Raw genomic sequence first — 144,179 nt, 5'->3', positions numbered from 1 at the left:
CTTTACCTTTACCTTACCGGTGAAATGGCTTACAGACACACTGAGGAAAAACAGGTTCCGATCACTGCTCAGCCATGAAGCCACAGGGGAACCTTGAACCATTTATGATCTCTAAGCCTAAACCTGCCTCACAGAGTTGATGGGAGGATAAAATAGAGAAAACCCTGTGCACATGTCTCCAAGTCTTTTGGATAAACACTCCAAGCCTTGTGGATGAACATTTTGATTTTCATTCTTTATTCTAATGAAAGAAAGTTGGGCTGTAAATACTGAGCTGGGTCTAAGCTAAAATAATTGCACTAAGTTCTCATTGGTATAAATAGAAATTATGTTAAGACTTAACTTGGTTAAGACAAACTTCTATTTGTATAAATAGAAATTATGTTAAGACTAACCCTGTATGTATAATTATTGGGCATAGGATATTTGTTCCTGCATGATTCACACACACAAGTCTATCACCCAGTAATTTAGGAACTGTTAGTAGCGCTACTGAGAACTATTTTGGTTCAAATTCCTGCTTGGTCATGAAACTCGCTCCCAATCTAACCTACATCACAGGATCCCTGTAATGATAAAATGGAAGTATTCCCTGTGCGCTTCCCCATGCGACTTGGAGGAATGATAATTTAATAATAAAAAATGAGAACAATTATAAATATTAACTTGTTACTATGTTTTAACTTGCATGCAAGGGAAAGCTCGTTGGATGCTTCTGGTCCAATCTCTGCCTATTCCGCTTGCAGGTCTATTGTGAGGACAAAATGAGAGGAACCTGATATACCACCTTGAGCTTTGGGAAGGAAATAAAAATATGGCTGGCATTTCTCCTTTCACGGTAGATGTACAAGGCTGCAATCCTATCAGTACTCACCTGAGAGCAAGCCCCACTGAATACACTAAGACTTAAAAAGTAAAGGTAAAGGTACCCCTGCCCGTACGCGCCAGTCGTGACCAACTCTAGGGTTGCGCGCTCATCTCGCTTAAGAGGCCGGGAGCCAGCGCTGTCCGAAGACACTTCCGGGTCACGTGGCCAGCGTGACGAAGCTGCTCTGGCGAGCCAGCACCAGCACAGCGCACGGAAATGCCGTTTACCTTCCCGCTATAAAGTGGTACCTATTTATCTACTTGCACTTAGGGGTGCTTTCAAACTGCTAGGTGGGCAGGAGCTGGGACCAAGCAACGGGAGCTCACCCCGCCGTGGGGATTCGAACCGCTGACCATACGATTGGCAAGTCCTAGGCACTGAGGTTTTACCTACAGCGCCACCCGCCCCCTTACTAAGACTTTCTTACACTAAGACTTACTTCTGAGTAAAGTTGCATAGGATTATTTTATTAAGCTGAAATCCTCTGCTCATTTACCTGGGAGTAAGCCCCATTGAACTGCAGTTAATCTGAAAAGGACTACATTGTTAGTGTCCCCCCCCCCCGTCTGAATAATAAAGAAAAGCTTCCTTTCCCAGCATTGGTTACATTCCCTGTTTATATTTTACTGTCTGAATGAATTTTCAACTTTTTACATCATTTGATGCTGTGCAGTCCCTGGCAAATACTCCATTAGACTCAATCAGCTTTAAGCTAAGATTTTAAAGTAAGATCTAAGGGGAAATTATATTGTAAAATTAGGTTTTCGGTTGGCAGGAATTTATCTGTGTGGACACTATTGTGCACAAAGTGAATTTTACTTAAATCCATTCACTTAATGACAAAACACAGCACTGAAATGTATATCTCAACACAGCAGGCATTAATAAATAATGACTATTAATATAAACTTAATTTAATTGAATGGGGAAATATTTAAATATTAGTTTCTTGCATTGTATTGTACATAGAATCCAGGCTCACCCCACTGATGAATTTTCCTTTTGCCCCTCCCCTCCCCAAGAAAATTTTGCAAATTACATTAAATTAGTTCACAGCCTCCATTTCTGATTGGCAAGAGAAGAGATTGAGTTTTCTTGTCCCTTTCCTCTTACTCCCCTGTCTCTTCAGGAAAAACATGGGCCTGAGCAAACATTTTCACCTAGCCCAGCCCTGAGTTGAAGTTGGTGAAATGTGTCTGGCATGAAAAGCCTGTTTTGCTCCCACCCCATAAAAATCCAGATTAGCAATTTATCCACTTTGCCCCATAGAACTTGATGGGATCTATCAATGATAGAGAATTATTGTTATTATATTTATTACACGTATTGCATTTATCCCACCCCTGGACCTCAGTTTGGCACACATGGTTCTCTCCCTCCTCATTTATTCTCCACAACAACCCTTTGAGGTAGATTACGCTGAGAGGTGGTGAGTGGCCCAAGGTTACCCAGTGAGCTTTCTGGCGGAGTGGGGATTCGAATTCTGGTCTCCTAGATCCTAGTCCAACACTCAAACCATGATACCACACTGGCTTAAGGGGACAATTTGTTGAGAGAACTGGACAGAATGTTAAGATCTAGCTAATACCGTATTTTTCGCCCTATAGGACGCACCGTCCCATAAGACGCACCTAGTTTTTTTGGGGGGAAATAAAGGGAAAACAATTATTTCCCCCCCAGGCGCGGGGCTGGGGCAGTCCGAGCTTCCCCCGACCCCAGCCCCCAAACAGGTAGCTCTCTGCAAGCCGTGGGAGCCCAGCGGTGGCTCCCGCTGCTTGCGGAGAGGTCCGCGAAGCCTGGACGCGCTGAGATCAGCGCGCGCAGGCTTCGGGATGCCGGCAACTCTCCCCAAGCAGCGGGAGTGTTCCCGCTGCTTGAGGAGAGGTCTGCGAAGCCTGGACGCGCTGAGATCAGCGTGCGCAGGCTTCGGGATGCCGGCAACTCTCCCCAAGCAGCGGGAGCGTTCCCGCTGCTTGAGGAGAGGTCCATGAAGCCTGGACGCGCTGAGATCAGCGCGCGCAGGCTTTGGGATGCAGGCAAATCTCCCTAAGCAGCGGGAGCATTCTTGCTGCTTGCCGAGAGGTCCGTGAAGCCTGGAGAGCGAGAGGGGTCGGTGCGCACCTACCGCTCTCGCTCTCCAGGCTTCAGCTAAAGCCTGCATTCGCCCCATAGGACGCACCCACATTTCCCCTTCATTTTTGGAGGGGAAAAAGTGCGTCCTATAGGGCGAAAAATACAGAATATGGGCCAGAAATGGGGCGGCCATGTTCACTTGACCTTCCAACAGCTGAGTCGCTACTGATTTTACTGGGAAGGAAAGTGGGAGCAGGAGGTGGCAGGAAGATTGCTGAACTGCAGAGGCACTGACAGAGCAAATCCAGAGCTCCTGCATGTGTTTGCTCCACACCAACCTAGCCACCACTTCCACTCTCCCTTACAATAAGTATCAGTGACTGTGGGATATGATCCATGAGAGGCAGTCAAGTACAGCATTCCTTGTAATGCTAGAGAAGACATGGGAGGGAATGTTTGGTCCAGCCAGTCAAAACTTCCTGTTCCTCCTGGCTGCAGCATCCTTCCTTTTGCATGTGATAGAAGGTGGGCGTGACCTAACCTGTCCAGGTAACAAAATGGTGAGTCACGCAGCACACCTTCAGATTTTTAGAAGTCATCTGAAGGCAGCCCTCTTTAGGGAAGCTTTTAATATTTAATAGGTTATTATATTTTAGTGTTCTGTTGGAACCCAGACAGATGGGCGGGTTATAAATAAAAAATTGTTGTTGTTGTTTAGTCGTGTCCGACTCTTCATGACCGCATGGACCAGAGCATGCCAGGCACTCCTGTTTTTCACTGCCTTCCACAATTTGGTCAAACTCATGCTGGTAGCTTCGAGAACACTGTCCAGCCATCTCGTCCTCTGTCATCCCCTTCTCCTTCTGCCCTCAATCTTTCCCAGCATCAGGGTCTTTTCCAGGGAGTCTTCTCTTCTCATGAGGTGGCCAAAGTATTGGAGCCTCAGCTTCACGATCTGTCCTTCCAGTGAGCACTCAGGGCTGATTTCCTTCAGAATGGAGAGGTTTGATCTTCTTGCAGTCCATGGGACTCTCAAGAGTCTCCTCCAGCACTATCATTCAAAAGCATCAATTCTTCAGCAATCAGCCTTCTTTATGGTCCAGCTCTCACTTCCATACATCACTACTGGGAAAACCATAGCTTTAGTTATACGGACCTGTGTCAGCAAGGTGATGTCTCTGCTTTTTAAGATGCTGTCTAGTAGGACAAGTTCAAATATTTTCTGGAAATGTAAAGAAAAAGGAGGTACGTTTTACATTTGCAGTGGACATGTCAGGTAACAAAAGCTTTCTGGGAGATGATATATAATGAAATGAAAAAAAAATGCTTAAAATAACTTTTGTTAAGAAACCAGAAGCTTTCTTACTAGGGATTACAGTTACTGCTATTCCAAAGGAGCACAAAATACTCTTTATGTATGGATCAACAGCTGCCCGGATGCTATTAGCCCAGAGTTAGAAAGAAGAGAAAATCCCTACCAGAGAAGAATGGCAAACCAAGCTGATGGGCTATGCTGAGATGGCAAAGCTGACTGGAAAACTCAGAAACCAAGAGGGCAAAAACTTTATAGAAGAATGGGAAAAGTTTATAAGTTACCTAGGAGACCATTGTAAGCAGATGGAAACAAGAGCAGGATTTTGATTCATTTGTAGCGGAAGAAAATGGATATGGATAATATAGTTTGATATAAACATTGGAGTACGGATGAATATGCAGTTGTAGATGCTTAAAATAAGACTTCAAGGATGGGATGGAGGGAAGTCTCAAGATTAAGGGACTCTCTTTATACAGATATGTTTTTACTAGTCTGTGTTTATTTGTATTTTGCATTTATAAAACCAATAAAAATGATTGTAAAATAAATAAATAATTTCCTGGATTTTGCATAACTTTTCCTGACCATATATGTAGCTCTCCATGCCTTAAGGGCAGCGAGCGAAGCACCCCTTTATATTCCATCTCCGAAAGAACATAAGCAGTAGCACTAATGCTTTGAAATTTACTAACATGGCTGTCTTGTCTGGCCTCTTTCCTCTGTGCTTTCCATTGCCAGCTTGATACTAAAATAAAATAAAAATAAATAAAATAAAATAAAATAAAATAAAAATTTCTCCCAGGTATTTGAATTTCTTGAATTTGTCTGCTGTCCCAGGTATCGACTTGATGATGGTCTTGTCCTTTTAATTTCATGTTGTAAATGTATTGCTTAGTTTTAATAAAGTTGTTAATCCAGTACATTATTAGTACATAGATCCTTGGGTTGGAAAAAGCGACACAAACAATCAAACAAAGATGTTAGCAGGATTGCAGCCAAACACTGTTTGCTGTGTTGTGTTTGGTTGTGTTTGGCTTGTGTGTTGTTTTTGCCATCCTGTGTACACACTGCCTCCCTTCATATTCTCAAAATGGAAACTGGGCAGTGTAAAATGTGGTCACATATTTAACAAGATTGTCTTTTAATTGATCTTGTGCAACGAGTTTCAGTCTTTATCTCTCCAAGCCACCAAGGCATCAGGGATTGATTTTTTATTTTTTTTATTTTTTTGCCCCTATATCTCACTGCAAGCTATCTAATTGTTAGTGAAGGTTGCACGAGGAAAATGCATTGCCAGATTTTGTCCATCATGAACCCCTTACTAGGAGCAGTCAAATTCTATATCATAAAAAATGAAATGGGACGTCTTTGTAATAATAAGAAAAAAATATGACATCTTACTATGCTAGTCACAGGGCACATTCAGAACAATTCTCTATTTTTCCATTTACTGATTATTACATCTTCATCTTATCTAATCTTTCAAATCAAACTCAATTCTTTCCCCTGCATGCAGGTTGTGTTTTCTTTTAGTTAAAAATTTTTTTGACTGTACCCTTGGCATTTTGAAAAAGGTGTTTTGCATTTGTCCGGAGAAAGCGAGAAAGAAAGAAAGAAAGAGAGAGAGAGAGAGAGAGAGAGAGAGAGAGAGAGAGAGAAACTCTGCAGTGGGCAAACTATATCAATTAAAAATTATGAAGGAAAGAAGCAGGCTTTCATGTGCAGCACATGTCCCTGAGCAAGATTAGCATTGCTGTGAGCATGTTGGACTAGTCAGTTCATTGCCTGAGGAGCGTTTGGAGGCAAAATTCATCGGCACAGCTAGTGCACTTGAAAGACTCCAGCACAGGGCTGTGTTCCTGGCCTAGCAACAGCAAAACACCTGCTTGAAGTTGAGAGGGAATCGCAAGCTGGCTGGAGTTCAAAAGAACGGAATGGTAATCACACATTGCTTAACAAAAAAGTGAATTACTGTGTTCCTTTGTCAAGAGGTAGCTGATTTGCATAGTATCTTCTTGGCAAAGCCCAATGGGATGGAACTTTCGAGATGTGCACGGTCAAACATTAAAACAAACAAAAGGGGGAGAGCACTTGACGCCTGTGTAATGCAAACACATTTGACTGCATACGGTTTGTGTTAACAGCTTCCTAGTGGCTGATACAGACAAGGGGAGACAAAAAGCTCCCACTAGGTTCTTTTTGCAAACCCAGCCCCAAATCCTCCCATATGATAGATTTCTGCTGAACAGCGACGGTCTTAATTGCTAATTGCTGTATACGAAAGCAACTTGTTTTCCGCTGGGTTTTATCTTATTTTATTTTACATGGAAGGGAGAAGTTTCAGATTCCGGCCGTAAGTGGTGCTGCTGGCTACATTGTTTTTTTTGAAATTGTATTGGCAAACAAAAATAAAATCTCTGTAACATCTGACAGCACCAGAACCCTGAATATAAGCCGCCATAATTTCATACAGGATGCCTTTTGTTCTATAATTGAATTTCATGTGCATGCTTTGGGATTATTTTTAGATTAGTTTCCATGCTAAATGTTGTTGAGGCTTGTGGGGGCCAGAGGCAGGTCTGCCTTTGCTATCTTGATGCTGTTAATAAAGTAGAGGAGCATAAGAGAATGAAAGCAGACAATGCAATAAAATAAGAATGACAGTAATATTTCTGGAATGTATTTAGGACATATTAATATTACTATTTATTGTTCTTATCAGCAGAAATACATATGTGATCATGAACACCCAACATTTGGTGAATGGCAACATTCTCACATGAATACTGAGAACACCAAGTGATTTTTCTTGAATCTGAGCATTTGTTGCACCAGGAATTGTAGGCGTTAAAAAAAAAACAACCCACACATTTGTGCATAATGTACAGCTAATTGCAGATGACCTTTCGATTATGTATTGGTTTCAATGGGAACTCCTTTCAAAGGCACATCCCTGTGCTGGTGCACATGCCACAAGTAAAAACCCTTCTTAAAGCATGACCAGTCCTATCTCACTTAAATGCCAGCCATCATTGGCTGGTATATCTGTGATTTGGACATTCACAAAGGGATCACTAATACTGATGTGCTGATAGTGATCAGTGTTCAGACAGTCACTGTTTGTATCATAATATCTATTAATCTATGCATGCATTTATTTAAAATGAAAGCATGCAGTGTTTTTTTCCAGGGGGGACCCCTAAACATTCTGTGAATCTTTGTACTTTGGTCCACTTACTGTATTTATTTTCCCCGATCTGAACTACAAAATAGTGATTTCCTTGCGTCAAAATGAGAGTACCCCTAAACATTTTTTAAGGGGAAAAAAGCACTGAAAGTACATATCAATAAAAATACATGCACACCATTATATACATTATATAATATACATGTCTGGGTATAGCAGCACATGTGTGGAAAGTTAAACAATTGACTTTGCAGTCAATGAGAGTCACAGCATAATTCTAACCATGTCTACCCAGAAGCAAGTGCTACTGAATTCAATGGGGCATACTCCCAGGTAAGTAGGGCTCCATTTTGCCTGGATGATTCCCAAAATAAATAAAGAATTTGCACCACACGTTGAAGAATGGGTATGTGGGGGAACCATTGTGAAGAAAATATGCAATGATAAGATTTTCTTTCTTTTCTTTTCTTTTTTAAGGATTCAATTCACCTCACACAATTTTTCAGCCGATAGATTTGTGGGTATTTAAAAAATATATTTTTAAAGAGAAAGGAAAAGGGAGTTAATCAGGTAATAAAGGTGAGGGGGGAAACATCACTCCATACATTTTTAAGAAGAGGAGAAAATAGAAGGTGAGGCAGAAAAAAGGCCCTATCTACAATCTACACATGTCACTTTTATTTCTGCTTCACTTTCATGGCTTCCCGCAAAGATTCCTGGGAATTGTTAGAGATTTGGAGGCCCCCTCGCAGAACAACCGTTCTCAGTGTTTTCAGTGGAGAGGGAATAGCTGTTAAACCATTTAAGTCTGTTCTATTGATAACCCCCTGCTAGTGAGAGGAAGCAACTTCTAAGCATAAGGGCCTACAAGGAAAAAAAGGGGCAAAAATGAAATATTGATGGAGAAAGTCAGAGCGAACTGAGCAGAACGAAGACAGTGGGTAAGCAAGCTCACGGGAAGAAATGAGAGAGGACAAAACAGTAACAAAGTAAAGCACGGAGAAAGGTTTGTGAGGAGGATTTGTTTGAAATTTGACATTGAATAAAGGCGGCATGTGTAGATTGTAGATATACTTCATGAGATGGTTTCCAGCTTCAATTAATAGGAATTTAAGAAATCATATATTCCAAGACTTGGGCTCTTTGAACTCTAGTTTGAAGAAGTGCACTTGAGTTACTGACATACTATGAGGAGATTTGGGGTAATATCCTCCTAATTCTGAGATTTGGAAACAGATTACATATCCTCCAATATTTGTCCAGTGAAAATAGGGATGTCCCATTCTATAATGATTTTTTTTTTTTTACTATTTATACCCCACACATCTTACTGGGTTGCCCCAGCCTCTCTGGGCAGCTTCCAACATATATAAAAACACAATAAAACATTAAACATTTAAAAAACTTCCCTATACAGGATTGCCTTCAGACGGCTCAGGGGTCAGATAACTCCATACCCTTCAACATTTATCCAATGAAAACAGGGAAGGAAAAGTGGGACATTTTGAGATCAAATCAGAAACTGGGACAGCTTCTCTAAATCGGGGACGTTCCTGGAAAACTGGGACACTTGGAGGGTTTGAGATGATCACCAGAATTTGTATCCAGGAAAGTTCAATGACAATACTATAAATGTACCAATATGATTTTGAAACAAATCGAGAGTACTTATCCCCAAAACCCAACATTAAAAAGACTCATTTGGGAGGAAGAACATACATACATACATACATACATACATACATACATATGGAAGAAAGAAAGAAAGAAAGAAAGAAAGAAAGAAAGGGAGGGAGGGAGGGAAGGAAGGAAGGAAGGAAGGAAGGAAGGAAGGAAGGAAGGAAGGAAGGAAGGGAAGGGAAGGAAAGGAAAGGAAAGGAAAGGAAAGAATCATAGAATCATAGAATCATAGAGTTGGAAGAGACCACAAGGGCCATCGAGTCCAACCCCCTGCCAAGCAGGAAACACCATCAGAGCACTCCTGACATATGGTTGTCAAGCCTCTGCTTAAAGACCTCCAAAGTAGGAGACTCCACCACACTCCTTGGCAGCAAATTCCACTGTCGAACAGCTCTTACTGTCAGGAAGTTCTTCCTAATGTTTAGGTGGAATCTTCTTTCTTGTAGTTTGGATCCATTGCTCCGTGTCCGCTTCTCCGGAGCAGCAGAAAACAACCTTTCTCCCTCCTCTATGTGACATCCTTTTATATATTTGAACATGGCTATCATATCACCCCTTAACCTCCTCTTCTCCAGGCTAAACATGCCCAGCTCCCTTAGCCGTTCCTCATAAGGCATCGTTTCCAGGCCTTTGACCATTTTGGTTGCCCTCCTCTGGACACGTTCCAGTTTGTCAGTGTCCTTCTTGAATTGTGGTGCCCAGAACTGGACACAGTACTCCAGGTGTGGTCTGACCAGAGCAGAATACAGTGGCACTATTACTTCCCTTGATCTAGATGCTATACTCCTATTGATGCAGCCCAGAATTGCATTGGCTTTTTTAGCTGCCGCGTCACACTGTTGGCTCATGTCAAGTTTGTGGTCAACCAAGACTCCTAGATCCTTTTCACATGTACTGCTCTCAAGCCAGGTGTCCCCCATCTTGTATTTGTGCCTCTCATTTTTTTTGCCCAAGTGCAATACTTTACATTTCTCCCTGTTAAAATTCATCTTGTTTGTTTTTGCCCAGTTCTCTAATCTGTCAAGGTCGTTTTGAAGTGTGATCCTGTCCTCTGGGGTGTTAGCCACCCCTCCCAGTTTGGTGTCATCTGCAAATTTGATCAGGATGCCCTTGAGTCCATCATCCAAGTCGTTGATAAAGATGTTGAATAAGACCGGGCCCAAGACAGAACCCTGTGGCACCCCACTAGTCACTCTTCTCCAGGATGAAGAGGAACCATTGATGAGCACCCTTTGGGTTCGGTCAGTCAGCCAGTTACAAATCCACTGAGTGGTAGCATAATCAAGACCGCATTTTACCAGCTTCTTTACAAGAATATCATGGGGCACCTTGTCAAATGCCTTGCTGAAATCAAGGTAGGCTACATCCACTGCGTTCCCTTCATCTACCAGGCTTGTAATTCTGTCAAAAAACGAGATCAGGTTAGTCTGACATGACTTATTTTTCAGAAATCCATGCTGACTATTGGTGATCACAGCATTCCTTTCTAGGTGCTCACAGACTGTTTGCTTAATGATCTGCTCCAGAATCTTCCCTGCTATTGATGTCAGACTGACTGGGCGGTAATTATTTGGGTCCTCTCTTTTCCCCTTTTTGAAAATAGGGACAACATTTGCCCTCCTCCAGTCTGCCGGGACTTCGCCTGTTCTCCAGGAATTCTCAAAGATGACTGCCAGTGGTTCTGAGATCACATCTGCCAGTTCTTTTAATACTCTTGGATGCAGTTCATCTGGCCCTGGAGACTTGAATACATCTAAACTAGCCAAATATTCTTGTACTATCTCCTTAGTTATTCTGGGCTGTGTTTCCTTTGCTGAATCATTTGCTCCAAATTCTTCAGGTCGAGCATTGTTTTCTTTATCGGAGAAGACTGAGGCAAAGAAGGCATTGAGTAGTTCAGCCCTTTCTGTGTCCCCTGTTTGCATTTCACCATCTTCTCCTCTGAGTGACCCCACAGTTTCTTTGTTCTTCCTTTTGCTACGAACATACCCATAAAAGCCTTTTTTGTTGCTTTTAACCTCTCTAGCAAGCCTGAGTTCATTCTGTGCTTTAGCTTTTCTGACTTTGTGTCTACATGTGCTGGCTATTTGTTTGAATTCCTCTTTGGTGGTTTCCCCCCTTTTCCATTTTTTGTACACATCCTTTTTTAATCTTAATTCAGTTAAAAGTTCTTTAGATAGCCACCCTGGCTTCTTTAGGCACCTTCCATGTTTCCGTCTCATTGGTATTGCCTGACGTTGTGCTTTTAGTATCTCCCTCTTAACAAACTCCCAGCCATCATGAACTCCCTTTCCTTTTAGTATTGTTGTCCATGGGATCTCACCCAGCACTTCCCTAAGTTTTATGAAGTCGGCTTTCTTAAAGTCAAGAAATTGAGTCCTAGTATGCTTGGCTGCTCCTTTCCGCTGTATAGTAAACTTCAGAAGAGCATGATCACTCGCGCCTAATGATCCTTCCACTTCTACCCCACTAACCAGGTCATCAACATTGGTTAGGACCAGATCTAAAATGGTTGTTCCTCTTGTTGCTTCTCCCACTTTCTGGACAATGAAGTTGTCTGCAAGGCCAGTGAGGAATCTGTTTGACCTTATGCTCTTGGCTGAGTTTGACGTCCAACAAATATCCGGGTAATTGAAGTCCCCCATTACTACTATCTCCCTTCCTTTTGCATGCTTGGCCATCTGTTCCAGGAAGGCATCATCTATGTCCTCCGTTTGGCTTGGGGATCTATAGTAAACTCCCACAATGAGGTCTCTGTTATTCTTCTCTCCCTTAATTTTGACCCAAATGCTCTCACTTTGGCTTTGAGGATCTAAATCTTGGATCTCTTCACAGGTATACACATCCCTGACATATAACGCCACTCCTCCTCCTTTCTTGTCTGGTCTGTTTCTCTGAAATAGATTGTATCCCCCCATTATTACATTCCAATCGTGGGACTTATCCCACCAGGTTTCAGTGATGCCTATTATGTCATATTTAGTTTGCTGTACCAAGAGCTCAAGCTCATCTTGTTTATTTCCCATGCTTTGCGCATTAGTGTACAGACATTGAAGTCCATTAATCATTCCCCCGTGTCTCTTATTTAAGGATTTTTTCCTCCCACCACTAGGTCCGTGTGCTGTTTTCTCCATTTGGTCTATGACATTTGGATGATCATCTTCATTAATTGATAGACTCCTACCTTCAGGAGCACTGTCTCCCTCCCCCACATTAGTCAGTTTAAAGCCCTCCTGATGAGGTTTCTGAGATTTTTGGCAAAAACATTTCTCCCAACCGAAAGGAAAGGAAAGGAAAGGAAAGGAAAGGAAAGGAAAGGAAAGGAAAGGAAGGAAGATGGATGTTGTATTCTTTGTTCACAAGGATCCAAAAGACCCTGTTCAGGAATTTTCAGAATGCCCCCCCCCAAAAAAAATAAATAAATACTTAGTGTCTTATAATTGTTTGAACTCCTCTGGAAATATCTTAGAAGTTATGGCGGTTAAACCATTGGCAAGAATTGAGTATCTAAATTATTCACTAATTCGAACGATGACAAAGATCAGCTCCAGTTGTACTACACAGGCCAGGAATGGGGAACCTGTTGTCCTCCATAACTTGTTGGACTGCTGATGGGAGTTGTAGTCCATCAACACTCAGAGAGCTTCACATTCCCCATCCCTGATGTAGCCAGCAGGAAAATCTAGGCCAGGTAGTTTAATTGTGAGAAAGGAGAGACATTGTCTGCAGGAGGCAGCTGTTCCCAAGGCTCACATATGGGAGGCCATCGGCTACTTACCTCTGCTTTATACACCTACCTGGGAGTAAGTCTCATTTAAAGGTAAAGGTAAAGGTACCCCTGCCCGAACGGGCCAGTCTTGACAGACTCTGGGGTTTGTGCGCCCATCTCACATCTAGAGGCCGGGGGCCAGCGCTGTCCGGAGACACTTCCGGGTCACGTGGCCAGCGTGACAACGCTGCATCTGGCGAGCCAGCGCAGCACACGGAACGCCGTTGACCTTCCCGCTGGTAAGCGGTACCTATTTATCTACTTGCACCCGGGGGTGCTTTCGAACTGCTAGGTTGGCAGGCGCTGGGACCGAGCAGCGGGAGCGCGCCCTGCCGCGGGGATTCGAACCGCCGACCTTACGATCGGCAAGCCCTAGGCGCTGAGGCTTTTACCCACAGCGCCACCCGCGTCCCCCAAGTCTCATTTAACTCAATGCAAATATAAGTAATTCTCCTCATAGGTATATATCAGGTTGTGGTTGAAATGAGGGCATATGTCATCCGTTCATTTTATTTGAATGCTGCTCTTCCACACACACAAAATAATCATCTCAAAACGGCTTACAACAAAGAAACAGGGATGCGTTATAAAGGGTGGGGTAACTGGAAACACCCCTCCCATGATGGTGAATGAGATGTCAGTCTCTTTCCTATAGGATTAGGAATCAACAAACTTTCAGGTGGCTCTATGGTGTAATATGAAACAAAGGCTGCCATCTCCACAAGAACTTACTGACTTCAATGAGTAATAATGACAAAGCGTGTTCTCCCTGAAATGAGAGCACGTGTTGCGGTGGGGTCTGCCAGGCCAACCCTCTGTTGCCAGGAAGGTTAAAGGGTATTGCCTAGAGCAACGATTGGATGGCCGGGTTGCTGGGGCAAATTTTATGTTGCAATTGTGTGGGTGGGACCAAAGGCTTTAAATATGGGGGAACTCAGCTTTTGCTTTCTCTTTTGCTGAGTGCATCGGATCACCCGCCCGCCCACCCTGTGTTCCGGTTGACCTTGCTATGCCTGTCATGGGGTCGTCTGCCATTGGGGCAGGGGCCTAGTAGGAATTTTGTCCATTTGGCTGATTGGCTGGTGCCATTTGGTTTTTGCCTACTACTTAGCAATTCGTCACAACTTGTAAGGTTGTGGTTAGGCATTGGTTATAAAAATTGGTGGAGGAGGGCTCAGGATAGACTGGGCCTGCCCCTCCAATGGTGGTGTGGAAGGGAATTCCGTTAAAGGAATCCTGGGTCTTGCCACGATTTCGTCCAATCCCTGAAATGGGACCAGGGCCGGCAAGCCTTGGGGAGCTGGTTGGGTGAGCGGTGAGGGACTGTCACTCAGCTCAACTGATCCCCAATATTGTTTTCCCTTCACTGGCTTCCAAGGGAGTTCGGAAAGTCAGTTCTGTCCCAGGCGGGGGGACAGATGGTCATAACCAATGCCTAAGCAACCACTCACAGATTATGTATTTTAATAAAGTTGTGGCCAAAATTATGCCAAAAACCTTAAACAAAAATTATGTGTGATTTGTGAATTATTTTGAGGGGTGACTTGGGGACCTCCACACACAACGAAAGGAAAGGTGGTCAAATGACTGGGCCAGTTGTGCTACAACAGCAGCAATAATACTCATCGCTAAGTATTGAAAGACACAAGATCTACCCACTCTGGAAGAATGGCAGATGAAGGTGATCGACTACATGGAATTGGCTGAGATGACTGGCAGGATCCGAGACCAGGGAGAAGAGTCGGTGAAAGAAGACTGGAAGAAATTTAAAGACTACTTAAAGAAATATTGTAAAATTAATGAATGTTAGAAAGATGTTGGATAGAAACTAAGCGGTTTCCAGCTGTAATGCTTTAGGAGATATGAAAAAAGGATTATAAATGGGTAAAAGTTTAATGGTAAGGATTTGCTGAACTGACAAACTGAAATGGAATACAAAGAAGGGAAGTATGAGGAGGTCGGAGGAAATAAGGGTATGGAAGTTATGTTATTGAAAATTAATGTGTGTTTTTAACTGCTTATTATTTCGTATGTTTATTTTTTTATTTTTTATTATATTCAAAAAATGTTCTCAATAAATATCTCTTTAAAAAAAACAACAACAAATGACTGGGCCAGTTGGCCATATTTGATGGATCTCTTGCCTAGTTTCAAATCCTCCTTCAAATACATCACAAACTTTTGTGTTAGGTAAGATTTAGTGACAATGCTAACCTTGCTTTCATAGACCGACAGCACACAGGCCATACATTCTAGGTCAACCATTTACACATCTCTTGCTACAAGTGGGTTTCTGCCTGTCCACCAACCAATAGGGAAATGGACTACTGGAATCAATGAAGTCAACTGTAACCACCATAACGGTGTCTTTTCAAAAATTATCTCTTTATTACTATTTTTTGAAAGCTGGAGTTTCCTCAAAATGGGAATAAATCTTGAAGACAGAACCAATTTATTCACATCTCTGAAACTTTGGAACAAGAAGATAGGGAAGGCTGCAAAAAATCCACTAAAAAAAAAAATCTGCAGAAATAATTTAGCTCTCTTGTCATTGCTGACTGACAGCTCTAATAAATTCCTACATTTTAAGCAGTCTTACATTTCACATGCATTTGCTCCCTACTCCTGTGCAGAGTGGAACATCTATTGTCAAATGCATAAAATAACATTAGAAATGCAAACTTAATGTAGCCCATGGTAATGTGTTATTTAAAACTTATGAGCCCGAATAAGGGCTTATTTCTTCTAAATTGAAATTTATAGTTTCATTTTAGAGTGCTAACTTGAATACTGATGGGGCTTAGACATGTTGCCATAAAATGGGAATGAAAAACAAAGCAAGTAACTATCAGGCATAAAACAGCTATTATGGAAATGTAGAGAAGCTTTCGGGGGGGAAAGTGGGTTCCAGTTACCTATATCAGTGATAAAGACAACAGGAAGATAGAATGTGGAATCTATGCCTCACCAGTATTCAGTATTTGCAAAGGATTGTCCAGGTCTAGCTTTCAAAATTACACACAAATTAAGGTGATTTCCCAAATTGCATCTGTGCCACTAAGTGAGAGTAGATCCTTGTGAACTCAGCCCAAGTCAAAAGAGAAATAATCGGGCTCAATAATTGGAAAGTGGAGAGGCCCCCCACATGAGCAGAAATATCTTCCATTTCTGAATGCAGCTCTGTGGAACCAAGAGAGATAAACATATATACAGTGGTACCTCGGGTTAAGAACTTAATTTGTTCTGGAGGTCTGTTCTTAACCTGAAACTGTTCTTAACCCTAAGTACCACTTTAGCCGTTAGCTAAATAGTGGGCCTCCCGCTGCCGCCAGAGCACGATTTCTGTTCTCATCCTGAAGCAAAGATCTTAAGCCGAAATACTATTTCTGGGTTAGCAGAGTCTGTAATCTGAAGCGTCTGTAACCTGAAGCATCTGTAACCCGAGGTACCACTGTACCAGAGTCTCAGTATTCCATCACATTGTCTCATGTTCACTGGCTCTGTCCCCAGACATTGTTGGTCTCAACCCAAGGAGCACTAAACAAAACAAAACCAGTAGTCCAGGGGTGGGCTTAATCAGGTAGGAAACAGTTCAGTCCTAAAGGACGCAGAGGAGTTGAGTGGCTCTACCCTTCCAAGCGTCTGGCATCATTGCCACTTACCAGGATGGACGGGGCAGGAAAGGGGGTGACCAAGTTGAAGCTGTGTGAGTCCACCTTGGTTTCCAAGAATTTGAACTCTGAATTACAGAAGTTTGTAAGTACAACTGCTCCTGGCATTGTGGGAAGGTGAAAACTTGCCAGTCAATTCTGACACAGCATGATGTGTTCTTCGCCAAGAAGGAAACGATATACAGAAATGCATCACACCCTCAGGAGTTCCTGCAATATACTCTTTCTCTAAATAAAGGTAAAGGTACCCCTGGCCGTCAGGTCCAGTCATGGACAACTCTGGGGTTGCACGCTCATCTCACTCAATAAGCCGAGGGAGCCGGTGTTTGTCCGCAGACAGCTTCTGGGTCATGTGGCCAGCATGACAAAGCCACTTCTGGCGAACCAGAGCAGTGCACGGAAACACCGTTTACCTTCCCGCTGGAGCAGTACCTATTTATTTACTTGCACTTTGATGTGCTTTTCAACTGCTAGGTGGGCAGGAGCAGGGACAGAACAATGGGAGCTCACCCTGTCATGGGGATTCGAACACCAACCTTCTGATCAGCAAGCCCTAAGCTCTGTGATTTAGACCACAGCGCCACCCGCATCCCTGGTAAATACACCATAAATACACCAAATACATCATAATTTCATGCATTTTTCTTATAAAATGCTGCTCTGTGAATGTTTGGACCATGTGTCTCTTCATTTTCAGATTTACCTATTTCAAAAATGTGCTTCCAAGTTGAGACGCCCATACCTTCATCTGAATTATCATCTAAATTGGTTACGACATAAAAGGAGATTCAAGGTGGAAGATGGGGATGAAGTATGAAACAAAAACAAGTTGGTTTATTCTCATAAGCTGGAAACAAGGCCACCTGAAGCATTATAATTGTAAACAGTCCTGTTGTCTCCTATGCTAACCTAATGCAATATTAATAGTGGACAGATAAGGTGGGGTGGGGGAGATTTGTAACGGCGAATTCTTGTAACTGTGGACATCTCCATCACTGTGGGTTTCACTGAGACAGCTCTGGCCTAATTTCATTTGACTTTGAATGTGTGCAAATCACAGGGAAATATGAACTGACTCCAGACTGAGAAAACCAACAAAGACAGAAAATCATTTTCAAATTGCATCCTTATCAATATTTTACTAAGCCTGGATGACTAAACATCTAACATCTTCCAAAATGCAGGACATTGGTTTCCAAGAATTTGAACTCTGAATTATAGAAGTTTATAAGTGCAATGCTGACTGTCAAGAATTTTAAACCGGAAATGGAAATCTGTTGTTAGTTCATGTGAATGCACCTTGCATGAAATTAACAATTACTTGCCTGAACTTAGTACACTTGGGTAGCAAAAGCTTTTCCTATGGCTTGCAATAAATAATGTTTTGAAAAACCATTTATTTTATGTACTGTTCCCTGCCTACAGTGTACTAATAGGCTATGCAATCATATATCTACTTGGAATTCATTAACATTGACATGACTGTGACCTTGAATTTACAGATCAATGTCATGATACTATTAAAGTCCTTCCTGATACCCAGAAGCAAAAGGGTTTGCTTTTGTTCCAGCCTCAATCGCCTCTTGAAATCCCTTTGGTGATGCCTCAAAAGTTTGAGAGCTTTTTTATGTTTCTCCTACTGCTAAGAAAAACAGAAAATGGACTCCAGCCTTGACCTTTGACAGAACGAGTCCCCAATTTGATTAGTTTAAAGTATTCACCAAATTAGGGCCTGAGATATCAAAGGATTTTTAGAATATTTTGCTTTGTATGAAATTTCTCTGCAATGCAGGAAAGCAAACTGGATATATCTTATATAAAGTGCGTAAACTAACATTCGTTTCAAGACAGAAGAGACACAGAGGATATTTTGCCTTCAGCTTTTGTATGCATAGTATTAACAAAGAAGGGTGGTGCTTGAATATGCCAACAAGCAACAGCAACAACTCAAAAAAGATACACAAGATGATAAAGGCAAATTACACAGTGAAATCCTGACACATTTTGACACAGCTTCTTTAGGAGATCAAGGTTTAAAATAGAAAAATATATGATTTTATATATTCATATTTTAAAACCATTGACATTGTCCATTTGCTATGTTGAATAATTCCTCACCCCCTTCATTTTTGTCTGCACTTAACAAAATTAGTGATGTAGAAGCAAACAGGAGGTCAGGCAGACTAGTCTGGATGGGCAATTCAAGAGCAGCTGAGTTTGGGCTAGTGACAAGCTTATTATTATTATCCAGATAATTTTTTTATAAGGTTCTTTTAAAAAATCCTCCAGTAAAATTTCTCAGTGTCACCATTCAAGAGTTTTAGTTCAACTGTGGTTCTGACTTTAATATTATTTGAATATTGATAAACAACTACCTGACATTCAGGAGACATCTTAAGGCAGCCCTGTTCAGGGAAGTTTTTAACGTTTGATATTTTATTGTATTTTTGTTTTCTGTGGAAGCCGCCCAGAGTGGCTGGGGAGGCACAGCCAGATGGGCGGGGTATAAATAATAAATTATTATAATATTATTATTATTATTGATTAAGGAAGTATTGGAATAGACCTTCCAGTTTAGTTCACTGCTTCCATCATTCACCAACTTGAACTACCGTCAAGTCAGGTTTTGTTCATCATTAAGTGAGCAAAATATTTCAGAAGAGCATTTTCTGGTAAAGAGGGAACTGTTGGATGATTTCATCTCCTCACAAGAATATTTGTCACCCCTGCCCCTCACAACATTTCATCACCAACAAATAGTGTGGGGAGTTTGGAGGCACCATTTTCATTCAGACCTAGTTTGGGCCTGAGTACCAAAAGGTTTAGAGAGATGCCAAGACACAGCCAGCAACATTATTCAAAACAAAACAAAACAAAACACACAACTCAAGATGGACAAAAATACAAAATGAATTAACTACTTTCCAAGAAGTGCAGCCTATAGATCTGAAATAGGCTTGTGGCAGAAAACAGATATATTGGTATAAATACATCATAAACAAATAAGAAAAAGAGGATGAGCATATTCTCTCTTATATACTTAATCTGTACCAAGATACCCTCGCCACATTGACATATGAGTGGCTTGAGGGCGGAGCACTTCCTCCATTATGTTATGATGAATTGTTAAGTTTATACTTCACTCAATCTAAATGATCATTTTAGTGCCCCTCCAAAGGACTTTATGGTGGGTGAGACGCTTTGAGAGTACTATATCCCACACCACTTGAAACCAGACAGCTTGCAAAGGGGAAGTAACAGATTTCCAATGTATAGCCTTTGCTATTCAGGTGGCCGCCAAGAGCATTGATATTATTTTTTGTTTGACTTCAAACAAATTATGGAGACAGCAAAGCTAAAGAGGAAGGCTCAAGACTAGAAACCCTGAATCTCCCCCACATTCCCACCACATATGAAGGAAGTTGCCTCTAAGACCACAACCCCACCAGCAAAGGGGGAAACAGCTATATAATTCTGGAAAGCTGGAGTGTGTCAAATGCCATCTCAAGAGAACTGTAAGCATAGCCTCCTGAATCTTGGAGAATATTGTTTTCAATGGAGGTTTGAAACCCTATTGGCTTCTTGTGTCACCTGATCAAATCTGGAGAGAGGGAAGACGAAACCACAAATACACACACACACACACACACACACACACTTTGTTGGACTCCTGTGGTAAACTGAAGGCAAGGCATTTTTCACATGAAATTTATAAGTGAATAGCTGGAAACTTAAAATAAAACATGGCCACACCCTTCTTAAACATACTTACTTGAAAGTTAACTCCATCATCACATATACTAAAATTGGAACAAAAGCTAACTCAATCAAAATCAATAGGAAGGTGACAGGGATTTTGACTAGGGGAGGCTGTGCTACAGTGTTTGTGCCCAGTGGCGTAGCGTGGGTTGTCAGCACCCGGGGCAAGGCAAGTAATTTGCACCCCCTCTGCCCTAGGGGCAGAGAGCTGCGAGTGCGAGCGCGCCCCCCCCGGATCTTGCGCCTGGTGCGGCTAGCCCCCCCTGCACCCCCCCACACTACGCCACTGTTTGTGCCCATCTCCTTTATCACACGAGGGCTTGCAATGCATTAATAAAAGGACCATCAGGGAACAATGTCTAATTTGACTTTTGGTTCTAAGTGAACAGTCATATCATTATCATTATTAATGATAAATGCAGCAGCAAAGGTGAAAGTTCAGTCTGTTCAGTCAGATGGAAGAGCACATACCAAATATATTCAAATACTGTATATTGTTTGTTTGTCAATAATTACTGACCCATTATCCTAAGGTCCCAGGGTGTGTTACAACAGTAAAACACAATATTAAAACAACTTATTGTCCACTTTCTGAAACCTCAAAAAACAAAACAATAAAAACCCCACATAACAACAATGAATAATTATGGCAGTTTTCTGTGCCCCCCGATTCAAAATGTTGAAGAAGGGGAAAGCATTTATTTTAGTTCGTCTCCTGTGCACATATTAAAAAATTATCCTACGTTCAGAGTTTCCGAGCAAAAAATCATTTTCAACATGGTGTTCATTCCTTGCAGTTTTGCTACACAGGAGTGGCCTCTTTATGTACGGCTGGAGCCACAGGCAGTATAAATAGCCCTATTCTACGTTGCGCTGCGAATTCCCATATTTTATCGCGGTTAGTTCAAGGATGGTATTAAAGCCCTTACCTAATGCCCAGAAGCATAAGGCAGTGCTCTCTTGTCAATATCTTGCCACATGAGGAAAAGAGAGAAGGCAGCAGAAGATTTCTCTGGCCCTTGCTTCAGCCCCAGCAAATGATATTTTCCCTCCCTAAATCAGGTCTCCCTGTCTCCAGACTCCATGTTGATTTGTTCCGCTTACACTGTTTGAATTTCCTAATAAGGACTGAATAGCGGATGAATGTTTTCGATAAGTTACTTGAGAGTTATCTTGCGAGTGTGTTGGTTAGACACGGAATGGCCTTCAGAGCTGCACAGCTTCTGAGTTCCTCACAATGAGATGGAGGCTGGCGATTGTGCCGACGAACTATTTCTAGGCTAATCTTTTAAAGCTTTCAATGGAGGGATGGGAGAGGGGGAAAGTCCAAATAAAATAAAATAAAATAAATTGCAAAAAGGAATGGGAGGGAGGGAGGGGGAACGTAACAGTGGCGTTCAGGCCTGTCATCACGGCAGTTGCTGCCCCTGTCCGTGTCTAATGTAAGGGTTATGGAATATCATAATCCCTTCTCTGAGCTCCTTTACAGCAGCAATGATGACTAAATTTCTTGTGTCTTATCACACTGTCACAGGCTCGAACCAGGAGTAGGAACTCTGAAGAAAACACAGCATGGAAACTAGAGAGCAGATGATCAGATTAACTTGTATTGGATTTTTTAAAAGCAGGGCCACAATCTAACTAGAGCAGGCTGGATTCAGGGGCCTATGGAGATTTAAGCCATCTACAGCCTCCCCCCGTTTCCCCCAACTCTTATCCCTCTCAACATTTACTTATTTTAAACATACAGAGATACAGATATTGTTCTATCTATTCCATCTCCCTCACCACTCAACCTACGTCGATCCCCTTTAGACATTTAAAGCCATCTTCCTAGGAGATGGGGTTAGCAGTTAGCAATTCAGACCTCACAAGGGGGGTATCTAGTGGGCAGAAGGATTTCAAGGGGCCTTTAAAAACATCAGAGCTTGGATCAAAAGGTAACATTTCTCTTGGTATTCAATCATGCCGTCTTTGCCCTGTGTAGAATCTTCAGCAGCAGCAGATAAAGAAAATCTCTGTTGACTATATCTGCTATCTCCAGGCATCTGAATGGTGTCTGTGGGCCAGGTTGTGGAAAAATATATATACGACAGACCAACTGCAATGATTGGGGAGCAAGGAAGTGAGCTCCCCGGGGCAGCCAATGCAAATTGCGTCATTCCTTGATAAGGAAGAATTTAGTCCTCTGATATACTTTGGCTCTGATCCAACAGAGCATGCTTGGATCAGCTGAAGGTTTGTGTGTGTGTGTGTGTGTGTGTGTGTGTAACCCCTTTACAAGAAATGATTTCCCTCCAATCTGATGCGTGGCAGTAGGGAGGGGCTGAATACAGCCCTCTGCTTTTCCTACCAAACAGCTGGTTGGCAGGATTTCAGGTTTCTTTACTTTATTTCTTTTTCTGTACATGTAGCCTCACTTGTTGGATCCGTTTGTATGCAGCACTCATCTGCACATGGAATTCCCCATCCAGCTAGGAACTTAAATAAAGAGGGATGCTTCCATGTTCCCACTGCCCCTAGCAACTGGGGCAATTGATTGTACCAGCACAAAAGATAAGCTATCAGCTGTGTGTTTTCATGAGTTGATTAAATTAACATTAATTTAATACTAGGGAAGCTATAACTAGATGATGTGGTATGATAAATAGATTACATTAAAAAAAAATAGAAAGTAATGCGGAAAGTAAGTTTGTGGGTGCATTTGTGTGTTTCTCTCTTTTTCTCCCATGCACAAACACACAGCCCCTTATTCAGGATGCATTGGTTTACGTTCTGTCATCTAAAAGCTAATATCAGAATGCACACTAATTCATATTGGATCATGGCCAATAGATAACATGCAATGGTAATTAGTGTTTGACAGATGACAGTTTATGTAATTTTGTATTCAAAGCTTACCAAAATCCAAACAATCAAGAGTCGTCTCCCCCCCGAAAAGTCTAAAGCATTTGAATGCCAATTGTTCAGTCAAAATTCCATATTCAAATGCATATTGATTTTTTTGTTGTTGTTCTCAAATTCTTAATGATTAAGTTGGAAATTAGATAAATTTTGAATATTTACAGAAACCTATTTCACCTCTATCAGTTTGAGCCTATACTTTCATACCAAAAGGTACTAAAAATGAAAAGCAGAGCTCCAATGCTCTCGTATGCCTATTTTTATTTGATGTTCATAACTGGAACTTAGAATACATATATGAATATTCATACAATTAAATATGTCTGCAGTGGGACCTCTCAAGGAAGAGAACATTATTGGTGGGAAGCCACGTCCTGTACAAATGAGAACTGTGTTATTTAAAGCCAAATTGTGTTATTTAAAGGCACACAAGGTCAGCTTTAACTTCCATGCCTGATTTTTTCCAATTGGTCACAGTTCTCTTTCCAAGCAGTTAAGCCATTTCCACCCCCTTTTTGCATATTTTCATGCCCCTTCTGAAAATGCTTTCAGGCTTCTCTGAGATGAATGCCATTTATAGGAAGGTCAGAAATATTATTTTCCAAAAATTATATGGAAGAGCTGCCCGGCTTGTCAAAGTAGTGTAAATGGGAACAAAGTTGACGGCCGTGCTACATAAGCAAAAAAGGGAACACAGCCTTAATGGAACACTTGATGCAAAAGACCATCCACATTTCTGACAAACAATAAGCAGCTAAAACTCGCCATTGTTAAATTGGAAATAACATTTTTTAATTTTTTTAAAAAGGAATGCGTTAGGGACCATAAACTACCCAGCAGCAAGGACCTCAGTGAGGAGGGAGTTCTGCAAGCACTAAATTCCTTCACCAAGCTTAACCCTTCAGCGAAGGCAGAACTGACTGTGGTTCTTTCCAACATTTCTCTGGATGACCCTTTATTGTCTGCCTATGCCAGCCACTGGGACACGGTGTCGCTGTGGGTTAAACCACAGAGCCTAGGACTTGCTGATCAGAAGATCAGGGGTTTGAATCTCCGCGACAGGGTGAGCTCCCGTTGCTCGGTCCCTGCTCCTGCCAACCTAGCAGTTTGAAAGCACGTCAAAGTACAATTAGATAAATAGGTACCGCTCCGGCGGGAAGGTAAACGGCGTTTCCGTGTGCTGCTCTGGTTCGCCAGAAGCGACTTAGTCATGCTGGCCACATGACCCGGAAGCTGTACGCCGGCTCCCTCGGCCAATAAAGCGAGATGAGCACCGCAGCCCAGAGTCGGCCACGACTGGACCTAATGGTCAGGGGTCCCTTTACCCTTTACCTTTATGCCAGCCACTCATGCTCTTTGCCCAAATCTTAATGACATTTTCTGGCCTGACCAAGGTAGGCTCTAGCCATATTGCCCAGGAGATATGGGTGTCAGGAGTCCACCGACATCGGTTGATGTTCCCGACTGTGTTGATGCTGCTCACACTGCTGAAAGACCCACTCCTCTGACCCCCTGTGCACAAAATTTTATTGCTATTCATGTTGCTCAGCAGCCCCTCATGGGTGTTGTAGAGAAACATAAACTGTGCTGGTCCCGGGGGGGGGGGGTGTTACCATGTGGCGTGGTCTGAGTCCGGTCCTGGGTCGAGGGTCTGGAGGCTGTCTGTCAAGGGCGAATCGGAGTCCAAGGCAAGGAGCCAGGCGTGGTCAGGAACTCTGGAAGAGCATGTCAGGGTGCTGGCAGGAACAGGTTTCCAGCGATGTTGCTCCCGCAACCTGGGACTGGGCTGACTGGCCTTTATCTCCTCTAGGGCCTAGGGTGGTTCCGGCCCACAGGTGATTCGTCTCTCCTGGCCTTAAGGCGAGCACTCCTCCTGATAGAACTTAGTTCCCTCCGCCTCTCTGCCCTGAGCCTCTGCAGCTCCGTAGAGGCTGGAGGGTTACTGGACCCAGAGGCAACCTCACCTTCCACTGACAGGGCTTGGAGAGGAGCACCTGCAGGCAATGGGTCCTCAATCACCTCCGGAGCCAGAGTGGATTCACCTGGTGCCTGCTCCTGAGGATCCGGCACAGGTGCGGGCCCTTCAGATTCAAGACTTGCTCAGCTGGTCCTGGAGGCAAGGACTCCTGTGCAGGCTGGGATTCTTCAGGCTCAGCCTCTGAATCAGATTCCCAGGCCATCACATAAATGCTCCGATGCACCCACCAACTTAGCAGTCTAACTGGTGATTAAGCCATATTGAGAGATGGTTTATATAACACTTTTCCTCCAATAAAGTGGGGGAACATGAGAAATGTTTCTTCACGTGCCTGGATCACACATTATCATGGAGGTGTGGTGAGGCTGCTTGCACGTTCTCCCCATGCAAAAAAGAGACGCATGTATTTCTTTGGCTGATCAATGTGATGTGGGAATTTCATGTTAATTGGGGAGCCAGATCTGCGCATGTAAGGAAATGTTATACAAACTAACACTGTAATCCTATACACATCTGCTTAGAGGTAAGCTCGGTTGAACTCATTCAAGTAAACGTATATTGGATAGCATCCTCAGCCATTTCAGTGAAATGCATGGACCCACACAATTCTTGATGGGAAAACTGAACACCAGATTGCAAAATTCCTTGGTAGTGGCTTGTTTCCGTAGCTGAAGAATCTGTGCACATGTGATGAGGCCATCACATGAGCACCAGCAATCCTAGTTAGAAAAGATGACTGCGGAATGGCAGGCAGACAAGAAGGATCTATCAGGACCTTGGATAGCTCACCTCCTGGCAAATAGAAGGGGAAGAAATGGAGGCAGGGAGAGATTTTATTGTTTTGGGTTCCATGATCACTGCAGATGGTGACAGCAGTCACGAAATTAAAAGACGCCTGCTTCTTGGGAGAAAAGCAATGACAAACCTAGACAGCATCTTAAAAAGCAGAGACATCACCTTGCCGACAAAGGTCCGTATAGTTATGGTTAAAGCTATGGTTTTCCCAGTAGTGAGAGCTGGACCATAAAGAAGGCTGATCACCGAAGAATTGATGCTTTTGAATTATGGTGCTGGAGGAGACTCTTGAGAGTCCCATGGACAGCAAGAAGATCAAACCTCTTCATTCTGAAGGAAATCAGCCCTGAGTGCTCACTGGAAGGACAGATCCTGAAGCTGAGGCTCCAATACTCTGGCCACCTCATGAGAAGAGAAGACTCCCTGGGAAAGACCCTGGTGTTGGGAAAGATGGAGGGCACAAGGAGAAGAGGACAACAGAGGACGAGATAGTTGGAGAGTGTTCTCAAAGCTATGAATATGAGTTTGACCAAGCTGTGGGAGGCAGCGGAAGACAGGAGTGCCTGGCATGCTCTGGTCCATGGGGTCACAAAGAATCATAGAATCATAGAATCATAGAATCATAGAGTTGGAAGAGACCACAAGGGCCATCGAATCCAACCCCCTGCCAAGCAGGAAACACCATCAGAGCACTCCTGACATATGGTTGTCAAGCCTCTGCTTAAAGACCTCCAAAGTAGGAGACTCCACCACACTCCTTGGCAGCAAATTTCACTGTCGAACAGCTCTTACTGTCAGGAAGTTCTTCCTAATGTTTAGGTGGAATCTTCTTTCTTGTAGTTTGGATCCATTGCTCTGTGTCCGCTTCTCCGGAGCAGCAGAAAACAACCTTTCTCCCTCCTCTATGTGACATCCTTTTATATATTTGAACATGGCTATCATATCACCCCTTAACCTCCTCTTCTCCAGGCTAAACATGCCCAGCTCCCTTAGCCGTTCCTCATAAGGCATCGTTTCCAGGCCTTTGACCATTTTGGTTGCCCTCCTCTGGACACGTTCCAGTTTGTCAGTGTCCTTCTTGAATTGTGGTGCCCAGAACTGGACACAGTACTCCAAGAATCGGACACAACTTAACGACTAAACAACAACAAATGGTAACCAGCAGGGCCTATGGTAAAGACATGTCGCAAGAGCCAAGGATGCTAATGTTCCACAAGAAAGATATGAATTGAATAACTAAAGCAAGCATAGGCAAACTCGGTCCTCCAGATGTTTTGGGCCTACAACACCCATGATCCCTAGCTAACAGGACCAGTGGTCAGGGATGATGCGAATTGTAGTCCCAAAACATCTGGAGGGCTGAGTTTGCCGATGCCTGAACTAAAGGCTCCCATGAGCCCAAATCATCCATTGCGTCACTGCATAATTCACAGCTCTAGCTTTTGTGTCTTTCAATCAACTTCCTTTGGGAACGGGGTAATTCTGTCCTGTGTTGGTGCCAGGTATGATGGGATCATTCATTCCAGGTTTCAGGAACCGTTTTCAGCCCAAGGGTGAAATTCCCTTATCAGCAATCTCTTATGCAGTATGTTTCATTCCAGCCACACCTAAGTCAGAGGCCTCTACAGACACACAGCTGGGGAAATAGCAAATGTTTGTAGTCTAATTTATTTAAGTCTAGACTCTCCCCACCTCCACTCTTTTTGAATGTGAACACTGTATGTATGACATTGCCTTGCAAAACTATATATGAGCATTCCTGGCTGTGAATCATTCACATTAATTATAGATTAAATATGGCAGGTGATTGTGAAAATAGACTTCTCTGCACATTTTAAGCTTGGCCAGGTCAGTGTCATGTTTGAAAGTAAACTGGGTCACATTTTTCAACTCCCCCCTTGAACGGATGGAGCTTTAGAACCACAACAATATGTACTCTAAGAAGGTATCAGAGTTAAATTCCTGGGAGGAAATTTTAATGCCATTTAGCTACCCATTTACATCCTCTTATATCGAATGCTAAAGTCACACAAATAGAGAGGGAGACTAAAGTTTAACCTAATTTTTTACAGCTAACTGTAGATCAAGTTTCCTATAGATGTGCTATAAATTTGGTCCACAGTGGTAGGATTTCTACAGAATGAGGTAATAACATTCTAAGAAAGTTTTAAAGGATGTAATCTCAATCAAAGGCCACCCACACTGGATTTACAGGAGGTTTTTGGTTCTGAAAATTTAGTTCTTAAAAACTAGCTTTCTCTTGTTCTTCAGCTAAATTGTGCAGGGTGAAATTATTTCAGGTTTTAAGGCCTGAAGGTAAATGTGGTGGGGCAGAGGGGGGTCCAACCATCTAATTTTTTTGCAATGACCTTCTTATTCATTGTTTTAGTGGGAACATAATTTGGGACAGGTGTGTGTTTGGGGTGTGTGTGTCAGAAATCAGTTGCATAACTATTCCTCCTATACCTTATGCTTTCAAAAAGTTTGAAAGCAAACTCTACATTTGAATTAAGTTTTCATTTGAGCTATTAAGCCAAGTTCCAAATTTATGTTGCTGCTGTTGCTGTTTATTTTTCAACTCCAAATGACATGCAAGTCAGGGAACAACACATTAAAATACAGTGGTGCCTCACAAGACGAAAAGAATCCGTTCTGTGATTCTCTTCGTCTAGCAGTTTTTTCTTCTTGTGAAGCAAGCCCATTGACGGATTAGCGGATTAGGGCTATTAGCGGCTTTTAGCGGCTTATCTGCTGATCGGATCAGCTGATAAGCGGCTTAGCGGCTTAGAAAATGGGGGGGGAGGAAAAAAAACCAGCAGGAACTCGCAAGACATTGTCGTCTTGCGAAGCAAGCCCATAGGAAATTCGTTTTGCGAAGCACCTCCAATACGGAAAACTCTTTCGTCTAGCGAGTTTTCCGTCTTGCGAGGCATTCGTCTTGCGGGACACCACTGTACAATGGGGAAAAACAGCCAATCTTAAAAGTTAAAGATATAAAATTAGCAAGGTAGCAGATAGTAAAAGAACTTCATCCTGAGATGGATGTGCTAGAGGGATTAATCTGTAGATGTGGAGTATGGTGTGCACACTGAACAGAATGTGGATGAAATCCTGCTCTATTTTCTTTTTCCACCAGACTCTAAGAAGATTGGATGTAGGCTAACAAAAAATGAAACTGAAGCTTGGTCAGCAGGGTAAAAGGTGAAAGGTAAAGGACCCTTGGACGGTTAAGTCCAGTCAAAGGCGACTATAGGATTGCAGCACTCATCTTGCTATCAGACCAAGGGAGAAGGCGTTTGTCCACAGACAGTTTTCAGGTCATGTGGCCAGCATGACTAAACCGCTTCTGGCGAACCAGAGCAGTGCACGGAAATGCCGTTTACCATCCCTCCAGAGCGGTACCTATTTATCTGCTTGCACTGTGTGCTTTTGGACTGATAGCTTGGCAGGAGCAGGGACTGAGCAACGGGAGCTCACCCCATTGCAGGGATTCGAACCATTGACCTTCTGATGGGCAAGCCCAAGAGGCTCAGTGGTTTATTTTATTTTTTATAAAATATTTATTAAAGTTTCAGAGAAAGGAATTACATAAAAACAAAAAATACAAAGGCAAAAGACAAAAATAAAAATACAAGAAAAATACAGGGGGGGAAAGTAAGTACACTTACAGAAAAAAGGAAAAAAGGAAAAAAAATCAATCTTTCCATATCTTACATTTATATCCTTGTTTCCCTGACCTCCTCATACCTCCCATTTTTGTGTTCCAATTCAATTAATTAATTCAGCAATTTCTTTCCCTCCTTATTATCCTGATCTTTGATCTCAATATATTATAACATTAAATTTTTACCTATTTAGAAATCCAATTTTCCATATTCTTTTATATCATTACAGCTAGAAACCACTTAACTTCAATCAAACATCATTCTAACATTCATTAATTTTGCAATATTTCTGTAAATAATCTTTAAATTTCTTCCAATCTTCTTCCACTGACTCTTCTCCCTGGTTAGAGGCTCAGTGGTTTAGACCACAGTGACACCAGCGTAGGGTGTCAGCAGGAGACCTGACCAAGGTAAGGATAGTTCTCCTGCTATGGATGGGGTAGCACATCTTCGGAATGCGCAGTTGGGTTTCTGCTTTCTTCCTGGATATTCATATGGTGAGATCAGCTCCAACACCATTTGCTTCACCTTAAAAGCTTTGTTTTCTTTACTTTAGACCAGTGGTGTCCAAGCTTTTTTCAAAGAGGGCCAGATCTGATGAAGTGAAGGGCCGTGGGGGCCAACCAAAGGCCTGACCAAAGTTTTTGACCTTGAAGTTGTTGCCCTTTTTTATGATTTTACCCCAGAGTTGTTGAGCTTTTTATAGGATTGAAGTTTTTGAGCTTTTTAAAGGGTTGGAGTTGTTGAGATTTATTTTTTTTAGGATTTTACCCCAGGAAATAAACTGCCACAGGAGCTGGATTAAACCAACTAGCGGGCCAGATTAGGCCCCCAAAATGGACTTTGGACCTGCCTACTTTAGACTAAAACCTTTTATTCACCCAATCCTTTTACCGCTGCCAACATGTATCTAAATACCAAGTAAATCATCTACTCCAGTTCATTCATCAGTATCTTTGGATAAACATGCAGAAAGAAAGAAAGAAAGAAAGAAAGAAAGAAAGAAAGAAAGAAAGAAAGAAAGAAAGAAAGAAACCCAGCATAGGTAACACTTTGACATCACAACCATATTTACTATATTTGAAATAACTGTTAATGTAAACAGATGGTGATGTTAGCTTTGTATGGTTACTATATTTCGAATTTAACCTGGTTGCTGTTCCAGATAAGCAGCTCAGCCCTACCATGTTGTCTGCTGTTGGTTTCTCCCTAGCCAAACACTTCAGATCTGGGTGGAATTATCTCCCCTCGTACAACCACTACTCTGGCCCAATGGAATGAAACAGAATGCCCACTGATTTGGCCATCAAGTTCCACCAGTTTTCAACACCTGCGCCTGACTGCGAAGACAAAACCTCTCTCCCAGAGCTATCTGTGTTTTGAAGAAATGTAATGTGACAGTTAAACATTCAGGCAGCCACCTGCTGATCTTTTGTATAGAGAAGTCAAGACATTTTATAGCTGGTTAGCCCTCTACATCCAGTAGTGTAAACTCCCTTATACATGAAAACAAATTTCCCCCCTCAGAAATTCGTTTTTTGTGTGGAAAATGTACCTGCAATATTAAAAAGCATCAGGGAACAAGATGATGGAACTTCGTAGGACCCTACAGACCAAGGAATCAAACAAGAGACCACTTTCTGAAGCTACCTTCAAGGGAGGACTGAAGCTAGCACCACATGAGGCTATCTATTCCCTTCTTACCCATATAGTTTAGGAGGACGTCATAATTGATATTACCGAAAGCTGCTGAAAGATGCACCAAAAGCAGCAAGGATGCACTATCCCAGTCTAGTTTCATGTTTTGGCCTTCTACAAGTTGGATTCTCTCTCCATGGTAACACACCAGTCTCTCACTTTTAGTCATCAACAAAAGACCGTTTTATTTCAACACACATTTTAAGGTTTAGTAGTTTGCTGTTTTCAGTGGATTGCAACTTTCAGTGTGCTATGTTGTTACTTTAGGTCTTTTTGATGTTTCCATTGTTCCACTTTTTTAGTCGCTTCAGGTGTTTTACACAGAAAAGTTGAAGAGTCAATAATTGAATGATTAAAAAAATAGTAGCTACACAGAACCTCCATGCTCAAAGGCCGTGCACTGATACATGGGGCAAACAACTAAGGCAGGTGGACGTCTTCATGGCCCAGAAGTTAGTTGTGTGGCTACTGTTGGAAACGTGATGATATCCTCGGTAGATTTTTAGTCTGATCCATCAGAATTCAGACTTTGCTCTTTTCTTTGTTTCTCTTAGCATGATTTGAGATGCATTTTCAAAAGCGCTTTAAAAAAATGTATTCATGTCTTGTACCTTTTCCAATGCTCACTGGAAGGAACTTTGGCCACCTCATGAGAAGAGAAGACTCCCTGGAAAAGACCCTGATGTTGGGAAAGATTGAGGGCACAAGGAGAAGGGGATGACAGAGGACGAGATGGTTGGACAGTGTTCTCGAAGCTACCAGCATGAGTTTGACCAAACTGCGGGAGGCAGTGGAAGGTAAGAGTACCTGGCGTGCTCTAGTTCATGGGGTCACGAAGAGTCAGACACGACTAAACGACTAAACTACAACAACCACCTTTTCCAATGGGGAGAGGGAGTGACCATACCATCCTCCAACTACTAGCAGGAGTAATACATTTTCTGCAGTCTTAAAATTAACCAGGAGACACAGCCCCTTAGTGAAAAAGACTGTCTCAGCAAAAGTAGAGGCGAGTCAATAAGTTAATGGCATGAATCAATGAGAAAGATTTGGGCGAGATCTTAATTAAAGGAACAACAGCTGATACAAATTATGTTTCCAATGTATTGATAAAACAGAAGGCAAAAGGTTGAATGGGGATGAGTGCTGATCAATTCTTTTAACATTTGAATTCCTTTTGATCAGACATTGTACCAGCATATTGTGTGTCTGAGCATGCACACAAATTCATCAAATGCACACACATTACAATTATCTCGGGATGACTTGTTATTTCGTTCTTTTTTAATACTTTGCATCTGGAATGTTGGGCATTTGCCTCATGTTGGTAGGCAACTTCAAAGTAACGCCCACTTTAGGAAGGAAACAGTTTGCTTCCCCTTAAACTGACTGATATTCAACCATGCCTGCTATACTAAAACTACACTAGACAGTTCATATACCCGACATAATGACATCCATGTTAGGTATTGAAATGTAAAGATGGATATAAAGGTAAAGGTACCCCTGCCCATACGGGCCAGTCTTGACAGACTCTAGGGTTGTGCACTCATCTCATTCTATAGGCTGTGAGCCAGCGCTGTCTGCAGACACTTCCGGGTCACGTGGCCAGCGTGACAAGCTGCATCTGGCGAGCCAGCGCAGCACACAGAACGCCGTTTACCTTCCCACTGGTAAGCGGTCCCTATATTTCTACTTGCACCCGGGGGTGCTTTCGAACTGCTAGGTTGGCAGGCGCTGGGACCGAACGACAGGAGCGCACCCCGCCGCAGGGATTCGAACCACTGACCATGCGATCGGCAAGTCCTAGGCGCTGAGGTTTTACCCACAGCGCCACCCGCGTCCCTAAAGATGGATATAGTATTGATAAACAGGAAAATGTCAGAACTAAATATAGGTGACTTTTCCCTGGCCTACACATGAAGCAGAAGGAAGTGGTAGAATCCAGAAGTGGGCTGTGCCACTTCAGGGCTAAGTGAGGGGAATAAAAACAAAAGCAAAAAAAAGGAAAAAAGAAAAAAAAGAATGTTGCCTTTAATTTTTTAGAAAAATTCCTACAAGAAAAAAAAATACATTGAGGAGAAAGATTCCAATTCAGCCCACTCCATGCTCGTTTTCAACTTTGCAGGGATATATATATATATGGGAGTATTTGAAAAATATGATTGCACACCTGCAGTTTGAATTATTATAGTACGTTGTACCAGCTCAGAACCTACCCCTTGTGCCCTGCTGCAAGTAAATGTCATAAGCAGCCAGCAGGTTTGCAAACAAGGTCAGTGGATCAGTGTCAACAGAGTGACTTGGTGCTGAAGCTGATGATGCAAAACTGGATTAATACTGCTCCTGTGCTTTTCTTTTTTAATGGAAGACTAGATGCACAGGTTACCATCCAGATCCACTTGAGCTTTGGATGACGCTGACTGTGTTCACATCAGGTATTCTTCATCCATTAGAACAATGAGTTAGCAATAACGATGGGCTCCTGAAGCTGAGGCTCCAATACTTTGGGCCCCTCAAGAGAAGAGAAGAGAAGACTCCCTGGAAAAGACCCCAATGCTGAGAAAGATTAAGGGCACAAGGAGAAGGGGACGACAGAGGATGAGATGATTGGACAGTGTTCTCGAAGCTACTAACATGAGTTTGGCCAAACTGTGGGAGGCAGTGGAAGACAGGAGTGGAAGATGAAGAGTCCAACACGACTAAACAACTAAACAACAACAATTCACCTGACCGTGATTTAGGTACATGGTGGCCACAGGAAAAACCAGTTGGCCACCACTGTATTAAGTTGTGGCAGTTCTACCCTACCAAACCAAAGGGCTTATCCACATCTCCATTTTTCCCACTGCTTTCCCCTAGAAAAACCCGATCTTTAGCACTGAATCAGAACAACAGGCAACTGGGTTTTCTGTGGATTGCTGTTTGTTCTATGGAGGAAAGTGTTGGGGCAAAGGCAAAGGCACTTGGATCCGTGCCTAGAAAGTGTGGGTCAAGTGGGAAACCTCTTGGACTAATGCTTTCTAGGCATGGAATAAGTGGAAGTGTGGATGAGGCCATACGCAACCCATCACCCATAGACTTCATGTTTTTGCATTCCCAAGTAAATAGCTAAAAAGGATTTAATAAGCCCTTGTAGACTTCCTTAGTGATGAACCTATATGGCTGGTAAGCCAGAATCTGACCTTTTACTGAAGTTGCAATACTGTAATTCCTTAATGGATCATGTAGTCTGGAATTATTTGCAAGGAGCCTAACAACTGGAAGGTACTAGGTGGTCCACTGGGAAATTGGTCACTGTTGTCTACCTTCTGTCCACCTCTGATTTAAGTGCCTTGTGTATATATCAAATGTCTGGTCACATCACTGTACAATAAATCTGTTTAAACACCAAAGCAACACTTGCAAATATTAGTTCAAAGGCCAGGAGTAATTGGATAGGAAAGAACAGATCCCCCCCACTCATACTGAGCTTCCCTATTTCCTACTCCCACCAGAAAAAAGAAAACAAAAGGATGTTAAATTAAGTTGTTAAATGGTTTAAGGATTTGATATCTTTCCCTGTTAATTTAAAGGACCGAGCAACTGCTCATTCCTTTTCATCTTCTTAGCACAGCAGAGAATGACCTGAAAGGTCACTGAGGATTATCTCGGTGTCTTTCCCATTCCATCTTACGTTATTAGTTTACACTGCAAATGAGAAACTGATGTCAGAAATATGCCAAACAGCATTTATAAATATAGGGAAAGCCTGGGTTGGAGCTGGGTGTAGGTTTCCAGCCAGGGGCCTCAGAAGCAATTACTAATTGTGATACGTGCTGCAAGGTGCAAACTACTTTGGGGAACAACAACAAAAGGGAGAGAGAAAGGTTGAAACAATACACATGCAATTTCTGAATATGAAATCCACACCAAATTAAGATAAAGCAGGTTCTCAGAACTGAAGGAGGAAGAACATTAATGGTATTTAATGCAACTTCAAAATATGGTAAACTTGCTTTAACGTTGTTTGACATGTGTGGTGAAGGTTTTAAACAATGCAATAATGTCCTACCCTTCTTTCTCTTTATTTGACCATTTACTCTGACTATGTTATTTTGTGGGTAGCAAAGGTAGTCAGAAAACTGCGAGGATGGGGAGGGTAATAGGCTGGGTTTGGAAAACCTTCAGATTTTTGTCTGGGGAAAGCTTCTCCCAAGCATTCTCTGACATGGAAACAGTCATTGGTTCCCCCTGTTTAAGGGGGAAAGGTATCTTTTTAATCACATCCACATTCATTAGTCACAGGCTAGCGAACCTATTAAAACCATCAACTGACTTGTGGGGCAGCGTAGTGGCTGCCATGGCTGGAGAGAGCGGGCAATCCTTGCATGAGATCACCCCAATCAAAAGTCTGTTTCAGCCATGCTGGGTGTTGCAGTAGCCAACGTTGTTGTTTGTTGTTGTTGTTTAGTCATTTAGTCGTGTCCGACTCTTCGTGACCCCATGGACCAGAGCACACCAGGCACTCCAGTCTTCCACTGCCTCCCGCAGTATGGTCAAACTCATGCTGGTAGCTTCAAGAACACTGTCCAACCATCTTGTCCTCTGTTGTCCCCTTCTCCTTGTGCCCTCAATTTTTCCCAACACCAGGGTCTTTTCCAAGGAGTCTTCTCTTCTCATGAGGTGGCCAAAGTATTGGAGCCTATGCTTCAGGATCTGTCCTTCCAGTGAGCACTCAGGGCTGGTTTCCTTAAGACTGGATAGCTTTGATCTTCTTGCAGTCCATGGGACTCTCAAGAGTCTCCTCCAGCACCATAATTCAAAAGCATCAATTCTTCGGCGATCAGCCTTCTTTATGGTCCAGCTCTCACTTCCATACATCACTACTGGGAAAACCATAGCTTTAACTATACGGACCTTTGTTGGCAAGGTGATGTCTCTGCTTTTTAAGATGCAGTATCCAATAATAATAATAATAATAATAATAATAATAATAATAATAATAATAATAATAATAATAATTTATTTGTACCCCACCCATCTCGCTGGGCTTCCCCAGCCACTCTGGGTGGCTTCCAACAAAGATCAAAAATGCATTAGAATGTCACACATTAAAAACTTCCCTGAACAGGGCTGCCTTCAGATGTCTTCTAAATGTTAGGTAGTTGTTTATCTCTTATAGCCAAGACAAGGAATGCAAGTTGGGTTGAATGGCAGGCCCCTTTGTGGCTCCTTCTCTGACCAGTTAGAAGGTATCACTTCTTGGAGGGATGACCAAGAAAACTCCTAGTGCCTGGGCCCCAATACCAGTCGATGACCCAGAACCATTCCCAGAGGGCCTGTGGGAACTTGAGACGATGACATATTGAAGAGAGTGTGGAATTCAATTGCCCCAGCCACTTTTCACACATAGATGCACACAGAAGAGTCATTCTTTCAGTTCTTCAGGAATCAGTGTTTTCCTGGGGCATGGAAAACATTGGGAGCCTGTCATTACCTGTCTTGAGCCAGGAGGCGGGGTCTGGAAACAAGTTCTGTTGCAATACAGTATACACCTAGTGGCTACATCTTTCTTCAATAAAGCCCAGGATTTGCAGACCCACACAATTCATACCGGGGCCACAGGGGCAGGAGAGAGATGGAGAGGCCTGGATCTGCCTCACCAAGACTGCCATCAAATTGCGTACATATACCATACTCTCCTGCTTGTTGGGATGAGTGGAGCTGGTGTGCTGGTCTAATTTTGAGGCCTGCTCAGGGCAGCCTTTTCCTTAACTTTTTCCAGGGCCCTCTGGGTGGTAGAATTCATGGTGGCAGCTAAGACTGATGGCACTCAGCTCACAGGATACACTAGTTATCCATGCAGGTTTCACTATCCACCACTCAAAACCTGATCAGAGCACCTAGGGAACCACACTAATCCTCTCAGTATCCTCAGTAGCTGTACCCTGCCCTTAACAATGAGATTCCCTGGATCAGGGCAATTCTTCATCCACCAGCATGCTATGCCTTACGCAGAATCAAATTGCCAAGGTTTTGCAGTGATACTTGGAAGAGGAGGATCTGCCACCAAATGAGCTTGACTCACTCCTTTAGGGTCAGAGCCACCACTTCCATGGTGGAATGGGGACAGGCAGATCAAGGAAGGCTATGGTGTTTGGGGGGCATACAGAAGGAATAGTCACTTACATCACTTGTTCAGTAGCAAGAATCCAGCCAGGATACCTCAGAGACATCTCAGTCTAATCCAACCTTCCCCCAAGCCCAGCAAAAAGTGGGTTCAGATTGCTCTGCTAAATGCCATGAATGTGCTTAATTCTTTTGAAAAGTGCTCACCACCACATCTTATAGTGATGATTTCCATTTTTTAGATATGCACTGTGTGAATAAGAACTACAGTGGTACCTCTGATTGTGAACGGGATCCGTTCCGGAGGCCTGTTCGCAACATGAAAAGAGTGCAACCCGCAGCGGCACGTCTGCGCACATGCCAGTTTCAATTTGCCACTTCTGCACATGCGTGTGATGTCATTTTGCGCTTCTGCGCTTGTGCGATCAGCAAAACCCGGAAGTAACCCTTTCTGGTACTTCCGGGTCACCGCAGGACGTAACCTGAAAGAACGTAACATGAAGCGGATGTAACATGAGGTATGACTGTACTTTCTCCCTCCTGAACCTACAGTTGGCCAATTTCACTGGGTAGCCTACAGTTTCAGAATGATGACAGCAGGCAGAATCTTCCCATCCACTCTTTCCAAACTGCTCATCATTTTGTAAACTTTCTATATATTTGTCCCCTGTTAGCAGTCTTTTTTCTCTTTTTGGTAAATTTAAATTCGTTGTGGTATCATTTTTCTGCTAATCTGAACATTCACCAAGAGCAGGCCTGCAACCCAGCAATTGGCATCTGAGACGAAACCAACCATTTGTCAAAATAAATAAATGAACCCACCACCCAAATTTTCATCAGCAACATACAAGCGGTAGTCCCCTTCGAACCAAACATGAGCGATGGGGATTCAATTTCTTCATGATCACCTCTAGTTACTGAGCAGATCCGCTTGATAAATATGTTATGTTTAGATGATATTGCCCCCGACTATATTACTCTAATAAATCATAAAGCATGAAGGTCACACATTTGAATAAAGATGCTGCTGCGGCTGGCACGTTTTCCTTTTTAACCTAGTCTGTAATGAAGTTAGAAGTTAATGAAGTACTGTGGCACAGAGATGACACAGACACAACATGGCCGGTGATTAATGTAAATGAGCCGGTAATATGAAAAGAAACTTCACATGCTCCCTCCTCATAAACACAGACGAATTCTTAAGATGAACTGCAGCAACATGGACAACAAAGATAGTAGGAAATAGGCTTGTTAAGTCCAAGACGCAATCTCTTTCATCAATCTGGTGAGTTTCTAAACGTGGTTAATATCTCTGTGCATCTCTTGCTGGGATGTTCTCCTGCATATGCCCCACTGAAATGGATGTAAGGTGGCCACCTAGACTTCACCCACCCCCCAAAAAAGAGGAAATACACCAGGGTGGCATAAAATTGGCCTGTGCTCTCCTGATTCAGATGGAACAGAGAGATAAAGCTGAGTGTCATCCACATGTTAGGACACTCGTACCTACGGGACCGCCTCTCCTGGCATGTCCCACAGAGGAACTTACGGTCTTCAAACAAAAACATCTTGGAGGTCCCAGGCCACAGAGAGGTTAGGCTGGCCTCAACCAGAGCCAGGGCTTTTTCGACTGTGGCTCCGATCTGGTGGAACGCTCTGCCACAAGAGATTAGGGCCCTGCGGGACTTGATATCTTTCCGCAGGGCCTGCAAGACAGAGCTGTTCCACCAGGCCTTTGGCCAGGGCACAGCCTGACTCCCTCCTTTGGCAATCTTCACAGAACTCTACCCAATGGTTGCCATTCATTTGATCTGAAGTAATTTTTTAATGAAATGATTTTAAAATGTTGTCTTATTTTATTGTTGTTAGCCGCCCTGAGCCCGGCTTTGGCTGGGGAGGGTGGGATATAAATAATAAAAAATTATTATTATTATTATTATTATTATTATTATTATTATTATTATTATTAGAGTTTGGAAGAGTTTGGACTTGATATCCTGCTTTATCACTACCCGAAGGAGTCTCAAAGTGGCTAACATTCTCCTTTCCCTTCCTCCCCCACAACAAACACTCTGTGAGGTGAGTGGGGCTGAGAGACTTCAGAGAAGTGTGACTGGCCCAAGGTCACCCAGCAGCTGCATGTGGAGGAGCGGAGACACGAACCCGGTTCCCCAGATTACGACACTACCGCTCTTAACCACTACACCACACTAGGGACACATCACTCCAAATCTCCCAAGGGCAGCTCCCAGCAGCTTGATGTCCCTGTTAAATAACCAGGTGGGGTAGGGGTGGAACCCTACAAGACAATTCTCATGGCACTGAAAGTAGCCTCCCATTACTACTTTCTGAAGGTACAAGCAGAATCACTCAGCATCTCCCATAGCATCTCCCTGAGATCCTCCAGAAGAAGGACCATGGTCAACAAGTCACAAAAGCTGCCAAGAAATCAACGAGAACAAAGAGGATTGCACTCCCCCAATTTCACTTCCAAGAAATATCACCAACCAAGATGGTGAATGATCTCCCAAGCATGGCTGAAGCTGTACCACCACCAACCTCTCAAGCACCTCGCCCAAAAAGGAGATATTCATTACTGGCCAATAGACAGTGACCAGAGAAGGAATGACTGGTGGGAGGAGTGCAATAAGAAGAAACACCATGGTGCATCTGCAGTAGCACAACCGGACACCTTCATCTGCCCTAGCTGCAACAAAATATGTCTCTCCTGTATCTCTACTGCCACAGCAGGCACTGTAAATCTCCAATGGTTTGACTTCACCCCTAAAGGCACCCTCTTCCATTGTCTCCAGAGACAGATGAATGTCAGCCAACTTGGGTATCGAAACCAGCTGCCCTACTTGAAAAGTTGACCACGTGGTTCTTCCTATACAGAGTAATCACTTGTGACTGCCAGTTGGGTGCACCTCATATCCTTTGCCTTGAATCCAGTAGAGAGCATGAAGAAAAGCTGGGGCTGTGCACATATAATAACTCTTATGCACTTATGATTTAAAAATTAGGGATGCACAACACAGACACGTGACTTCACTGAGCCTACTCTAGCAATTAGAACTCTGTGGTCCTTAACCCCTTCATACACTAACAAACAAATACTCATTGTTGTGTTTGACTGCTAAAATCTTCCACACATCAAAGAGTTGTTCTAGTTTTTCTGAAACTCTTTTGATTTCTCTTCGAATTCTTAAAATATTTCACTTGACAAGGAACCACAAAACGTGCTTCTAAATTCACTGTTGCTGGTGTGCCACCAACTGAGAATTTTTTACTAGACTTCTTGTTCATTATTGATGGTTGCTATGTTTTAATTGCTTTTGTATGTTTTTAACTTGGTTGTAAGTTTCCTAGAGACTTTCCTGTGTCAGGTGACTAACAAATCATGGTCATAATCCTATCTCTTTTGACCTCCCTTAAACCCACAGAAGAAACACCCAACCACGTTTAGAATCTTTAGGGGAAAATTTATGACAAAGCATTCCCATTCTGCTGTATTGCCTATGTTTGGGAAAGGCTCTCAACTTTTTGCATGAACTGCAAAATGCCTCCCTATGACCCAAACTTCCAAATAGTATTTTCTGCAGAGCAAAGGAAAGCTGGTGCAAGAATTTTCTTTGAGAGTAAAAATGGGCCATCCAAGCTAGTGAGCCAGTGCAGCATATCAAACAGCAAAGCAAGTGTCAGCTATTCCTTTTAGGACCAGCTCACAGTGTTGAAGTCTGTTAAAACTGTCCTGAATGTGACAAAGGAACACAAGAGGGCTTTGATCAGGTGAGTGCATAATATTCACAACCGTCCTGCAACTCCACGGCTATAACAAGAAGCAGTTTCTTCACCACACTCTCTATAGTGGGGATTGCTAGTGCAGCACCCATGGGTGTCAAGGGCACCTGCAAATACTCCCTCCAGTGCCCACGAAAAGGACCCAATGGGTCACAAATAAACACTTTTGAGGGGGTCCAATAACCACATTTGAAAACCCAGCCAGACACCAGGCTTCAGAGTTTGTAGACTGAGCACATCCCTTTCCAAACTCTTCTGTGATTAGGATGACAGTCTCTCTCCTTTCCATTCTGAGATGGAAAAATACAGGGGTGAAGGAGGGACAGCACTCGGCAGAGACAGAGTAGTGGGGGCTGAGTACAGGTAGGTTGCTAATTTTTTTGGGGGGGGGGTAACTCAGGAGATACTTGTGTTGGGACGGACTCTAGGCTATAGAGTAGGGTTACCAGATGTCCCCGGTTCCCGGGGACAGTCCCTGGATTTGCATATCTGTCCCTGGACAAATTCCGTCCCCAGAATGTCCCCAGATTTGCAAATCTGTCCCCGGGAAACGTGGCAGCGGCAGTCTCAGCAGCCCAGAACCAGCCTGGTAGCGCAGTTGGCTCGCTGCCGCCGCCACTGCCAAAGGGGAACCGGGGATGTCCAGAGGTACAAATCTCCTGCCCACTTCCCCCTTTGTTTTGACAGATCGGGGGAGGCTCGGGAGTCGCAAGTGGGTGGCCGTTGCCCAGGAGGGGTGCAAGGCGCACAGTTTCTCTGCCAGGCGAGGTGCAAAGCCCTTCTTGCGCACCCTGTGAAACATAAATGCACACAGTTTTTTAAAAAACTGGGCAACGGCTGCCCGTCCGCAACTCCCGAGCCTCCCCCAATCAGTCAAAACAAGGGGGGGGGAGGTGGAGGATATTGGGGGAGGCTCGCCATTGCCCAGTTTTTAAAAAAACTCTGCGCATTTATGTTTCACAGGGTGCGAAAGAAAGGCTCTGCACCTTTATACAATATGCATGTGTCCTTGGGCCCAGGGTCTTTTGCCTCACCATCCCCACTACTGATTCCCTGTTACTATTCAGCTTCCCCCCACCCAAAAAAAGTGTCCCCTGATTCACTGAAAAAAATTTGGTAACCATACTATAAAGAGCACTTTTAAAATCCGCGCCCCCCCTTGTGAGATTTTCCTCTCCTCCCCCCCTTTTCTGCAGGGCCTTTTTCTGCCTCTTGCTAAGATGCCCACCTCATGCTCATGGGGTTAACTGGGGCTCTGGGCCAATGAGGCCACTCTTTCCATTTCTCCCAAAATGAACGGATCAATGCAACAAATATACAAAAAATGCATTGTCAGGCAGCAACCATTTTACGTATGTCGGATTGGCGCATGATCGCTGCTGACCTGGAAGTGGTCCGAAAACGGGGTGGAATGCGACAGGGTGGGCTTATGTGTGTTTTGCTGTCATGTGCGGGGGTCAGGAATGAAATGTAAAATGTAAAATGGTCACCACCTGTATATTAGGAGAAATCGCTTGCAAAAATATGTACAGTAGTCACAACTGTATACAAAAATGTGTTTGTTTGGGGAAAACTGATGCTAAAATGGTAGAGAATGTTTCTTCTTCTCCTTCTCCTTCTCCTCCTCCTTCATCTTCTTATCACAACTTGCTGTAGAGATATGCAGAACTGAATTTAAGCTTGGAGAAATGAGAAACTGAGAGAACCAAAATTGGCAGATCCTACCACCCCTAATGTGTATACAGTGGTGTTGTTGTTGTTTAGTCGTTTAGTCGTGTCCGACTCTTCGTGACCCCATGGACCAGAGCACGCCAGGCACTTCTGTCTTCCACTGCCTCCCGCAGTTTGGTCAAACTCATGCAAAGTATACAGTGGTACCTTGGGTTAAGAACTTAATTCGTTCTGGAGGTCCGTTCTCAACCTGAAACTGTTCTTAACCTGAAGCACCACTTTAGCTAATGGGGCCTCCCGCTGCCACTGCACGATTTCTGTTCTCATCCTGAAGCAAAGTTCTTAAGCTGAGGTACTATTTCTGAGTTAGCGGCATTTGTAACTGAAGCATCTGTAACCTGAAGCATCTGTAACCCGAGGTACCACTGTACCAGGTTGGGTCTGCACAACATCTTATGAAATCCTTAAGGAAATTATATATTGTGTGAAGAAGTACTTTCTTGCCCTAGTCCTGCACCCATTGCCAACCAACTTCATTGGGTGGTGAAGTCACCTCAGTCACTGAGGTGTCCATACACACAGATGGCTGCTCACACATGTGTACCACTTTCAGATGTTTGAGGCCAACCCAAATATACCAGGTGAAAGAGGAAAGAAGTAACTGAAGTGAAGATGGCCACAGTACTCTCTTAGTATTCCAAATGTGTCCACAAACCTTTAGGTCTGGCCACTCCTAAAATTGAGGCACAAAGCCTTTGCTTTTTTACACTGCAATGCCAGCTAACTTACACTGATTACTTCTGAATAAACATGTTGAAAAGAAACAGGCTAACGAAACATTAATGATCCTCCAGTGCTAGAATCCTACAATAGACCCCCAGATGCATATCCATTTCAATTTATATAAATATATAATATACAGGGATTATTCAAAATTATAGCAATCAGATACCATTCAGGGAAGAAAAATAGCGACACACTGAACAGAGACCACTTAAAATGCACTGTGTCTCGATAATAATATAATATTTCCACAACTGTTTCTGCTTAATGAAAATAAACATAAAACATTCCCTTCTCCTCCTATCAAATTCATTTCTTTGAGCGACAAAATGACAAAATGATTAGCTGTTAATAAGGAGCCGGTTTAAAAGATTGACTGACAGTGCATTACTCATTTAATTTCCGTTTCTCCTAGGTTTTCCCCCACCTTTCTCCCAGCACAGAGGGAATTAATATTATCACATCAAAGGCCTCCCTTTAAATGGGGGAGAAAAAAAATCATTTAAAAAGGACATGGGCTGTGATTATTCAAACTAGGTTATTTGCACCGTGTGTGTGTGTGTGTGTGTGTAGTATAAAACGATATCATAGTGCAACTTAATTTTGCTCCAATTGCTGTCAGTCACTAATAGAAGGAATTTACTTCCGTTTTATCAATGCTATTGTGTTCCATCAGATTTATGGGATGGGGGGGTGTGGCATTAAACAAGGAATCTGATAAGAAGGATATAAACATTGAGTCAAAGAAGATAGATTGCATTTCCAACATGGTCTTTTAAAAATTATTCCCCACCCCCACCCTTCGGTTCCATTTTCTCTTCCTCCACCTGCCCCCAATTCCCTAATTTTTTTTCTTTCAGACATACATGTACAAACAGATCAATAAAGGAGAACACGTGTGGGCGGGTACAGAACACAGAATTTGACTTTCTTCTTCACGTACACTTACACTTTTTGCATTTTGTGAAAGACAAATTGTGCCAGGCATGATTTACCACCTAAAGATGCATCAAATTCCGCAAAAGGTTGTAACAGTGGGGAAAAATTATGAGTGGCACAACCCTTTGGCCTACCAGCAACCAATGATCTATCAGCATTTAGGTTCTGGCATATTGAATTATATTCCTCTCCAACTGTGTCAGGGCTTGCATGACAACAAACAACTTGTCAAGTATTTATCCTTCCTTCTTGAGGCGGGGCGGTGGGGGGGTGGAAGTGGGGGGCCAAAGAAGGAGGGGGAAGCCCTGACAATAGAGAGAAGGGGGATTTAAGGGGGAAAGACCAACCACAGCATGAAATATGAAACATAAATCACAGAGGTCAGGGAAAGCGAAAGAACTTGGTTACCCAGGCTCCAGATGGATTAAATAAAGTGTGTCCTGAGGGGGGGTGGGGAGGTGAGCAAGAGAATAATACCAGGACAGAATGCTCCTATGTCAAAAGGTTTGAGGACAAGCCTTGTTAATTCAGAAAACAGCAGAGTTAAATTAGTCTGGGTCCCTGTGAAAAATCAGTGCTACGTATTGTGCCGGGGAGATAAATTTTCGCTCGCTCTCGCCACTATATTTGCTGCTGACAGGTGACTGCTGTGAGTAGTTCATTAAAATGTCCCATTCATGAAACTTTATCAGAATTTATAATGCTTCCTACGGACAACAGGGTCAAATGCAATAATTAAGAAAGACAGTGAAGAAACCAAAGTAATTATTCACCTCTCACCTTTGTTAAACAAGTCCGCGATTTGAGCCGTCTTAACCTAGGCATATGCAGCAACCACCTCGGGGAAATTCAGTAGTCTTTTGGCTTCCCTCTGAAAATCTTCAGAAGTATTAATGTGGAACCTCCAAATTTGCTGCAGGCAAAATTGAAGTGAACTTGATCAGATCCCTCCAATATTTAGGAAGCAGAAATGTTTTAAAGAAGCTAGATTCCCCACCCTCTCCTTTCCCTGTGTTCCCTAAACTTCTGAGCCAATCGTTCCTCATGGAGTTTAAAATGTTCAGGATCATTTGACGACTATAAGCATGCACACTTGACCTCTGTACATGTGATGACTGGGGACTTGGCTAGATTGGTAAAGAAAAAAGCATTTTATATGTGTTGCAAATGTGATATAACACTGTGACACCAAATGGCGCTGTGGAGTCCCGTCTTTCCCTACCGGATTTCCCTGTATGAGTTTACAGCACGTTAAACTGAAACACTTCTTTGACATGTCTAGATCCAGCCCGACAGTTGAATAGGCAGGCAGATTCCATTGGGAAGCACTGCATTTGAGGGGATGATAACAGTTCCTATTTCCAAATCAGACGTCAGTTGTCTTGATCCAGCAAAAGGCTGCTAATTGTGTTGCTGATGTGGATACGCTATGCTTCTTCAGTGTCCCCCATTGCATCTGATGGGTGGAGATGCACAACACAACATGACCGAAGTAGCTTGGAGCCACTATTTATATTCGTGGTGGGCCTCTTAGAGGTTTTATTACAAACAAGTGCTTGATACATTTTGTTAAATTAAATTAACAAAGGAACAAAATCACACCCACGCACACAGAAATATATTCAGGGATCTGTTTGCTCCACCCACCGCAAAAGTGGCAGGAAGGAATTTTTGGAAGAGGGGGAAATAGCCCTCTAAATTTTGTTGTTGTTTTTTATAAAGTTTTTTATTAAATTTTAACAATGCAAAGTATAAAAGAAAAGATACAAAGACAAAGACAAAAAGAATATAAAGACACAAAATACATACTACAAAATACAACAATACAAACATTAAGCACAAAAGTACAAAATACAAAAATACATACATTAAAAACTAATAATAAAAAGAAAAAGCACATATAGGAAAAACACAAAAATTCCCTCTTTCTTAATTTTACATCTTAAATTCACATATTTTCCTGACTTCCTCACGTCCCCCGTTCTTGTATCCCTTTTAAAAGTTGGTTCAGCAAATTCATAGCCCATTAATTTATCTGTTGTTGGTTTAATCTTAGATTTTACCTTGTTGCTAGAACCCCAGCATTTCATTTCAATGTCATCAACATTCAGAAATTTTACAATATTTCTGCAAATAGGTTTTAAATTTCCCCCAATCTTCTTCCACTGAGTCTTCTCCCTGGTCTCGGATTCTGCCAGTCATTTCTGCCAGTTCCATATAGCCCTCTAAATTTTGGGAGCTTGGTGGGGTGTGAGTGACAGCACTTACCTTGCTTAACTTTATAAGGTAGTTTTTCGTCTTGCTGCTCTAAGTCCTAAAAAGAAGAATCAAGCAAATTCTGTTTGGGAAATTTAGCAAAGCTGTGATGTGTATGCTTATTGGAGAAACCACCCCCTGCTGTCATTCCCCATAGCACCTTACCCTCAACACAGCCTACAGCGAGAAGACTTATAAAGTTTAAGGGTGCTCTCGGCCCAACCAGAGAAATATGGCAAAACAGGAGTTGGTGGCAATAACCCCACCTGAGTAGTTGGCTATATTCTATTTATTTCACTTTGTACAGCCTCCTAAGTTCCTAGATGTTACAAATGGTTTCATTACAACCCCGCCATATTGTACCACTTCTCAATGGCTTCATCTCAAGGTAACTTCTCATCAAATCGTTACCCTCCCTCCAGTCCAGTCAATGGTCAAATAGGAAGGAGCCATGTAATTGGCCCTGCCCATAATACAGTGGTACCTCGCAAGACGAAAAGAATCAGTTCTGTGATTCTCTTCGTCTAGCGGTTTTTCCGTCTTGCGTAGCAAGCCCATTGACGGATTAGTGGATTAGCGCTATTAGCGGTTTTTAGCAGCTTTTAGCGGCTTAGCGGCTTATCGGATCAGCTGATAAGCGGCTCAGCGGCTTAGAAAAAGGGGGGGAGGAAAAAAACCCCGCAGGAACTTGCAAGACATTGTCGTCTTGCGAAGCAAGCCCATAGGAGATTTGTTTTGCGAAGCACCTCCAAAACGGAAAACTCTTTCGTCTAGCGAGTTTTCCGTCTTGCGAGGCATTCGTCTTGTGGGGCACCACTGTATTGGAATAACAATGTGGAAAAAGCTCTAAAGTAGTTGTATTGCTGTAGTAACATATGACGGAGGCCTTCACATTTTTTGAGGACAGTGGGCACACTGGCAGTCTAAAAAAGGCAACTGAGCAGTTAAAAATGGAATAAGGATAGAAAATAGAAAAATACTAGGGCTTTTTGAGATAGTGAAGTAGGAGATTATATACAACTGAATAATCAAAAGCTACTACTCAGAAAGAAAGGTTATATTTACTGTTTCCTATTTCCAGTGATACACTGGCATCGAAAATGTTTGTATAATGCTCAGACTCACCGATTAACCAGCTACAGCTGGGTGAACTACTGACTGAACTAAGTAAAAGTTAAAGTACTCTTTTTAAAAAAAAATTGCCAAGAAGCCTGGCTGTCTTAGATGAAGATATCTTGCTATTTTTGATACGACTGTCGATAAATAATCCATCACAGAAGGCTGGGGTGAAGAAAGAAATTTAGGTTCTGGTAACTGTGATTTTTTGCAAGCGCTTTTTCAGAGTCGAAGCCAGTGTGATAAAGTGCTGTTCCTTCCTGAGAAAGAAATGTTTGCTTACTATTTCATCATCCCCTGGAGGCACAGAGAAAGAAAATAAGCACATCAGTTGTCATTATGACAGGATAAAAGGGGAGCCATCATATTTCAATAACACAATGCGATGAGGAGCCCCACCGAGTGATGAATTATGGACTCTTCTCTCACACACTCAAACTGTAAGTTAATATTATCTCTCCAGAATAATTAGAGTGAAGTTCAATTACTGACCCTGAATTACCATGTGGGCCACACCATGGGTTTTGACACAGGGGTTTACACATTTATCTTTTCACCTAATGCACCGGATCTGCATCACAGTGGTGATTAATCTTGCAGGGACCCTTCGAGCTCACACAAGTTTTTGCATGGATTGGCCGGATCCTCAAAGTCCCCCGAGCACAATATAAATGGGTTTGCTCTGAGGTGGTGTCCCCCACCCCCTCGGCAATTCATGCCCATTTTTATGTTTTATGAACATGGCCGCGTTTTGAAGCTAGTTGGTTTCCTCCTCTCCCACCGTCCAAGTGGGTATTGAAAAAAGAGGTGCCGTTGCTTAGAGAGGTAACTATATCCCTCCCTTTTCCCACCCCATGTCATCAGGGAATTCCTCCGGTGATGTAAGATATTCTATCAAGACATCATCCGAACAAGACAATTGCCTTTCTATACGCATGCAAAGAGAGAATTATTTGCTGCCTTTCCAGAATGCTCCCGAGAGATCTATTTGTTTATCCCAATGCTAGGCCATTCCTTTTACCCAGGAAGGCAATCAAGCACAGTGTCAGATGCACCCAAATCTACCGAAGGCAGTGGTCTTAAATTTGTGCTACACCAGGGGTCAGCAAACTTTTTCAGAAGGGGGCCGGTCCACTGTCCCTCAGACCTTGTGGGGGGCCAGACTATTTTTTTTGGGGGGGTAGAACGAATTCCTATGCCCCACAAATAACCCAGAGGTGCATTTTAAATAAAAGCACACATTCTACTCATGTAAAAAAACCAGGCAGGCCCCACAAATAACTCAGAGATGCATTTTAAATAAAAAGACACATTATACTCATGTAAAAACACACTGATTCCCAGACCATCCGCGGGCCAGACTGAGAAGGCGATCGGGCCGGATCCGGCCCCTGGGCCTTAGTTTGCCTACCCATTTGCTACACTGTACCTGCTTGTACTAATCATACATGCAGGAAGAACTGGACATGGAGTTGAAAACAGTGCATTTCCTCCAAGCTGAAAAGCTAGGTGTCAGGGAACTCAAAAGCAGGGAACTCAAAAGAGACACTGCAATGGTATCCATCTGTTCTGGGCGCGGGAAAATGAATCCAAATCTCCACTCCCACCTCTTCATTTTATTCCTCTATTTATTATTTGAAACTACTTTTCAGAGGTACGTCATTACCAAAAAGTGGTCCTCACAAAGAGTTGGGTCTATTAGAAAAGGTGCAATGGACAGAACAGATGCGCAGATTAATATGAGATGTTTCTCTGGAGACACAAGCCATTTGTTGTATCAGATAAAGGCAGTAATGAAGGAAGAGGCCTTTGGGGTATGCCTAAATTCCAGAATCTAAGGGGAAAGCATGAGTCCAGTGGAAAGGAGTTCCATAGTTTTAGGATCTGATATCAGATTTGGTTGCACTATAGGCAATTATTCAAAATAAGAACGGCTTTGTTGTGGGGGAGAGGGGGTTAAAAAAAATATTAGCGGCATATAAATATTTTTATAAATAAATAAAAATTTTAAAGTTCATAGCAATTGTTTTTTCAGATTTATGGTCTTGCTTACAGGGTACTTAAAAGCTTAGAAGGCAAGAAATCAAACGTAACCAACAAGATTTGCTTGTATTGCTTTGGAAAAGGAAAGTGAATAGGGGCTTGGATTCCATCTAATCATTTTCTCATATTTAGGAGTGGGCCAGATATAAGACAGAGAGCAACTCTTTGCCATATATATCTCTTTAAAAGGGTAAAAAGAAATTGATTTAAAATAACAGCCTGAAGCCAAATATTTGGATGATTAATCAGATTAAGGTGTGAAGCTCTCACATTGACAGCTGTTGGCCACATACACCGTTTCTCATTCTCACAAGCTCCTTCTTCCAGCACTTTGTCCCTTCACGTGAAGCAGTGCATGTTCCAGTTTTCCTCTCTTGGCTCTGCCAGTCTAAACCCTACTGCTTTCTCAGAACTCTGCCTATGTTGCAGTCCAACATGGACACCGTTGTGTTAGTTTTCCAAGTTACAGTGAGAGTGCTTCCAGTTTCTAACATTCCTTTGGCATTGGATTACCTGTTGCATTATGGAACTGTGGCTTTAGGATTGATATAAGAAAATAGGAAGAGCCTGCTGTATCAGCCAATGGCCCAGTGTAGTCCAGCATCCTGTTCTCACAGTGGCCAACCAGATGCCTGTGGGAAACCAGTAGTATTTGAGGTCAAGAGTACTCTGCCCTCCTCTGGTTCCATAGTTTAATTATGCACTGTGTGAAGAGGTTGTTGTTGTTGTTTAGTCATTTATTTATTTTTTAAAAGACATTTATTAAAAGTTTTTAAGATATGACAAGAAAAAAGAAAAATAAACATACAAAATAAAAAACAGTTAAAAACACACATTAATTTTCAATAACATAACTTCCATACACTTATTTCCTCGGACCTCCTCATACCTCCCTTCTTTGTATTCCAGTTCGATTTGTTAGTTCAGCAAATCCTTACCATTAAACTTTTACCCATTTGTAAAACCTCTTTTTCCCCCTCCCATATCTCTTAAAATATTACAGCTAAAAACCGCTTAGTTTCTATCCAACATCCTTCTAACATTCATTAATTTTACAATGTTTCTGAAAGTAGTCTTTGAATTTCTTCCAGTCTTCTTTCACCGACTCTTCTCCCTGATCTTGAATTCTGCCAGTCATTTCTGCCAATTCCATGTAGTCAATCACCTTCATCTGCCATTCTTCCAGGGTGGGTAGATCTTGTGTCTTCCACTACTTTGCAATAAGTGTTCTTGCTGCTGTTGTTGCATACATTAAAAAAGTTCTATCCTTCTTTGGCACCAATTGGCCGACAATGCCCAAGAGAAAGGCCTCTGGTTTCTTCAGGAAGGTATATTTAAATACCTTTTTCAGTTCATTATATATAATTTCCCAGAAAGCCTTAATCTTTGGGCACGTCCACCAAAGGTGAAAGAATGTACCTTCCATTTCTTCACATTTCCATCATTTGTTAACAAATGTTGTTTAGTCATTTAGTCGTGTCCAACTCTTTGTGACCCCATGGACCAGAGCACGCCAGGCACTCCTGTCTTCCACTGCCTCCCGCAGTTTGGTCAAACTCATGCTGGTAGCTTCAAGAACACTGTCCAACCATCTCGTCCTCTCAAGAGTCTCCTCCAGCACCATAATTCAAAAGCATCAATTATTCGACGATCAGCCTTCTTTATGGTCCAGCTCTCACTTCCATACATCACTACTGGGAAAACCATAGCTTTAACTATAGGGACCTTTGTTGGCAATGTGATGTCTCTGCTTTTTATCATGCTGCCTAGGTATGTCATTGCTTTCTCCCAAGAAGCAGGTGTCTTTTAATTTCGTGGCTGCTGTCACCATCTGCAGTGATCATGGAGCCCAAGAAGATAGCTGTCAAGTGTCCCTTATTTGAAGGGACAGTCCCTTATTCCAGCGCCATGTCCCGCTGCTGTCCCTTATTGATGGATGTCCCTTAAATGTCCCTTAAATGATGTCCCTTAAATTTCAAAGGAAGCAGCTCCTCTATCCTCCCTCCGTGCCGGCCAGAGAGGAGGGAGGCTCCAACTGTGTTGCTTGGCTGTGTTGCTCACGCAATAAGAAGTCTAAGAACGACTGGGGGGCAGAGCTTGCATGCCTTGTGTGTGGCTAGTTAATGCAAGCTGAGGGGTTTTTTGAATGCTGGACGCCATTTTGTTGCACGGGCTGCTGCAAACTTTGCAGTGCAAAGCCAGGCCGGAGAGCCATCTTAAGTTGAGGCTGCATAGGCCTTGTGGTGCATGTAATTCAGATTCTATTCAGTTGAACCTCTAGTTACAAAGTTGGTTGGACAGTGTTCTTGAAGCTACCAGCATGAGTTTGACCAGACTGCAGGAGGACAGGAAGAATAGAGTGCCTGGAACAGGTGAGGCTGCAGGTCCCTTATTTTGGCAGCTGGTCCCTTATTTTCAAGGCTGCTGGTCCCTTATTTTCAAATCTGTAAGTTGACAGCTATGCCCAAGAAAGTAAAATCTCTCACTGCCTCCATTTCTTCCCCTTCTATTTGCCAGGAGGTGATGGGACCAGTGGCCATGACCAGTGTGAAGAAGTAGAGGTTACTAACTGGGGGGGGGGGGAAACCATGTGGATCTGGCATATGTAGACACAAACCTCAGTGCCCACATGTTTCACTGTGTGTGTGTCCAGGTAGGAAGTGCAATAATGTCTACTGAAAATCCATAAATCATAGGATCCTGAATGGGGTAACTGTGCCCCTGAAGGACCAGGTGTGCAGCCTGGGAGTCATTTTGGGCTCACAGCTGTCCATGCAGGTGCAGGTCAATTCTGTGTCCAGGGCTACCAGCTCCATCAGATATGCAAGCTGAGACCCTACCTGCCTGAAGATTGTCTCACCAGAGTGGTGCATGCTCTAGTTATCTCCTGCTTGGACTACTGCAATGCACTTTATGTGGGGCTACCTTTGAAGGTGACCCAGAAACTGCAACTAATACAGAATGTGGCAGCTAGACTGGGAGTGGCTGCCGAGACCATATAACACCAGTCCTGAAGGACCTGCATTGGCTCCCAGTACGTTTCTGAGCACAATTCAAAGTGTTGGTGCTGACCTTTAAAGCCCTAAACGACGTCGGCCCAGTATACCTGAAGGAGCGTCTCCACCCCCGTCGTTCAGCCCGGACACTGAAGTCCAGCGCTGAGGGCCTTCTGGTGGTTCCCTCACTGTGAGAAATGAGGTTACAGGGAACCAGGCAGAGGGCCTTCTTGGCAGTGGCACCCACCCTGTGGAACGCCCTACCAGCAAATTTCAAGGAAATAAACAACTATCTGACTTTTAGAAGGCATCTGAAGGCAGCCCTGTTTAGGGAAGTTTTTAATGTTTGATGTTTTACTCTGTTTTAATATTTTGTTGGGAGCTGCCCAGAGTGGCTGGGGAAACCCAGCCAGATGGCTGGAGTACATCATCATCATCATCATCATCATCATCATCATTATTATTATTATTGGAACCTTATTTTGGGGAGGCCTGAGGGCAGATCTGTAAATGTAAGAAACTGTAATGGGCATCACAAAATATCAATTTCACCACGGGAAAGCTGTCAGTGCTTAAAACTCATCCAACAAACTGTGGCAAAAAACCTACACACACCGGAAGCGAACAATATACAGTGGTACCTCGAGTTACAAACGCCTCAGGTTACAAATGCTTCAGGTTACAAACTCCACTAACCTGGAAGAGTTACCTCGAGTTAAGAAATTTGCCCCAGGATGAGAATGGAAATCGTGTTCCGGCAGTGCAGTGGCAGCAAGAGGCCCCATTAGCGAAAGCACACCTCTAGTCAAGAGCAGTTTCAGGTTAAGAACGGACCTCTGGAACGAATTAAGTTCATAACTAGAGGTACCACTGTATAGACAAAAAGGAGGACACCCCCCCCCCGCCCGCTGCAAAAGAAAATCTCCCACAAAAACACTCTTTAAACATAGGAGGGGCAGGAGACATTGGCAGATCCTAAGAAGGGTATCTGGGGGCATTTTGGTGCCCATGGGCAGTACATTGGGGACCCCAGATATAAAAGGTAAAAGAGAGAAAACATAACTTGTGCTGTTAACAAAGACAAATGCACCAGTGAGAGTAAACCAAGGAATTTTTTCACTTCTTTTTCAAAAAAAGAAATCTTTCCCCCCTGGAACTTTTCTTTCATATTGCTTTCTGACCTCTCCTAGAGCACGAATAAAAGCACAGTATATGCCGTAAAATAGCTTTACAATGTAAGCACTGGAATGTATGCCTTTCCTGCCTCTGTGTGTGTGTGTATACATTTTACTAGTTCATGCCATCCTGTATAAACGTATTTTAATGTAACTTATGGAACGCAAACGACTACAAATTACCACGATACGCCACATGCTCGCTAATGCAGAATGACCCATTTGGTAAACATTTATTACTTTTCCATTTTAAGCTCTGCTTTATAAACTGCTAAAACTTTGTAACAGCCCAACCTTGGTCCAATTATTAAATCTTGAAAGGTTTGATTGTCAGAAGAAGTTATAAATGAGATTTGGGGTTTCCCTCCAACCCTCTATATTTATTATAAGGGTAACACAGTGCAATTTGCTCCCTGAAAAAATCTGGCACGTTGAAAGTATTCATTTTTGTTGCCGTACATATAATCTCTGTTAAAGGTAAAGGTACCCCTGCCCGTACGGGCCAGTCTTGACAGACTCTGGGGTTGTGCGCCCATCTCACTTAAGAGGCTGGGGGCCAGCGCTGTCCGGAGACACTTCTGGGTCACGTGGCCAGCGTGACATCGCTGCTCTGGCGAGCCTGCACCAGCGCAGCACACAGAAATGCCGTTTACCTTCCCGCTATAAAGCGGTACCTATTTATCTACTTGCACCCGGGGGTGCTTTCGAACTGCTAGGTTGGCAGGCGCTGGGACCGAACAACGGGAGCGCACCCCGCCGCAGGGATTCGAACCGCCGACCTTTCTATCGGCAAGTCCTAGGCACTGAGGCTTTTACCCACAGCGCCACCCGCGTAATCTCTGTTACTGGAGCATTAAAAGTTGCCTTGCCAAGATCAAGCTAAGGTACATTTACCCCAGCATTCCAGTAGTGTTTTTGATCTTTTTGTCCATTTCCCGAATTCAGAAGGGCTTGAACACAGTTGGTGTCATGGGGCAGTATGGTGGGTGTCTGTTGAGGGTCCACACAGCAGCAGGGGTGCACTGAGAAGGCCCCCCAGGACCTGTTGAAGTGAGGAGGTAGATGGGGGGAAGCCCACGGAAGCTAAAAATCTAATGGAGCTGTTGCTTCAGCAGGAAATCAACTCAGATGCAGGAGCCAGAAGCTTTATCTGCTATGGTTCAGAAAAAGACAGCAAAAATCGGGGTTGGAGCAGTCCCCTTCGAAGGAAAAGTTGCAGCACTCAGGGCTTTTCAGTTTAGCAGAACCGTCAGAAGTGGCACGATGTAGAAGTTTATACAATTATGTAGGGTGTCAAGAAAGTGGGAAAGAAAGAAAGTATTGCTTCACACAGCGAATAGCTAAAGTGTGGAACTCGCTCCCACAGGAAATAGCAATGGCCACCAACTTGAATGGCTTTAGAAGAGGATTGGACAAAGCCACTTCCGAACTAGAGAGGAGGTGGGGTTGCGGGCTTAACACCCCTCCCCACACTCGTGGGGACTGGTTTCAGCCCCCGCAATGCCAGGGAATCCTCGGACGCGTCATCCCCTGGCCAGCCAATCGGCTGGCCCGGGGTGTGTGGCCTCGCCGTACTTAGGTCTGGCACGGCCGAGGGTCTCCCTCTTCCCCCCCGCTGCAGCCAGCTGACCAGGTTTTCCCAACCCTCCCACCCGTTAGGCTACGCTCTCTGATGTTGCTATGAACTTCGGTTGGTCGCCGTCAAGGGGCCAGGTAGGAATTTTCCCATTTGGCAGATTGGCACCAGCCACTTGGTTTTCGCCTACCTCGTAGCAATCCGTCACAACTCCCCAGTATTGGCGGTTAGGCATTGGTAGGGGTATTGTTCTATTGTTATGCAGATGAAGGGGGGAAGGGTTATGATACATTGGGCCAAAGGGTAGTCCGGTAAAGGATTCTGGGGGGCATGGCCTTGTCCTAAGCCTATGGAGGTGTGGACCCATGGCACGCCCCCGAGCTCCTAGTTGACGTGCCTCAGCAGGACTCCCTCCACTAGTGATTAACCCTCACCGGTCTTCAAGCAAGCAGGCTGAAGCCGGTTAGTTGTTAGGACCAATGCCTAAGCCAATACCGCTCAATTCCTGTAATCAATAAAGTTGTGGCCTAATTTGACCCATTAACTTGAATTCTCGTGTCTCATGTCTTTATTTCTGAGGGGGGAGGCAGGAACTCACCATGCAAATTATATATATATATATATATATATATATACTGTGTGTGTGTGTGTGTATATATATATATATATATATATATATATATATGTTTTTTTACATATCATTTCCAAAAATCGTTTAACAGAACTTCTTATCTTATACAATATTTTAGACTTCCGTCAACAACCTCTGATGATTTTCCATTCTTTATCACTTATTCTGCGTTTCTTAATTTCTCTATTACTCTTAATTATCACTAACTAATCATTCTCTTCATAGTCTTTCTTGCAATATTTCACATAGTCCTCCTTACAGAACTTCTTGCAGTCCTACAAAGCGTAATCTGTTCATTACAATGGCTTTTCAAATAGTTCATATATTTACTCCAGTCTTCTAAGAATCTCTGGTCCCGCAGGTTTCGAATCCTTCCTGTTAATTTATCTAATTCTGCATAGTCCATTAATTTCATCCGCCATTCTTCTTTCATCAGTAGTTCTTCTTGCTTTTCTTTCTGTGCCAATAATATTCTTGCTGCAGTCATTGCACATAAAAACAACTTACAATCCTGTCTATTAATATCATCTCCTACAATGCCAAGTAAAAATGCTTCTGGTTTCTTAATAAATGTATATTTCAGCATCTTTTTCATCTCATTATATATCATTTCCCTGAGGTTTTTCACTTTTTTACATTCCCACCAGGTGTGACAGAAAGTTCCTTCCTTTTCTTTACATTTCCAACGTTTATTACTTACTTTATACATTTTAGCTAATTTCACAGGGGTGATATACCACCTATACATCATTTTCATCACATTTTCTTTCAAAGCATTGCATGCTGTAAATTTTACTCCTTCTTTGCACAGTTTCCCCCAGTCTTTTAACTGTATGTTATACCCGAAATCTTTGGCCCAATGTATCATAACCGACTTTACTTCTTCGTCTTTCAAATGCCATTTGAGTAGCAATTTATACATTGAGGATTGGACAAATTCATGGAAGATAAGGCTTTATATGCCTATGCCTGCTCAGCACGCTGTTATGTTGTTACGGTTCTGGTCCCACTTTCTTCAATGTAGTCTCACCTACATTTATGTATGCCACAATGGCTGCAAGGATAGTTCTGGCTCAGAAATGGAAGCAGCAGGAATTTCCAACATTGGAAGAATGGCAGATCAAGATGGTGGAATACGGAGAGTTGGCAAAGTTGACAGGGAAGATCCGGAATCAACGCCAGAAACTTTTTCAAAGGGACTGGAGCAAATTTATATTTTATATGAAAGAACATTGTAAACATCTGAAAATGTTTGTAGGCTTGAGCTGAAATGTTTTGTAATGTGAATATAAGGAACTCATTTACATATAATGAGGTGAAATATAAAAAGAAGATAGAAGGTAAAAAAAGTGGCTATAGAAATGCTAAGAATTTAGTAAAGATGTTTGGAAGTCAGAAAGAGGGACGGAAGGAGGTAGATGCTCAGTTTGATCAATGTTTTAGGGTATAGAATTATGTAACAGAATGCGATATGGAAAACTCAATGAAAATTATTATTTTTAAAAAATGTAGTTTCACCTACAGCTAATCATGAGTACCACAAACAATGATCCTTCTGCCTGGGTTGGTGTTTCTTCTACTGCTATAGACCTGAGAATCCCGGATCTGTCCAGCAACTGAGGAAGCTTTCAGGCCTGGGGCACAGATGTCTAGATCCTTGGGTTCCATGACATTGATAAGGAGAGAAAGAAGTGCTTTGCCACCCTTTGCTCAGTGCTCCCCACACTGGCTGGATTTTGACAGGTGGTCTGGACAACTCACCTGTTACATCAACAGATGGGTGGCCTCGCATGCGCCTCCCCCAACCAAATTTAGTCCACAAGGCAGATCCCAATAAAAACCTGACCCATGAAACCGAAACCGTTTCCCACTCAACTCATTCCCAGAGCATGGAACCTGATGTAGCCACAACACCACCACCCATGTACAAGAGAAAAGTTTCTGCATGTTTGTTGTTGTTTAGTCGTTCAGTCGTGTCCGACTCTTCGTGACCCTATGGACCAGAGCACGCCAGGCACTTCTTTCTTCCACTGTCTCCCGCAGTTTGGTCAGACTCATGTTTGTAGCTTCGAGAACACTGTCCAACCATCTCGTCCTCTGTCGTCCCCTTCTCCTTGTTTCCTCCATCTTTCCCAACATCAGGGTCTTTTCCAGGGAGTCTTCTCTTCTCATGAGGTGGCCAAAGTATTGGAGCCTCAGCTTCACTATTGGAGCCTCAGCTTACCTCTGCATGTTTGGATAAGTACAAAATTTCAAGTTTCCTGAAGTACAAAAATAACTTTGAGGGGAAAGCTGAAGAGCCAGTAGGCTTCCGCCAAATGAAGACTGGGGGCAGGAAGTAAGGGAAATGGAATGGAGTATCCTGGAAAATGGCACACGCCTGGCTGGCTGATACCTTGATCAGGAGTGCTTCTCACAACAATATTTTGTTGCAGTATCAACTTATAATTTCTCATCTACTGGATTTTTAAAGTCTAAGCTTTCTCATAGTTCTTCTCACAAATACTGCATTGGCCACAATGAAAGGAAAGTTCCCAACCCAGATTTCTTCTGCTGGAGGTTGCAGAAGATACAACTTTATTGACCAGGAAAAGGCCCAAAACCAGATTCCTTGAAATTTATTCTTGACTTAGGCAGTTCCATATCGCCTATCACTCCCATACAATTTTTTATTCTTCCTGGTATCTCTAGATGACACTGAGGTCTGAGTGCATATGTTTCCAGGTAAGCCCAGCCTCAAACTGAAAGATACTTCCACAAAGCTATCCAAAAATAATGGGTGTCTAAGAGATTCCTTTCCCCCTTTGTTTCTCTGCTTTGTTACCAATGAACAATTTTGAACTTCTGTGTACTGGTGAAACATTAGGGGAGCGAAACATCATTTTTCTTTGAATCAAACATATTATTTATCATCAATTATGGGGTAAGAGTCAACTGTGAAATTAAGGGAGACCATCAATACATCCTTTGATTATATTTTACCAACTGACGCATATCGTCACATTTCAGAAAATTGAAATCAGCACCACGAAACATATGTCTAAAACTTGTAAACTTTCAATAATTATGGTCTGACATCTCTGTTTTTATGCAAAGCTAACAAGATATTGTCATATTAAAAACGGCAAATTCAATCCGCGGCTTATGAAATGCATGTTTTTTTTTAAAAAAAAGTAAAGTAAAATAAAATAAAAGACATGCTTTAATTATTTCAAGAGTGTCCCAACCAGCTTACCATACTACTGGATATTGCATTTGTTTAAAACTCAATCATGCAAAATGAAGACTCGATTTGAAAAATTTTAATAAAGATAACCAGACTATCATTATATCATTTGAATGCTAATCGGCGCTTTCATTCAGCGGTGGGAGCTCCGATAGTGTCAACTTTGCTGGAGGCTCTTTATTTTGCAATAAAAACATTTACATTCTAATGATTTTATTAAACCACAGTAGCTGTCAGCATCCCCAGATGACTTCCCTGGCAAACTGTATCAGTTATCAACTCATATTGCCTTTATCAAAACCACCCAGTGGTGAGGCTGGGTCTGCCACAATGAGATGTCTATTTCTCAGAGAGCTGGTATTTAATCATTCCTTCTACACTATTGTTCTGCTTACGGCGCATAAAGAAGTGCTTCTAATAACCCCAGAGTGCTACTGACAGTGAAGCAAAGTATCAAGACTATTTGTCTTGCTTACATTCTTTAGAATCTCTCTCTCTTTCTGTGTGTGTGCGTGTGTGTGTTTTGTGAATGTGTGCATGTGTGTAAACTTTGATGTTCTTGCAGACTGATTTGCTACAACCCGTCATCATTTAAATGCTCTGAATTTCTTCTTGATGAGTGGTAAGACTCACCCGAGATAGCAATACTTTTCGGGCTCGATAAAGATATCACAAACACTGGAAAACCAGTGGACTCTGAAAAACAGCTGACCTTAGCAGGAAGCCATGGGGGGCGGGTGGAGCGATTGCCGTAACAAAGAAAATAATCATTGCGTAGGGGGAACAGGACAAGTGGGTGGGAGCTTTGGGCATAATAACAACCTTGTAAACCAGTAGCACACAGATCTCGATAGCTTTTGGCAGACGGCACCCTGTTTGTTGTCTGGACTGCACGTGGGGAGCAGTGAATGTTTGCCATTCTCATTTCCTTTATTTCAAAATAAATCCATTTTGAAGTCTACCCTAAGATGTCCCAAGGGCTTTTCCCCCTTCTCCTATCTTGGGGTTGGTGGTGGTCAGGAGAGCCCCCAGAACAGTGCACAGGGGAGGAGAGGATGATTTTTTTCTACCTGGCAAGCTGCAATGCTTGCACAGACAGAACAATAGGAAGGGCGTGAAGTTGACTATAATCCTCTGTTTCCAACAGTGGCCAGTCAGATACCCTTGGAAGTTACAGAGCAGCATATGAGAATCCCCTAGGATTTGTTCCCTGCACTTAGTTTAAGGCTGCTTCTACACACTAAGGTTCCCCCCTTTACCTCAGAGGTTCACAGAAGCGTTTACCTTCATGAATTTGTTTTAACCCTTTCTAAAAGCCAATTGATCACCAAAGAATTGATGCTTTTGAATTATGGTGCTGGAGGAGACTCTTGAGAGTCCCATGGACTGCAAGAAGATCAAACCTCTCCATTCTGAAGGAAATCAGCCCTGAGTGCTCACTGGAAGGACAGATCCTGAAGCTGAGACTCCAATACTTTGGCCACCTCATGAGAAGAGAAGACTCCCTGGAAAAGACCCTGATGTAGGGAAAGACGGAGGGCACAAGGAGAAGGGGACGACAGAGGATGAGATGGTTGGACAGTGTTCTCGAAGCTACCAGCATGAGTTTGACCAAACTGCGGGAGGCAATGGAAGACAGGAGTGCCTGGCGTGCTCTGGTCCAGGGGGTCACAAAGAGTCGGACACGACTAAATGACTAAACAACAACAAAAGCCAATTAAGGGACACTGGTGGTACTGTGGGTTAAACCACAGAGCCTAGGACTTGCCGATCAGAAGGTCGGCAGTTCGAATCCCCGCGATGGGGTGAGCTCCCGTTGCTCGGTCCCTGCTCCTGCCAACCTAGCAGTTCAAAAGCACGTCAAAGTGCAAGTAGATAAATAGGTACCACTCTGGCGGGAAGGTATACAGCATTTCCGTGCACTGCTCTGGTTCACCGGAAGCAGCTTAGTCATGCTGGTCACATGACCCGGAAGCTGTACGCCAGCTCCCTCGGCCAATAAAGCGAGATGAGCGCCACAACCCCAGAGTCGGCCACGACTGGACCTAATGGTCAGGGGTCCCTTTACCTTTAAAAGCCAATTGAGGATGAAGGAACACAGAGCATGGGTATGTTGCATTAAAAAAAAAAATCAGTTCAAAGCAATAAATAAAGTGACTTTGGTTTTTGGTTTTATCTCTTTCACGCTAACTTATGGTACCTTCTCCCAGTGTACCCCTAGGCCATTTCATAAAATTTCTGTTTTCATGCCTGACCATAATGATAATGCCCTTGGCCAGCAAATAGTTAGATCAGCATCTTAGATCAGCTTATGAGATGCCATTGAGAGGGCTGCAGCCTCTTCAGCTACAAGAATCAGACTTTCTCAGCACATGGGAACGTAGGAAGTAGTTTTATCCTAAGTCAGCCCATTGGTTCATCTAGCTCAGTTAATCTAGACTTTCTGAGGTTTTAGTCCTAGGTCTTTCCTAGCCCTGCCAGAGGATGCCAAGGGTCAAAACTTGGACTTGATGTTTGTGTTCTAATGTGTGGAAATTGCAAGGAGGCAGATTTCATCTAAATATCAGGAAAGCTTCCTAATGGAAGCTGTTCAGAACGCTCTGCTGAAGGCTTTTCTTTACTGGAGATATTTGAGCAGAGCCTGGAAAGCCTCAGATCCTGAAGCTGGAAAGGACAGATCCTGAAGCTGAAGTATTTCGGAAATACTCTAGTTCAGGGGTCAGCAACCTTTTTCAGCTGTGGGCTGGTCCACCATCCCTCAGACCATGTGGTGGGCCGGACTATATTTTTTTTGGGGGGGGGATGAACGAATTCCTATGCCCCACAAATAACCCAGAGAGGCATTTTAAATAAAAGGACACATTCTACTCATGTAAAAACTCACTGATTCCTGGACCATCTGCGGGCCAGATTGAGAAGGCGATTGGGCCGCATCCGGCCCCCGGGCCTTAGTTTGCCTACCCCTGTTGTAGTTGCATCCTGCTCCGTAGCTCATCTACTGAGTTGGGTTGGATTAAATGACCTCTATGGAATATTTGAATTTAAGAAAACACTGCTAATTTGAATGTGTTCAATTTGAATATATACGTGAAGTAAATTTTGTAGGTTATAGGCATCCATCTGTCTCGAGAGGCAATGGAATGCACCTCTGGGAGTGAAGTCAAATTGCTGTGTGTCAGGGAACTGACATTGGAGCGAGAGGCGAAGGGGAGGCTCCCAGATGATGCTGGCGAAGGACCCAGCAGCAGGGGGAGAAACAGCTCAGTAGAGGGGGAAGCCAATCAGCGCAACACCAGGGATAAAGGGGGGCAGACGGGGGAATTGGAGAGAGGGCTCCAGGACTCTTCACTGGACATCAGTGAGGAGAGCCCAGGTCCTCCGCTACCCACGCCTTCCCTGCGCAGAAGACTCCCGCGCAGTGAGAGGAGGAGGAGACTGGGTGTCAAACAACTTTTATGCTGGAAGAGGTTCAAGAAACGCCCACTGACGGATTCTGCCAGTGACTGAGGCAGCCGCGATGAGAAGGGGCTGTGCAGTCAGAAAGGTTTAACAAGGCAAATTAACCGAGAAAGGCACCAGTTTACGCACGAGTAACTCATACCTATTACACTGTGTTAGCATACAGCCCATAAAGTAAATATTATTAATGATAAATAATGGTTGCCTTGAAGGACCACTTCAAAAATGGAGTGAGGAGGGTGGCCGGTTCCAAGCCCTATACTTTGATGTGATCTATTGGCAAGTTCCATTGCTGCCTTATCTCTCTTTAGGTTGGAACCTGGAACCTCTCAAAGGGAAAGAGTTGATGCTAACACCTGTAGTATGCCTTCATTACAGCTTCAATGAGGATGATACTGATCTAGTTCCAACCCTTTGGTTTGGGATGAGAAAATCACTCCATCAGGATTCATCAGGATTTTCTTGTATTATTTGACCTCCATTCAAATATGTGGGGGCTTTGCAAAGAAATCTGTTCAGTCCAATGCAGCTTCCTAGAAGAGCATTGTGTCGGATTGTGCCCATATTTACTTTCCATTCATCTTATGCCTTGACTGTGATACAAGCTTCTTCCAAATCAAGAAATAAACAAACAGCTGTCTAGGATAGAGTCAGAAAATCAATTTGTCTGCCATTGAATTTACTTCGGATTTTCCCAGTACTTCTTAGTGCAGAATTCTCTGTACAGCTATTTGAACCTGTCCTGCTCACTTTATGTTGAAGCATTATTGACCTGACCCCTTTGATATATCAGTGTTGGCAAGCATGCAGTCTGACAAGGCAGGTCCAGAAGCAGACAATGTGTGTCAGGCAGAAAAGCCGCTATTCCAGCATCACCCCGCCTTCCAAAACGTACAAGGGAAGATTGCTGCATCATGGGAAATGTGTGTGTGTGTGTTCATGCGCGCTCACACACACATACACACACACACACACACATGCCTGGTACATGCTGGGGTTTTTTAAATTGTTCTTTTGCCACGTTTTAAATACTTTGGTCATGCAATCAATTTTACTGATGAATCATCTTTATAATAAAGTTAAGTGGAATTATAAACAGTCAATATTCAGTCAACATACATATTCACACCATGTACCAACAGATTCACTCCGAAAGGTAGTATCAAATATGAATTCTTTTGTGATTGGAGGCACCACATCCAGTTCTGAAAAGCCTCAGAGGTTATAACTATTTCTAGTGAGCAGGCAGCTGTGAGTTTGTCCCAACTCATCTTGGGTTCATTCAGAAATGAGCTGAGTTATTTCCCCAAAACTAGGAAGCCGCTTAGTTCCTCTTCTGAGCCAATCTGCAATTCCCCAAACTCCCTTTGCTTCCCCTTAAATCCTTATCATACTGGGAGGTGGAAGCAGCTGTGGCACAAAATGCCCACGCGGCAGGGCACCCTCGCTCCTCCTCCATCTCCATGCACTGCTCTTGCTTCTGCTGTCTGAAACTAAGGCTTTAAGGGGAAAGGGGAAGGTGTTTAGGAAGGTGTTGTTGGAGTGAGGAGCTAATGGCAGGAGTGCTTGGGAGATCAGGAACAGCTGGTGAGGAGGGTGGGAGGGAAGCTGAGGATATCTTCTTTGGCTCAGATTTTAATCCAAGCCAGAGAAGAAGTTTGGGGCTTATAAAGTTCACCTCTCCTTTGGGTTCACCGTCAGTTGTGTGCTGCTTTCCACCAAGGTATTCAAAGTGGCCAGCATAAGCTTTCATTATATACTGTATTTTTCGCTCTATAAGATGCACCAGACCATAAGATGCACCTAGTTTTTGAAGGAGGAAAACAAGAAAAAAAATATTCTGAATCTCAGAAGCCAGAACAACAAGAGGGATCGCTGCGCAGTGAAAGCAGCGATCCCTCTTGCTGTTCTGGTTTCTGGGATAGCTGCGCAGCCTGCATTCGTTCCATAAGATGCACACACATTTTCCCTTACTTTATAGGAGGGGGAAAGTGAGTCTTATAGAGCAAGAAATACGGTATTTCTATGTTAAGAAGGTGAGCTAGGCTGCCCAGGGCATCTTATAAGTTTTATAGCTGGCTGGCGGGAATGGCTGGAATCTCCTGGATAAATGTTGCTAGTCACACATATTCCTTCATGCTTCACCCTTCCAATGCAGTTTGTTGGCATCCCTACTCAGCCCTGATTTGTAGAACTTGGATTTTCAGCATTCAAACCTCACATCCTAGCTGCTATATCTCACTGTTTCTCATCTCCTTAGAAGCTTATTAATCTTTAGCAGAAGGGACAGCTTGGATAAAGCAGCTCATACCATCGACGGAGAAGCTTCTAGGAACCAACAGGGACAGGTCCTTAAGCTAATTGCTTCAGGCTTTCATGACATCCAGCTCAGTACATTTACAGAGCTGAGGCAGACTTGCTTGGCTCCAGGTTACTTTTAAACATTCTCCTATTTATCATATTGGAAGTGAGGTTTGGTTTGTTTCCTTAAGCTGTGCATAAATCTAATAAAGCCAATAAGCCACATACAACAATACATCTTCTACCACACTTCAATACTTTCATGCTACTTCATTTAACTTAATATTCTGTTTCAGAAGAATATATAGACACAATAGATCATGCACCAGTTTAAATCATTTCCACTGTGAAAGCCTCCAGTTATTTATACGCTCAGCAGTTCCCCAAGTGAAAGGACCTCTTGAGATCATCAGGTGATTCTGATATAGAAAACAAATTGAATATCCTTCAATTATCCGTGCAACAAATTTCTTATTAACAGCCCAATTTGCATTGGAAAACAGGTTGTTTATAGAAGGGTAGCAAGAATCATGATAAGCAACATTACCATAATGTATTATGCTGATTCATAAATGAGGCATGGGTGTGAAGGGAAGAGCATGAGACTACAGGAACTGTTGTGCTGGGTGATCAGACCAAACGACACATCAGTTGAAAGTAGTTATTGCACACAAATATGTTCATATTAATTCAGTCCTTTATTAGATCATCTCCTGTGCTCCACTTATTCCCAAAAATTACCTTCCATAAACGAATTAGCAACTGCAGTCATACTACCATCCTAAAAAGATTTCCTTAGGATTTTATCCCGCAGGGAATACAGTAAGGCTCACCTTCTCAAGTAAAGGATCCCAGCTTTGTTAAAAGGCATTCTAGTCACCTGTGTATCTAGAGACACACCGTTTTAGAGAGGGTAATGTTATCAGAAGGTATAAAAGTGGCATTTATGTGTGTTCAAATTTCCATTAAAATGATTTACAGGAAATTTGATGTCCATTATCTATCATTCTTGCATCACTCTTTCACATTTGCAGTATTTAAAGCGAATAACCTCGGGAGATTTTGGGCCACGTCTTCCTTTGGAAAGTCAGAATTCTATCCTCTCTGCTTTCCATTTTTTGATATATAGGGCTCTCTGTTTGTAAGTCTGTAGAGGCATGATCTATTGGCCTTAAAGCTGCCAGTGGCTCAGTCTTTCATTTAGGGGAAAGGAGATCACATACATAATAAATAAGGGTGACTGGCACACGACACCTGAGTTTTGGAATCTCAGGATAATTCTCATAAAAGTTTGTGGATAAAGGATGGGTGAGCCTTACTTGTCCTGGCATTACTATTCCGGAGATTGTATGAAGGAAGATGAAATAACATCCAAAGGAGTCAGTAATTTAGGTTTGCTGTGATCACAGGTATACAGTGGTACCTCAGGTTAAGTACTTAATTCGTTCCGGAGGTCTGTACTTAACCTGAAACTGTTCTTAACCTGAAGCACCACTTTAGCTAATGGGGCCTCCTGCTGCTGCCGCGCCGCCAGAGCACGATTTCTGTTCTCATCCTGAAGCAAAGTTCTTAACCTGAGGTACTATTTCTGGGTTAGCGGAGTCTGTAACCTGAAGCATATGTAACCTGAAGCATATGTAACTCGAGGTACCACTGTATTGCAACTTACAAAACTGAGCCAACTTTTGCAAACCTGCTGAGAGAAGAACAGAATTTTGTAGCATAGTGGCTTAAGCTACAAATCAGGACCTCAGTCTCCCTCAGGTAGACTTAAACAAGCCACTTACTCTTAGTGTGTCATATAAGGATCACCAACGTGAAGATAATACTTGTCTATAAGGTGGTTGTAAGAATCAAAATAAGTATACGCAGAACAGAGACCTGTATAAATTCTAAGCTAGGGGTCAGCAAACTTTTTCAGCAGGGGGCCGGTCCACTATCCCTCAGAGCTTGTGGGGGGCCGGACTATATTTTGAAAAAAAATATGAACGAATTCCTATGCCCCACAAATAACCCAGAGATGCATTTTAAATAAAAGCGCACATTCTACTCATGCAAAAACACGCTAATTCCTGGACTGTCCATGGGCCGGATTTAGAAGGTGATTGGGACGGATCCGGCCCCCAGGCCTACCCATGTTCTAAGCTTATCTAGTGTGTCACAGACCACACATTATAGAAATAAGCAGTGCTTTTTATCTAAAAAAATGTTTTGGGGTACTCTCATTTTCCTACTCATATTGAAATACTGCCCCTCAATGAGGCCAAACGTAGATTCACAAAATGTTTAGGGGTATGCGTACCCATGCGTCCCCCCCCCCGAAAAAAAGCACTGGAAATAAGTAAACTATCTAATTTTGCCTCCTCTTGCACCTGTAGAGTTCAGAGCGCCTCCTCATTGGAAGTAGCCCATATCCTCCAAAATTTCTCTGATGAAAATAGGGACGTCCCATTCCATAATGATAATTTTACTATTTATACTCCACACTTCTCGCTGGGTTGCCCCAGCCACTCTGGGCAGCTACCAACATATATAAAACATTTAAAGAATGTTCCGTATACGATGGCGGTGGAGAGGCTCCTTCAGGTATACTGGACCGAGGCCATTTAGGGCTTTAAAGGTCTTTGGAATTGTGCGCGGAAATGTACTGGGAGCCAATGTAGACCGGTGTTATGTGGTCCCGGCCGCTCCCAGTCACCAGTCTAACTGCAGCATTCTGGTTTAGTTATAGTTTCTGGGTCACCTTCAAAGGTAGCCCCACGTAGAGCGCATTGCAGTAGTCCAAGTGAGAGATAACTAGAGCATGCACCACTGTGGCGAGACAGTCTGCAGGCAGATAGGGTCTCAGCCTGTGTACCAGATGGAGCTGGTAAACAGCTGCCCTGGACACAGAACTGACCTGCGCCTCCTTGGACACACAAGTTACATCCCATAACCAGCAAAAGTTCCATGTTGCTTGGGGCACATCCATGCGAAAAGAAGGCTCCTCACTGTGGAGGAACATGGCCATGGAAACAGTGGAGGCTGGAGTAGCAGAATGACTGGGAGGGGGCAGACTAAATACATGGCTCCATGCTGCATTCAACGTACCCTGTACATATGACTAACACATGAAATGGGCTTCTGACTGACACGAATATTGACTCTCATCTTAAGCAGGAAGGAAATGAAGCCAGGACTTGAAGCAGGTTTGCAAATGCTGGCTAAAAAATGATGCTTACCATGATTAGCATTAGAGCAGGTGTAAAAGTAAGCCACAATTGTGCCATGCTTAATGCTGATAAGGGGAGGGAGAGGAGAAAGTGCACTTGAAAAAAAGATGGGAGACGGATAAAGTGCCATCTCTCCAAGATCACATATTCATTAGGCTGTCATTTCAAAAGCTATCATTTCAAGAAATACTGTTATTGCTTTTTTGTTTTGCTTTTTTTAGAAATCCCCTATTTCTCTGTCTAAGAGAATAAGCAAAGTCAACAATATGCACTGGAAAATGCTTATTGTGTTTGCATCCATATGTTTTCATAAATAAGAGACCATCATAAAAATGCTGAATAGAAGTATGAATCACGCCTCAATCTGGAAATGTAATCTTCTATGGGTGCACTTAGAGTAAGTGCTAACTTAATGTTTTTCTCAATTACATAGCCCCTTAGCTGAGGGTGCAAGTCGATGGCTAAGAAAATAACAAACATCTGTATGTGCCTTTAATATTTGCAGTGGGATACAGTTTGGATCTTTGAATAAGAAATGCATATATTTTAAATTTAAACGAGGCACAGATTTCTTTAATCTACATACACACACCTTTTCTTAAGTATAGGCTCAAAACAGAGCTATTCGCTGTGAATAAATTGGATCACAATAGTTTGGGGAAGGGGGAGATCTTTGTATGTAAGAGAACTTCAGCTTTATACTGTGAGGAGGTTTAAAAACAACACCTGTTCAGTTTGATTCGCTCTGCCATATTTTTCCAGAAGTCCATGAACCAGAACTGTGGGTTAAATGGAAGTTGACCTGACACATCCAGGTAGACTGATAAACTCAGCTGAAAGCTTTTCGTCTTGCAGCTGATGCTAGGTGAAGCATATATGACAAATTATAATGGCTGCCGGGTAATAGATTGGCTCTAAGAGCTCAGTATTTGTTCACCCTCTGTCTCCGTCTAGTGCACAATATGCAGCCTGTAACTTTTTCTTAACAAAGTTTGGCATAGCCCATCGGTCCTAGGACAGGTCCCCTCTTCTCCTACCTTCCTGGATCTGTAGAACTGAGTATGAAATATGCTGCTGTAGCACTTGCTATTTTCTTTTCAGGTGATAACTGAGGGTAAGGAAGCACCCAGAGTACATCATTCTCATATAGCTGGTGCAGCTGGATAAGGGAGAAGCCAACGGCATACCCTCCAACATTTCTCTGATGAAAATAAGGACATCCTTTTCCATACCCTCCAACATTTCTCCGATGAAAATAGAGAAGTCCCCTCCAACATTTCTCTGATGAAAACAGGGATGTCCTAGTCCATATCCTCCAGCATTTCTCCAGTGAAAATAGGGACAACCCAAGGAAAAGCAAGATTAAATAAGAAACTGGGACAGCTTCTGCAAAACTGGGGCTGTCACTGGAAAATAGACAGAAGACAGAAGTGCCTGGCGTGCTCTGGTCCGTGGGGTCACGAAGAGTCAGACATGACTAAACGACTAAACAACAACAATGTTGTCAATGTCAAACGACTAATACTTTATCTAAACTTCGTTAATATTTTTGGAAGCAGCATACCTGTTTCTCACAGAGAATTCCCTTATTGATCAAGTATTGAATGGTTAAGATTTTCTATGGCCACAAAGGGGGGGGGCGACACTTTTCCTTTCTCAGAATCCTTATCTCATCTATCATCGAAGTTCTTGGGAAGTCTGCTGTTTCACATGTCAAGTGTGGCACCAGAGCTCCTTCAGTGATCTGTGAAGACAACCCATTCTTCTGCTTTGTCTGCTTACCTCTCTCATGCAAGCACACATAAAGGAAACCGAAAAGAAGGCAAGTTGTTTTTTAAGTCAAGCTCACATCTGATTCCTAAACTGCCTCGTATAATACTCGGCTTACATTTCATGTTATTTCCCTGATGTCAGAGAATGCAGTGCATCCTCAAAAAATGCACTTCTCAGTTCTCAAGATATCATTTCTTCTATGGGCTCAGAAGCCTTCCAAGTTCACTAGTTCCTGCATGTGTCATAACCAGAGGTTCTTTACTAGATCTCCAACCAGGGCCATGAGCACTGCAAGGCCTTTGGCGATTTCTCTCATGGCACTCTGTTTCAATAAGTTGGTTGAGTGTGCTTTTCTTTAACACGCCTCCCCCCCCCCATATATTTCCCTGGTTCACATATACACATACACCACCCAATTTTACTATGCAGTGTTACTATGCACCTGAAGACTGGCAACTATGTAACCTGGATCCATTGTAAAACACGGTGCTTGAGGGCATGTGGTTTATGTTAGAATTCCTGCTCCATGACTACAGTCACAGGATTGTTGTCTTTCACATGACGGTATATGTTTTGACTCCACAGAGTGGGAAGTGATGGAGACAGGATGTTTGTGTTACTGTGTTCCACGAAGTGGGACTATTGTCCTTTGTTCTTTCTCTCTTTGCTGTCTAATGTTAGAGAGAGAGGGAGCCATGTTGCAGTGCTCTGTGTGTGTTTATATGTAAATAAAGTAGATTAGCCAAAATGCTGAGTTGCTGAGGTCTGTCATGCTTGATGAGCAAGCTCTGCGGATCCCTAAGTGTGTCAGTTGGCATCGGCTGCTGTGATGTTTGGGCTGAAGAAAGCTTATGAAGCTCCCGAACGATCGACCAGGAGGGAGGGAACATGCCAGTCGGGCATGTGTCTCTGCCAGGGTCCTACTCGAGTGTAGGCTGAACTCTGACATTTTAAAACAGAGATTCTACCAATGGTGACAGTAATATCGAATCCGCATGACAGAGTGAGCTCCTTTTGCTCTGTCCCAGCTCCTGCCAACCTAGCAGTTCAAAAGCACATTAGTGCGAGTAGATAAATAGGTACCGCTCCGGCGGGGAGGTAAACTGTGTTTCCGTGTGCTCTGGCCCTTCTCACAGTGTCCCTTTGCGCCAGAAGCGGTTTAGTCATGCTGGCCACATGATCCGGAAAAGCGGACAATCGCCGGCTCCCTTGTCCTGAAGCGAGATGAGCGCTGCAACCCCAGAGTCGCCTTTGACTGGACTTAGCTGTCCATGGGTCCTTTAAAGTTTAAAAGAAAATAAAAGCTTCAGCTGCTCCCACCTACAGAGTGAGTCCACAAATCTTTAAAATACCGTATTTTTTGTTCTATAAGACTCACTTTTCCCCTCCTAAAAAGTAAGGGGAAATGTGTGTGTGTGTGTGTTATGGAGCGAATGCAGGCTGCGCAGCTATCCCAGAAGCCAGAACAACAAGAGGGATTGCTGTGCAGTGATCCCTCTTGTTGTTCTGGCTTCTGAGATTCAGAATATTTTTTTTTCTTATTTTCCTCCTCCAAAAACTAGGTGCATCTTATGGTCTGGTGCGTCTTATAGAGCGAAAACTACAGTACCTTCCCCAAACTTCCTACCAATTTTAGGCACCCTTTCTTGCTTCCTCAAACCCCTCTTGTATTTTCAAGCCAAAAGTTCAAACTTTCAACGTGGCCCTTTTAGTAACGTTTGAAAGTCACCTGAGATGCAAACAGGAGGTGCAGTCAGAACTCCAAATCAGAAATATTAAGCATATTAGAGCTGCCAGCTTAGCATTCTCTATGCCAATTGGCAGTGGCTCTGAGTCCCCCACAGCCCTACCTGGAGATGCCAGAGATCTGGGGCCTTCTGCAAGCAGCTCTACCACTGAGCTGCAGCCACAGTTAGGGTGTCTCCTAACATGATCAATGAAGAGGAGAAAAGGGGATGGAGACTTGCATTCGATGTGCATTTGCTAGTTTATATGTACAGGTTATAAACTTGGAAACAATTGCTTGTGTGGCGCTGTGGGTTAAACCACAGAGCCTAAGACTTGCCGATCAGAAGGTCGGCAGTTCGAATCCCCGCAATGGGGTGAGCTCCCGTTGCTTGATTCCTGCTCCTGTCAACCTAGCAATTCGAAAGCACATCAAAGTGCAAATAGATAAATAGGTACCACTCTGGCGGGAAGGTAAACGGCGTTTCCATGCATTGCTCTGGTTTGCCAGAAGCGGCTTAGTACTGCTGGCCCCATGACCCGGAAGCTGTATGCTGGCTCCCTCGGCCAATAAAGCAAGATGAGCGCCGCAACCCCAGAGTCAGCCACGATTGGACCTAATGGTCAGGGTTCCCTTTACCTAAAGGTAAGTGCATTACGTTACACCATAGCAGGGAAGGCTAAAGAGGTGGGATCTTGCTCACAGCGGAGGAGCATATGCCTGCGCTGCCCAGGGCGGGCATGCTCCTGAGCTGGGGCGGGATAGCCGCTCAGTTGCATGGAGTGGCGTGCATGCCCTGCAGCAGGGGGTGGAGCAAGCCACTCATGTGGGCGGAGCGAGCCACCAATGGTGGACATTTGACGTGCCACCCCCCTGTGACTCCCAAGCCTCCCCCAGCTGTCAAAATGAAGGGGGAAGGGGGGAATGCCTCAGGAATCGCGGCGCAGCTCCTCCCCTTCCCCCCAATGGCTCAGGGTAGGCATGGGAGTCATGGGCGGGTGGGCGGTGCGTCAAATGTCACCCCCTCAGTGAAGACACCCAGGTCGTCCACCCCCACCGCACCCCCCTTCCTCCACCCCTACCTGCTCAGCCTGCTGCCCAGGTGTTAACTCTTGATGGGCAACGTTGAGGCCACTGCTTTGCTTTCTTGAAGTCCTTGCTCTTTAAACCAGACTGGATAACCCTTCAAACAGAAAGAACGTTCAAATCAAGAACTATCCTACGGATAGCAGATGGCCATCTTGAGCACAGCTAAATATATTAATGGTGTACAGTATTGTGATAAGTTCTCTATACAGTGGCACCTCGGGTTAAGAACTTAATTCGTTCTGAAGGTCCATTCTTAAGCTGAAACCGTTCTTAACCTGAGGTACCACTTTAGCTAATGGGGCCTCCAGCTGCCGCCGCACAATTTCTGTTCTCACCCTGAAGCAAAGTTCTTAACCCGAGGTACTATTTCTGGGTTAGCAGAGTCTGTAACCTGAAGCGTCTGTAACCCGAGGTACCACTGTACTAAAAAAAAAAAATTGCTAGATTTCCCCCCCCCCCTCCAGCTTCACGCCACTTTTCAGTAAGTTTAGGCACCAGGCAAAAACTTTATAACCAGGTCTTTAACTATCTCTGGCCTTTTAGAAGGGGTGTGATTTTTAAAAATGTATTTTTCCTCACCCTCCTTTGATTTGGGTGAATCTAGGGGTTGGAGGTGTTGGTTGGCTGGCTGGCTGTAATTCACTTTGGGTTGCCCTGGGCAAGAAAAAGCAACCAACACATTTAAGAAATAAAATAAATATTAAAGTTGGAAACTGTTATGTACTGAGTTGAATGGGATCCAAAATGCAGCAGTCTGATTTGTCCTAGAACAATCGGATCCAAAATGCAGCAGTCTGATTGGTCCTAGAACAATAGGATTCAGAATGCTGCAGTCTGATAGGTCCTAGAACAATGCAGCAGTCTGATTGGTCCACAGGAGCCACCCAGTCCAGCTCCAGGTGGAAATGAATCCACAACCTGATTGGCCTACAGGAGAATCCCGGAATTAGCCAATCAACTCAGTACATAACAGAAACCCAGTGGCAAGCTGTTAGGCTGAATGAGGCAATCCACCTGCTGGAATCCAGTGTATGTGCCACACAAGCTGCCCTACACCCCAATATCTAGCCTGTTGCCCTCAGCTGGAGTGGAGGGCACTTTCCCATTGCCAGTACTGAAATAAGATTCAGTTGCCAGTCCGGCAACATGCCTTGGACTGTTAATTCTGCTGAGGAAACAGTTGCCCTTCTTGAAAACAGTTTCCTCTCAGCTGCTCATGCTTTCTGTTTCATTCCCCTCTCCTTGAGTTCCTGTAAAATGTTAATGTGATAATTTCATCAGCCTTCCTTCCTATGAAGTAAAGACAAAAAATAAGTGCAGAAATTTGTCTGGCCAAAACAATCTGCTTAGCCTTGAACTGCGCAGTCTCTCTGGGACTTTGTTTGGTACTGAATTTCTTGGTTTGCTTTGGCTCAAAATTGATCATCGTTGAACCCTGCCTTCTTGTATTTTTACAGCAGCGGCCTCTGTGTGTCAGTTTTGTGTGTGTGTGTGTGAGAGAGAGAGAGAGAGAGAAAGAGAGAGAGAGGAGGGCACATTTTAAAAAGATGCAACATAACCCTAATAGACTGTTGTATTTTCAGATTCAAAGAAAAGCCCCAGGCTTTTATAGGTGAGCTGTGAGTGGCACAGCGAGTTTTCAGTCCCTCCAGGTATTTCGAATAGGAGCCATTGCCCTTGCTCACACTCCAGAACCTGTTCCCATCTCTGACTTAGTGAGAGACTGTGTCACACGGCTCGATTTTCTTTTTTTCTTTTTAAGGCTGCCCCTTTGGTATGAATGAGGAATATGAGAAGGGTGGCTGGGTGGGAAGTGACTGGATTAGACTTGGACTGAGTAAATGTTGATCTTTCCTCACCTGCTCCTGACAAGTCTTCACCTCACTGAAACCTTTTTATTAAATTTTAATCAAAAGCACCAAAAAGAATGTGGATTGTAAAATGGCTTGCTATGTAAGGGGCTCGGCTCGCTGGGAGAGACAGATGTTTAATGCACTGCAACAGAAACAGTGTGTTTAAGAGCACATATGTATTTGTTTTATACCTTAAGTGATAAGTGGAATTTGGTCTTAAAACTAAGCCAGCTCTATTTTTCGTTGGTGTAAGAGGTTGCATGTAATAAACGAACTTCACACAGTAAGGCCAGGCACTGGTGTGTAGCTTCCTCAAACAGCTGCTCGGGCGACAGCACCCCACAGAACCTACCACCAATGTCTGCCCCAGGTAAAATAACAGCTGTCATACTAGATCCTGGCAGTTGGTATCTTTTATCTTCAGCAAAGCCCAAGCCCTAAAGGTGGCTGCCACCATTTCCCCCCACGCAATAGCTCCTGAGGCATTGTGGAGGGGAAAACATTGACCGGTGTTGAGAGTTGCTAAGTGTAGTCAACTGTGGGAAGTAATCCATTGGTGCAGTCAAATGATCCATTCCTTATTTCCCTAGAGTGGACACTCCCCCCCCCCGCATATCATCTGGGAGATGGTCATGGCTCTGGTTGACTCTATAAAAGAGCCAAGTAATGCAGCCATTTTCTCACCTGCAGTCTAGTTTTGCCTTTCTATTGTCTTGCTGTTCTTTTGCTGCCGTGCTGCTTTCCTGCAGCCATTTTGTTGTCTTAGCATAATTTTGCACATGAGTTCAGTCTCCACACTCTGTTCATTATGTAACTACTAAGAAAAGCCTGCCTTTCAGGGATCAAATCGTGAACTGAAATGTGAGAAAACTTTTGTTGCTTTACTCGGAAAGACTCTCGTCTCTTTATTCTTTTAAGAGGGATAAAAGGGGACACCAGGAACAAACTTAACTAAGAGATTCAAACGAATCTGCAAACTCGCTTCCCGCTGTATCGAGGGGAATTTGCTCTGCTACATCACTCACTAGCATGAGTGAAGGAAGGATAATATTTATTTAATATATCCTTTCCTACAATCCTTAACATTCCCACACCCCCATCCCCTTACAGGTAAAAGAGAGTTTGGAAAGGTTGTCACTTTCTGTGCATTCTTGAGCACAGTATATGCGCATGAAACTGTTAGGATATTTCCGTTCCACCTTAAAAAGGGAGCAAGCTGTTGTGTGTCACAAGCCTGCGTACTTCCTGCTCACAGGAAGTTTCTGTTTTGTTATAGCTTTTGTTTTCTGTCTGTTGCCTCGACACAAAGGCAGGCAGTCATGTTTTTCCTTTGTTCTGACCAACGTTGAATAAATCTGTAAAATATGCTCTCCTGGGTGACTCTTTCGTTGTGGAAACTCTGCGAAAAGGGCGTGCACGAGTCCAGGAATGTGGACAGCTATCTCTGAGGCTCGTGTCGCTAATTGACTCATACTGTTTCCACGGGAGACCGGGAGATGATGTGGAGGCATGATGGCCTATGTCTCCCTGGCAGTATCCCAACAGAAACCTCCTTTCCGAAGACATTGTACAGAAATGTTGCAAAAGAAAGGTTGCAGGATCATAGAATTGTAGAGTTGGGAAGGAGTGCACCATCCATGCCCAAATTCAAGAAGACTGTCCCATACCAACTTCATCACAGCCTCAGACCTTTGTCCCTTGAACTCATGGAAGGCAGTAAACTGGGTAAAGCCAATTTGCTGGAGTGGACAAGGATTGACAGGGTGTGTTCTTGTGTTCTTGCCTACATGTAAGAAGAAAAACCCACTAGGCCAGTTTCCCACCAGTGACATTTCCATTGATACCCCCATTTTATCTGGAGTGAGCTTCAGCCCATTACTGATTTCAGATGGTTATTCGGGACATGTACAGCCATAGCTAGAATTAACAGAAAAAGAGAGCTAAGAGTCATCACTACAAGACATCTTGGTTTTCCCTAGCAAAGCCACACCTGAAGGACTGCTTCTTCCAATGAATGAATGAATGAATCTTTATTTGCATCAGGCACCATCCATAGCAATAAAACAAGCAAAATGCAAGTATACAGTGGATAAAGGTAAAAAGTCAGTTATATAAAATACATTTTGGGGGTTTGGATCAATAGTCAAATAACGGATCTTATTCTAATTGCCCTGGCTAAAAACTTTGCAACCTGTAGAATTTCCCCACAAAGGAGGTCCATCTGAACAACTCACTATGGGCAGCAAAAAATTTTTCCCCTAGGGCGGAAAAAGTCTGTTTTACAGTGGTAGTCAGTAGTTGATGCATTTTGAGTATACCCTGGACCTGGCCTGCTGTGTATGTTTTATACTAAAAATGTTTGATCCTTGTTAAATGTTTTTAACAAGGTGGAACACTCTGTCACAAGAGACCAGGGCCCTGCGGGACTTGACATCTTTCCGCAGGGCCTGCAAGACAGAGCTGTTCCGCCAGGCCTTTGGCCATGGCACAGCCTGACTCCCTCCCTGGGCAATCTTCGCGGAGCTCTAGCCCAATGGTTGCCAGTGGCTTGAATTAATTAATTTTAGAATGAATGATTTTAGAATGTTGTTTATGCTGTACTTTTGTACTGTTTTATTGTTGTTAGCCGGCTTCGGCTGGGGAGGGCGGGATATAAATAAAATTTATTATTATTATTATTATTATTATTATTATTATTATTATTATTATTTTAATCCACAGGTTCTTACACACCTTAAAAGCCATTTCTGGCTTATTTACAGCAGCAATCTAGCTAGAGAGGGTGACGGTAGACATGCCTGCCCCCAGTGCAACATCCAGGGGTATAATTTAGGTTTTAATCCAATATGGCATGTAAAATCTTCTCAAGATGGCAGCCGGCCCTCCATATCCTAGCTTCAGAGGATTAGTGGGGGCAGAAGGCTAGGCAGAGTAGAACCTTTATAGCATTTCTTTGGCTACTTGCTTATAGCCTAACAATGTGAAACACATTAAGGCTGCAATCCTATACCAGTTATCTGAGAATAAGCTCTTTTGAAGTTAGTAGGATATTGCTGATGGAGGGGGGGAGGGGAAAGTCAAAGAAACAGGCAACCACACAAAAGCTGGCTCTTTTGTATTAGTCATGCACAGATAATGATGCCAATGAAACCATCCATCTTTCTCAGTGATGCACCTCTGTGTTTGTATCAGAAACACAGCAGGAAGTTTATATCACAAAGTTACAAGAACGTCCCAGTGTGTTTCAAATGTTCTAAAGTCTGTTAAAAGTATAATTTCACACACCTTGAATATTAAAAACATAGGTTCAAATATTGTCCATATCTTATTGAAGTGGCAGATATTTACAGTCAATAAACAGAATACAAATTACAATATGTATAAAAGTATCCAAACTCTAGGAAACACACACACACACTTAGAGAGCAAATATCTGATATCACAAATACTTTACAATCCACCCCAGAGTGTTTTTTGGCATGGAAATAGGAAATTAGTTGGAAAGCATTAATATAATTTTAAAATTCCTGAAAGCACTAATGTACGGTATTTGATGTTCAAGTGAACCTTGAGTCACTCCCCTCCCTCCTCATTTTTGAAAGTATTTAACATGGAAAAAGAATAAAGGAAAGGAAAGTGTTGGACAAATCACAGGGAAAAAGCACAGGGAGCAGGTGGTGGGCAGAGAGACACTCTGTTCAAAGCTCATATATAATTTTAGCAAAATGCTATATTACTTAAAAGGATTAAAGGAAGGTGTCGAATATTCTCCAGTTTCTATTCTGAAGTTGAAAATGTCTATTCTGGTGGAGTATAAATATTTCCAGATAAATATTATTTCTAGGTAAACATTGTCGGTTCCCACATGCACACACACACACACACACACACACACCTGGCAATGGGAGAACTGATTTACCAGGATGAATCTCCAATATACACATGGGCAGGACAGATCAACTGGGTCTTTAATGTGCAATTCATACATACACAAAGAGGGTGTTGGCTACGTGAGAAAGACTGACATAATTGGCTGTGTCTTGTCACAGTTCTGCTATCTGTGTGCCTGCCCATTCCATGTGGGGATTCTCCATTGTGAAAATGGTTTCCTGTGCTGCAGGGCAGGTCTATGGGAATGGTGGTTGTTTTAAGATATGGTTGCAATGCGGCCGCGAGCTGCAGCTAACTGGAAAGCAAAACATGATGGGAATGTTGGGACTGTACCGTGGGAACCAGAGGGACAGTCTATTCACTGTGCGATGCACCGGAATTAGCTCAGAGTGTAATATGAGCTGTACAGGAAGTACAGAAGGAGGAGTTTTACTCTCTCGGCAGTTGGGAGTTTGAAGGGAGCAGACGTGTTTTCTGTAACGCTGCAAGGACAGAAATAAAGACATGTAAATACATTTCTGTCTATCTCTTTCCCCTCCCTGGGGGGAGCAGGGAGCAGGGAAGAGTGGTGTGTCCTTCTCACCCTGAGGAGGATCGCCGATCGCGACCTAGCCTGTATCCTGCCGGGAAATGCAGACGGGGAGGTCAACCGGAGATCAAGCCGGGTGCCTGGAGAGTGGCCAGTTTCTCCTGATAAGGCTTGAATCCCGACAATGTGTACACTCCATTGAAAAATACATTTTTTTGAAGTGGAAATAGGAGCTAGAACATATTCAAACATCATCCTAATTACTTTTCTTTTAATTTTTCAGGATGTGCATGGAAGAGAGGCCTAACATGGCACAATCTGCAAGTGATTAAGTTCTGCTGGATTGGACTTCTGTGTAAATTCATTATTTCGGTCACAGACCAGCTCACATACTATATCAGGGAAGTCCTAAAACACGATAGGGATACATTGGAATTTGCAATTGGGTATAACAGGGACAATACAGATATAGAAACAGTTACAAATATATAAGTTAAATCCTAATCACTAAAATATAACCCAAAATTGTCATTTAAGGCCTTAGTCATTACAGTAGCACAGCTTGTTCCCTAAGTTTTATGACAGTCTACTTCTGTGTGGTTCTTCACATTTTTCATTCCCGTTGGAGGCATTATTTACGCTATTTGTTGCAATTTTCTCCACTGGCTGCTACTGTTTTCTGCTTCAGTTAAGGCTCTTCCTACACAACAGCCGATTGTGGACTCAGGGCTGATCATGCACGCAGGTTTTTTCACAGCATCCTCATCAAAACAATTGTTTTTCCAGCTTTATGGGTGGGGAGGTTACAGGATTTTCTGTGGAAATGGCAAATCCAGATTAAATATGGGGTGGCGTTTTGATGAGGATGACAGTGGGTGAATAGGGATATGTCTCGCTGAAACTGAAATAACCTGACTTTAGTTGCATGAGTGTTCTTTTAGCCCAACAAGAGAAATTAAGTGACCCCAAAAGATTTTGCATATACAGTGGTACCTCAGGTTAAGAACTTAATTCGTTCTGGAGGTCCGTTCTTAACCTGAAACTGTTCTTAACCTGAAGCACCACTTTAGCTAATGGGACCTCCTGCTGCTGCCACACCGCCGGAGCATGATTTCTGTTCTCATCCTGAAGCAAAGTTCTTAACCCGAGGTACTATTTCTGGGTTAGCGGAGTCTGTAACCTGAAGCATCCGTAACCTGAAGCATCTGTAACCTGAGGTACCACTGTACAGCTTTGATAATGATTTTTTTACATGAAAACAGCAGCCTGATCCTGAACACATTGCATGGACATGCACAGCCTATTGATTCTGTGTGAACTTCCTTCCAAGCAATGAGTTTAGGTAGGGCCAGGGTCTCACTGAGATAAATCTGCTCCCCAATAATTTAAAACTTCAAAGGCCAAGCCAGCGTGCAGCTGCAGAGCAAGAGGTGTTAATACTGGTTTGCCTTTGCCCTTTCATGACAACGGTTTAGACTTCCACTGGCCAGACATTCCTAGGAAATCAGTTTGCCCAAATGCCTGAATTGTACAAAGGCCTGGTTTCTTTTTTCTTTAGAATGATAACCGAGTCCAGAGGTGACCCCTTGCACACAATTGCCGTTATTCAGGCCTTTTAAAAGACAGCAAATTCACATGTAACTGTATCTTCCTGCTTCGACAGTAGGGCGGCCTGTCACCTCCCTTGTCTGTCAGCGCCTGTTCAGGCCGCTAAATGAAGACCGCAGAGCTCCGCCGTGGTATCTCTTGGTTGCAGCATATGCACCAAAGCTAAGCAAGACAAGGGATTTCGAGCAAAGGCCAAAACCAATCCGTCATTTTGACCCGTCAGTGATAAAGGGAGCACACATAAAAGAGATAGGTCCTTGTCCCAGAGGTAGTATCGGTGGTAAACTGTCATCAAAACAAAAATAGTTTAAACCCCCAGTATTTGTACTAATAATTCAATACAAATGAGCTGGGTTCCAGTTCCAGCAACGCTGGCTTTTCATCCGGTTAAATGGAAACCAAGTAGAAAGAGACCGTTGTCTTATTTGTAAGGGGATGGGAAAGAAAATGCACAAGCTTGTGGAAACCCACACAAAGGGGGCAGAACCGCTGAGGGGGTCTACGAGGACACAGTTATTCTACAGAACCAGGCTCATAGGAAGTGTCATGAGAAGTCGCAACTGGTCCAGCATCTTGTTGAAAATTCGTTCCTTTTTAATTTGGGTTTATTTATTTATTATGGGTTATCTGATCTGCTTCTGGGCAGGCCACAATCAGGGAATGGAGGCAATAGCTCCACCTTGCTGTTTCTTAGGTATACAGTGGTACCTTGGGTTACATACGCTTCAGGTTACAGACTCAGCTAACCCAGAAATAGTGCTTCAGGTTAAGAACTTTGCTTCAGATTTCTTTATATATCTGACTTAGTATCTGTATTTGGAAAAAAAGCAATAAAAATATTTTTTTTTTTTTAAAAAAAAGAACTTTGCTTCAGGATGAGAACAGAAATCGTGCTCCGGCGGCGCGGCGGCAGCAGGAGGCCCCATTAGCTAAAGTGATGCTTCAGGTTAAGAACGTTTCAGGTTAAGTACGGACCTCCGGAATGAATTAAGTACTTAACGCGAGGTACCACTGTACTGTTTCTGAAGCTGGAGGTTCCATTTAGCTATCATACCTAATACCTGTTTGAAAGAACTTTCCTCCATGCAACTTTAATGTGGAGGAGCTGTAAGGAAGCCTTCAATAACATGGAATTTCCAAGCTCACAAAAGGAAAAAATGCAAACAGTATTAATACTGTCCATTCATGTGATGTTAATCCTTTTGCCACCTTTCTGGCTCATTTAACTGCTCCTGGTTCTATGTACAGGGTATACATGCCAAAGGCACAAACCCCTTCGCTTAGAATAGCAGGGCAACTGTCCTGAGGCGATACCGTTGCTATTTACGCAGTATTAAAGCACAGCGGCTTGTAGGAAAATTCTCACAATTGTTTGCAAGAAAGCTGTGTGATTCTGAACATATTCAAGAGCCACCCCTTAAATCTCCATTTTGCTCTTCCCTCACATCCTCTTCCAGGATGGAGGCGGGTACACTGGTACCTCTGGTTACGTACTTAATTCGTTCCAGAGGTCCGTTCTTAACCTGAAACTGTTCTTAACCTGAAGCACCACTTTAGCTAATGGGGCCTCCTGCTGCTGCCACACCACCGGAGCATGATTTCTGTTCTCATCCTGAAGCAAAGTTCTTAACCTGAGGCACTATTTCTGGGTTAGCGGAGTCTGTAACCTGAAGCGTATGTAACCTGAGGTACCACTGTACTGGAATGATTCCCCTGTTCACATGACAAGCTGTAGTGTGTGCGGTCTGCTGTTCAGCAAAATAAATCAGGAGTTGCATGGGGTTAGCACAAACCCTTGGGCAAACTTCAATGAGTTCTTTGGATCCCAGCCGCTGTAAGCACAGAAAGAAGGCGGCAAAACGACCAGTACACAACTCCACTTATTTTTATACTTTGGCTTCTGCCTCCCCGTCTCCCTAGGCTGTGGCCTTCCTCAAAATGGTCACCGCCCCCTATTGCTTTCATGAGAACTGCTCATTCTGAAGTGGAAAGTGATGCCGCCCCAGGCAAGATATAATCACTTGACAGGAGAAAGTCGATGCCAAGGGACTGTTATCACATTGGAGTGGCTTGCAGACAAGCAATTACAAACAGGGCCAGCTGCATAGGAGTAATGAGCAGACAGTGACCTTGTGTCCGCCCCGCCCCCACAACACACACACACACACACACACACACACACACACACACACAATGTCATCATGTTGGGAACAGCAATCTACCCCTTTTAAAGGAAAGCTGTATTGCGATCCCAATTCCTGTTCAGTCCAGCCTATGAGAGAACACTGGTCCCAGTCTATGGCTTTCTTCTCAGCTAAGTAACTTGATAGTGTGACTTCCCCTGTACTGACATCTGATTTTGATTCCTAATAGATTTCATTTATTATTTCGTTTGTTACAAAAGGGGAGGGGGCGTTCTTGAAGCAGCTTACGAAAGCTAAAGGCCTGTGATGTATAACAGGGAAAATGTTTAGCAGCAGCAGTCAAGATTATTCACTTCATCACTCCAAATTCACCATCTTCTCAACAGTCAAAACCCTCCCTAAGAAGAGGAGGTTTTACTAATCTCTTCAAGGCCAGGAGGCAACTGGAAAACGGATATGCTTTGGGAAGGAATTCAACAACTCACTGGGGCCATCACCAAGAAGGCTCTTGTTCTAGTTGCCTAGCAATAAAAACCAGAGCTTTTGCTGAGCATTGCTCTTAAATTGTTTTTATCCTGCTTTTCCCATTAATTTTTTTAATCCATGTAATGGAGTATAGTAATTGTTGTTTGTTTTAATACATTTATTTATTTATTTATTAGATTTAAGCGGAATGGGGTATTTTATAGAAAGTGGTATATAAACTTTTATAGTAAATCAAGAAGCTGGTGCTACATTCATTGCACATTTACACGGTTCAGTTAAAAAGTTGGCAACCTGAATAGTGCTATAATTCTATGATTGTGAATTGAGGAATTGCTCTATTCAATAAAACTTGGTAATTGACATTAGGGATTGGTGGAATTAGCTCTGGAAAATAATGTCTGTGTTTGATAAACCAATTTCTTAAGCCAAACGAGCACTATACTTACATTAAAAAATAAAAACCAGCAACTCATAAAAACCATGTCTTATGCAAAGGAAAGCAAAGTCATTTCCCCTTCTTTTTATTAAATTTCAATTTCTTGAATAATACATATCAGTTTACTGTTTATCAAAGGTCACATGAAATTTGTATGAAACTGAGTTCATTATCCGAGGCTTAAATCTGCAATTAGAGTGGTATGTTTAGCTTGAAAATTAATATCTCAGGCATTAAGTGCAAAAAAAGAGGGAGGGAGGGAATAAAGAAAACACACACTAAAAACTTAGCAAGAAAATTATTTTCAAAATAGCATAGAATGATGTTTGTCCTGAATTTTGACAGAAGCTATCAATATTGCTATACATTCTTTCTATAGATGGGGCAGAGGGGTTAAAAATAATATACCTTTCTTTTCCATATTATAAAAATACACTAGAAGAAGGCAGTATGACTTGACTTGTGAAAGTGAGGGCAATGGGCTTTTATCCCATGCAATAGTTGTGATCAGATACTGATCAACCACTTCTATTACCATTTATTTATTTGTTAGATTTACTACATGGACAATGTATATAATAAAAAATACTATCCTACTGGGGACTTGTAGTCCTGACATTTGGTCATTTATTTTGAAATAAAGTCTTCCTTGTTCTCTGCTCACCCTTCTAGCTTCCCAAAGTTCATGCTATGTTTATGGAGGAAGGGAAAAGACCCCCCAAAATGGCCTTTTCTGAAGTGCCCGACAGTTGGCTGCAGAGCCCCTGGGGTAGGCATTGGAGGGCAACTGCCAAGGCTCACAGCTCATCAGGTGGCCCATTGTCACCCCCTAGAGGCCCCTGGTCTTCCTTTCCTCCTCCTTGCTGTTACTGCCCCCTCTCTCTTGTCCTCATGCAAGCAATAGCAAGAGATAACAGATTGTGTCCTCCACTAGCAATGTGCTCAGGACAATTATATGGATTAGGCAAGGAGATGGATTGCAGTCACTGCAGGTAGGTCCATTCAAGGAAAGGGCTTGTTGAGTGCGCCTTGCCCAACATGGAGCCAACGTTGGTTTGCTGCCAACAGGGGACAAGAAAGGAGGAGATCCTGGATGGATGGATAGATGGATGAATGGATGGATGGGTTCATATTGACATCTCTATTCTGCCTTGGGGTGGAGGAAGAATCTGCCCGACTTGGACCCCAAAGCAGACTCACCAGATCAGATCAATGATCCACTTCAGAACCTGCAGTCTGGTGGATGCTTTTGTGGAGCAATCTGACAATTGTCTCAATGCTATCATCATCATCATCATCATCTAAAGAAAGGACATCCAGCAGCCCACAGTTGGGTGCAGTTGGTATACAGAACTCCTTGCCACCACGTACTTTGAATGCCCTGCGTGACAGAATTTGGTGGCATTCTGTCACTCTCAGGGGGAATTCTGGGGGAGGGGAGACTAGCTGCCCCAGGGAATCCTGTATGGTCCCCACTGAATCAAGTTCTGTCACTTTCCAAATTGAATTATAGACATAACTTCCTTCTAACCACCCCTCCCTCCTTCTCTCTCCCTCTCTTGGTTTGGAACTCCACTGGATCTTCAGCAACTGAAAGTTATATTTCACTCCCCTGCCAATTATACAGTGCCAAATTTATGTATAAGCTAAACAAGCTGTAGCTTAGGGCCCCACTCTCTTGAGAGCCCCCCCCCAAAAAAAAATAAAGGAAAAAACACTGGATGTACATTTCCAAAATACAAGGTAAAAAAACAAATAAAATAAAATCTACATACAGCAACAGTGTTTTGTGTTGTATAGGCTCCTATGATGTAAGTAATGGGTTCCGCCTGCTAGCCTGCTCCCTAAAATATCACTGGTTTGTTCATTTCTATATGTAGGGTGCCTACACTATTAATATACTTCTTAATTGTATTTCAGTTCAACAATTACTTTGATAAAATACATTTTTTGTTATGTGCAAATGGCTTTAGATACCTTTTAGGTCCATAAATTACCATATAGTATATATTCAACACAAAAAACAGTGACAAGTTGTTGTTGACAAAGGACAGCGGGACATATAAAGGGCCCCATTACTTTCAGTAGCTTAGGGCCTCATCAAACCTAAATCCGGCCTTGCAATTATATACAAGTCCGCATATGTGCCTTAAGTAGCAGCCCAATTCCGCATTTCCAACAATCGTTTTGGTAGATGTAGATTTTGCTAGCTGTAGAGCAACGCTTCGGACATGTGGACAGAAAGGCGGGGTCCCTGGTCGTGTTACGACCTATGCATGTTTGCCCATTGATTTCACTGGAGGGAGAATTGAATGCATGTCGGATAGCAACAAATAATGCAGCCATTCATCACTCAGGTCTCGGCTTAAGAAACCAGAGGCACTTGAAGCTCGCCCATTGTAGTTATGAAAACTGGGAGAAGGATGCATTGTTGATAAGGGTATGATGTATTGCCTCATAAACAAATCCAGACGGAGACCTTTTTTCCTGGCACAGTAGTCTTTTTTATAGCCATTTTTTTCTTACCCACCCCCCTCACTGTTTCTAATTTATTTGCCATAATATCATTTAAGGCTTTATAAAGATATGAAAAACTAAACAAGTCACAGTTTCCTACAGGAGCTTACAAAGGGGATAGTGTGAGAAGCCCAGCAGTTAAGACACAAGCAAAAAGACTCCTGTTACATTATTTCCACATATTCTACTTTTCCATAATGATGCTCATGAATAGCTTTTTTTTTTTTTTTTTTTTGCTGTCAGGCTAGAATGGGATGGTTAGGAGACACATGGCTACCACAATAATCAGCACCCTTCTGTCATTTCCTCTGTCACCTGGTAACATCTAGTAGTACATCTAGTGTGATATCAGTGCTCAGTGAGTCCTCAGCTCTGCTGCACAGCTCAGGGACAGAAGAGGAGACCATCATTTTAGAAGCAGCCACTCTCACTTGCACAATGTACTTGAGTCAATTTATGCGAAAAACAACAACAAACAACACCTTAGTTCACAAATGTCTAGTACATATGAATACAGCGGACGCTTGGGTTGCGAACGTGATCTGTGCAGGATGCACATTCGCAACCCGCAGTGGTGCATCTGCGCATGCACGGATTGCGATTCGGTGCTTCTGCACATGAACAAAGCACGATTTACGGCGGGTCTGTAACCCAAAAAAAAACGCAACCTGAAGCGTCTGTAACCCGAGGTATGCCTCTAAACATATGTCAGAAAGCTGAAAATGCATGAGAAAATAACCAATGAAGCCAAAAGATGGACATTCTGTGGTTTGAAGAAATGATGTGCATGTTTATCAGGACCTAAGATGTCACACTTCCTCTTTCTCCCTGGATGGAAACTGATAGTATTGTTGCTTCTCAGCAGAATGTAGCTTGTGGTACTCCTACAAGTCAAGTCAAGTCAAGTGAAGAAAGCCCTCCAGGGAAAGCCATACAGGATCTCCTTCATTAATGAATGAATTAATTCAGATTCTGATGTAGAAGGTCTAAGTCATTCCATTGACACTAGTGATGTACTAGCAATTCATCAGAATATTTTTTTGTTTCTGAAGACCAGAGCTTCTTAAACCATGGTTTATAAAGCCATAGCTAAGCACCACGGACATAGGCTTCTCCCTCATTCTTCTTCCCTTTCTCTCATGTGCCACAATTTTCTGCTATGTCCAAAGGAGGAACTCTGGGCCAGTTAACAAACCAGAAAGTTGAGCCGTGGGGATGATGAGGGCAGACGGTATGCTCATAGCACTTAGCCATGGCTTCACAAACCAAGTTTTATGAAGCTGTGGACAAACATCCAAACGCAGCCACTGTATGTCTCACTTCTGAGAAACAGGACCTGACTCACATAGCATTCCTCCCTGCGACTTGAGGGGAATGAAAAACTAGCTGCCAGCTTCCCAGAGAAGCACAAGTGTCATTACTGCCACAAAACTGGTGGCAGCAGCAAAAAATGAATATAACTTTGGGGGTGATTTGGGGCAGCTTTAGCTGCCTCCAAAGTTCATGCGGTTCAACATTAGTGCTTTATTCTTCTAGTCCAGTAGTATTGACAGCAGCTCTCGAAGACCTGAGGCCTTTCCCATCTCTGATGGTGGAAGGGCTGTATCTGGGACCTTCCAGATCAAAGCATGCCCTCTCCCCCTAAGTTGCATGGCGCTCCTCCATGCATGGCCTTGTATGTGCTGTTGCCATTGCTACAGACCTTCCGTGGTTTGTAGAAGCTGTTGTCACTCGCTTTCTGTGAAGGTGCCTTAGGAAAGCAGATACCAGCAGAGTGAGCAAATGACTCTTGAAGGTAAAAGAAAAAATAAATATAAATCAAAAAGGCACTTTCTGCACCCTATAGCCATGGGACTGAGGGAGCTGCTGGCCATAAGAGGGGAGGAAGGAGATATGACTTCTAAAAGTTATTTCAATCCATAATCCCTACTTTGGCACTTGGAGAAGCGAGATCCTATTCAGTGCTCAAATCTCGGGGAGGAAGGAACAACAACAACAACAACAACAACAACAACAACAACAACAACAACAACAACAACAATTTATTTATAACCCGCCCATCTGGCTGGGTTTCCTCAGCCATTCTTGGTGGCTTCCAACAAAGGATTAAAAATATATTAAAACATCAGTCATTAAAAACTTCCCTAAACAGGGCTGCCTTCAGATGTCTTCTAAAAGTCAGATAGTTGTTTATTTCCTTGACATCTGATGGGAGGGTGTTCCACAGCGCGGGTGCCACTACTGAGAAGGCCCTCTGCCTGGTTCCCTGTAACCTCACTTCTCGCAGTGAGGAAACTGCCAGAAGGCCCTCAGTGCTGGACCTCAGTGTCTGGGCTGAACAATGGGGGTGGAGATGCTCCTTCAGGTATACTGGGCCGAGGCCATTTAGGGCTTTAAAGGTCAACACCAACACTTTGAACTGTGCACGGAAATGTACTGGGAGCCAATGTAGGTCTTTCAGGACCGGTGTTATATTGTCTTGGTGGGCACTCCCAGTCACCAGTCTAGATGCCACATTCTGGATTAGTTATAGTTTCCGGGTCACCTTCAAATGTAGCCCCACATAGAGCGCATTGCAGTAGTCCAAGCGGGAGATAACCAGAGCATGCACCACTCTGGAACAGAGGGGAGCCATACCCATGCTGCTTGTGATGTTTCTCTGATCTAGTCCTTAAAAGTTTACTGTGGTGGGTGGGTGTGGGGGAAACGGGGTGAATCAGGATACGGCCTGTGGCCACCACTCATTCCCCCATATTTCAAGCACTGATCCTGTCCTCTCCTCTGGAGGCTGATACAGGAATACAATGAGCTCTGTACATAAGATGGCAACTCACGATGTCTAGAGGATGCCTTCTTGAAATAAATTTATCCCCTAGAAATTTTAGAGACCAGTGACCTTTGCTTTGGGGCTGACCAAGTTCCAGTTACATACACGGCATGCCACAAGGAAGAGGTTATATCATTTGTAGCAATTAGTACATGAGCTTAACTGTTCCTGGCCAAGAAAAAAAAAGAAATTGCTTGTGCTAAAACAAATTATACTTCTAAGTTCAAACCCAAAATCATTTCACGAGTTCTTTGCCTGCAGGCTTTAGCTACAAACCCTGCACAGGAAAAAAAAATCAAGAGGTTTATGGGTTTCTGTTAATCTTAGACATTATGTCATTATTCAAAATATTACTTTACTGCTACTCTATGTGGGTACATTGGTGTGTGTGTGTGCTCGCACGTGTAGACACATTCAGACCTAGTTAACTGGTCATTTGGGGGAAGGATATAGGATACCATGCCCATAATGTTTTGCGAGAATGATTTGAATGGAATTTAAGGGACTTTTAAAAGGAGGAAATAGGCAAATGTGATTCACTGTGCACAGCTCAGTCTCCAGGCGTTTGTTTGAACTGTAGCTCCTTCATATGTGTGTGTGTGTGTCTGTGTGTGTTCAAGAACAGAACTGGATAGAAGTACAGTTTATTTCTAGTTCCTTGGGTTCAGGAGGACCCCACTACCACCTCCCAGAGCCGTGACCAAGTCTGAGGGAATTCTGGACAAAGTTCCCTCTGGTGGGCACCCTCTCCAGTTTGTGGGCCATAATGGGCTTACTTGACAGCAGTACCTCCCTGCAGCTGAGTCCCTGATGCTTACAGGGAGAGATGATAGAAAAATGCAACCTGTGCTACTGATAGAAGTAGTATGACTCATGCAACAGGTTGGCGACTAATACAGTGGTACCTCGGGTTACTTACACTTCAGGTTACATACACTTCAGGTTACAGACTCCACTAACCCAGAAATATTACCTTGGGTTAAGAACTTTGCTTCAGGATGAGAACAGAAATCGTGCTCTGGCAGCGCGGCAGCAGCAGGAGGCCCCATTAGCTAAAGTGGTCTTCAGGTTAAGAACAATTTCAGGTTAAGAATGGACCTCCGGAACAAATTAAGTACTTAACCTGAGGTACTACTGTATACACACAATAATTATACATTCTTTATCAATCTTCTGAGAAAAATACAAAACCTTGTATGGATTTTTCAAATGCTCAAAGGAGCCTCACTTGGACTGCCAGGGCAAAACAGGTGCAAAATGCCGGCACCCTGTCTACAACTTCATTGTGGGTTCAACCACAGAGCCTAGGACTTGCCGATCAGAAGGTTGGCAGTTCGAATCCCCGCGACAGGGTGAGCTCCCGTTGCTCAGTCCCTGCTCCTGCCAACCTAGCAGTTTGAAAGCACATCAAAGTGCAAGTAGATAAATAGGTACCGCTCCAGCGGGAAGGTAAATGGCGTTTCTGTGTGCTGCTCTGGCTCGCCAGAAGCGGCTTAGTCATGCTGGCCACATGACCCGGAAGCTGTACGCCAGCTCCCTCGGCCAATAAAGCGAGATGAGCACCGCAACCCCAGAGTCGGCCAAGACTGGACCTAATGGTCAGGGGTCCCTTTACCTTTACCTTTACCTTTACAACTTCACTAGCATCTCTCAATATTTACCTTCCCGCCGGAGTGATTTCTATTTATCTACTTGCACTTTGACGTGCTTTTGAACTGCTAGGTTGGCAAGAGCTGGGACCGAGCAACGGGAGCTCACCCCGTCACGGGGATTCGAACCGCCGACCTTCTGATCAGCAAGTCCTAAGCTCTGTGATTTAACCCACAGGGCCACCATATTACAAAAGATGACCAAAGTCTGCCCCTGCAGTTTTCAGTTCTATCACTTCCTTTGTTCCACTCCTCCTGCAACCAATTACTTATTGTTGCGGTTGTTGTCAGCATGCTCACATTGACAAACCACGGTGGGGGGAACAAGCTTTTTGTCAGTGTTCATAATTGCATTGTGATTCTTTTTTGTCTTTTCTTGTTGTGCCCCCACACATTGGTACAAAACATAATGAATCTTGATTCTCTATGTGTGCAGAGTTTTTATCAGCTAGATGTAACAACAAGATTGCTGTTTTGCTTTTGGGGGGTGAGTGGGTGTTATAGTATGTCTTATTTGCTCACACACAGGAGAAGGTTTATTCAGATGCATGCGATCATGTGCCTATATGCTATAAGGGTGTACTGCTGTCAAGACCAGACTACAGCTGCACCCACTTTCAGACTTTGTGTCTGTGATCCAGCATGCTGCTAAGGTTGCAAAGGTACTGTTCTGTTGACCAGGCATGATCCAGGCATTTATACCAGATGTAGCCAATCCTGAAGTTTCAAATAGCATTCTAATTATACAGGGCAATATTCTGTTTCCTTCTGTGGCTGAAGGGAGAGCCCTAGCCTTATGCTTGAAACCTTTGAGTTACTTGCAGGTCTGTGATAAAATTCACCTAGTCCTAAACATAGCGTAGAAGAAGCAAATTGGTCAACTAGTTTGACGGATATTACAGCTTTCATTATGTATTTAAATCTCTCTTTTCAACTCAACAATTCTGGGCTGCTGCTATTCTAGACAGGACATGACATCGGATTACAGTTTTCGTTTTTATCCCATGTGAGTCATTTGTAATTCTGTAAGGCCAATAAATAAAACATCCAAAATATGTTTTTTTGGAGAGCTTGACCTTCACTGTATTGATTTCTATCAAAACATTCTCAAACTTTTAAGGCATGACCTTTTCGTATCCAAAGATAAAAAATATTTTGAAAACTTGACAATTATTACACATCGAAATCAAAACACGCAGCATTTCACGGAGTTTGGACTGAGGGGTGGTCTGAGCACAATTAAAAAACAGTTGCTGGCTTTAATAAAAACCATAAAAAAGATTGCTTCAGCTGAGAAATTTAATTTGGTGATACAGTTACTGTACTTCCTCTGCAGATAATTTGTCAGGTCTGTGGTATGATCATAAGACCTATTGCCCTGGTGTGTAGGGGTTGACAAATTTTTAGACAGCCAGTATTACTGCACCTTTAAAATTTCACATTAGCAGCTGATAACAATGTTTATCTCCATGTTACAAGGGGTTTCGTGTACAGATTTTGGCTGCATTCATGAAAGACATAAGAGCAAACTAGGTGTTATTTCTTCTGGTCAGCTGGCAACCCTATTTTCAGCTGGGATCACCAACTTTCACCTGACCCTATTCCTGTGTCTGAAATATAGAAGTTAAAGCTCTCCATTTTAGTTCCACACCTGGAACAGTGTCACCTGTTAAATTTATTCAGCTACAGTTCTCTCAGTTTCTCATTTGTTTTCCCAATTCCAAGTTCACTCATCCGCATTCCCAGCTCATTTTGCTTCTCTTTTTAGAGCCCTTTTAGCATGGATTTACCCTAATATGCACATTTTTATATGCAATTTTGCCTGATCATCACATATTTTCCTTAATGAAATGCATTTTTGCATGATATATTCAGTAATTGTTCAGCAGTTGAGCCCCGGTCAGGGACAAAAAGGCAGGCTGTAAATGAATAAATAATAATAATGTATTTCAATGTACACTTTACCCCAGCAGTGGCACTTTTTCTATGGATTACTCGGCTGGAGAAGTGAATTGCAAAATTCAGAGAAATATGAATTTTGAAGGACATGCATTGTTTCTGAAAGTGTGAATTAGGTAAGTTGGCCTTTAAATGTAAACTGGATTCAATTTGTGCCCCAACCCAAGTCATGACCCTGAAGTCAGATTTTTTTTTATTTTTTATAATATTTATTAAATTTTCACAAGTTTTAAAAACACATACAATACACACAATACAAAAAATATACATACAGTAACAAACAAACACGTATAATTTCAACTCCTTTTTTCCCATAAACTTCCTTCATCGACTTCCCCATACCTCCCCTTTCTGCGTTCCAATTCCCAAAATTATTTCAGCAAATCCTTACCCTTAATTTTGTCTGATTTTTCCCTTTTCATACTTAATCTTTAACAGCTGTAACCCTTACTTTATATAACCACAACATTTTAACATTCATTAATTTTGCAATGTTTCTTAAGATAAATTTTGAATTTCTTCCAATCTTCTTCCACCGTCTCTTTCCCCTGGTCTCAGATTCTGTCAGTCATTTCAGCCAGTCCCATGTAGTCAATCACCTTCAACTGCCACTCTTCCAAAGTGGGTAGATCTTGTGTCTTCCAATACTTTGCTATGAGTATTCTTGCTGCTGTTGTAGCATACATAAAAAATGTTCTGTCCCTCTTTGACACCAATTGGCCGACAATGCCCAAGAGGAAGGCCTCTGGTTTCTTAGGAAAAGTACATTTAAGTACCTTTTTCATTTCATTATATATCATTTCCCAGAAGGCCTTAATCTTCGGGCACGTCCACCAAAGGTGAAAGAAAGTACCTTCGGTTTCTTTACATTTCCAACATTTATTATCGGGCAAATGGTAGATCTTTGCAAGCTTAACTGGGGTCATGTACCACCTGTAAATCATTTTCATAATATTCTCTCTTAAGGCATTACATGCCGTAAATTTTATACCGGTGGTCCACAACTGTTCCCAGTCAGCAAACATGATGTTATGACCAATGTCTTGTGCCCACTTAATCATAGCTGATTTAACTGTTTCATCTTGCGTATTCCATTTCAGCAACAAGTTGTACATTCTTGACAAATTCTTAGTATTGGGTTCTAACAATTCTGTTTCTAATTTTGTTTTCTCCACCTGAAAGCCAATTTTCCTGTAATGTTTGTAAACCTCCATTATTTGATAATAATGGAGCCAATCTCGTACTTTAAGCTTCAATTTCTCATAACTCTGTAATCTCAATTTATCACCCTCTTGGACCCTTGAGTCAGATTCTTCATCTTCAGGGGATGGTGGTGAGGACTCTGAAGCAAGAACAGAAGGGCACACAGATACAAAGTATTTCCACCAGACAAACCAGGTTGGCATCCTCGGACTCAAACAACCCTTGTGCAATCTCTCTCATGACCCACAAGGCACCTTCTTGGCAAGGCTAGTCAGAGAGGGAGGGCGACTTGATAGAGTGTGGTGTTGGATCCTAGGGAAGGGGCCATCAGTCCGGGAGGTAAAGATCTGGAAGCTACAGAGGGGTCAAGTTGGCTGTCTGGAGGGTGTCCTGCCTCAATACCATTGGCTACTCCTGAAGCGCCTGCAGAACTACCTAACTTGACTCTGCCGCCACCAGGGAGGCACCTGAAGCCTGGTTGGATTTTGAGCTGGCAGTCTCATCTTTGTCTCCATCACCAAGGATGAAGCCATGACTGCCCACTCGGCCCAGTATGCCTGAAGGAGCATCTCCACCCCCATCATTCTGCCCAGACACTGAGGTCCAGTGCTGAGGGCCAGCTGGCAGTTCCCTCACTGCAAGAAGTGAGGATATGGGGAACCAAGCAGAGGGCTTTCTCGGTAGTGGCACCTGCCCTGTGGAATGCCTTCCCATCAGATGTCAAGGAAATAAACAACTATCTGATATTTAGAAGACATCTCAAGGTAGCCCTGTTTAGGGAAATTTTTGATGTCTGGTGTTTTATTGTGCTTTTAATTTTCTGTGGGGAACCGCCCAGAGTGGCTGGGGAAGCCCAGCCAGATGAGTGGTGTATATATAATAAATTATTTTTTATATATATAATATTTTTATTAATTTTCCATCAAGAAAAAGTACATATAACGCCACATTACAACTTTCACAGATTTTCTCTTTTTTGGACTTCCTTCAGCCTCTCTGACAATCATCCAAATTTAACTTTTTTAATTACATATTTCCTAAATTTGCTATTGCCTTTTAGCATACCCTTCCACATTTGTTTTTCTTTTTTACAATACTGTTCAAACTTTTACAGAGCTTCTTGAAATGCCACTAGCGTTATTATCTCATCACTTATACATTCCAAATAATCAACAAACTTTCCCCAGTCCTCGATGAACTTTTGATCTCATTGATATCTAATCTTCCCTATCAGTTTATCAAGTTCTGCATAGTCCATCAGCTTCATTCTCCACTCCTCCAATGTTGGTAATTGTTCCTGTTTCCATTTCTGGGCCAATAATATTCTTGCCGCTGTTACTGCATATTTGAAAAGTATAATAAATTATTATTATTACCCAGTCCCATGGCTCAGGACAACAACCATGTGATTGACTGTGCCAACCCCGCTCTTCAAACGGTGAGCTCAGGGGGCATGTCAACTGTTGGGACAACATCTTAGCTTACCCCTAATCATGTACAGTGGTGCCTCGCAAGACGAAAAGAATCCGTTCTGTGATTCTCTTCGTCTAGCCGTTTTTTCATCTTGCGAAGCAAGCCCATTGACAGATTAGCGGATTAGCGCTATTAGCGGCTATTAGCAGCTTTTAGAGGCTTTTAGCGGCTTATCTGCTGATCAGATCAGCTGATAAGCGGCTTAGCGGCTTAGAAAAAGGGGGGGGAACCAGCAGGAACTCGCAAGACATTGTCGTCTTGCGAAGCAAGCCCATAGGAAATTCGTTTTGCGAAGCACCTCCAAAACGGAAAACTCTTTCGTTTAGCGAGTTTTCTATCTTGCGAGGCATTCATCTTGCGGGGCACCACTGTATTTTAGTGCTCTGCCATGAATTTCTGAACAGTGTAAACATGTAGTTTGATTTATGTTTGGGCACTGTAATGAATTTTGGAACAAAACCTTTGGCAATAACTGAACTAAGAGTCTGAGTACTGTCCTGCATCTACTACTTGGAGCCCGAACAATGTCAGAGAAGATTGCATCAGCGTTGGAGGGGGCAGCTGGCTGAAATATGATCCCACCTTGGGCTGAAAAAAGGATATTCCAGATAAGATGTTGCTTACTTATCAAACAATTCCCATGTGTTGAATCCCTGTGCAAGTTAGCATTTCATTTCAGAGTGAAGAGAGGCTTCTACTACATGTGTTGGGGGCACAAGAAAGTGGTAGGAATAAAGGAAGAGTTGTTTCAAGTAAACAAAATAGAATTAGACCCAGTGGTGTGCTTGCTAAACTTTGCTCAGAATTGTGTGTCAGTTGAAAAACAAACCCTAGTCCTACACATCCCCACTATTGCAACAATAGCTTTCACAAGTACATAGAAAAGTAATCAAAGTCTCACAGAAGCAGAATTACTATGAAAGATATGGGATATCGAAATAATCAAATTGACTTAAAACACACATGCACCATGAACTATAGAAAGATTTTGAACAGTTCCAGCAATTCAGGAGAATGGGGAAAGAAACGCTGGGTTTAAAAGAGCAGAGGAAGATTATGTGTTATTTGGAGATTCAAAATGAGCATATAGAACCAGATAAGCTGTAAAAAAAAAAGTATAAATATTTAAGGATTTTTTTCTATATAAATTGCAATAATGTCATTAAGGAAATGCGTGCTTTGAGGTGTTTGCAACACTTCATACACATTAGCCTGTAGATCCTACTAGAATCCTGTAAGACCCATGACTGATATTAACGCCATATTTCAAGGAGTGGCAAGGAGGCTGGAAGAGAACCATTTGACAAAGGCCACCTTCTCGATTTCCTGGGGCTTACTTCTGAGTAGACATGTATAGAATTGCACCGTTACCGACTTTCCTTTATTCTGAGAGTGTATGCGGTATATAATTCATCCCACCAATGCCAGAGGTGAAAAGTAGTTTGTCTCCTGGCTATCCTAACTTTAAAAAGATATGTTGAAAGAAAGAAAAAGCTCAAGAAAAACAAAACCTCAAGGCCTGGGGTAAAGCAGCCGGATCACTGTCTTCCATTACATTTTCAAGTAGTTTTGAAACTACTGCAGAGAAGAAAATATGGGCATTTGCAGCTGCTTCAGCATGTGGCCAATTCTGGCCAGTTTGCTATTCAACCTGCATTTACTGCATTAGGCTAAAGTTGCCAAAGCTAAGAGTGAATGGAGGAAGGCGATCGAGTAGGGTGGGGTTGTCGAGTTTTAGAACATGGAAATAAGGAGCAAACTGATGAAGTAAAAGGAAGGAAGCAGAAACATCAAAAGCATGCACGCAGTGGAGCCTGTGGGGCGATTGGGGAGGGAGGATCAGGCACCAGAAGGAAAGACTAGATAAAAGAAGCATAAAAGAAGTGAATAAAAGGTAAAGGTAAAGGGACCCCTGACCATTAGGTCAAGTTATGGCTGACTCTGGGGTTGCAGCGCTCATCTCGCTTTACTGGCCAAGGGAGCCAGCGTACAGCTTCCGGGTCATGTGGCCAGCATGACTAAGCCACTTCTGGTGAACCAGAGCAGTGCATGGAAATGCCATTTGCGTGGACAGGCGGAGTCCCCAGATCCTGCACGGTCCCCCCGTCATGTGGAATAATGACTCAAGACAATGTGCTATGGGATGAAATTGGCCACAACTTTATTAAATTTCAAATGTGGGTAGACCTTGGCTCAGGCATTGGGCGTTCTCCCTCCCCAGTCCCCGGCCGGGGACCTAGGGAGCATCAGGGTTATCCAGTGTGGGGGGGGGATGGGCCGGCTCTGGAGAACATATGTTCAAGCAGAGATGGCCGCCCCCGTAACGCCGCCGCCGCAGGAGAGAGCAATGACGACCTTTCGGTGTACGGCCAAAGCCTCCCTTCAGAAAACCCCTTTAACGGGGAACCCTGGTATCGCCGCCACAAGAGGAAGATGGACAAAAGGATTCCGCCCAAGGCCTGATACCGCCAAAGTTGTGATGTTTTGCTACGGGAAAGGTGAAACCTGCCAATGCTGGGAAATTCCTTTCCGGCCCTTGAACAGCGTTCTTAACGTAGCAGCGCCCGCATACCTGTGAAGAAAAGTTAACCTGCAAAACCTGTGAACAAAAGTTAACCTGCAAAATAAGACATTAACTGAGGGTTGGGTAGGGTGGGAGAAGCTCTGGAGCCAAGTGAGGATTCCTAGGTAAGATCCTCCCTCTATTGTGTGGGCAGGTAATCCCTCTCCTACCTGGCCTGGTCTCCTTGGCAACGCTTCCCCCAGGTGGGATTGGACAACTGACTGAGGTAGGCGGAGACCTCTAGGTATCCCACCTGAGGGAAGGCAAAGCCAAGCCTATGCTGTTGGAGCCGCTCCAGATCTAGGGGCTGCACGCGTCCACGCAAAGGGCGCCCCCCATTTTAAGCGGGGAGTGGTTATTACCTTCCTGCCAGAACGGTACCTATTTATCTACTTGCACTTTGGCGTGCTTTCGAACTGCTAGGTTGGCAGGAGCAGGGACTGAGCAACAGGAGCTCACCCCGTCGCAGGGATTCGAACCGCCGACCTTCTGATCAGCAAGTCCCAGGCTCTGTGGTTTAACCCACAGTGCCACCCGTGTCAAAAGAAGGGTAAACGAAGGGTAAAATAAGTAAATAAATAAGGCAAAGAAATTTGTAAGCTTAATCAGCTACGGAGAGGTATAGCTACGGCCTCGAATGATGAAGATGAAGAAGATCCCCAGCTCTGTTCGGCAGCGTGAAGCAAAAGGAGGTCCCTACATCATGCTGCCAAATAAATACCCCCAACCTTGCCACGCTGCCGATTGGCTAAAGGCCATTGCCATATCTGTGGCACCACCGGCAAGCCCCACCCACAAGCCGGTTAGGGAAGAGTTCCAGGGCCGAGCACAACATGGACCCTCTGTTAGGAGGATCCAACTTGCCTAATGTAAAGACCATCTCTGATCATGGACAATGGACGAAACCACTGGATAGGTCTCCTGCGGGAGACATTGTGGGAGACATATTCTTTTTGACTCTGCATAGTGTCAGGAGTCAAGCGGTAAACAGTGATCCTTTTTTGTTCATCTGTTTAAAAATGCCAGGGGATGATACACGCCGTGCACCTTTCTTTATATTTCAAGTTTTTGCAGCCTAACAAGCCCCAGTAGTGAGAGACAACACCGGTGCTTCATCCAGAGCCCCACATCAGTGGAATGGGGGTTCTCGGGAGAGCTACAGCCCGTCATTTCCTCTGTTGATCTTCTCCAAGCAAAAGCAAAGAAGTTAAGGTCAGCCTCTCAGTTGTTGTCTTCTTTCTGGAGCAAATTGCATTTGGCGTTGAACTAATATGTTGGAGATCATTATTTCCTTTCAGGTTAATTGCTTAAGAGCTTCACCATTATTTCTAATCCAGTGGTCTTGGGTCACCATAGGAATACCACTTTGATTGTTGGAGATGTTCACACTGGATGCTGTCTAAGTAAGATTTGCCATAAACAACAGTGATCCCTGGGTATTTTGTGATATTTGACTTGATTTGCAGTCCTTTGCAAACCAGACAAAGCATGCTTGAACTTGATAAATGTCCTGACATTTTCTTCCTAAGCAGCTTTTTGCTCTGTCAACAAGATAACACACTGAGGATAGTCGTTTAAAAGCAATATATTGCCTATAAAATAAATATTCTTCATATATGTGTGATTAATTTCTGAAATTTACTTTTCAACGTCTGGTTTACAATAACATTTTCAAGCTATTTTTGGAGTAGATTTGTTTGGAAACTTAATTGGAAAGGTCTATTTTCATCAGTTTATGCTGGTGGAAAGTAGCAAAATATTTATTTTAATTTGGATAATTGAACTAGTATGTGTTGATATATGTATAGTGGAAAAGTGACAAAACCCTGGTTTTCATTTCACACATTTTACTGTGTTGTGTTACATTTTGTAGCAGCTTATGCCAAACAAACTATGAGCACAGAACTGATAAACCCGGTTAACGATTTTGTGATGGATTCCCACTACCAGTATTTCGTGTGCCAAGGAGAAACAAATATAATGATGTGCAGAATTCAATGGCCAGGTTGCTCACTGGGGCAAGACAGTTTGAGCATATTGCACCAATCCTGATCCAACTGCACTAGCTACCAATTCATTTCCGGGCCCAAGTGCTGGTTTTGACCTAGAAAGTAACATAGCCACTTACGCAGGTTTCAAATGCAGGCAAACCTTGCTGGCCCTCAATTTCCTCCTGCTAAATGAGGCAGTCAGCTCGGACTACCCTGCCGAATTCACCTATTGGTCAGGTTCACGCGCATCCACTATTGATTTTGTATGGATATCTCCTGACCTTACCCCCAAAATATCTAGCTTTAAGGTGGCTTCAAGATTGGAGAGCGATCACTTCCCTCTAGAAATTTCCCTGACTCTGGCTGACGAACTTGATAGGCACTCCTTTGTGCACCTATCAAATGATCATCTGGAGATAAGACCTACAGCCCTTAAATGGACCTCCAATTCGGCCCAGCAGTTGAACGAACTTCTCTGGTCTGATCAGCTCCAAATAAAAAGGGCTTCCCTTATGCAGGCGGATGAGCCTCTACCAATGTATGACCATTTAGTAGAACTTCTAAAACCAACACTAGCTCGGCCCCCCGCCAAGCATGGTAAACAGTTTTTCCACAAAAAATGGTTCGATGAGGAATGCAAAAACTTCAAGAATCATCTGTATAAAGAATGGTTGGCATACAGAGCATCAAATGACCCCATGCCAAATAACCGTCTTATCACCCTCAGGAGAAGTTATAAAGCCCTACTAAAGGAAAAGAAGCTCGAAGCAGAAAGAAACAATTGGAACAACCTTTTGATAGCTGCAGAGAATAGAAATCCAGCTTCTTTTTGGCAGTTAATTTCCAGATACTTGGGTAGGCCGCTTGCAAGAATAGAACCCCACATCTCAGCGGACACTTGGGAAAGATACTTCGCCGATCTGTATGCAGTTCATGATGCCTGCGGAGATACGGTGGAGCTGGAAGCACTGCCCGATTGGGACCCAGTTACATGCGCTGAAGTTGAAACTCTCATAGATCGATTTAAAGCAGGCAAGGCAGCCGGTGATGACCTTATATCCATTGATGCCATCAAAGCAAATAAAGATTGGTGGATCCCACTTTTAGCAGCACTTTACACGCACATAAACAAAACAGCAAAATTTCCCTCAAGCTGGAGCTCTGGGTTGATTGTATTAATACATAAGAAAGGCCCACGTACAGAGCCGAGCAACTTTAGGCCAATCAGCCTGCTAAATGTCATTGGGAAGATTTACTAAGCGTAGCTGCTAAACAAACTATTGAAATGGATGGAGGACGACAATATCATTGCCGATGAACAGGCGGGTTTTCACCCTGGAAGATCTACCATAGGCCAAATATTAACCTTGAATCATCTGGCGGAAAAGTATGCCGGTAAAGCCCCAAAGGTTCTTCATGTGGCTTTCATTGACCTTAAGCAGGCATTTGATCGAATCTCTAGAAAGCAGCTATGGACAAAACTGGCTGCTACAAAGATCGATCGTCGTCTCCTTCATCTGATTATCAGCCTCCATACAAACACCTTTCTGAGAATCAGGCTAGACAATAAAGGCCTAGTCTCCAACCCTGTTACCACCACTAGAGGGGTAAGACAGGGTTGTCTATTGGCCCCAGCATTGTTTAATTTTTACATTAACTCACTGGTGACCCACATGGCCAATGATGCTTTCCACCCCCCCCCCACCAAATTAGCAGGCCGATCTCTGAATGTTCTTCTGTATGCGGACGCCGCCGCACTTCTTGCCAGATCCCCTATTGGACTGAGGAGAATGTTGCAAGCTCTACATGAATACTGTGATCAGCATGAGCTCCAACCCAACTATGCCAAGACCAAGATAATGGTCTTCTCTGCCCGACCGAGACTCCATCGATGGTCGATGAACGGGATCCCCTTAGAGCAAGTTAACTGCTTTAAATATCTGGGACAAGTAATACGGTCAAATAGGTCTTTTCCGGCTCATAGAGACTATATAACAACCAACGCATCTAAAGCAGCCATCCAGATTAGATCCCTATATGCTAAGAATCAGGCTCAATCAGTGAAGATAGCCTTGAGACTCTTTCAAATGAAAGTCCTCCCCCTTCTTTTGGTGGGCATTTCTTTAGGCTCCCGTAGGGATTTTTCTATCCAAACGCGATTCCTTAGAGCCATCCTTAGGATTCCCCCCTCGGTAGCGGGTGCGGTTATGAGATTAGAGGTCGGCTGGCAAGCTCTACGGTATGTGGCCTTGAAGACGAAGCTCTGGCTATGGCTCAAGCTTTGTTTTAAACCAGTGGGTATTGCCCCCCTTGATGTTGAGGGACGATTTCCAATCATCGTGGGAAAGGGAGGTCACTAACGAGGTTCAATCCTGTGGATTGTCTCACCTTTACCTTGAGTCTATGACGTACAATCAAGCTAGAGCTGTGATCTCCCGGAGACTGAGTGACATTGCCAGACAAGAGGACGTAGCCCAGGTAAAACCAGGGATGTTCCTAGGGGACTAGATTTATCGGACCATACCAGCCCCCTACCTTGCAGAAATTCACTATGTGGAATACCGTAGACTTCTTACAGCGGCTAGATTAAATGTCTTTGACTCTGCGATATTGTGGGGGAGTACCATACGCCCAGAGAACCTGTCATTGTGCCATGGGTGTGGTTGAGTCCAGTGAACACATTCTTTTGACTTGCCCTTATGCAGAGCTTAGACAAAATTTTATAGACCCAAATTTCTTTTTTTAGCTTTTAAGCGTCGCAAGACTATAATTGACTGTATTGATATGGGGCTATCTGTTTAGCCCATTTTAGTGTTGGCTAAGTTCTAAAATCTTCCTGGAGTTTTTAACTGTGTACTGACAAATGTATTTTTTACTGACTGACGGTCGAATAAAATGATTCATTGATTGATTGATTGACCTAGAAAGCCTTAAATGCATCAGGACTGCAATACCTCAAGGACCACCTCTTTCCATATGTACCTACCCAGACCCTGAGATCATCTTCTGAGGCCCTTCTTCATGTGCTCTCTCTGAGAGAGGACCAGAAGGTGGTAACACAAGACGGGGCCTTTTCTGCAGTGGCTTCCCATTTGTGGCATGCTGGGAGCTGCTTCCCCCTCCTTCTTACCATGCCAGAAGGAGGAGGAGGCGGCCACTGAAGCTGGATCTGAGCTTGGATATGATTTAAAAAAAAAACATCTGGGGCCCCATCCCTTCCAAATATGAAGAGCCCTGCAATGAGGCAAGGTCTTAGACTTGTTCTCCAACTTGGATTAGTATCTGAGCCAGGGAAGAACTTGGATTATTATCTGAGCCAGGGAAGAATGCCACCCCCATCAATTGGAGGGTTTTGGCTTGAAAATGTCCCAGCTTATAATTTTCAGGAAAACTCACATGCCAAATTATCCCCCACCCTCAAATTTGAGGGCATATTGATAAACAGCTGGTGGGAAACTTGATTCTATGTTAGGTAACTTAACTTTGCATTTAAGGGTGGTGTCTCTTTAAAAAGAACACTAAGTGAAGTCAAACCAATTGTTCTCAGTCTGAAAAACTGTCCTATATCTAGACCAACCTTAAAAGTACTTCAGTCTTAAAACAAATGTACATATGTGCTTTGGTCTTTGCTTGAAGGGGGGGCACTAATAAATTTAATTTACTTTTATTTGTTCCTAATATAAGCCCTGAAAACACCATGGGTGTCTCTCCCCCCCCCCCCCGCCGCATCTTCAATGTACTCCCCCAAGCCCAAAGTGTTACTCATTTACCTTTTCCTTTTCGGATGCATAAGCATCTTTCTAAAGGACTATTTAAGGGGTGAAGAAAACCACTTTAAGAAGTGACTCTCTGGGTCACAGCTGAAATCAGTGCATACAATAAGCAATCTTGCAATTGTGAAGTAGGAAAAAGAGACGAGAGGGGAAAGTGGAGGGAATGCTAATGAGGTCAGAGGTCAACACTGTGATCTCCTTGCAAACTCTTTTCTCTTTGGTGTTATGGAATTTGTCTTTCATTATGCTCTCTGAATACCCTGCCACAGCTTCCGGGAAAAGATTCTGCCCTAAACAAAGTATTGTGTAGGTAAAAGCAGAAGCTGGCTGATCTATAGCACGTCCTTCCCACAGCTCATTTATTTGACCGAGAGGTCTCCAGACCTGTGGAAAACCTCCTTGAGAAAATTTGCTAGCCTTTGGCTTCCTTCAGAATGTGCCTTCCCTGTCAGGGGCAAATAATGGATGGGATACAGGACCCATGGGAACTACATTTCCCATAGTGCGCCATAACCAGGACATGCTTCTGCTAGCAGATAGTGGCTGTGATTGTGGCAGAGAGGGTTGGTGGCAGAATGAGTTTATTATGAACCGGGTCAAAACTTTGGTGGTAATTAATAAATTATTAATTATATTTTCCTGTTCAGGGAAGTTTTTAATGTGTGACATTTTAGTGTATTTTTGGTCTCTGTGGAAGCCGCCCAGAGTGGCTGGTGAAACCCAGCCAGATGGACAGGGTACAAATAATAAATTATTATTATTAATTTTGGTGGGACTTCATCCCAACTTCTGTTTATTTATGAGGCACCTTATAAACTAATTTCTCTAGGTTTACAAATAAAAAGAGAATAAAACTATAACAAAAAGTGCCGTATTATAGGAAAATAACAATAAACTCAAGAGATGACTGACGTAAGAAATCTAAATACAGAACCAATGGTCTCAGGGGCAGAAAAAGGAGTTCATCTCCCCAATTCCCCTTTTCTGAGCACATCAGAGTACATATGTTTAATAATAATAGTTTTTATTTATACCCCGCCCTCCCCAGCCAAGGCCGGGCTCAGGGCGGCTAACAAGCAATAATAAAAACAAGTTGAATGAATACAACTTTAAAACAAGATTAAAATACAACATTAAAATATTGAAACATTAATATGTTGTAACCCTTTCAGCCCCCAAGCAGATTATAGGCTAGCAGCCATCTTCAATTGTAGGCTAACAGCCATCTTATTATGCCAGTGACATAACAAACTTTTGGTTGCCTGCACTGGACTGCAAAAAACAGGAGAGTGCCAGATCACTCTACCAGATCACTCTAAGGATATGGGAGAAAATCAATTCCCTTCACTATCCATACAAATTCACACTTTTCCAAATTTTGTGATGCACTTCTCCAAGCAGATAACATGTAGACTAGGGGAAAGGATGTGCAAGGATGCATATATTAGTGAAAATAAAATAAATAAGTTTATTATTTAAAAGAAAAGTGCTTGCAAAAATGTATCTATTGGGCAAAATGATTGTATGGAATACTGTACAATATTCAAGAAATAAAAGAAGCGATAATATTTCAATTAAGAATCATACAGCATCTAGCACTGTGCACTAAAATTGCTACATCAAGTGACCCTTAGCAATTTTCAAGTGATCCGTGGGGTGGGGGAATGTTTGGGGACCACTGCCTTAGTGTCTTAATTACCGTATTTTTCGCTCTATACGACGCACCAGACCACAAGACGCACCTAGTTTTTGGATGAGGAAAACAAGAAGAAAAATATTCTGAATCTCAGAAGCCAGAACAGCAAGAGGGATCGCTGCGCAGTGAAAGCAGCAATCCCTCTTGCTGTTCTGGCTTCTGGGATAGCTGCGCAGCCTGCATTCGCTCCATAAAACGCACACACATTTCCCCTTACTTTTTTGAGGGAAAAAGTGAGTCTTATAGAGCAAGAAATACGGTATTGCATGTCTTGCTGCAGTCTTTATACATAAAGCTTTTGCTTGGGGGGGGGGTCATCTTACCATTATCAGACAGCAAAGGGTCATTTTGCTTTTCCTGCTCTCCATTTCTGACTATGCAAATACTTCATTTTGCATACTTTATACAACTGCCAAGACTTTAACCAAATAAAAAGCAGTTAAGATTTGTCATGAGTGTTACAGATATAAGTTTAACATGCATAAAATGTAATTTTTATATGCATTGGAGTTTTTTAAAAAACAAACCTATATAGAGGTTTGCATTAGGCAGGGGAGGTTTGTCTCTAGGTAAATGCAGCAAGAAGAAGCTGGAGTATGCGGACTGATGATTCATGAACTGGAAAGATCTCTCTCAGAATGAGATGAAACTTGAAAACTGAGCATCTTGGTCAGGAGGTGGAGCCAGCAGCAGTGTAGATGTTCAGATGCTGGGGAACTTTCTCTGGGACCAGAGAGAGGAAAGTTTTTGAACTGTATTGAAGACTCAAAGAAGACTGGACTGCATTGCTTGCTGTTTGTGAGCAATGTGCTATTTTGTATTTAGTAAAGTTTATTTGTAACCATTTAAATACTTTTTCCAGTAAAGCTTTGAAACTCATTCTGATGGTGCAGAGCAAACTCATTTCTGCTCTGAACAAAGTCCAGGTCAGGGATTCCATCTGCAACATCTATAACATTACTGAGTCGAAAGTTAGGCAGCAATCTGAACTCCTGGCTGAGGAAGAATGGGCCTGAAGGCAGCCAGGGCAGAAGGGGTGTGTGTTTGTGAACATTATTTCAATTTTTTGTTGTGCCAACTTCATCTGGCCCCCTCCCCCCATCAACACAGATTGGGGTTTAGGATTGCTCTGCCCAGCTGTTAAAAAATTGCACATTTTAGAAACTGTTACAATTAATCTTAATGGGCTAGGTTCTCTGCACAGAAAACTACATGCCAGTGAGAAGTGTTCTAGTTTGATTTGTCCCTGAGATACTAGCTTTCTACATGCAGGGATTTTTATTTCATTTTATTTTGAATAGAGGACCAATCTGAATAGAGGACCAGCCTGAAGAGTTCTCCCTGAGACATTAGTTTTTCTATGCAGGGATTTTTATTTCATTTTATTTTGAAGACAGGACCAGTCTGAAGTGATGAAGTCCAGAAACAGGTTTTCCACCTCATTGCTAGACCTCAGTTAAAGGATACCTCAACTTAAAGGACACCATCCTATGTACTACTGTGATAAAGAATCACAAAATTGGATTCAGTTTATCAACACTGGCAGACTTTATTATTTGAGTGTTGCAAGCACATATGTGCTAGCTTCATTGTTGCTTTGGTGTCTTTAATGCTCTATTTTCACCCACACCTGGGATCTTTCTCATTTTTATTGCTCTTTTCTAAAGGAAACTATTGGATAAGTGACACATTAACATTTTAAAGGCAAATGATTCAGGGAAAATCTTTCAGAATGAGATTTTGCAATAACTAAAAATGTAATATAGTAAATGTCATGACTTCTGAATTCCAGTTGTATCCAATCTAAAATACAGCCTTCCCAAAATTGGTTTCATTTGAATGAAAACATCATTTAGAAATGGCAGGCTGTGTTGTTTTAAGATTAAAACAAATATTATGCGTTACCTAGAGCACAGGTTATTCTTGGCTATTATTAGATGCACAGAGAATAATAAATTTGGAAATATTGAGGCCTTTAGAGGGATATTTATATTTGATATACCTGGGCACCATTTTTATTAGTGTCTTTAGCAATCAGCTTTGGGAACATTTAAAAATATCTGCCACTTACATAATGTGTTAATTTAAGAAGACTTTAAAAAATGTGTGTGCATACCTACCAAAACCCCAGTATGAACCTGTGTCTTTTCCAGTAGACTGCAGTGTCTTTTTATGCATTATTATATTGTTATTTTGGAAAGTCTTTTTAGAATGCTGATGCTGGGAGGCGCCGCATCCGGCCTCTGCCTCTTCCCTGTTGCCCTCCAGAACTTGGCATCCTGGCGCCACGCGCCACTAGCCTCTATGGGTAAGATGCCCCTGCTGCTGGTTCAGGCCAGACCAGCATCCTGTCCTCCCAATGGCCAGTCAGATGGGAGCAGAACATGAGCACAAGAGAACTCTGCCTCCCATGGTCTCCAGCAACTGGCATTTGTAAGCACTGCCGCCTCCATTATGGCTAGTAGCCATTGGCAGCCTTCTCCTCCATGAATTAGTCTAATCCTCTTTTAAAGCCATCCAAGTTGGTGGATGTTAAGTTGTGGGTGAACATATCAGACGACACAGCGATTCTTCAAACAGCTCTTGTTTATTCACAGGCCAGGACAGAACTGAACTGAAAGGCTCAGTCAGCCTGCTTATATAGAGCTCCAGAACAACGTAACTGTTGCAACTTTCTAAAACTATCCAATCACTGAATATCACTTTTGGTCCTTCATTTGCATAACTATCTATAGTATCCATCCAATCACTGAACGTCACTTTCAACCACTCATTTGCATAACTATCATTTGCTGGCCCAGGGTGAGAACTTCAGTACATAACAGTGGTCATCACCACTTCCTAGGGAAACAAGTTCCATAGTTTGACTACATGCTTCATGAACAAATACTTTCTTTCATCTGTCCAGAATTTTCCAACTAGACTGGTGACTGGGAGTGGCTGCCGAGACAATATAACACCGGTCCTGAAAGACCTACGTTGGCTCCCAGTACGTTCCGAGCACAATTCAAAGTGTTGCTGCTGACCTTTAAAGCCCTAAACAGCTTCAGCCCAGTATACCTGAAGGAGCATCTCCACCCCCACCGTTCAGCCCAGACACTGAGGTCAAGCGCAAAGGGCCTTCTGGCGGTTCCCTCACTCCCAGAAGTGAGGTTACAGGGAACCAGGCAGAGGGCCTTCTCGGTAGTGGCACCGGCCCTGTGGTGGAACAGATGTCAAGGAAATAAACCTATCTGTCTTTTAGCAGACATCTGAAGGCAGCCCTTTTTAGGGAAGTTCTTAATGTTTGATGTTTTATCGTGTTTTTAATTTTCTGGTGGGAGCCGCCCAGAGTGGCTGGGGAAACCCAGCCAGATGGGCGGGGTATAAATAATAAATTATTATGATTATGATTAACATTCAGCTTCATTGTATGTTCATGAGTTCCAATGTTGTGACAGTGTGAGAACAACTTTTCTCTATGCACTCTTTCTAGGCTGTGCACAAACTTTTTTTTTATAAACTTCTGTAATGTCACTTCCTACAGCCTTCTCTCTAAACAAAAAAGTCCCAAATGTTGCAACCTTTCTTCATTGAAGAGTCACTTCATTCCCTTGATAATGTTTGTTCTCCTTTTCCTCCCATCTTAATGGCAGAAGCAGCATGAATTGCAGAAATAAACACAAGCATCCACAATTGCTTAATATGCAGCTCTTAGACATGTATGGCAAAATTCAGCTTTTCTCAATGCAAAATTGGGGCTGGCCCTGCTGTGCATCAAGGTGAAGTGACCTCCTTCAGGTGGCACCATGAAGTGAGAGCAGATAGATAAAGACAGGAGTTGTAGGAGTTTTTCAATAGTTGGTCCTAACAGGGAGGAGGTAGGTGCCATTTGGGCTGCCTATCTTGCAGCAAAATTTCTTGGAAGATGTTTATGGTTTACATTTTCCCTCCAAAGAAAACAGAAAAGCACAGAATGCACTCACTTTGGGCAGCACTTGAAAGGAGTAGCCTATAAGGATTATGTACACAGCTAGAAGAGGGAAGAATACAAGGGAGAAAGATGAAATGGAGCCACTGATGGGGGAGCTGAGTCTGTGTGTCTCTGAGAGCCAGTGTGGTGTAGTGGTTAAGAGCGGTAGTCTCGTAATCTGGGGAACCGGGTTCGCTTCCCCGCTCCTCCACATGCAGCTGGTGGGTTAGTCCTTGGGCTAGTCACACTTTTCTGAAGTCTCTCAGCCTCACTCACCTCACAGAGTGTTTGTTGTGGGGGAGGAAGGGAAAGGAGAATGTTAGCCGCTTGAGACTCCTTCGGGTAGTGATAAAGCGGGATATCAAATCCAAATTCCTCCTCCTCCTCCTCCTCCTCCTCCTCCTCCGTCTTCTTCTGTATTATGCGTGTGTCAAGTGTGTGTGCATGTATGATATGTTGCCCACTTTTGGAAGGTGACTTCCAAGAGCTTTCCACCCCACCGAGACACCATTCAGCTTTTTGAACCCGCAATTTGTGCACATTAGATTAAAAATTTAACTTTAGCCAATATATGTATGGATTTGTTTTATAAAAAATCCCTGCAGTAGGTCCTTTGCTATAGACTCATCACTTGGCTTTTGCTTCTGTGGGATGCAAGGTCACGTTGAGTGCAAGCCCTTTCCCCCTTCCGTCTCTTGGGCTGACATCTTGCTTTTCTTTTCTACTATTAGTGGACCTATAAGGAGCTGAGGAGGAATTCCCAGTTGCCCCCTTTAACAAAGCCAGTTCCCCTATCATCTCAATGACTGTCCTTGGGGGTGTGATCCCCTTTCCACTCCTTGTAGTGGAAACATAAACAAGGACCATCCTTTTGTTCTTCTAATTGGATTAATGGCAGGTGGTGGTTTGCAAGGCAGGTTTGATTTCATAAAAGACCAGCATGGACTGCTTAAAGACTAGTCTCACCTGCTCAAGTCTGCTCATTCCTATCATTTCAACTAATATAGTTATCTACACAGGTGCTCAGTTTGTGTCTTCAGTACATTCTGTAGACAACAATATGGGCACAATGGCGGGGAGGGGATATGCATAAGGAAAATATGTGAGATTGTCGAATTCCTTCACAAAAGACAGATCACCGAAGCTCATTTCAGATGTAACCAATTCCCAAGGCAACTTCTATTGCGTAGTCAAGCAAAAATGAAAGTGGTTTATTAAATACAGCGAAGGTTAGGATGACAGATAAGCTTTAAAGCCTAACCATCAGCACTAACATTCAAAGGTGCTGAACTTGCGATCTTTCTTCCATTCCCCCCACCACCGACCCCTCATCACAGATAAATATTTGTGCAAACACAAGATTCCCCCAGTGAGTGATAAGCTGGGACCTGGACAAAGGTTTGTTTGGAAGGATGAGATGAGGTTGGTACTGCATGAAAAGTTCACGGGATGATGGATGTGCCAGGGAGGGTGAAGGTCACTCTGTCAATGGTACACAAGAGAGGATTATGGGTGTGAATGGCTCACAAACAGCTTGGGATGCATTGTTTACACAATATCTCTAGAATACATTTTTCCTACATTGTTTAGAGTGTTTGGCTGCATGACACGGATGTTGCATCTTATTATAACATGCCTTATGCTGTAATGCAGAGAAGGCCAGCTCAGAGCTTGAGGCAAATTTACCTGCCCCCTAATTTTTATTGAAGGGTTGCTACAAAGTTTGTTCACTGTTTCACTTAGCGATGGAAAAGTTCTGGCTTGACTCGGAATAGGTTCATCTCAAAGATGACAGAATTCAAGTGTAATCCAGCGCAGGGTCCTAGTTTAGCTCATTTAATTTTGGCCACTAAACTAAGGATCCTTCATGCTCCTGGTGCTTCCATGGGGAACAAAATGGGGTCTGCAGACCTGGTTCTGAGCTGGAGAAGAATTTGCGGTGTGTGTGTCAGACTTAAAATCTTGCCTTTCTTTTGAGGTAGGCTTTTACAAGCCCCAAAACTTCTTATCAAAATGTGGCTTGAGAGAGTTTTGTCAGCGATTCTAAAGATGTTCCACATTTGCTAGTGTATCACTGAGATTGGGGATATTCATAAATTTGACCTGAGTCTATGTGGATGACAAAAGAGTCATGTACACCTTAAAGAACAGTGATTTTATTGTGAGACATGCTCTCATATTTTTGACGCAAGCCTCTGACAAAGTTGACTCACCTCTGGCCCGTGAAAGCCCATCTCATAATAATTTTGTTAGCAGCTTTTGAGGTGCCACGTGATGCTCTGTGGTTTTTCAGCAACAGACTAGCATGGCTGCCTAGCTCTGGAAGATGTGAATGCCAGCCTTTACCAAATTCCAGACATCCTGTGCAATGTCCAATATATAGTTTGTGACGTCTTTTCATTATGCATTTGGATACCTCGTAAAATATTGTAACCAAATTTTGCACAACAGCTCTTGAGATGAAAGAGCAGGTTTTCATCTGTGTTTGGATACAATTGGACACCATTGTTGAAAACTGCATAATAATAATTTTATTATTTGTACCCCGCCCAACGGACTGGGATTTTAACCACTTATTTCAAAACTGCACTGTTTTGTTTTGTTTTTGTTTCTTATAACTTCATTATTGGATGCCCAGACTATCCCCATCTAAGAATGACCATAGCTGGAGTATGAGTCATAGCTGGTAAAAGATAGTGAGGCTATCAGAGCCTTCAGCAACAAAGATGGATCCAGGAGCACCTCAAACTACTAGCCTGTTCTTTCAGAGGGAGTGCAGCCCTGTCCAGAACAAGCAACCGGCAAATCTCCCAGACCTAGAAACCACTGGCCCATGGTGCCTCCATCATCCCAGGGTTCAAACTCAGTCTATTGGTCTATTGCACCCAGGCAATGATCGAGATCATGCACAGCCTCTCCTGACTCTCTTATGGAGAAATAGAACTGCCCCTAAATGGCTTTATCATTGAACAAAACTGAGAACGAGTTCAAAGACCTGTGAGATACCATCATGTGGCCAAAACACAGTCTCCCATTGATATTATCTGGACATGGCCCAGTAGGTTGAAGCAGAACTGCTGTAAAGCTGTGCCTCCAATAAAAGAGAAAAAGAAAGAACATCTGGATGGTTAAGTCCAGTCAAAGGCGACTATAGGGTGCAGCGCTCATCTCACTTCTCAGACTAAGGGAGCCAGCATTTGTCCACAAACAGCTTTCTGGGTCATGTGGCCAGCATGACTAAACCGCTTCTGGTGCAACAGAAAACCGTGAGGGAAGCCAGAGCGCACAGAAACGCTGTTTACCTTCCCGCCGCAGTGGTACCTATTTATCTACTTGCACTGGCGTGCTTTCGATCTGCTAGGTTGGCAGAAGCTGGGGCAGAGCAATGGGAGCTCACCCCGTGGTGCGGATTCGAACTGCCAGCCTTCCAATCGGCAAGCCCAGGAGGTTCAGTGGTTTAGACCACCACACCACCCACATCCCTTTGTGCCTCAAATACCCAGTCCACAGGGCCGGTTTAGGAGGATACCATTGTCTATGATACTAGAAGCCACTGAGAAGAAACAGGAACAGGAATCTTCCATTTCCAAGACTGATTCATTCCCAAACCCAGTTTGAAATGGATCCAGATAATTTCTGTCCTGCAGGAACTCCTGCAACTGCAACTGCTCTGCTGCCACTCCTACCCAAGAAGGGGATATTTGTGACTAGACAGTAGTTGCTACAAACCATAGGGTTCAGAGTGGGCTTCTTCAGAAGTGGATGCACTGCAGCCTCTTTAAGGGCAGCACACACCCCTCCACCATATAAAGACGCACCCACCACACCTTGGAACCACCCACCCTGGACTGGCTTCCCCCAACCGGGATGGGCAAGGGTTAAGAGAACAACACGGTGGTCACATCATTGCAAGGAACTTGCAAAGCATGGGGTAGGGTTTGATATTATTTCAGGATGAGCGCCCTGTATTTTGCCTCAGGGTCTTGGAGTATGCCTTTATTCGTGTTTCATTCCCCATGTTGCTTATATTAATGCGTTCATATGTACAGAATTGGGCCAGTTCCTTAGGAAGGAACAATTGAAATGTAATGGTGTTTCTCATCGTTCGTAATAGTTTAAAGATCTCTCTGGAGACTGGCAGGACCTTTTAAAGTCTTCTAGCCTTGTCCCATGGCAATGTTGAATTGTTCTCTAATATACATCTACTAGTGCTTTGTCCAATCTTGTTTTAAATATGTTAATTGATTGGGATTTCAGCATTACCTTTGGGAAGATTATTCTAATAAATCTTGTTGTCAGTATGTGGTTGCTCCCCCGCCTCCACTCCCGACCCGATAGTCAGCCTACATTCGTAGCTCCCTTTCCTTCTCTTCGATGTAACACTGAGCAGAATAATCAGGAAATGTTTTGTAAAATAAAATGTGTGTGTGAGGGGGAAATCTGGAAAAATTAATAAAAATGTAATTACATTTTTACTAGTTCGCTTTCCTAAAGAGTGTGTTCTTTAAAGGTGAATTCACAAGTAACATTTGGCTGCAGTGATTGCTTGGTTATTTTAATATGCAACCACTATTACAGAGGATTCTCTCTTATCACATCAAGCAATCACCTAATAATGGAAGGCAAGCTGCCTGAATAGCATATCATGTATACGCTCTCACTTAAACTGACAGTATGGAAACACTCAGAGCCATCTGGGAAACTCTGCTAATAGCAAGTAGTGCTATGGTACGATACGGATGCGAAAAAGTTTCCCATTTATTTCCACAGATATCTCCACCTTCCCAAACAGGAGCAAAACATGCTTGCGACACTTATCCCAAAAAAGCAGATATGTGATTTTAAAATTTAATTCCATGTCAGAATTCTGAATCACGATTGCACAATTGAATCTGTGAAATTGGCTTTGTGTGTGTGTGTGTGTGTGTGTGTGTGTGTGTGTGTGAGAGAGAGAGAGAGAGAGAGAGAGAGAGAGGGAGAGAGAGAGAGAGAGAATCTATTCAGCCATTACAAATAACTCTTCCATGGCCAGTCTCTCAATCTTGCAGCTTACTGAACAGTTCTGCATCACATTTTTAGGTGCGCAGCCAAGTTTTTGGAATTTTTTAAGTGTACTAAAAATTATAAAAGTGTCAATGAGGTGGACACATTTGGAAATTTGTGTCTCATTCAGTGTTATTTCAGGCAATGGTCAGAAGTAAATGCTGCTTCATGTACAAAGTTTGGACTAAGTAGAACTGATATCTGGGTGTCATTCTGAACAAGACTGTACTCTCCTCCCTCTGAAGGCTCCCAGCTGTCTTGGTTGCCTTTGGCCAGCTTCATCTGGTCCACCAGTTATGCTGTTTCCTGCAGAAAGCAGAACTAGTCACAGATGTCATAACAGCCAGATTGGAATTATTGCAATGCACTCTGTGAAGGGCAAAGAGTGCTCAGAAACTAAAGGTGGCATAAAATGCTGCAGACAAGTTTTTAATTAGCAATAACCGCGCCTCGGATTAACCTCATTGGCTACGATACTGCCACTGCGCAAAGCTGATAATAAATGTTGGAAATGTAAGGAGACTGAAGCTACTTTCTTTCACCTTTGGTGGATGTGCCCAAAGATTAAGGCATTCTGGGAAATGATCTATAATGAAATGAAAAAGGTATTTAAATATACCTTTTTGAAGAAACCAGAGGCCTTTCTCCTGGGCATGGTCGCCAACTGGTGTCAAAGAAGGATAGAATTTTTTTTTTATGTATGCTACGACAGCAGCAAGAATTCTCATTGCGAAGTACTGGAAGACACAAGATCTACCTACCTGGGAAGAATGGCAGATGAAGCTGATGGATTACATGGAGATGGCGGAAATGACGGGCAGAATCCGAGACCAGAGAGAAGAGTTGGTGGAAGAAGATTGGAAAAAATTTAAAGTATATTTACAGAAATATTGTAAAATTTATGAATGTTAGAAGGATGCTGGAAAGAAGTTATATGACTTTAGCAGAAATGTTATAAAGAATTAAGAATGAATAGATTGACAATGGGTAAAGGTGCAAAACTTAAGGTTAAATTGTGTTAAGATAAATTATGGAACTAAATTTGAGAAAGAGGGAAAGGACTTGCTGGAATAATTAATTGAACTAGAATACAAAAAAGGAGGTGTGAGGAAGTCGAGGAAATAAGCAAATGAAAGATAAGGACATGAAAATACGGGGTCTTTTTTCTTTTTTCCTTCTATTTTTTTAAAGGTCTGTGTTTTTTAAATGTTTCTGTTTTTTTTCTTTTTTAATGTTTTGATGTACTGTTGTTGTTTTGTTTTATTGTATTTTCTTTTGTTTTTGAGGTTTTGTAACTGTTCACTGCTTGCATTTCTTTTTTTTCTTTTTTGTAATTCTTAAACTCTAATAAATATCTTTTAAAAAAAAATAAATGCTGCAGACAGACAAAATTCTGGTGTTCACTTTCCCAGCCATATTACACTGGTCTTGCTCTGATTGTACTGGCTTCCAGTTCATTTCAGGGCCCAATTTAAGATGCAAGTAATTACTTACAATAAATGGCTTGACACCAGAATATTTGTTAAAACAGGGATGTGGTTCAGGCTGGGTGGTTAACACTATTCCTTCTGGGAACACCTTCTGTAATTAAAGGGGTCGTGCCCAATTAAACAAACACTGGCTCCAACAGCAAAAGGGCTGTCACGGCTTCCAGGAGAAAGTCCTCGGACTCTAAGAAGGCAGAACAACTTCCCCAGCCAAGGAGGGCTCTCTGGTAATCAGGGCACTACTGCCTCTGACCATAGAGGCAGAGCACAGCCATTGTGGCTACTAACACTGTGGCCACTTCATCCCCTTGATCGTTTCAGTCTTTCAACTATTTGAGGTTCAAGTTCTGTAGGGCTTTAAACACCAACCTGAGTGCCCTAAATTGGGCTCAGAAATAAAGCAGTTCAGTTGCTTTAGAACAGGAGTTATAGCTGTTCTATATGGCAGCAGTAGTCTGGCTGCTGCATTCTGTACCAGCTGAAACAGTCTTCAAGGGCAACCTCACATTTTGTTGTTGTTTAGTCATTTAGTCGTGTCCGACTCTTCGTGACCCCATGGACCAGAGCAGGCCAGGCACTTCTGTCTTCCACTGCCTCCCACCGTTTGGTCAAACTCATGCTGGTAGCTTCGAGAACACTGTCCCACCATCTCGTCCTCTGCCATCCCCTTCTCCTTGTGCCCTCCATCTTTCCCAACATCTGGGTATTTTCCAGGGAGTCTTCTCATGAGGTGGCCAAAGTATTGGAGCCTCAGCTTCAGGATCTGTCCTTCCAGTGAGCACTCAGGGCTGATTTCCTGAAGAATGGAGAGGTTTGATCTTGAACTTCTTGCAGTCCATGGGACTCTCAAGAGTCTCCTCCAGCACCATAATTCAAAAGCATCAATTCTTCAACCTCCTTTATGGTTCAGCACTCACTTCCATACCTCACTACCTCACATTTAAGTCATTGCAGTAAGTCCAGTCTGGTGGCCACCAGAGAATGGAGTAAATTCACTAAATCACATCTCCCCAAAATGACCCATAGCCGGTGGACCAACTGGGGCTAGATCTGACAGAATATGAAAGAATACTGCAGTTCAAACATGTTTAACAACATTAATTATCTGGACAGGAGTTTAAGGGGGAAACTGTTCTAGCGTAGAGTGACTATATATTTTTACAGATGTGTACTAGAATCAAGGTGAATCCACTTTTCAGGAGCTGGGAAAGAGACTATACCATACACATTGCGTGTGCAAATACACAAAGCTGCCCTTAAAAGCATCCTTGCAATAATCGCCCCCAAAGCAATGCAAGGATAGTGTTTTACCAGAACACAGAGATTCTTCCTGATGTGTAGGAAAGTGAGAGCACATCTTGCCAAGCCCTTTGTTTCGTAAGTTTCCGAAGAAGTCATTTGATGAAGTTCCTACTTTGTAATTAAGCAAATGATCAGCTCATTCTCGCATCACTGTTGTGACGGAAAGAAAAGAAAAGCTCAGCTGTGGAATGTAGCAACATTTGCTCCCACAAAACAACTCATTCAATCCTATTAGGACGTAACTGGTAAAGAAGATTGCATGTTAACTTTGCTCAATCTGTGTGGATAAATGTTAACCATTCTCAGTCAAAGAACCATCTTTTTAATTCCAGTCAAGTGAGAAAACACCTCAACCAGCATGCACATTGGCAAATCATTCAGAAGATTAATGCACTCAGGACCTCTACAAAGACTCTGCGATGTGTATTAGCATTATAGATTTTAATGTGAAATGATGTCAGTCTTTTCTCGGCCGCATTGTAGTGCAAGGGCTGCCATCTGTTTATAATAATGAGCCTGACAATCCAGCTAAATGTGATTTGCTGCTTCTTTTGCCAACATAATGGCCTGGATATTGATCCCAATGGTGGAGCAGTTGCTGTGATTTCATTCAATAGATGAGGAGGGCAGGGTGCAAAGGGGGGACTGCCCAGGCCTCTGGTGGAATGTCAGTCAGCAAAAAAATTAAAAAGAAAGAAGAAACAAAACCCACAAGAAGTGTGTTTTCACCTAGCTAATTATTGTTTCACATTCACAGCTGTTATCACAATCTGACATCAGCTAACTGTTGTTGAAATTACGTACAAAATATATAATAATTGGGGATGTGCTGGGGAGGGGGAACCACTAAGAAATGTTGCTATTCTTATAAACATTCTTATCACATAATTCCTCAGATATTTTGCCAGAGGAAGAGGAACTAGAGCTTCCAGCTGACCTCATCTAGTTGTACTTTTGAGAGTAGGTCCGTATGCAGAAGCCAACGGGTCTCTTGAAGCTTTGAGATAAACGTTATTCTCTTACGGTGTGTACATCCAGCTGTTCTGAACAGTGTAGTCAGCCAACACTGCTGCCCCCATGATTTGCTTGGGAATGTAGGATGTCAGGAGTCTGAGGTTTGATGGGTAGCTGTGAGATTAGAAAAAGTTGGGCAGTGGTAAAAATAAACCCCCCCAAACCTCCCACAGAAGTAGCAATGGAATTTGTGTGATCTGGGTCACTGGCAAAGAAAAAGTACAAAAGGCCAAGGTTGTTGACCACCATAAAATTTCAGGAAATGTTTAGCACTTAAAAATATTCAGTGGAAGAGGTGTCAGTAAACACTTACGCGATGTCAAGTGCCACAAGCCAAGCACAGAAGAGATATCAAAATAGCTTTGATGCTGATGGTGCAAACTCTGCAAGCCTCTGTTTACCTGAAGTGGTCTTGGGAACTTTGTGGCTGAGGGATTACATCTGAATAAACTTCATTTGTCTGATGAGAAGAGACTGGGCTTTGAACAGACCTTTCAAGGCTTCTATCCAACGGAGTTAAAGGGGGAAAATTGGATGTTTTACAGCTGTCACTGGCATATGTCAATAAATACCTGATTTATGATTATGCCCACGCAACACATCACCCAAGCCCTCCCTCTTTTATTTGATTTAACAGGCCTTTCTTTCAATGTTAAAAAAAACACGAGATAGTGGAATATATAGCTATATAAAACATTTGTATGCAAGCCTAAAATCCTCTTGAAGAATCAAGGAGGACAACCAACAGCACAAACCACTGCTTTTCAGAGTTTCTTGATCAGCAGAAAGAGGCCAGCTGTCAGCCTTCCAGAATTTAGAATTTAGATTAGCTGTGAGGCCACATTTCTGTTAAGACTGCATCTGGTTAGGAAACAAAGAACAACCTGGTTGATCTCGTAATGTAAGTACAGTGGTACCTCTGGTTACGAACTTAATTTGTTCCGGAGGTCCGTTTTTAACCTGAAACCGTTCTTAAACCAAGGTACAATTTTAGCTAATGGGGCCTCTCGCTGCCGCCGCAAGATATCTTGATTTAATTTCATCCTGAGGCAAAGTTCTTAACCCAAAGTACTAATTTCAAGTTAGTAGAGTCTGTAACTCGAAGTGTTTGTAACCCGAGGTACCATTGTACAATAGCAGCATAGGTCATCAACACTCTTAAAGATATGGGCTCCTCTTTCCAGGGACTGTATTCATGGGAGCACAAGCTATGCATACAGGAAGTGCTATGCTGAATCCGTGGTCCTTCCATCTTTAAAAGGTTCTGGTAGCAAGTGAGAGGAAAAGCCTGAGTCACTGTCAGATAAAAGTGCAGATTATTTGGGAAGGCGGGAAGTCAGCTTTCAGTGTCCCTTCCTAACGTGGCATCTTTAGGAAAAACCATTTGATTGGAGGTGTTTCCGCTCCCCCAAACATTCTGAGAGGCAATTCCCAGATGTGGGAAATTACACTTTCTTGGTCGGTTCAATGAAATTCCTTTTTCTGCCGACTCCAACTTTATAGTATATATCAGAGTCAACATATTGATGAGCCGATGTCTTAAAATAGCAATAATGATACCCTCTTGTGTATATACTGCTTGGAGGATGATGGATGATGCTTGCTACATGAGAGCTAAATAGCAATTAGCAGTAGTTGTGTTTTTGGGTTCTAAAAACAGAGTGCCTGAGATTAGAACCATAGACCAAAGAGAGCTTATGCTTCTACAGCACAAAGGGTCATTCCCATGCTCCTTTAAAGAGAGGGCATCGTAGAGTTGTCCCAACACAATGGACTACATATAAACCATAGAACATGCCTTGCCCCATTCCTCAATGTTTGCCTCCCTCCTCATTGCGGTAATGTGCCTTTTCTGGTCAACATATATCAAAGTCTATATTTATACGTCTTAACTCTACTGTTAGGAATCTGGGGCTGCGCCTGGCTGTCACAGCCCAAGACTAAGGAGGTGTTATGCTGGCAGGAGAAGCCCTTCACCACATGAGAATGACTCCATTTCCATAAGACAGCTTCTCAAAATCTCTAACTGTATCCTAAATCTTGGGGGATGGGAGTGTTGTGCATCAGAGCACCACATGTACGTAGACGTGGCCTTGACAGGATCCTGTAAGCGTGGAATTTTTACGGAGATGCTATAAGGCCAAAAGAGAGGAGAATTTAACCAAAAAATATATATGCAACAACACATTAGAATCCCACATGAATCAATGTTATATGTCTCAGAATGATCAGTACCACTTCAGTTTAATGCATTTTCCTCTAAATTATACCATAAAGAGGCTGATAAATGAATGAGAGTTTACTAACAGGGCTGAAATGTTTAGTCAGTTCATTGGTCAGATTAGTCAATTGAAAAATATTCTGATCAATTTAAAAGATGTTTCCAGTTAATTGGGTAGAACTTTGTTTTTTTTAAAAAAGAACCTTCAGATTTTTTTAATCGAGGTACTTACAAAAAATTGTGATAGCAGGCAACATTTTAGAAGACATGTTCTTCCTTCTTCACACAATGGAAAACATATCTCTTCTAAGATACCACCTAATTCAATGCGTCTACAATTACATATATGATCTAAAAGCAAGGTACTCCCCCCCCTTTCCAGAATGACTGCCTTTCTTACTGGTATGCAAATGTATGCAGATTTAATTGATTTAGGCTGCAGTCCTATACCCACTTACTTAGTAGTAAATGCTATTGTATTTGATGGGATATTCTTCTGAGTAGACACGGATAGGATTGCACTGTAAACGATTTGTGGATTAAAAGTCATGTGAATAATAGATTTTCTTTCATTAGGTGACACTCTACTTCTAATAGTGTGAGTTTAGAAAATGTTTATCCACCAACAGCCTTTTCCGATTACTTTTTAGAAATGTAAAGCCACTTCAGGCACTACTTCAGCCACATCACTCTTATGCGCAATTACCATATTTACCTTATTTATTATTTAAAAACAGTATTGTTCATAAACAGTAATAAATAAAGAACATTGTGATATTTTAATTTACTTACAAAGTGTGTCTGGCTAGTTATGTACTATGTCTGAAGAACCACAGCTGGCTTACATTCAAAGGCATTGGTAAACTGTATAGAATAGTTTTATGGTTGTAGTGGTTAAAAGGTTTTGAAATATAAGACACTTGGTGAATCAACAGTGGTAAATGGAAGCTGGTTCTCCACATACAAAGCAGGGTAATTCTCCACAAACATCGATACATTTCCTCTCCTTTGTTCAGTCTGAACTGAGTAGAAGCTAAACTCGTGTGGCATTTTCCCCAAATGTTCTTGCTGCTGGACTGCAGCTGCTTTCTGCATGACTGATATTGGGTTTCATGGTGCCATGCCTAAGGGATAGCATTTTGCCCAGGTCTTGATGGTTCTTCCTCCCTGTCACAAACTACTCTTCAGGATCTGCTGTCCCTTTTTTAAAGGCTTCTTTCAGTTGCTGCTCTGTTTCTCTGAAACAATGGCAAGGATTAACATTGTCTATTCACTGTGGAAGATGGGCTGTCAAGTAAAGGAAGACAAATGTGATGTCCTGATTGATTATTTCCTCAGATACTAAATCAATGAGCTTATTATCACAGTAATTATGTTACTAATGTAAACAGATGCTGTGTGTAGACAACTGGTTAATAAATAAGCACACAGTGTTTCTTTTTAGCTTGTTCTTGCCCCCAAACCTGCGAAATTTGTGATTCTTTAATCTAGCTAATACACCATTGATGCCTTATGTAATTGTTACTCCATATGTTTCAGCGCTATTTTGTGACAGAAACGTCTTGGACTGCTTTGAAGGATAACAATTCCTTAATCTATCCATGGAAACAGGACCAGGCATGACGAATGTGGTCACTGGGCTACTCCCACTAGCAGCACTGCCTATCCCACCCTGTTTCCATAAGTTCCCAGAGGACTTTGCCCTCCCACATTCCCAGCATGTCTTAGTGACATCTATGGTGGCTTGGGCATGTCTACAAAATGGAAGATGGCAGGACCCTCAAGGACGTGCTCTAAGGGGGAGTTGGATTTGGACACCAGGCCCATTGGCGGACCAACTCTGCATTACAAAGATGTCTGCCAGTGTGACATTAACCCCACCATGTGGGAATCCCTTGCAAATGACCAAAGTGACTGGCGATATAAAAAGGACTGACAATCCCGGGACCGGGGAGAGGGGACGCTGGAAGAAGATTGGATTGTTTTTATTCTCTTTTTTTATCATCAGAAATGTTTTATGAACGTTGGAAAAATGTTGAAATGAAATTACTTGGCTCTTGTGAAAATGTTTAAAGAACTAGGTAAAAAGGTAATGGTTATGAGAAGCTGGTAAAAATAAGATTTAAGTTTTAAGTTTTAAGGTTTTTTATAAGATAAGATGAAAATAGAGTAAGGTAATGTAATGACAGAATATTATGAATTGTGGAAAGGATTTGCTGTGACAATTATTGATCAAGATACAAGAGATGGGAGGAGGAGGAGGTCATGGAAAGAAGGTAATGAAAGTGGAGAATTTGAAAATGATGGTTTTATTTTCTCTTTTTCTTTTTCTGTTTTTGTCTTTTTTCTTTGTAATTTAAAAAAAAAATCTTTTTTCAATAAATATCATTTAAAAACACACACAAAGTGACTGGCGATAGACAGCCAGGTCCTGTATCCACAGCAGTGACTGTGGCGTTAGTACAGAGCTGAGGCCTGATGAAATTTATCACCTCTGTTTCAGCAGCCTTGTAATTCATCCATCCCTTAAACATTATTTGCTTCATCGAGTGACCATGAAGTTGGAAAATAAACCCTCATGAAGCCTTAAATCAAGGGTCTGCTACCTTTTTCAGCTGTGGGCTGGTCCACTGTCCCTCGGACCATGTGGTGGGCCAGACTATATTTTGAAAAAATAATAATGAACGAATACCTATGCCCCACAAATAACCCAGAGATGCATTTTAAATAAAAGCACACATTCTACTCATGTAAAAACACGCTGATTTCCTGTCCATCCGTGGGCTGGACTGAGAAGGCGATTGGGCCGCATCCGGCCCATGGGACTTAGGTTGCTTACCCCTGCTCTAGAGCAAAAAAAATCCAGACAATATATATGCATAGGAGCCAACTCCTAGGGGCCAAGGGGTCTTTGCCCCTCCATAAAATATTTGAGGGACACACACACAGCCCAAGTTGATGGGCATTGCTATTCAAATGGTGTCAATGCACCATGCCATGTGACTGATTATAATCAGGGCTTCCTTGCCCCCCACAATATTTTATTGAAGTTGGCACCCCTGATTATATGGCTGGCTAACCTGCTGCAGATGTGTCACAAGAGACACAGTCAGCAGAGATTTGTAAGTTTCTGTTGTCTCGCCTGCTAACTGATACACCAGTGCTTGTTTTCAGCAATCAAGATCTAGCTCAGTTGGCTAGAGCATGGTGCTGATAATGTCAAGGTCACAGGTTTGATCCCCATGTGGGACAACTGCATATTCCTGCATTGCAAGGCATTGGACCAAATGATCGTCAGGATCCTTCCCAACTCGAGAACTCTATGATTCTAAGAGATGAAAAACATGCCAAGGCAAATAGCTTCTGTGCTGTTCACCAGAATGAAGCCCTCGTATGGTGGAGCTGACTTGTGGCACAAATGGCAAAAAAGGGTTGGTAAATGTGGTTGTCAGAGCTGCTACCAGGTCCCAGCTCACACAGGACCACGCCACACAGCGTCCACTTTAAAAGAGTCTTTATTGAGTTACAGGTTTCATTTCCGAACTGCAGCGTGCAGCTCTACACCTTCTGCCCTAGGTCGGCGAAGACCCATCTGAGTCCCCGCCTCTTGCACACCAGCTTAATACCCTAGCCTTGCTCCACCTCCTTCGCCTCTCCCTACGTCTCTGGGTCCTTCTGCCCCCCTGGGACTCCTCCCTTCTACTCTCCTCTGACGCTGACCCCCCTGATCCTTCCGCTTCCTTTCGGCGGGCTTTGGGACCTGGCTCACTCTCCGGGCTGCTTACTGCTCCAGCTTCCGCTGCATTTGAACTTGGCGCGCGCGCCCAACTCTCTACTTTCCTCTTGACCGTTGCCTCGCTCTCTGAGGAGGGCGTGACCACCCCTGACTCGTGCCCTCCCTCCTGCTGACGGCCTCCGGAACCCGATGCCTGGCTGCCTTCCTCCCTGCTGCTCTCAGTCTTGAGCGTGGGTCCCGACTTCCAGCTGCTGCTCTCTGAATCTCCTCTGTTCCCTTCCTCCTGGGGTGTCCCCCCGGATCCCCCCCTTGCTCTGCTCACTGGGGCTCCCTTTTGGGAGTCCTCTGACTCACTGCTTAGGCTTGGAGATCTCGGGTCGTCATCATCACTCATTCTCCCTTCGGTTTCCTCCCCCTCGCTCTCTGTTTCCGCCCTTCTCTGCGTCTCTGCTTCTGAACCCCTGACATCCATCCCCCCCTCGAAGCCCCCCCTTCCCCCCTCCCCGCTGTCAGGTGTGGGTGCTGGGTGCTCCATCATCATGGGAGGGAATGCTGGATACAGGTCGCTCCCCGTGGGTGGCCGCCAACTGAAGACCTCCGAGTCTTCCCCCTCGCGGTCGTCGACGTTGACTTGTTGCTCTTCCATCTCTGTACCGCCGTGCTCGAACCCGAGGTCCTCCCCGAACACGTCCATGTCAGTCTCTGCGTCGGTCGCTCGACCTGGCATCTCCCGCCACTTCCTGCGCCATTGCTCCTCTGGTCGATCGTCCCACCAATACGAGATGCCTGATGCCGAACCTGCCGGTGAACCTTCTGGGGAACGGGTGCTCCGTGCGGGTTCCCCTTCTGAGTCGAATCCATGGAACGTGCTGGAAGAAAGTGTGGGTGTGAACAACCAGTCGTCGAAGAAGCTCGCTGGCATGGGTTTGTGTGGGAAGAGGGCATGAAACTCGTCCTTGAGCAGGGGTTCCTCCAAAGCGTAGTCTGGTACCCAGCTATTGGCGCTGGCCCGGGTGCCCTCTCTGGCTAAGAGGTATTCGACTCCCTCTTCCCCCCATCTGGAGTCCAAAATCTCCGTGACCTCGTTGATGTGGTCCTGGTGCTTCACCCCCCGCGTCTCCGTCCGTTCCCGGAGCGGACTTGGCGCCGTCCCTGGCTCCTGGAACCTGTGAGGTGCCTTGTAGGGAGTGAGCACCGACCTGTGGAACACCGGATGCATTCTGGAACCCTCCGGCAGCGCCAGTCGGAAGGCTACCGGGTTGATCTGCGCTTCGACTTGGTACGGACCGATCTGCTTGTGCCCCAACTTCTTCTTGGCAAGTGACCTGGTCGGCACTGCGTGGGCTGCCAACCAGACCCAGTCTCCCACTTGGATCACTTCGCCAACCCGCCTGTGCTTGTCAGCTTGCACCTTGTAGGCGTGCTTAGCTAGCTCCAGCTGCCGTCTGAGTTGATCGTGGACCGCCTGCAGCTCTGACGCGAACGCGTCCGCCGTCTGTGGGTCTCCTTCCCCCACTCTCTCCAGTCCCGGGAAGGTTCTGGGATGCCTCCCATTGTTGGCAAAGAACGGCGTCACTCCTGTGGACACGTGCTTCGTGTTGTTGTAAGCGAACTCGGCTAGCGGCAGGTAATCCACCCACGTCGCAGGCTGTTGATTGGCATAGCATCTCAGGTACTGCTGCATGATGGCATTGACCCTCTCTGCTTGCCCGTTGGTCTGCGGGTGTCTTGCTGATGCCAGATTGACCTTGACATTTAGAAAACCCATCAGCTTCTGCCAGAAAGACGAGATGAACTGGCGTCCGCGGTCGGACAGGATAGACCGTGGCAGGCCATGCACTTTGAACACGTGATCTATGAACAGTTTGGCGGTTTGTTCCGCCGTGGCCACCTTCGCACACGGAATGAAATGTGCCATCTTGGTGAACAAGTCCACCACCACTAGCACAGCTGTCTTGCCTCTCGAGCTGGGTAAATCCGTCACAAAGTCCAGGGCCACCCTCTCCCACGGTTCAAACGGCGTTTGCAGCGGTTCTAACAGTCCCGCCGGTGGTCTGTGTACCGGCTTGGCCCTCTGGCAGGTGTCGCACCTCGCGACGTAGTCCGCGACCTCCCCTCTCAGCCTGGGCCACCAGAAGTCTCTCGCGACTAATTCCATCGTTTTCTCTGTGCCAAAGTGACCGGCCGTGGGTGCGTCGTGCAACTGTTGCAGTACCTTGGCGCGAAGGTCGTCTCCTGGTACATAGACAGCCCCTTTGCGTAGGAGCAAGCCGTCCCGCACCTGGAACTCGTCCGTGGTAGCCGTGCCTCTGAGCAGTTCCGCCATCTTGTCTTGCGCGAATGAGTCGTCCCGCAATGCACGTCGCACCGCATCCAGGTCTACTGTAGCTGAGGCACACGCCCACGCCGTCGGTGCGAAGATGTGCATGGCTGCCGCTGGCGTCACCTCTTCTAGGTATTGCGGTTTTCGGGACAGTGCATCCGCCATGATGTTGGTGTCGCCTGGGACGTACTCTATTCGGAAATTGAAGTCAGCAAAGAACTCCGCCCAACGTATCTGCCTCTGGTTCAGGAACTGAGCCGTGCGCCAGTGCTCCAGATTCTTGTGGTCCGTGCAGACCTGCACCGTGTGCTTGGCGCCGATTAGGAAGTGCCTCCACGCCTTGAAAGCTGCATGAATGGCCAGCAACTCCCTGTCCCAGATGGTGTAGTTCTGCTCCGACTTGCTGAGCTTTCTGGAGTAGAACGCTCCCGGCCGCCACACCCCCTGCGGGTCTCGCTGCAGCAGAACAGCTCCCACGGCTCTGTCTGACGCGTCTGTCTCTACCCTCAACGGTTTACTGGGGTCGATATGCAGCAGTTGCTTCTCCGATGCGAAGAGATGCTTGAGCGCTTGAAAGGACTGCTCCGCCTGCTCCGTCCAGATGAATTTCTTTTTTTTGGAGCTGAGCGTGTCCGTAATTGCTGCCGTCTGCATCGCGAACCCCTTGATAAACTTGCGATAGAAGTTGGCGAAGCCGACAAACCGCTGGACCTCCTTCCGGTTGCGCGGGCTCTTCCAATCCAATACCGCACAAACCTTGGTGCTGTCCATGGCTATCCCCTTGTCCGACAACTTGTATCCCAGGAAATCCACCTCCGTCGTGTCGAACTGGCACTTCTCCAGCTTGGCGTACAGTCTATGTTGTTGCAACCTGCTGAGCACCTCCCTCACGTCTCGGTCGTGAGCTTGCTGCGAGTCCGAGAAAATCAGGATGTCATCCAGGAAGCAGACGCATGTCTTGTAGAGGAGTCCCTCCAACACGTGATGCATAAAAGCTTGAAAACAGTGAGAGCCATTTTGTAATCCAAAGGGCATAACCCTGTACTCGTAGGTGCCCAGCGGTGTGAACATGGCCGTCTTCCACTCATCGCCCTCCCGCATGCGGATGAGATTGTACGCCCCTCGTAGGTCCAACTTGGTGAACACGCGTCCCTTGCGCACCGTCGCGAGGAGGTCGTCAATCCTGGGCATGGGGTAATCAGACGGTTTGGTCATCTGGTTCAAAAGGCGGTAGTCCACAACGAGTCTTTTTTGGGGCGTGTCTTTCTTTTTCACGAAGAAAACGGGACTGCCCCCCACTGCCTTGGACTCTCTGATGAAGCCACGCTCCAGATTATGCTCGATGAACTGTTTGAGTTCCTGCATTTCATCTTCAGACATGGAGTATAGCCGCCCCTTCGGCAGCGTCGCCCCCGGTAGGAGGTCAATCTTGCAGTCATATGGCCGGTGAGGGGGTAGCTTGTCCGCCTCCTTCTCGCAGAAGACCTCCAAAAAGTTCGCGTATTTGTGGGGGACCGCTTGCAACGTTCCCAACTGCAGTTGTGATTCCTCCTCCTCTCCCTCCCGTCGGGGCAGGATGCAGTGTTCTGCGCAATAAGAGGAGCCGAAGATCAGTTGTCTCTGGTACCAAGCCAGTGTCGGACTGTGCCTGTCCAGCCAACTCATGCCCAACACAATGGGCGTGTCCGACAGTTGGGTGACATTAAAACTGATGACTTCCCTGTGGTTGCCAAGGCGCATCACCATTGGTGGCGTCTGCTTCACCACCTGCCCCCCTAGCAACTCTCTGCCATCCACTGTGACGACTTGCAGGGGCAGAGTGGCAGGCAATAGCTGTATAGCGTGCTGCTCCACAAAGCTCTGCGCTATAAAGTCTGCGTTGCTTCCAGAATCCACAGAAAGCGGCACTTCGATAGTGACGCCATTGGGTAGCTGGAGAGACGCTGTGAGCTGCACTACTGGTTTGGGTGGGAGGGGATCCGTGGGTTGCAATATCGCTGGGGACTGCTTCACAGATGCGTCTGGCTGGGCCCCAGTGCCTCCGTCTCCAGCCAGACATCGTCGTTTCCCTGCTGTGGTTCTCCTTGCTGCGTTGCTGCAGTCACCATTGCTGAGGCTGCAGTGTGCTTGTGGAGCCTCCGGGGACACTCCTTCGCCAAATGGCCTGGATCCTCGCAGATGTAACACTTCCTGTTCCCTCTAGGAGGCTTCGCTTTCACTGCTGCCGGTGCTAGGGCTCTGGCTGCTGACTGAGCCCTTGCACCTCCAACCTCCATCGGTTCCCCTCCCCCTCCTGGCGGAGGTGTGGATTGCGCACGCGCTGCTTCCCTCGGAACGAAAGAGAAACTTCTCGCTGCTTCGCGCCCTCCACGTCCTTCATCTCTGCACCATGGACGTTCTTCCAGCCTCACCCCCACAGTCAGCGCCCTTTGGACCACCTCCTGCGTGCTTCGGGGCCTCTCCCCCCTTGCAATTTCATCCTTAACCGCAGAACTTAGACCCTCCCAGAAGAGGTCTCTGACAGGGGGCGAATCCCGATCCCATTCTAAAGCACTGACCAGCGCAAAAAATCGGGCGTGATACTGCCGGACGCTCGCCCTCCCTTGTTTTAGTCCATGAATCTCCCGTCTGGCAAGATCCACATCAATAGTAGACAAAAAACACGCATCCATCGCTTTGATAAAGGCATCTGCATTCTGAAGCGCCGGATCTTTATCCCTCCACAAATTGCGCAGCCAGGCTTTGGCATCCCCATGCAAATGGGACAATATGAACCCCACCTTCTCTTCCTCATCTCTAAAGTCTTTTGCCAGCAGTTGCAGTGCGCACATTACGTCTGCTCTAAAATTAGGGTACTGTTGCAAAGTCCCATCGAAGTGAGCCACAAGCCCTCCTGCTCTCCGTGCCAATCCCACGCCCTCCGGTCTGGGTCCCGGTTGCCCTTGCTTAACAAGCATCTCAAACCTGGCGTGTAGGTCTCTGTAGGCGGCTGTAGTCTCCTCCTCCCGTTTCTTGGAAGCCAATACCTCTGAGGACAACTGGGTCACTGCCTCTTGCAGCGCGGAGATCCTCTGTTCTTCCGTCATCTTGCTAACCTTTGTGAGCTTGCTTACAGACACCCCTCTTCCTCCCCTAGCGGCTTCTGCTCCCGCTGCGAGGTTTCAGGTTTCTGAAGCTTTGAAGAGATGGGTCTTACTGTCAGAGCTGCTACCAGGTCCCAGCTCACACAGGACCACGCCACACAGCGTCCACTTTAAAAGAGTCTTTATTGAGTTACAGGTTTCATTTCCGAACTGCAGCGTGCAGCTCTACACCTTCTGCCCTAGGTCGGCGAAGACCCATCTGAGTCCCCGCCTCTTGCACACCAGCTTAATACCCTAGCCTTGCTCCACCTCCTTCGCCTCTCCCTACGTCTCTGGGTCCTTCTGCCCCCCTGGGACTCCTCCCTTCTACTCTCCTCTGACGCTGACCCCCCTGATCCTTCCGCTTCCTTTCGGCGGGCTTTGGGACCTGGCTCACTCTCCGGGCTGCTTACTGCTCCAGCTTCCGCTGCATTTGAACTTGGCGCGCGCGCCCAACTCTCTACTTTCCTCTTGACCGTTGCCTCGCTCTCTGAGGAGGGCGTGACCACCCCTGACTCGTGCCCTCCCTCCTGCTGACGGCCTCCGGAACCCGATGCCTGGCTGCCTTCCTCCCTGCTGCTCTCAGTCTTGAGCGTGGGTCCCGACTTCCAGCTGCTGCTCTCTGAATCTCCTCTGTTCCCTTCCTCCTGGGGTGTCCCCCCGGATCCCCCCCTTGCTCTGCTCACTGGGGCTCCCTTTTGGGAGTCCTCTGACTCACTGCTTAGGCTTGGAGATCTCGGGTCGTCATCATCACTCATTCTCCCTTCGGTTTCCTCCCCCTCGCTCTCTGTTTCCGCCCTTCTCTGCGTCTCTGCTTCTGAACCCCTGACAGTGGTGTTCGTACAGAGCCTCCAGTCATTTCATGGACTATTGACCTGTACACCACTGCTTTATTCTTCCACTGCCACCAACCAGGTTTCTTCTGGTGAAATGCTGAGTCTCAGTCAGGCTGTAAAGTCAACAGCGAAGATTAAAGTTTATTGAAGAACAAACAAGTTTTAAATATATTCAGAACGGTTTCTCAAATACGGGCCCTTAACTAGATGTGGCACTATCTCACACTGTCACACTCTTCTCTCTCAGTTCTATCCCTGTCTCTCACTCTAGCTGTCACAACCGCTATGTTTGACTTTCACTGGCTCTGTCTGACTCCTCTATCTCCCAATGGTAAAACCCCTGGGCTGAGCCTCAAAACCAGGTAGGCTCCGCCTCTGAGCTTTCTCATTGGTCAAGCTACATTAACCATTTTCATCCCCCTGTACAAACAAAATCACAAGGAATGGGCAAATGCCACAGTGACCAAAGGAGGAATGACCACTGGGAGGAGCACAACCGGACACCTTCATCTGCCCCAGCTGCAACAAAACATATCTCTTGTATCAGTCTCTACAGCCACAGCAGGCACTGTAACCTTACAACCGTTTGACTTTACCCTCAAAGGCACGCCCCTCTTTTGTCTCCCAAGACAGACAGATGCCAACCAAGTTCCCAGAATGCTGTAGGACTGGACCACTCCAGGCTCCTGCCATGCTGCTAAAATGAAAGTTAGTGTGGCATAAGGGATAAAGTGTTAGGATTTGACTCAGCCACAAATGTGGTGTGTGTAACATGTAGCCAAGACCTTAAACATTTATAGAACAGGAAAGATGGAGACCGGCAGCAGTTTTTTCAGAGCACCAAAGGTCAGTTAAAACAACTGTCATTGCTCATGGACCATATATACCTATCATCTCTGCTCACCTGTTTGGCAAGATTTCCTATTGTTTCAAAACACTGTTTGAATAGAGATTACAGTGGTTCAGGAGAAATACACGTGTACGCCACAGAATATGCTGCTTCTATCGTGTCACCTTTAACTCTCTTAAAAAATATCATTTGTCACAAAGCCTAAGCCATATATGCCATCTTAGTTCCATGCAGCCAAATGAGATTATTATTTGATGTTCTCACTTTGGTTTGTGAAGACGTTGAGCTGACCTGTTTCAAAGTTTAAAAACCGGCTAGTGTACAACACAATAGTTGGGCAGAAATGTGATTATGCAGATGAGTTTGTTAACAAAATTTACACATAAATGAGAACATTTTCTTCATCCTAGCTGCTCTTACACAGAAACACTGGGAAGTAAATTATCTGCAGAAGAGTACAAGATAAAAAATGTATTAGAAGCTGTAAGAACTAAATTGAAATGTCAAACATAGTTACTTATATAAAAAACCAGGCGATAGCCTCCTCGTAAGCTATCTATTTTTTTTAAAAAAGGAGTAATCAAAATGAACTAGACTGACTTCAGTTTTACTACCAATAGTTCTGGCTCAGATTCACAGGATTTTGCCACCTAATTACAGAAGTCTCCCCTGCCCCTCAGTGCTCAGTGTTTCATTGGAAAAAAAAATTATACAGCTCAGTAACTGTATTAAGAGTCCATGGGGTCACGAAGAGTCAGACACGACTAAACGACTAAACAACAACAACAACTGCATTAATAAAGACAAGCAAGACTTTACACTTCCTGTCCTGCGAGGGCTAAGCCTGCCTCTGTGCTTCCCAATAAAGGTAAAGGTAAAGGGACCCCTGACCATTAGGTCCAGTCGTGGCCGACTCTGGGGTTGTGGCGCTCATCTCGCTTTATTGGCCGAGGAAGCCGGCGTACAGCTTCCGGGTCATGTGGGTCATGACTAAGCCGCTTCTGGTGAACCAGAGCAACGCAAGGAAATGCCGTTTGTCTTCCCGCTGGAGTGGTACCTATTTATCTACTTGCACTTTGACGTGCTTTCGAACTGCTAGGTTGGCAGGAGCAGGGACCGAGCAACGGGAGATCACCCCGTCGCGGGGATTCAAACTGCCAACCTTCTGATCGGCAAGCCCAAGAGGCTCAGTGGTTTAGACCACAGCGCCACCCGTGTCCCAATGGTTGGCCATTATTAGAATAGGATGCTGAACTAGTTTGGCTCTTAGGTTTCGTGGCACCATTCAGATACCAACTGTGTGCCAAGGCCCCATGACCCACAGTTCACTTATGGACAATAATTACACGGACATGATTATTTTGGTTTATGGGCTCAAATAGGCCACAACGTCATTGCTTACAGATATGAGAGGTTTAGTTTGGCATTGGGTGGAAGACAGGCTATATGTTGACTCACGGCTGTCTGCAGGGAGTCTGTCTAAGGGTAAACCCACCAATAGTGAGCCCTATCACTTCAGCGGTTCTCACCTGTGGGTCCCCAGATGTTGTTGAACTACAGCTCCCATCATCCCTGAGCTCTGGCCTTGCTAGTTAGGGGTGATAGGAGTTGTAGTTCAACAACATCTGGGGACCCACAGGTTGAGAAAGGCTTACTTACATCAAATAGGGACCCCCCCCGATGGGTCCCTGTTGGGGTTGTGACATGGCCCTAGCCCACGTCCAGGCATTGCACAGAATCCACACCTTCAGATCCCTTTAATGGACAGAATCCACACCTTCAGATCCTTTTAATTGGATACCCTTACTGAGGAGGGGCAGGTGAAGGCTACAACCTCCTCTCCATCCAAACAAAGGCTTAAGTTAAAGGTAAAGGGACCCCTGAATATTAGGTCCAGTCGTGACTGACTCTGAGGTTGTGGCCCTCATCTCGCTTTATTGGCCAAGGGAGCTTCCAGGTCATTTGGCAGTATGACTAAGCCGCTTCTAGTGAACCAGAGCAGCGCACAGAAGCGCTGTTTACCTTCCCGCCAGAGTGGTACCTATTTATCTACTTGCACTCTGATGTGCCTTTGAACTGCTAGGTTGGCAGGTGCAGGGAATGAGCAACGGGAGCTCACCCCGTCGCGGGGATTCAAACTGCCGAACTTCTGATTGGCAAGTCCTAGGCTCTGTGGTTTAACCCACAGTGCCACCCGCGTCCCAAATGCCTAACCGCCACTCAAGCCCAAAAGAATTATCACTTTCATTCTGATGCATGGCATGTCCAATCTTTTATAAGGAGCCATGCAACAGAGTCCTTTCCTATGGGGCCTGAGACTTCTGCCATAGCATAAGATGCCCTACATAGACACATGACGAATAAATAGATAAGGGATGGTACATTGGGGTTGGATGAGTTAAACCAGGCATCCCCAAACTCGGCCCACCAGATGTTTTCGGACTACAATTCCCATCATCCCTGACCACTGGTCCTGTTAGCTAGGGATTATGGGAGTTGTAGTCCCAAAACATCTGGAGGGCCGAGTTTGGGGATGCCTGAGTTAAACCCTTCATGTTGTAGATAAAGAGCATATTTTTGAATGAATCTGATGTAAAGGGGGGGGGACCAAGCTTGTATAATTCTGATCACAAACAAAGGAAGGGAATGTTTTGTGAACATTTTTCTCTGCAAAATGTTCTCCCTTTCCATCTTGGAACGACTCCTTCCCGAAGCAGGACTGCTTGGCTCCTTCAGTAGCAGGTTCAGGTGGCAAGTTAAGACCTTGCTATTTTGGAGGGCATTTGGGAGCTATTCAATATTCTTCCAATGCATTTGGAAAATACATGACAACAGCTGGTGCGAATTACTGCAAGGTTTTGGTAGAAATTAGCATTGCTACTGGAATTTACCTAAAGCATATCTAATGAACTACATACACCAGTGTAGGGTACATTCATGGAAGTCCAGTGGCTGTGAAGAAACTCTCCATACAGTTGGGTCTTGTGTTGCATCCTTAAATCTACCCTAAAGCAAAACTCAGAGGTGAATTTGTTTGGAGGTTCCTGCTTGGGAGAAATGACTGAGGAATTACGAGGAAAGCAATATTATAATTGTTGCAACCAGGCCCGTGCAGAGCTTGTCTGAGGCCTGGGGCAGGATTCTTGTTCGAATAAAGTTATAAACTCAAACAAAAGAGCAGCCAGTCCAGTAATACAAGATAGCAAGGTAGCGCTGATAAACCAGCTAAAATTTAAATTCAGAGGAAAAATGAAAGTTCAGAAGCTTTTTAGACTCTACACTGATCTATCAAGTATTGTGCACTTCTCAACCATGCTTGCAAAATTAATTTGCCCATGGCCGTTTTGTTCCTGGTTGGCTGGAAGGCACAGGGTGTTCTTGGCATAACAGCGTAATGCCCCTGGTGATGCCTCCCCGTCAGCTTAGCCCTCCAAGGCCTGGGGCCAGTGTACCTGCCCCCCCCCCCCCGCGCAGGCCTGATGGCAACTCATGAGATTTCCATAGGGGTTCTGCACATTTCCAGTGGGTGGGTGAGAAAGTGCTTATTAAATACAGCAAAGTATAATTAAATATTTTAGACAAAATAAAAAAATTCCTTCCAGTAGCACCTTAGAGACCAACTAAGTTTGTTCTTGGTATGAGCTTTCATGTGCATGCACACTTCTTCAGATACACTGAAACAGAAGTCGCCAGACCCTTATTTTTGAGTATGTGATTTTATCTTATTCATGGCTTAATAAAAGGAATATTGAGGAGTCAGAAAGACAAAAGCCCAACCTTTCACTTTTCATTGGAAATGTGTTTTTGTGCAGTTTGAACAATCTTTTTGGGGAGGGCAGGGGAAGCTGAGAGGAGGCCCAATGTTTCCAAATTTCAGCTGTCTTTCAAACTGTCTTTTAGAAGCCCATCTTTAGTGTTCCTTTCCCCCTTGCTATTCTTGCCCCATACTTTTGGTTTGGTGGGCACGCCTCCTGCCTAGCCACTTGAATGCAAAGACAATGAGATCTGAGAGCATAAAGCATATCTCTTTGACTGAGGCCTACTAGCCGTCAGGCCTATTCAAGTTGATGGGAAGTCGTGCCACTTGAGCAGGACATGGCTGGCTTGTTAGTTCCTGACAACAAACTGTGTTTGCTACATGGTGCATTCATGGGCAGTGTCCACTATTGTCCAAAGCTGTGCAAGTCTTTCCATCGCCTGAATTCTGTCTTCTGTGGCTGGGCAACTGTATTGGGGAATGTAGCCAAGCAGAAAAGGCCCCCCTCTCTGTTCTGTGATTTCTCACATTTAATTACTTGATTTCCCCTTTCCTGCAGTCAGAGAGAAAATGGAATTACATCATGCACCATGTAGCTTTGGAAAAGCATTGATTGTTTCTAATAGAGCCACTGGTGACAGCCACAATAGAAGCGTTCCTTGTTTCACATCGGATATTAGATCCCCCAAACAAGGCTGAGTGTTCTTGGTCTGAAGATCTTCAATGGCGAACAAAGAGGACCAAGTTTCTGTTGTGTCATCCTCAACACCTCCCAAAGGGAAATCTTTATTTAGCCTCACTTGCAAAGTATTCCTTGCTTCTGAGTTGCTGCTGGGGGGGGTGAAGGTCACTGAAGTCTTACTTTCCATTCTGAAATTCCAGGTGGTTTCCTCTTCTTTCCATTTTTTTCAATTCTTTACCTATTTTGCTACACATAATTTAGTGAGATTATAAATTCCCATTGACTTTAGATCTTCTATAATTTTTAATAGTACATTACAACTCCCCAGTTGTTGTTGTTTCTTCTGTAAGGTTGATGAGTGAACTTCATCGAGGAGTGAAGACTTGAACCCAAGTTTTCTTGACCCAAATCCAGCACTCTGCCTGCTATATTAGAAAAAACCATAAGTGCACAACTTTGTGTGAATAGCAATGTAGTAGCTCAAATGGATTGGATGGGTGAATCAGCCATTCATAAGCATAAGATGGTATTTGATAGTTTAAAGATTGCATCCTGCGCCCTGTAGATTGCTGATATTAGATATCACATTTATTGTTCCAGTCATCATGGTCACATGATGAACACATAAATATATAATTTTTCAGAGCTTAAGGTGGGGATCTTTGCACCAAAAAAGAGTTTTGTTTCCCTTGAAAATCCTCAGATGTTTTTTTGTGATGCACGCCTACAAACTCACACCAGCATTTCATTTAAGGTGAGATTTCAGTGATCTGTTAGCTCAGGATGAGATTTCATTGGTGATTCCATAAAATATGAATGTGGGCATGTATATTGTGGCATGGTATGAGCAGCATTTGCTTGTAGAACTTGTGATCCAGTATACTGAACACAGTCTACCAGTCATACTTGACATCCTGCTAATCATGTGAAATTCCCCTCCCGATTTTTGTAGTCCAAAATCCTGGCAGCCTGCATTGGTGGGTCACAAGGCAGTGCTACCAGACAGCGTTTGTAGGTTTTGTATAGCAGGCTAAACTTTTGGACTCTGGAGTGTGAAATATCTTTGGTTATCCTAGTTAAGGCTTCCTCAACCTCAGCCCTCCAGATGTTTTTGGCCTACAACTCCCATGATTCCTAGCTAGCAGGACCAGTGGGCAGGGATGATGGGACTTGTAGTCTCAAAACATCTGGAGGGCCGAGGTTGAGGAAGCCTGTCCTAGTTCACAGTGATGTCTGTGACTGGTTCTGATGAAGCAAACCTGAACCGCATTTATTTAAAGCGCTGTGCTGTACAGTGGTGCCTCGTAAGACGAAATTAATCCGTTCCGCGAGTCTCTTCGTCTAGCGGTTTTTTCGTCTTGCGAAGCAACCCTATTAGCGGATTAGCGGATTAGCGCTATTAGCGGTTTAGTGGCTATTAAAGGCTTAGCGGCTTAGCGGCTAAAAGGCTATTAGTGGCTTAGCGGCTTAGAAAAAGGGGGGAGCGAAAAAAATGGCAAGACTCGCAAGACTTTTTCGTCTTGCGAAGCAAGCCTATAGGGAAATTCGTCTAGCGAAGCAACGCAAAAACGGAAAACCCTTTCGTCTAGTGAGTTTTTCGTCTTGCAAGGCATTCGTCTTGCGGGGCACCACTGTAATCCCCAAATTTAGCAAAATGCAGTGCCCAGAGAGGTAATATGCTTTAAATGAGCATTGGTTGGGCTTGAGAACATGCAATGAATCTGCCCTTAGTTATATATTTGTCTCCTCATAATCCTATTGCTAATAACAAACTCGATACGATATGATACGATAATGTTTATTGTCATTGTCCCATTCAGAATGACAAAATTGAAAAAAAACTACATCAGACATTCAAAAACCAACAAGCCTGCTATCCCAGCCTGGTTAACCCTTTAAAAACTCTGATACCCCATTTTTAAATACAATATACTTCCATAGAGACTCCTTACACTGCATTTAAAACCAAAATCGCATTTGGGTAGAAACTGTTTCTCAGGCAGCTAGTCCTAGTCTTTACAACCCTGTACCTGCTTCCACAAGGCAGAAGCTGAAAGAGATCATTTCTGGGGTGCGCACTATCTTGCACTATCTCTGCAGCTTTCTTATGACACCTGGAAGCATAGATTCTGGAACTCATACACTTTGTCAATCCATACGTAGCCAAAATGGCACCATCCATGCTCAAAAAACAAGCAAACAAACAACCTTCAGAAAAATACTTTGGGAAGGGGAAACAGCCCAATGAACACTGAGTAATCTCATTGGTCATAGAATGCTAACTGGCTGTTGTTGTGAGAATATAGAAAACTGGGCCTGGGAAGAACAGAATGTAGTATCCAGAAAAAAGTCTGGATGGATGAATGGATGGAACTCTGAACAAGAGCATTCTACACTGCAACATTTCGTTGCAGGTCCTACTTGTGGTTCTATAATTTTGTGCTTCTTTCCTTCTTTAAAAATAAGAGGGTATTGGTAGGTTTGCACTTTTCACGCAAAAGAAGGTCCAAACCACACATGCCCCTCCTATATATTTCAGGTCAAGAGAAGTGTACGGGGAAGTACAGGGTATCTTTAAAGCTTTCTTTTCCAAACCTCAGCCCTGGCACCACACTGGCAGCTGCTATTTAAAAATGAGCTATGCTATGGCATGGTGGTGATCTTAAGATGACCATAGGAACTATTTTGCCAAAGGACTACCTAGTCCATGATTAGGGGTGTTGAGAGAAACACTCCTCACATATTGAAGGCTGAGCAGGATCACACCCAGTGGCCACAGCCCCTGTCAGCAATGTATCCACATTGGGCAAAAGATTCCTGCACTGCAGGGGTACAATTCTGTGATTCTGTGTGCTTTGGGGGCATAGCTTCATTGCGCACAATTTTAATGTCTGAGAGGGTTCACCTGAATCCTTCTAATTTTACCTACAATAACTAGCCAGAGGTCCCAGGGAAGCTCACGAACAGACCAAGAAGAAAATGGCCATCCTTTGGCTGGCCCTCAGGATCCGACCCTGATTGCCTCTTACATAAAAGGTGTGGGAATGTTTAGGGATATGGGGGAGGATATATGGTCTAAGATATCCTATCCCAACTTGTCTTTAAAAGGTAAAGAGACCCCTGACCATTAGGTCTAGTCGTGACCGACTCTGGGGTTGTGGCGCTCATCTCACTTTATTGGCCAAGGGAGCCGGCGTACAGCTTCCGGGTCATGTGGCCAGCATGACTAAGCCGCTTCTGGCGAACCAGAGCAGCACACGGAAACGCCATTTACCTTCCCGCTGGAGCGGTACCTGTTTATCTACTTGCACTTTGACGTGCTTTCGAAATGCTAGGTGGGCAGGAGCAGGGACCGAGCAACAGGAGCTCACCCCGTCGTGGGGATTCGAACTGCTGACCTTCTGATCGGCAAGCCCTAGGCTCTGTGGTTTAACCCACAGTGCCACCCATGTCCCAACTTGCCTTTTCAAGTTCAACAAAATAAGCAGAGTTAACACCCCCCTTTTTAAATACACGCACAGCAGATAGCTTGCTCAGACTCGTTAGAGTCTCTGTTCTGCCCGGACGCTGAGGTCCAGCGCCGAGGGCCTTCTGGCGGTTCCCTCATTGCAAGAAGCAAAGCTACAGAGAACCAGGCAGAGGGCCTTTTCGGTAGTGGCGCCCGCCCTGTGGAACGCCCTCCCATCAGATGTCAAAATGATAAACAACTACCTGACATTCAGAAGACATCTTAAGGCAGCCCTGTTCAGGGAAGTTTTTAATGTATGATATTTTAGTGTTTTTTGGTTTCTATGGAAGCTGCCCAGAGTGGCTGGGGAAACCCAGCCAGATGGGCGGGGTATAAATAATAAATTATTATTATTATTATTATTATTATTATTATTATTATTATTATTATCTGTAAATATTTCCTGGTATTTTCCCCGTTTAATCCCTCCTAAAATAAGATGCTACACAGTATTCTGTAAAGTATAAAACGTTTACTCACAAGTAATCATCTGTTCCCAGAAGGCAGACTTAAAAGTTTCCCAGAAGGCAGACTTAAAAGGTTAGAACATAGTTTAAATGTGGTGGCTATCTCCTTATAGGAGAAAGCCCTCCTTTTCTTCTCTTGGCCTGGAGCCTGGAGGACTGAGGCAACCTTCATGTCTACTCTAGCAATGTTGTGTTTGACTGCACCTGATTCTTACATCCCAAATAAGGTTTGTTCAGCCAGCATAGTTAGTCCTGTTTTCCATGGCCCGCTTCCTTTAATTTGCTGTTCATAGTTGAACGCAATAACATTGGCATCCAACCACATGCTTGTATGAGAAAAGTCTGCTTGGAAAGAGCCTCAGCTGTTTAAAGCCATTCACCCATATGAATTTACCTAGGAGCACAGGTGATCTCCAGAGGTCCTGCTCTGTCTCCTCCTGCTGTCTTATTAGAAGAAGGGCAGTGCCTAAATCATGGCCATCTTCCCTGAGGGAGGCACTCTTGGTCACTTCAGTTGTGGAATTTAGATGGCATATCACCGTATTTTTCCGTCTATAAGACGCCCCCATGTATAAGATGACCCCTATTTGGGGGGACTCCGATTTAAGAATCTATCCGTGTATAAGACGCACCCAAATTTTGGACATAATTTTTTAGGGGGAAACCTAGTCTTATACATGAAAAAAAATACAGTAATTCCATTTAACACAAGCAATAACTAAATTTATCCCTTTTGATTCTGTCGTTGGGCTCCTGCTGTCTCTGCAGATTGATTTCCTGCTATGATAATGTTTTTAGTTTCCTCCTTTGCTTTGCTATACAATGTTTGGATGCATTCTGGAGCCTGGTGGGTGGAAAGGTGGGGTATGTGTGTATGCATGTGTGTGTACACACACACACACACAAACAAACAGTGGTACCTTGGATGTTGAACTTAATCCGTTCTGAGAGTCCATCTCCCTGAACCGTTCGACAACCAAGGTATGGCTTCTAACTGGCTGCAGGAGCCGCGTCGGACGTTCAGCTTCCAAAAAACGTTCGCAAACCGGAACACTTACCTCAGGGTTTGCGGCATTTGGGAGCCAAGCCGTTCAACAATCAAGGTACCACTGTGTGTGTGTGTGTGTGTGTGTGTGTGTGTATATATATATGTATATATATATATATATATATATATATATATATTCATAATAAACTACTGCTCCATAATTAGGATGCAACTTGTAACCTTGGTCAGTCAGTTTTAATTATTAATAGACAGTGTTTCTCTGTGTTTTAAAATCCTTCTAGACCTAAATATCCACACTGAAAACTAATAAATATTATTATTTTAAAAAAATTAGACCTAAATATCCACTATTTTCTGCTAAAAGACAAGCTTGTAGCCATTCTGACACTGGTTGCTTTGGAGATAGCTAAATAAAGTCTGGGAATTGAAATGGAACTGTGTTGCTAATTCAAATATAATTAATGTCTTTAACAATGCTACCACATTATTATGGGCATTGCATTATATCTCAGTTCTCCCGTTCTTGTGACTGTTCATATAAGACAACCATTAGAATATCACTTGCAATTTTTCATTTTGTGATTCCCCCCCCCCTGGTTACTGGTAAAGGGGAGGGGATGGCTTTGTCAGTCCCCTTTGGCACACAAATATTTTTTTCTCCCCCTCTGGCAATTGCCTTCACACACCTGAGACACTCACATAATTGGTTGAAGCAAAGAGTACATCATCTGGGATAGGAGTGGTGCAGCCTGTGTTGGTGTTGATAAGTCTCTCCTTTGCTGCCAGATCAGTCCACGATTCTGTACAGAATTTCATAGAAATATCTATCTATCTACATCCACACCCACACACTTGTTATATCAAAGGCAACTTTGGATAATTTTTAGGGCATTCTGTAATGTCAGAGAGGTAAGCAAGGCATCAAATTAAAGCATAGAATGCTTTTGCCAATTTGAGCGCTTCCTTAAGTCACACAGATAACTAAAAATAAGGAAATAAAATAGTTGAAGACTGCAGATAAGGATTATAGGTAAGATAATATGTATGAAGAAGAGGAAGGAAAATGGTTCCTGAAAAGGTATTACTCTGAAAGCAAGAGCACAGCCAGGAATGCATATGTGCTTTTCCTCTCCTCTCTTTCTTATTACTCAGTGACTCACTTGATGAATGCCTTTATTACTTCCATAGCCAAGTGACTCACAATTCACTGTGCAATCCTGTTCATGATTTCTCCAAAGTAAGTTCCATTAAGTTCAGTGTCATTTACTCTAAAGCAAATGCATATCGGATTGCAATCTTGGTGACTCCGTAGTCCTATTCAGGCATTAAAAGAACACAGGTGGGAATAAAATCTGGAGGGAATGTGAAGACAGACTCGCCAACCTCTTCACACAGTTCGCATTTAAATTTTAATATAGAAAATTCGCACTTCCCCAAGCCATAGGTAAAGGTAAAGGGACCCTTGACCGTTAAGTTCGGTCTTGGGCGACTCTGGGGTTGCGGCGCTCATCTCGCTTTATTGGCCGAGGGAGCCGGCGTTTGTCCGCTTCCGGGTCATGTGGCCAGCATGACTAAGCCACTTCTGGCGAAACCAGAGCAGCGCACGGAAATGCCGTTTACCTTCCCGCCAGAGCAGTACCTATTGATCTACTTGCACTTTGACATGCTTTCAAACTGCTAGGTTGGCAGGAGCAGGGACCAAACAACAAGAGCTCACCCCATCACGGAGATTTGAACCGCTGACCTTCTGATCGGCAAGCCCTAGGCTCTGTGGTTTAGACCACAGCGCCACCCGCGTCCCCAACTCCCCAAGCCATACATGAACCCAAACCAAGCCAGCCTTCAAAATTTGCTTTTCTCTGAATTTTGCAGTGCAGTTATCCCAACAAATAATGTGTGCAAAAATGTGCATACTAAGGTACAGTGTGCATGCAGATGCATATATATTAGGGAAACATACTTTGCAAAAATGTATATGTTGGACAACAGTTTATACAAACATGTCTATTAGAAGAAATTCAAACTGAAATGATGATGAATCTTCAGAAGGACTTTAAAAAAATGCAAACTGCGAAAATGCAGAGCAATGAACCGAAGATTGGAAAAATGAAAAACTGGGGAAAATAGGAATTCTTCCATGCCCATGCTGACAGTCCCTGCCACCTCCACTCCTCAGCTTACCACATTGAGCAGGAAAGTCTAAAGGGCATTCTCCATGTGTTCAGGTGAGCATGTTTCGAATCCTCCCTATGATCAGGATCTCATTTTCAACATGGCCTCATTGCAGGAACGTCAGGGGTAGAGAAGGCTTGTTTTGTGCACTTTCCCCCACAAAAATAATATTTATGCACAATAAATCTGAAGCCAAAGAAGAAAAAAAGCTACTAGGTTTAAATTTTTTTTAAAAAAATCCCCCTGACACATGTTCAAAGGGTTCTTTCATTTTTAATTTCCAGGAGCATGAATGGCAGAGAGAGGACGGAGAGGCAGCCCTTTGCCAGCCCTTTGCTCGTTTACCAGTTGACTCCGTGAGTTATCTAATTAGGCATTTATTTAAAGGGATGTGTGGAACTGAAAAGCCCCATGTCAGGTTCTGAAATCAGAGGAGATAAAGACGAGGCTCTTGCGTTTTCCCCTGTTTTTCGAGCTGCAAAGGTAATTAGCCCATTTAGCTCTGCGCTGCGCTGCTTTTCTGTGCCTGAAAGGAGACTGAAACAAGATAGCATTTCAGAAACACTCTTTGAAACGCACCACAATGAAAAATTCCGCTTTCTCTTGTATGCCACATAAAGAAAGCCATCCGATCCCACCCTGGTCAAGGGATCAGTGGCAACATGATCAATGATGACTTTGGAATTTTGGCCATTGCTACTAGCTAATTTGGCTTTTCTTGAGATCCAAAATGGTTTTGCTTTCCTTTCTTCTTTTGCTTCTTTTGTGACCATTAATGTTATAATTTTCTTCTCTGCCTGCAGTTACCGTCTCGGCACTAGTCACTGATATACATATATAGATTTTAGAAACAA

The sequence above is a fragment of the Podarcis vaucheri genome, assembly GCF_965113315.1.
Source record: "Podarcis vaucheri genome assembly, chromosome: 8".
NCBI lineage: Eukaryota > Metazoa > Chordata > Lepidosauria > Squamata > Lacertidae > Podarcis > Podarcis vaucheri.
This window is presented reverse-complemented; position numbering follows the sequence as displayed.